The sequence below is a fragment of the Haliotis rufescens genome, unplaced genomic scaffold (genome assembly GCF_023055435.1).
Source record: "Haliotis rufescens isolate VD_foot unplaced genomic scaffold, xgHalRufe1.0.p SCAF_21, whole genome shotgun sequence".
Lineage (NCBI taxonomy): Eukaryota > Metazoa > Mollusca > Gastropoda > Lepetellida > Haliotidae > Haliotis > Haliotis rufescens.
This window is the reverse complement of record NW_025963902.1, coordinates 12042187-12151019: the sequence shown is the minus strand read 5'-3', so window position 1 is coordinate 12151019 and position 108833 is coordinate 12042187. Positions and strand designations below refer to the sequence as shown.

The 108833-nt window shown below is 40.7% G+C and overlaps 6 protein-coding genes and 2 long non-coding RNA genes across 14 annotated transcripts; 5 read left to right on the top strand and 3 right to left on the bottom strand.

Annotated features, from left to right (window-relative positions):
• Nucleotides 1-12524: 12524 nt before the first annotated feature.
• Nucleotides 12525-26140, bottom strand: LOC124145735 (DNA repair protein RAD51 homolog 4-like). The gene is made up of 9 exons (XM_048401342.1): nt 25997-26140; nt 23125-23243; nt 21723-21804; nt 18853-18972; nt 18465-18566; nt 16152-16242; nt 14660-14730; nt 14193-14342; nt 12525-13140 (listed from the first exon to the last, which is right to left on the bottom strand). The coding sequence occupies exons 1-9, from the start codon at nt 26138-26140 to the stop codon at nt 13087-13089; spliced, it is 933 nt and encodes a 310-aa protein (XP_048257299.1). The 3' UTR covers nt 12525-13086.
• A 3972-nt stretch (nt 26141-30112) lies between these two features.
• LOC124145740 lies at nt 30113-33777 on the top strand. Its single transcript, XR_007222557.1, has 3 exons — nt 30113-31090; nt 31479-31578; nt 33579-33777. It is a non-coding gene; the product is annotated as an uncharacterized LOC124145740 (long non-coding RNA).
• Nucleotides 33778-33817: 40 nt separating this feature from the next.
• On the top strand, nt 33818-48174 carry LOC124145774. Of its 4 annotated transcripts, none has more exons than XM_048401252.1 (6): nt 37014-37141; nt 39265-40402; nt 41373-41531; nt 42340-43006; nt 44043-44164; nt 46129-48174. In XM_048401252.1, exons 3-6 carry the CDS (start codon nt 41387-41389, stop codon nt 46587-46589), a joined length of 1395 nt encoding a protein of 464 aa, XP_048257209.1. In that variant the 5' UTR covers nt 37014-37141; nt 39265-40402; nt 41373-41386; the 3' UTR covers nt 46590-48174. The 4 variants fall into 3 exon arrangements, 3 of the variants coding, with proteins under 3 accessions (XP_048257211.1, XP_048257209.1, XP_048257210.1); XM_048401254.1 differs by lacking the exons at nt 37014-37141; nt 39265-40402; nt 41373-41531; nt 42340-43006; nt 44043-44164 and adding exons at nt 33818-34229; nt 35191-35312; XM_048401253.1 differs by lacking the exons at nt 41373-41531; nt 42340-43006; nt 44043-44164; nt 46129-48174 and adding an exon at nt 40724-40783.
• Nucleotides 48175-48651: 477 nt separating this feature from the next.
• On the top strand, nt 48652-50980 carry LOC125382924. The gene is made up of 2 exons (XR_007222606.1): nt 48652-50547; nt 50581-50980. It is a non-coding gene; the product is annotated as an uncharacterized LOC125382924 (long non-coding RNA).
• Nucleotides 50981-56933: 5953 nt separating this feature from the next.
• Nucleotides 56934-62211, bottom strand: LOC124145773. 4 transcript variants are annotated; one of them, XM_046515686.2, is made up of 4 exons: nt 62012-62211; nt 59105-59820; nt 57657-57688; nt 56934-57261 (listed from the first exon to the last, which is right to left on the bottom strand). In XM_046515686.2, exons 2-4 carry the CDS (start codon nt 59805-59807, stop codon nt 57076-57078), a joined length of 921 nt encoding a protein of 306 aa, XP_046371642.1. In that variant the 5' UTR covers nt 59808-59820; nt 62012-62211; the 3' UTR covers nt 56934-57075. The 4 variants fall into 4 exon arrangements, with proteins under 4 accessions (XP_046371642.1, XP_046371644.1, XP_046371643.1 ...); XM_046515688.2 differs by having other exon boundaries at nt 59216-59820; XM_046515687.2 differs by having other exon boundaries at nt 62041-62210.
• A 6515-nt stretch (nt 62212-68726) lies between these two features.
• Nucleotides 68727-77025, top strand: LOC124145772 (toll-like receptor 3). The gene is made up of 2 exons (XM_046515685.2): nt 68727-68816; nt 74189-77025. The coding sequence occupies exon 2, from the start codon at nt 74231-74233 to the stop codon at nt 76427-76429; it is 2199 nt and encodes a 732-aa protein (XP_046371641.1). The 5' UTR covers nt 68727-68816; nt 74189-74230; the 3' UTR covers nt 76430-77025.
• A 1743-nt stretch (nt 77026-78768) lies between these two features.
• Nucleotides 78769-86345, top strand: LOC124145771 (toll-like receptor 3). Its single transcript, XM_046515684.2, has 2 exons — nt 78769-78846; nt 82319-86345. The coding sequence occupies exon 2, from the start codon at nt 82351-82353 to the stop codon at nt 84544-84546; it is 2196 nt and encodes a 731-aa protein (XP_046371640.1). The 5' UTR covers nt 78769-78846; nt 82319-82350; the 3' UTR covers nt 84547-86345.
• Nucleotides 86346-96451: 10106 nt separating this feature from the next.
• LOC124145770 lies at nt 96452-102640 on the bottom strand. The gene is made up of 4 exons (XM_046515683.2): nt 102505-102640; nt 99047-100074; nt 98335-98372; nt 96452-98059 (listed from the first exon to the last, which is right to left on the bottom strand). The coding sequence occupies exons 2-4, from the start codon at nt 100053-100055 to the stop codon at nt 97901-97903; spliced, it is 1206 nt and encodes a 401-aa protein (XP_046371639.2). The 5' UTR covers nt 100056-100074; nt 102505-102640; the 3' UTR covers nt 96452-97900.
• Between the last annotated feature and the right edge of the window lie 6193 nt (nt 102641-108833).

The window sequence follows — 108833 nt, the reverse complement described above, 5'->3', positions numbered from 1 at the left end:
AAGCGCCCACGGTGATATTTGCTAATATATTGGCTAGTGAACAATCCCAATTGGCACCCCTTCCGATTGATCAATGTACACAAGACTTATTTTTTTCGCGAATAATACACACACATGTGTTAAATGCACCCTTAATTATGGGCAATTAAATTCTGGAAAAATATATCTGTCGTACATAAACATTTCAGGCTGTCAGCATAAACCACGAAATTTATCTTTCAAGTCTGTTTCTAATAAGAGCCCCCTATTTCTAATTTTGAGAGCGCCCTGGGCGCTTATTATGTCGAATACGGAAGGTCCGCATTAAATCACAAAGAACAATGAAGAGCAAAGCGTTGTATATTTCACAACAAGCCATTGTTCTATCATGACGTCATTTTTGGAGATTGGAACATATGCTAGCAACTTGATGACTTCATAAATTGGAAGACATTTTTTTGGAGAGGGAAGTGTCTAGTCACTTGTTCCCTATAGATGTAGCTGGGCAACTAAAACAAACGAAGTGGACAAACAATCTCCTCCAAAAGTGGGAGAGATATGACAATCGGTATTGGTAGAAAAGGTACAGATAATCGACGTGAGGACTGTTAGAATATGCGAGAAATACCAAACTTAACCCACCTGTTCATGAAATGGACTTGTCCGTTTTTGCCGAGGCCAGATTCTATTCAGGAAGTCATAATTATTAAAATACATAATCTTGATATCTCATATAAGAAAAAAACACCTTGCACCAATGGTTTATTCTCCCTGCAGTGTTTTATTGTACGATAAACAACAAAACAACACCCACTCATAATCTGTTTCTTGAATAAAGGTGAGCTTCTGTACCTGTGATATCTCTGGTTTGATATCGCTTTTCAGGAAAACAATTAATGTATGTCCATATAAATTGTCAGGGTAGCCATATTGAACATTTATGTGTCCATGTGATCTCTGTTCTCTAGTTAGTAGGTACGTAATGTACTCTTGTTTGTTAAACATGTCCTTTGTTTATGAAGATTGTATTAATCTACGTGACATGTCAATGGGAGTTACCCATTTTAACATATATAGGAGCCATCTTGAAAATTTCTTTAGACATAATGTCATGCAATTCTGTACATATCAATGTCGAATTTGCTATACCGTATTCACCGTATTGAACACCCTACTCCAATAAGAGCCCCAGACTAATCGGTAATCTTTACAACTGAGTCTATATTTTTCTGTGTTTAACAAAAATCAGCAGTGTTGAAAGGGTATATTATTGACTTGTAGTTACCATGGTTACATGAATTAACAAAAAACGTTTTAGTTTCATCTATGTTTGAACTAAGTTTGTACATTACTGCAAAATCTTATGAAACAATATTTTTTTGTTTAGTTTTAATAAGCACCCCCTTTATCAATTTTTCAAGTGCCTGGGGGTCTTATTATAGTAAATACGGTATGTTGTATATGCAAACTCCAGTGTCTGCATATTGTAAACGTTCACAGTTTGACATATTTGAAACTCAAGTGTCTGCATATTGTAAATGTTCACAGTTTGACATATCTGAAACTCCAGTGTCTGCATATTGTAAATGTTCACAGTTTGCCATATCTGAAACTCCAGTGTCTGCATATTGTAAATGTTCAGTTCGCCATATCTGAAACTCCAGTGTCTGCATATTGTAAACGTTCACAGTTCGCCATATCTGAAAATCCAGTGTCTGCATATTGTAAATGTTCACAGTTCGCCATATCTGAAACTCCAGTGTCTGCATATTGTAAACGTTCACAGTTCGCCATATCTGAAACTCCAGTGTCTGCATATTGTAAATGTTCACAGTTCGCCATATCTGAAACTCCAGTGTCTGCATATTGTAAATGTTCACAGTTTGCCATATCTGAAACTCCAGTGTCTGCATATTGTAAATGTTCACAGTTTGCCATATCTGAAACTCCAGTGTCTGCATATTGTAAATGTTTACAGTTTGACATATCTGAAACTCCAGTGTCTGCATATTGTAAATGTTCAAAGTTTGACATATCTGAAACTCCAGTGTCTGCATATTGTAAATGTTCACAGTTTGACATATCTGAAACTCCAGTGTTTGCATATTGTAAACGTTCACAGTTTGACATATCTGAAACTCCAGTGTCTGCATATTGTAAATGTTGACAGTTTGACATATCTGAAACTCCAGTGTCTTCATATTGTAAATGTTCACAGTTTGCCATATCTGAAACTCAAGTGTCTGCATATTGTAAATGTTCACAGTTTGACATATCTGAAACTCCAGTGTCTGCATATTGTAAATGTTCACAGTTTGATATATCTGAAACTCCAGTGTCTGCATATTGTAAATGTTCACAGTTTGACATATCTGAAACTCCAGTGTCTGCATATTGTAAATGTTCACAGTTTGACATATCTGAAACTGCAGGGACTGTGAAACTATGGAGGACGTGCAGTGGTGAACTGCTAAGGCTGAAAAAATAAAAGAATTGATTCTCAGGGAATGACTTTTGAAAACAGTGCGGGGTGAGTGGTGTTTTGGGGTTTTTTTTTTGCTTGTTCAAACTAGTATGTAACCAAACATACAGTTGTGTACCATCAACCTGGGAAAGGGCCTTCCTACATAAACAAGCATACAAACTCCTATTGCCGCCATGACCATAACACGAGATGTGCAGTAAAGCAGTGCACATGTAAAGGGAGGTAACTGCATGCTATAGTGGATCGCATTATTTTTAAGTATTTGGATTTTTGGATTTTTTTAATAATATGATGATGCGGGTGGCGCCTGAGAACCAAGACTTCTATTTTTTTACACAATTTTGAACATTTGTTGTAGCTGTTTATATATGGTGCAGATACTCTGAGCATCTCACTCACAAGGAATCATGCTCAACTTCAAGGTCAAGGTTGTGTATTCCCAATCAGCATGTGGAACTGTTCCTAGTCTCAATAAGGTCGATGTGTATAAACAGAGCTTATTTTTCTGTCTCAGTCATGAGATCTCATTTCACAATATATAGTTAACTGTAAGATTTTAAGCATATCATGAATGTGTGAAGGATATATATATCTTTTGGTATATAATATACCCATGAAGATGCTTGTCGTAAAAGGCGACTAACGGGATAGAGTGGATTGGTTGATGCATGTCACCGTATCCCAATTGTGTGGAAAGATGCTCATAAAGTCAATCAGTGGATTGTCTGGCCCAGACTCCATTATTTAGAGACAGCCATCATATAGTTGAAATATTGCTGAGTGCAGTATTAAATGACAAAAAACAAACAAAATGATATCTAATATAGCAACACAAGTTGATAACAAATTATACAAGACATTAAAAACAAAAGAGTGAGATTCCGTTTATCATCCATAATCATGCTGTCAATATTCAAGCTGTTTTAGTCACCAAACAATTGTTTATTTCAAGAAAATTTCTGAAAAGCAATGGGGGCACGATGTCCCAGTCATCTTAGGCGCTGCAATTCCCTGTGCAGAGTTGCGTCCCTTAGGCATCCCGGAAACCTGTGATTGTGGGTTCGAATCCCGGTTCACCCTGATCATGTTTCTAGGTTTGTCAGCACCATGCCTGTGCTTGTAGATTTCACCAAAATGGTAAATGTCCAACACCTGCATCCCTTCGGGCTTTCCTCCCACATTAAGCTGACAGACCCTGATATAATTGGAATACTGTTCAAAGCGGTGTTACACCGAGCATTCCCTCCTATTAAAAGGCAGTGTTGACAAATCTGATATCATAAGATTGCGATTTGTGTATTGTATTTTCAGCAATTTGTTTTTGTCTTGAATCAGTTCCATATACCGTGGAAACATATTGATGTTCCTTTCTGAAAATAGCAAGCAGTTAATGAAATGACTAAGAATTATAATGTAATGAAAATATTAAATGAAAATTCTTTAAATGAAAAGAATTGGTTCTCAGGCAATGGCTTTTGAAAACAATGTGCGGGCGATGGTTTTTCTTTCTTTTTTGTTCAAGCTAGTATGTAATCAAATTTTGTTAACATTAATTTCGGCAAAATCATGTTCTTCTTAAGTATTGTAGCATTTCACTGCCACGGTCATGTGGTCGAGACACCGAATATTTAAAGAATTTATTTTTTGAAAATGGAAATAAAAACAAAACGTGCGGCGGACGTTATGATGATGCGGGCGGTGCCTGATAACCAAGACCATTATTTTTTTTAGTCTTCCGGGTGTAGATTTAATACAAAGAACTTGCATTTGGTATTGATATTGTCTGAAAAGTGTATTTCATATTACAGTAAATTCGGGAACAAATGTTGTCTGGTGATGGTTTACATGTACATGTGATGTTTGGACCAACCAGTATGTTTATACACATATATTGCTCACTTTTAAACTCAGGTCCACTTGGGTAAGCTGGATTGTAGGGTAATGTGCCTTGTGAGATACATGTGTCAATAACGGTATACACGACTTAAAGAACTGAATTGACCTGTACGTGTTAGACTGAAATTACACATGTGCTCAGCAGTACAATCCTGTCCAATCTGCAACTGACATGTAATGAATTTATAAGGTCATACTTTTAATCTCATTGTGTATAGATTTTATATTCAAAACTACATATTATTTTTTTATTTTGACATGAAAATCAGGCTTAAAAAATAAAAGAATTGGTTCTCGGGAAATGGCTTTTGAAAATATAGTGTGGGCGGGCGGTTGTTTTGTTTTGTTAGGTTTTTTTGTTTAAACTAGTATGTAACCAAAAAATAAAAAGACGTGTAACCAAATAAACAGTTGTGTACAGTCAACCAGGGGCCTCCCTACATAAATGTATTGCTTTATAAGTAAAATACTGGAATGCAGTATTTGACTTCTGTTGGATTTGGAATATTTAAGGATCTTTTTAAAAATGGAAATAAAAATGGAAATAAAAATGAAATGTGCTGCAAACTTTATGCCCGAGTACCAAGACTATTTTTATTTTTTTAGCTTAACAATCATTCAACGTGTTTTTAAAGTGCTCTCTGAAAATAATTATTCTGTTGGGCGAAATGACAAAATGAAAAATGGTTACCTTTGATTTCTTCATCAGGAAGCCAAAACATCCTTCATAGCAATATAAACATGATACATTCATACCATATTTGTGAAAATTGGGAGCACTATACCATGGAATTAGAAAATGAATGCCTTGCAAGGTCATAAGTTACGGATCAATGTTTTTGTGTTTTAGTAACGAGTTCTATGTGGAATATTGTGCGGGCTATCAGCCTGTAGTGTTGTATGTCTTGATGTCCACACAGACTGGCCAGTATACATGTATCAGTATTTAAACAAGACGTCATAATATTTATTCAAGCCTATCACATAGCTAGATTTTTAATAAGAGTAATTATTTATATTTGTTAGTACTGTCTCAGTATAACAGAGTAGCCAATGACTTTTGTACATGAATAAACTATTTTAATGACCATTTCTTTGTTTTTACCATTTATTTTTTATCACAGGTGGGCTTCTGCCATGGACAATCTGTAAGGCCTTGAATACTTTATTTTACCTCGTGAAATGCATCAAATCACATGACTACCTTGATTAAAAACATGAAAAGATTTGGAAAGTATCTGTCAACACCCAGTTGACGGTACACATCCTTTGCAAATCCTGCATTCGACCGAAACGCATTGAAATCTATGTTTATGAACCGGATATTGATTTCGTTACACGATTTCTATTGGACTATGCATAGACTCGTTAGTCAAGGGAGTGTGGAAACTGGATTTTTACTATAAGGGTAACGCTATTTTTCAGGGCATTATCATTTGCAGAAGCCTGAGGTCTTCCATTAACTGCCCGACGAAGGAGGGCGGTTGAAAAGACCGAGGGCTTCTGCAAATGATAATGCCCTGAAACATAGCGTTACCCGCATTATAGCTAAAATTGATGGAATTTGCTGTAAGATAAAAAGAAACAATATCGGTTTGGAAACATTTACTACAATCAACACGAATGTCACTGACCCACTTTTACAAATATGGAAACGTCATAGAACAAACCAGATGACGTCACTATTGAACGTGACGTCAACTATCCCTACCCTATGACGTCACCTAACAACGGGCGTGATAATGGCCCGTCGTCAAGCAGTATGAGGGCATTATCAAGTTACAGTGGCCCGCTCATTTCTGATAACATGCGGGCGGTTTAATGATAATTCTATCCATTTTAGCTATAAAGTTAGTTAACTCCCTTGCCTTGAGATGATGTAACATGCTCGTCATTCCTTCAACTACCAACATCCAACCTGGTTCAATATTTTTGTTTTTCATTTATCGGCGTCTGTGTCTTGATATAAGGCTAATCTGGAAGTGGAAATTGTTTCTAGTATTTATTTTTTTCAACCACCTACTTTGAATTTTGGCCAAAATTTTATTAACAAACTGTATTTTGTTTAATGAAGCACTATTCCACATATATGACAGCAGTCTCTAAATAATTGAGTCTGGACCTGACAATCCAGTGACTGACATGAGCATCGGTCGACGCAATTGGGATACGATGACATGCATCAACCAAGTCAGCGACCTGACCAGCCGATCCCGTTAGACTCCTTTTACAGCAAGCATAGTCGCCTTTGATGGCAAGCATGGGTTGCTGAAGGCTATTAACCAAGTAATAAACTGTTAAAGGTGCACAGACAAGTGACCAATATGTGATGATCAATGATGAAAGTGTGATGGCATACTGATCTTACCAACCACTGACTCAGGACCTGTGAAGATCCGGGGTGGAATAGATCTTCAGCAACCCATGCTTGCCGTTAAAGATGACTATGCTTGTCGTAAGAGGCAACTAACGGGATTGGGTGGTCAGATCGCTGACTTGGCTGGTCACTGGATTGTCTGGTCGAGACTAGATTTATTTACAGATTTCCATCATATAGCTAGAATACTGCTGAGTGCGGTGTTAAACAACAATGTCAATACTATATACTTCACCCATCTGTCTCAGGTTCCCAGTGTTTTATCCTTGGGGATCCTGGGTTGGAATAGATCTCTAGCAAGCTGGGGGCACGGGTGGCCCAGTCGTCTAAGGCGCCGCGATTCGCTGTGCAGAGTTGCGTCCCTTGGGCACGCCAGAAACCTATGATTGTGGGTTCGAATCCCGGTTCGCCCCAATTATGCTTCTAGGTTTGTCAGCACCATGCCGGTGCTCGTGGGTTTCACCAAAGTGGTAAACGTCTGAGACCTGCATCACTTCGGGCTTTCCTCCCACATTAAGCAGACACGCCGCGATAAAACTGGAATACTGTTAAAAGCGGCATTAAACCCAACTCACTCACTCACTCACTCTAGCAAACTATGTTAGTCATGTCAGGTGACTAAATGGATCTGTGCTCCGAGTTGGCGATAGTCAATTCAGTTTCATCATACCTCAACAGCATGGGACGTGTCTCATAATATCACTCACTGGTTTGTCTGGACCAGACTCAATTAGTCACTACAACTACGGACGCCTCTGTGGTCTAATGGGTAGAGCATCTGCCAATGGAGTGTTAGGTCTGTGGTTCGATCCCCAGCTGTGGCACACTAAAAGATGGTAATTGTTGTTACCCTGCCTGGTGCCAGCATTAAGGGGCAAAAACATGGACTGGTCGGCTTGAGTCAGTATACTGTGTCGGAGTGGTGTATTCATGTTAAACTGCGGCATGGTATCTCAGTGGTCCAGCACTATAAAACCAGCATTAGTCCGACTCATACTAGCAGCCACACACACACATATCTTTACATAAGTGAAATAATAATTCCACCTCACATCAGCACCAATATCATGATTGGCCTCTCATAATGTCGCCATTTTAGGAATAAACCTGTGTAACATGAATCACCATGGTCCCGGGGAGTTACGTAAAGATGTTCCAGGCAAGAAAATGAAGGGTGACCAGAGTATCAACAGAAAATAAAGTAAAGTTTGTTTGCTGTTTACACTGCACTCAGCAATATATACCAGCTATATGATGGCAGTCTGTAAATAATCGAGTCTAGACCAGATAATCCAGTGATTGACATGAGCATCAATCCACGTAATTGGGATACGATGACATGCATCAACCAAGTCAGCGAGTCTGACCACCTGTTCCCGTTAGTCGCCTCTTACAACAAGCATAGACGCCATTTACGGCAAGTATGGGTTGCTGAAGACCTATTCTACCCCGGATCTTCACAAAGTAAAGATTTCCTTCATGACAGAGTGATCAAAATCAGACACAGGCAGTCCAAACTTATTTTTTCTTAACAGAATAATACATCAGTTTATAAATCTAACATGCATGCTTCCCAGTTTGAATGGGTATGCAGTTACTTTTGCGGTTTAACCCTGAAAATAGAACACAGACAGTACTCAAATAAAATATGATTTATGACGTGATGGTTGCACATGTAAACAGAAAGGACACGGTACTGTAACAGGGGATTATCAAGTTCAGGGAAACAACTTGAGAAAGAAGTGTTGCCACCTTTTTTGTGCATAATGCACACCCCCCATTTTGAGGTAAAAGTTTTGAGAAAATTACTTACCGTATTCGACATAATAAGCGCCCCGCTCTAATAAGTGCCCACGGCGATATTTGCTAATATATTGGCTAGTGAACAATACCAATTAGCACCCCTTCCGATTGATCAATGTACACAAGACTTATTTATTCGCGTATAATACGTATTCGTGTGTTATATGCACCCTTAATTATGGGGATTGAAATTTTGGAAAAATGTATCTCTCGTATATAAACTTTTCAGGCTGTCAGCATAAACCACGAAATTTATCTTTCAACTCTGTTTTTTTTCACTAAAATAATATTCTAATAAGAGCCCCCTATTTCTAATTTTGAGAGCGCCCCTGGCGCTTATTACATCGAATACGGTATTTATATCTACATAGTGTGCAGTCCAAAATTTACATCATGTCACTTCAGGTGGACGAACAGGAGATAACAAACTTGGTCAATTAAAATGTGAAATTTGCAATACAACATCAATCGACATGAAGATTTACAGTTTCATTTGTATTTATATTTGTGCTATGCATTGTCTTATATGCAGATTAAGATAACTAAAACTCATTGTGTGCATGTATTATGTGCACACGTATCTACAGCTGTAGTTGTATAATAAAGTGTGCACTATGCACAAGAAGGTATGGTACTCAAATATTGCACCAAGTATTTCAGCATTGAGCATCCCTTTTATCGGGACAGACCTCTTATGAAAGACGACTTGGTAACTGATATTTGCTGTTAGTAGACAGATTCCGGTGAGGGTACCGAGAATGTTGTTGTCAGCTGTCAGGCTCCAGTGAGGGTACCGAGAATGTTATTGTCAGCTGTCTGGCTCAAGCGGGTATCAAGAATGTTGTTGTCAGCTGTCGGGCTCCAGTGAGGGTACCGAGAATGTTGTTGTCAGCTGTCTGGCTCCAGTGAGGGTACCGAGAATGTTGTTGTCAGCTGTCGGGCTCCAGTGAGGGTACCGAGAATGTTATTGTCAGCTGTCTGGCTCCAGTGAAGGTACCGAGAGTGTTGTTATCAGCTGTCTGGCTCCAGTTAGGGTACCGAGAATGTTGTCAGCTGTCTGGCTCCAGTGAGGGTACCAAGAATGTTGTTAGCTGTTGGGCTCCAGTGAGGGTACCGAGGATGTTGTCAGCTGTCTGGTTCCAGTGAGGGTACCGAGAATGTTGTTGTCAGCTGTCTGGCTCCAGTGAGGGTACCAAGAATGTTGTCTGCTGTCGGGCTCCAGTGAGGGTACCGGGAATGTTGTCAGCTGTCGGGCTCCAGTGAGGGTACCAGGAATGTTGTCAGCTGTCTGGCTCCAGTGAGGGTACCAGGAATGTTGTCAGCTGTCGGGCTCCAGTGAGGGTACCGAGAATGTTGTTGTCAGCTGTCGGGCTCCAGGGAGGGTACCGAGAATGTTATTGTCAGCTGTCTGGCTCCAGTGAGGGTACTGAGAATGTTGTCAGCTGTCCGGCTCCAGTGAGGGTACCGAGAATGTTGTCAGCTGTCTGGCTCCAGTGAAGGTACCAAGAATGTTGTTAGCTGTTGGGCTCCAGTGAGGGTACCGTGGATGTTGTCAGATGTCTGGTTCCAGTGAGGGTACCGAGAATGTTGTTGTCAGCTGTCTGGTTCCAGTGAGCGTAACGAGAATGTTATTGTCAGCTGTCTGGTTCCAGTGAGGGTACCGAGAATGTTATTGTCAGCTGTCTGGCTCCAGTGAGGGTACCGAGAATGTTATTGTCAGCTGTCTGGCTCAAGCGGGTATCAAGAATGTTGTTGTCAGCTGTCGGGCTCCAGTGAGGGTACCGAGAATGTTGTTGTCAGCTGTCTGGCTCCAGTGAGGGTACCGAGAATGTTGTTGTCAGCTGTCGGGCTCCAGTGAGGGTACCGAGAATGTTGTCAGCTGTCTGGCTCCAGTGAGGGTACCGAGAATGTTGTTGTCAGCTGTCTGGCTCCAGTGAGGGTACCGAGAATGTTGTCAGCTGTCGGGCTCCAGTGACGGTACCGAGAATGTTGTCAGCTGTCTGGCTCCAGTTAGGGTACCGAGAATGTTGTCAGCTGTCTGGCTCCAGTGAGGGTACCAAGAATGTTGTTAGCTGTTGGGCTCCAGTGAGGGTACCGAGGATGTTGTCAGCTGTCTGGTTCCAGTGAGGGTACCGAGAATGTTGTTGTCAGCTGTCTGGCTCCAGTGAGGGTACCAAGAATGTTGTCTGCTGTCGGGCTCCAGTGAGGGTACCGGGAATGTTGTCAGCTGTCGGGCTCCAGTGAGGGTACCAGGAATGTTGTCAGCTGTCTGGCTCCAGTGAGGGTACCAGGAATGTTGTCAGCTGTCGGGCTCCAGTGAGGGTACCGAGAATGTTGTTGTCAGCTGTCGGGCTCCAGGGAGGGTACCGAGAATGTTATTGTCAGCTGTCTGGCTCCAGTGAGGGTACTGAGAATGTTGTCAGCTGTCCGGCTCCAGTGAGGGTACCGAGAATGTTGTCAGCTGTCTGGCTCCAGTGAAGGTACCAAGAATGTTGTTAGCTGTTGGGCTCCAGTGAGGGTACCGTGGATGTTGTCAGATGTCTGGTTCCAGTGAGGGTACCGAGAATGTTGTTGTCAGCTGTCTGGTTCCAGTGAGCGTAACGAGAATGTTATTGTCAGCTGTCTGGTTCCAGTGAGGGTACCGAGAATGTTATTGTCAGCTGTCTGGCTCCAGTGAGGGTACCGAGAATGTTATTGTCAGCTGTCTGGCTCAAGCGGGTATCAAGAATGTTGTTGTCAGCTGTCGGGCTCCAGTGAGGGTACCGAGAATGTTGTTGTCAGCTGTCGGGCTCCAGTGAGGGTACCGAGAATGTTGTTGTCAGCTGTCGGGCTCCAGTGAGGGTACCGAGAATGTTGTCAGCTGTCTGGCTCCAGTGAGGGTACCGAGAATGTTGTTGTCAGCTGTCTGGCTCCAGTGAGGGTACCGAGAATGTTGTCAGCTGTCGGGCTCCAGTGACGGTACCGAGAATGTTGTCAGCTGTCTGGCTCCAGTGACGGTACCGAGAATGTTGTCAGCTGTCGGGCTCCAGTGACGGTACCGAGAATGTTGTCAGCTGTCGGGCTCCAGTGACGGTACCGAGAATGTTGTCAGCTGTCTGGCTCCAGTGAGGGTACCGAGAATGTTGTCAGCTGTCTGGCTCCAGTGAGGGTACCAAGAATGTTGTTAGCTGTTGGGCTCCAGTGAGGGTACCGTGGATGTTGTCAGATGTCTGATTCCAGTGAGGGTACCGAGAATGTTGTTGTCAGCTGTCTGGCTCCAGTGAAGGTACCAAGAATGTTGTCAGCTGTCTGGCTCCAGTGACGGTACCGGGAATGTTGTCAGCTGTCTGGCTCCAGTGAGGGTACAGGGAATGTTGTCAGCTGTCAGGCTCCAGTGAGGGTACCGAGAATGTTGTTGTCAGCTGTCTGGCTCCAGTGAGGGTACCAAGAATGTTGTCAGCTGTCGGGCTCCAGTGACGGTACCGAGAATGTTGTCAGCTGTCTGACTCCAGTGAGGGTACCGAGAATGTTACTGTCAGCTGTCTGGCTCCAGTGAGGGTACCGAGAATGTTGTTGTCAGCTGTCGGGCTCCAGTGAGGGTACCGAGAGTGTTGTTGTCAGCTGTCGGGCTCCAGTGAGGGTACCGAGAATGTTGTTGTCAGCTGTCTGGCTCCAGTGAGGGTACCGAGAATGTTGTTGTCAGCTGTCTGGCTTCAGTGACTGTACCGAGAATGTTGTTGTCAGCTGTCTGGCTCCAGTGAGGGTACCGAGAGTGTTGTTGTCAGCTGTCTGGCTCCAGTGAGGGTACCGAGAATGTTGTTGTCAGCTGTCGGGCTCCAGTGAGGGTACCGAGAGTGTTGTTGTCAGCTGTCGGGCTCCAGTGAGGGAACCAAAAATGTTGTCAGCTGTCTGGCTCCAGTGAGGGTACCGAGAATGTTGTTGTCAGCTGTCTGGCTCCAGTGAGGGTACCGAGAATGTTGTCAGCTGTCAGGCTCTCGTGACGGTACCGAGAATGTTGTCAGCTGTCTGACTCCAGTGAGGGTACCGAGAATGTTACTGTCAGCTGTCTGGCTCCAGTGAGGGTACCGAGAATGTTGTTGTCAGCTGTCTGGCTCCAGTGAGGGTACCGAGAGTGTTGTTGTCAGCTGTCTGGCTCCAGTGAGGGTACCGAGAATGTTGTTGTCAGCTGTCGGGCTCCAGTGAGGGTACCGAGAGTGTTGTTGTCAGCTGTCGGGCTCCAGTGAGGGAACCAAAAATGTTGTCAGCTGTCTGGCTCCAGTGAGGGTACCGAGAATGTTGTTGTCAGCTGTCTGGCTCCAGTGAGGGTACCGAGAATGTTGTCAGCTGTCAGGCTCCAGTGAGGGTACCGAGAATGTTGTCAGCTGTCTGGCTCCAGTGAGGGTACCGAGAATGTTGTCAGCTGTCGGGCTCAAGTGAGGGTACCAGGAATATGTCAGCTGTCTGGCTCAAGTGAGGGTACCGGGAATGTTGTCAGCTGTCTGGCTCCAGTGAGGGTACAGGGAATGTTGTCAGCTGTCTGGCTCCAGTGAGGGTACCAGGAATGTTGTCAGCTGTCTGGCACCAGTGAGGGTATTGTGAACGATGTTGATACTGGCGTCACCTGCAACAAAGACACGAAACTAAACACTTACATCCTATTTTAACAAAACAATCTAATTTTCCTTAATTTTCTTTAAAGGATAATAATAGACAGCATTGGTGGCCAGCATTAGCTGGAATACTGCAGACAACATTAAGCAACCTACAAGGTTCTGTACAGTGAATGGATTGTTAGGCAGAGGGGGCACGTGTGTGTGTGTGTGGGGGGGGGGGGGCACAGTCATCTGAGGCACCAAAGTTTTTTGTGCAGAGGTGCTTCCCATAATGATGCCAGAATCCACTGACTGTTTGGTTCAGATTTCAACTTCATATTAATTATGAGCACTGTCATTTGTCGACCCGTGAAGATCCGGGGTAGAATAGGTCTTCAGCAACCAATGCTTGCCATAAAAGGTGACTATGCTTGTCATAAGAGGCGACTAATGGGATCAGGTGGTCATGATGTCAATCACTGGATTGTCTGGTCCAGAATCGATTTTTGACACACAAACGTCATATAGCTGGAATATTGTTGAGCGCGGCGTTAAACAACAAACCAACCAAAGTCATTTGTCAGCACCATACCCATGCTCATGTGAGGTGAGGTGAAATTGGGTTTAACGTCGCGTCCAAGATTATTGCACTTATATATAGCGACGTGCATGTAAGTGTGTGCGTTTGTGTGGCTGCTTGTACTAGTCTGGACTGATACCGATTTAAAGTGCTAGCCCACTGAGATACCATGCCGCAGTTTAACATGAATACCCCACTCAGACACAGTTTACTGACTCCGAGCCAACCAGTCCTTGTTTTAGCCCCTTAATGCCGAGCGCCAGACAGGGTAACAACAAGTACCATCTTTTAAAGTCTTTAGGTATGACGCGGTCGGAGATCGAACACCCATGCTCATGTACTTCACCAAAGATGTGTCCGCAACTTGCAACACTTTCTTCCTGATATATCAAGGAGAAATGTAGTGATGTTACTGGCCTCAACCCAACTCACTCACTGTTAGTGCACAGAGCGTTACAACAATGTGGTACTGTGATTGCCTTAAGTTCAGTGAGCACGTACCAGGCGCGAGCTCTTGACCACTACAGCTCTCCGGTGCTGGGAGCGTCCAGTCTTCTCGATGACCAGTCGTGTGTGTGGGATGTGAGACCAGGTCCGACCCAGACTGGCCACACGCTGACCATCTGCACCAAACACCACATTGTTGCTGATCTGAAACAAAGATACATAGGAAGGATGTGGTATTTTAAATTTGCTTTTGTATTTTAATCTCAATAGTGAAGATGTCTGCACCTTATTATGTTAACATGACACCATTCCAAAACGGCATGAACAGAGCTTACTAATGAAAGTGACCACATGCTTGTGGAGGTGCATAAAATGAGAAATCAGCTGGTTGATATGTTGGTTGTGGTCGATATTAATATGTGGGCCATGGTCAAATTCATTGTTCTGTCTGTCAAGTACAGGCTGATGTGATGTGATAGCTGGAATATTGCTAATGTGACACATGGTACAAGACGACTTACCAGGACAGCAATAGAGAACTCCACCGCCAGCATCTTGAGTGTGTGTCCAAGCTGAACCATCAGACCATGACCTGTTAACATTCACATGATGATCAACAGGAACACAGGTACACTGGAACACGGACACTGGGACACAGGAACATGGGGACACAGGAACAGGAACAGAGGGACACAGGAGCAGAGGAACACAGGAACACAGGAACACGGACACTGGGACACAGGAACATGGGGACACAGGAACAGGAACAGAGGGACACAGGAACAGAGGAACTCGGACACAGGAACACGGGGACAGAGGAACACGGACACTGGGACACAGGAACACGGGGACACAGGAACAGGAACAGAGGGACACAGGGACACAGGGACACAGGAACACAGGGTGTAGCACAGTTCCACAAATCAAACAGGCTTGCACGTAGGTAAAAACAACACAGACATGCACAATGGTAAAACCTTATGGACTCGCACAATGGTGAATCCAAACAGACTCGCACAATGGTGAATCCAAACAGACACACACAATGGTAAAACCACACAGACTCGCACAATGGTAAAACCACGAGGACTCACACAATGGTAAAACTACAAGGACTCACACAATGGTAAAACTACAAGGACTCACACAATGGTAAAACTACAAGGACTCACACAATGGTAAAACTACAAGGACTCACACAATGGTAAAACTACAAGGACTCACACAATGGTCAAACTACAAGGACTAACACAATGGTCAAACTACAAGGACTCACACAATGGTAAAACTACAAGGACTCACACAATGGTAAAACTACAAGGACTCACACAATGGTAAAACTACAAGGACTCACACAATGGTAAAACTACAAGGACTAACACAATGGTAAAACTACAAGGACTCACACAATGGTAAAACTACAAGGACTCACACAATGGTAAAACTACAAGGACTAACACAATGGTAAAACTACAAGGACTCACACAATGGTAAAACTACAAGGACTCACACAATGGTAAAATCACATGAACTCACACAATGGTAAAACTACATGGGCTCACACAATGGTAAAACCACAAGGACTCACACAATGGTAAAATCACATGAACTCACACAATGGTAAAATCACATGAACTCACACAATGGAAACATCACATGAACTCACACAATGGTAAAACTACACAGACTCACACACTGGTAAAATCACATGAACTCACACATTAGTATAATCTCATGAACTCACACATTAGTAAAATCTCATGAACTCACACAATGGTAAAACCACAAGGACTCACACAATGGTCAAATCACATGAACTCACACAATGGTAAAACCACACAGACTGCTCACAGGAAATGAAACCAATATTTGACTTCAAGATTAAACAAAACCGGTATACGTTGACAAATATATATTTGTGTTTAAGACTGAGCACCAAATTTCATAAAATTATCCCCAAAAATATTCATGATCTCTAACTTGTTTTGCTCAGTATATAGTGGTGATACTGACCATCCATCTGCTGGCCTCCCAGCACTGGGTAGATGACCGACGTCACACTGTCCACAACCAACAGCTTCAGACCACGGTAGAAACTGTCTGTCTGGAAGTAAATCATCACTTAGCTACAGCTAGTTTCTTTCTTTGTTGTTTAACGTCGCACTCAGCAATATTCCATCGGTCTGTAAGTATCGAGTCTGGACCAGACCATCCAGTGATTGACATCATGAGCATCAATCGACACTATTGTGATACAATGACATGCATCAACTAAGTCAGCGAGCCTGACCACCTGATCCCGTTATTCGCCTCTTCCGACAAGCATAGGCTGCTGCAGACAAATTCTAACCCAGATTGTCACAGGTGTTACTGTTAATCTGGAAAGTTTTGCGTCAATAAATTATTGCGCGTGGGTAACAATATCCTTAACTGCGTGTGGAAAGTTTTGTGACACCATGGCGATGAGATTACAAAAAATGAAAGATGCTTTTGCACATGTTATGTTTTATGAGTTGGAAGCAGCTCTAAAAGATAGCTGAGTGTCAGTCAGTGTTTATTTAACTGCAGATAGATGTGTTGTTGTCGTTGTTGTTGTTGACAAAGAAGGTTGGAGTAACGTGTTTATCTAACAGCAGTTTTATAAGACTGACTAGAATACTCAGTATTATGTAAGGAAATTTAGGTGAGGTGAGGTGAAATTGGGTTTAACGTTGCGTCCAAGATTATTGCACTTATATAGCGACGTGCATGCACGTGAATGTGTGTGTGTGGCTGCTTGTACTAGTCCGGACTGATGCCGTTTTATAGTGCTAGCCCACTGAAATACCATGCCGCAGTTTAACATGAATACCCCACTCAGACACAGTATACTGACTCCGAGCCGACCAGTCCTTGTTTTAGCCCCTTAATGCCGAGCGCCAGACAGGGTAACAACAAGTACCATCTTTTAACGTCTTTTGGTATGACCCGGCCGGGGGTCGAATCCCGGACCTTCCGCTCTCCAGGGGTGGACGCTCTACCACTAGACCACGGAGGTGGTCGTAAGGAAATTTACAAGGTGTGGCAGGAAAGTGAATTTTCCTGATTAGACTATTGAGACAGCGTGACAATAGGTTATAGAGAACAGGATGTGCAGGGCTATTTATTTAATCTTGTTCTGACAGGTTTGATAATGTGTGGAAGCGGATAAACAAACTATGTATCCTCACCTCTTTGTTCTTCGTTGTCCGCAAAAATAACTGTGTCATGAAACTGTTACGAGTGTGTGTCGCTCGCAGTTTTGGCAGTACTTTCCTGCCCGCAAACATTGCCAGATTTACAGTATATAACAACGTTCGACCCAGTGTTTGATCACTTGTTTTGTACAGATACTGGTGCAAATGAACTGAAGCGTTGAAAGAACAAAGAAGTTGACAACAGTGAGTGAGTATGGTTTTACGCCGCTTTTAGCAATATTTCAGCAATATCACATTGTACCCATGTCAGGAATCGAACCCGGGTCTTTGGCGTGACTAGCAAACGCTTTTACCACTAGGCTACCAGAACGCCCCAGTTGACATAAAAAAGTTAACACCTGTCTTCATCGATGCTACAGCTTCGAAATGCAAATTCAATATAACGGAATTTTTCAGGCTGAACAAAATAAGTCTTGGTTCTCGGAAACTGCCCGCATCTTCATAAAGTCTAACGCACGTTTCGTTTTTATTTCCATTTTTAATTTTTTTTATAAAAAATCCTAATATTTAAATAAAATGTGATCATATGTAGCACACAGTTACTTCCCTTTACATGCACACTGCTTTACTGTACATCTCGTGTTATGGTCATGGCGACAATAGGAGTTTGTATGCTTGTTTATGAAGAGAGGCCCTTTCCCAGGTTAATCGTACACAACTGTTTATTTAGTACATACTAGCCTAAACAAACAAGCCAAAAAAAGGCGGAAAAAAACACCGGCCGCCTGCACTATATTTTCGAAAGTCATTGCCTGATAACCAATTCTTTAACTTTTTAAGCCTTATTATGGATCAACTGAAACCCTTTCATTCCTTTAAAATTTTTCACTCACAATATTATCCCCATGGTGATTGATAACAGTATAAATCAGATTATACGGACTCTTCCACTGAATGTGAGACGGACAGAATACCTGCTTAACACGGGCGGTCGGGTAGCCTAGTGGTTAAAGCGTTAGCTTGTCACGCCAAAGATCTGGGTTCGATTCCTGACATGGGTACAATGTGTGAAGCGCATTTCTGGTGTCCCCCGCCGTGATATTGCTTGAATATTGCTAAAAGCTGCATAAAACCATACTCACTCACTCACCTGTTTAACAAGCTGGACTCGAATGTTCTCTAGTACAGCAAACAAGGTAAATATGTCATGAGGCTGGAAGCAGCGAATTCGGGACATCACTTCTTCAGGATTCTGCAAAGACAAAGATAAAAAAATGAAAGAAGACAGTAATCCATTCCACAAATCTTAGCGATCAAGATTTCACAAATGTGTACATGCAGTGAAACCCCTCTTATCCAGACCTCGGATACCCGGAAACCTCACTACCAGACGATATTTACGCAAACAGATATAAATACTACATAAAATGCTTTATTTCTGGAAATCCAGTCTCCAGATCCAGACAGTGCAAAATACACACAGATGTGTGTGTAACTATGCCGACAGTACAACTGTACAGGGAGGGTGTGAGTCCTACCTTGGTGTGGCCCTGCAGCTGCAGCATCTCCATCACCCTCTCCGCACTGAACGCACCGCACGTGTCGACGTACGCCACCCGCTGCTGACATGACACACATGCTGCACTGCTCAGACATATCTGAAGGCAACACACAGCATGTGTTATAGTCAGTAACCATATATGCCACACACACACACACACACACACACACACACACACACACACACACACACACACACACACACACACACTGCGTAAAATATTAATGTCCATCTTTCCAATACACCAAGAAGATCCGGGTTAAACTAGATCTTCAGCAACCCATGCTTGCCATAAAAGGTTACCATGCTTGTCAGAAGGGGCGATTAACGTGATCGGATGGTCAGGTCACTGGACTTTGTTGATGTATCCCAATTACGTGGATCGATGCTCATGATGTCAATCACTGGATTATCTAGCCAAGACTGGATTATTTACAGACCACCGTCATGTATCTACATATTGCTGAGTGCAGCGTTAAACAACAAACAAACACACCCCAAAATATGCTCCAAGTGCCACATCATTACCCTGGTCAGTTGATCAGTGTGCAATCAATTTTACATTCTCAGCTCCCTGGGAAGTATTCAACCAAAATTGAGGATGAAGGTATAACAGTCACATTACCATCTCATCTTACCGGGTACCCATTCACTGCTGGGTCAACAGGGTATTTACTAAAGAAACAGCCAATTTAACATGTGTTTCCGTGTGGGGCAGGACCAAAATCTGGATCCAAGGGAGTAAAATATATTCAATACCAAAGAATGAGTGAGTGAGTCAAAATGTAAAGTCACATTGGCAGTATTTCAATCTCATTTAATTTAGATCTAAGTTCTCGCTGCCACTAAACAAAGATTTTAGGACATCCCTTTACGGGTCACGTCCGAACGACCTTTCGCAAATTTGACCAACCACTGAAATGATTGACAACATTAGCCAATTAGAAATCAGCTTTCTCTAGCTTTACGGCACTCGTTTCAGCCTGGCGACTTCCATTTCAGACTACGCTTTTGAAAAATATGCTGACACAGTTCTCGATTCAAAATTTTGAAAACTGAAGAAACGAACATTCCGGAATGTCTAATATATGGTTGAGATTGTATGGCAGTGCTTCTCCTCCAATCAAATGTTTATCCCACGGAAGCGAGAGATGGACGATAACTTTGACAGGATCAGTCGTTCGGAATACCCTGTGTTAACGTTTTCGAGGTTGCATGATTAGAAAACACATTCCGACTGTCACTTTCATGATCTGGTAAGCAACGCTTTGATTGGTCGGATGATAGGTCGTTCTGACATGACCCATAATGGGATGTCCTCAGATCTTTGTTTAGCAATAGCAAGAACTAAGATCTGATGTTAATGAGATTGGCAGTATTTCAGCCATATCGTGACTTTCAATACCAAAGAAAGCTATCAAATACCCAATGTAAATAACAACATATGAGTTACTTCTCCTTGGCTCAAAATATCATCTGGAGCCCTGCTGAGTTATGCCTTAATCATGGGGACAACGGTATAAGGATCAATACTGAAATGTCGCCTTTACAGTAAGTAAAGAGGTTGTTATCCATAAACTGTGTCTACGTTGTCATCCGTCAACTTCAAAGAAATGCCTTTCAAACAATTAACCCACAATGAGTTGACACTGAGTTCATCTCGCAAATTATAAATGAGCTGTTTTTGTTGTACAGTAAACTACGGTTATAACGAACTCAAAGGGACTACTAATTTTAGTTTGTTATAACCGTAATTCGTTATAAGCATATATACAGTATAACTACAGCAAATAGTCGGGACTAAAAAGTTAGTTCGTTATATCCGTTAGTTCGTTATAAGCGTGTTCGTTATAACCGTAGTTTACTGTAGTTGTAAACCTGTTAACTAGTGTAGTTTTTCCAGATCCCTTCATTTTTCACCAGGGGTCACTTTATCCTGTAATGGTGGGGACTGTTACATACAATGATTCAAAGACAGTAAATCTTGAAATTAATGCGAGCCGCAGCATGATTTAAATGCGAAAAATGCTAACGGTCTTTGCTCGCATTAACTAACTTTGCATTTATGTTTCCAAATGACTATAAACAATAAGATGTCCTCACTGCACACTTTGGAAAGCGGAAATACCAACTTGAATATAAACACAAACACAATTTACTGAGCAGCAGTTGTAACAAGTATATAACAATGTCATTCAAAGAATAGTAATTACACATTAGCATCACTGAGTTATCACTGCTGGGGTCAAGAGATCTACCCACTCGTGTCAAGCTTGTTGACAACTTCTGCACATACCAATCAGTGAACTGTTGTAGGTTCAATTATATTATTGCCTTAATACCAGTCAACAGAGTAAACATATAAACTGCGTGTTGTGTTTAGGAAAACACTGTTTATTGTTTTTTTACGGAACTGCTCTACTCAGTGCTAATAAGTGGAACTATTTGCTGTTTGACTGGAATATGGTAAGGATATGCGTCATTCCACTGGGGATGGGGTGGGGGAGTCGCATTGATATTGAGTCACACTTTTGGCTAGGGGTCAGCAGTCGTATTAATTTGGAGACGCATTAATTTCCAGACTTACAGTACCCAATGTGAATGATAACATATGAGTTACTTCTCAATGGCTCAAAATATTATCTGGGCCCAATTGCACAAAGCGATCTTAGCGCTAAGATGATCGTAACTCCCATACTTTAACATATGCTTGCAATAATCGGAGCACTAAGATCGCTTTGTGCAAGTGGGCCTGGAACCCTGCTGAATTATGCCTTCACCAACAAGGGTTCACCTGGGTGGTCCAGGGTTTTGAAATTCAACTCAGGTATTATTTATCGCCCTCACCTGAGTCTTCCCTACTGCAATCTCTCCAGCTACCTCAGTTACCTCCCCTGTATAGAGACCTCCATCTAAGATCAAGTCTAGGCTGGAAGACGAAAAGCTTGAAATTTAAAACTTTAAAACATTTTTAACTGTATTCATGGTATAACAGGTACCGATATTAACTTGAGTCAAGAAAAAATATTAATTCAAAGAAGTATGATCCGATTTACAATAATTCACTTCGTAAATTTAAGTCTTTGTTTTATTCTTTTCATAGATACTCATGACAAGTGTTGTTAAAATTAATTTTCTTTTCACATGACCTGTGAACCTGGTAGACCATTTCCCCCAACACAATCATGTGTTTGTTTTCAAGCACTGTCAGTGTCAGGAAACAACGTTATGACTCAAATTCCGTTTTTGCCATGGAATCCAACTTTTGCACATGCCATTTCATTCACAGCATAGATTGGCATGAGATTTGTTTTGTTTGTTTGTTGTTTAACACCGCACTCAGCAATATTCCAGCTACATGATGGCGGTCTGAAAATAATCGAGTCTGGACCAGACAATCCCGTGATTAACATCATGAACATCGATCCATGCATTTGGGATACGATGACATGCATCAACCAAGTCAGCGAGCATGACCACCCGATCCCGTTAAGACTAATAGTCTTACACCTTCATCACTTCAGGCTTTCCTCCCACATCAAGCAAACATGTTGTTACATAGCTGCAATATTGTTCGCAGAGGCGTTAAACCCAACGCACTCACTCGTACTTCAAGTCAAAGGGGGTGTGGCCAAAAGAGGTCATGAGGAAGACAAGGATCATGTTTACAGGAAAAACAGAAAAAAACAACCCTCCTAACTAAAGTACTCACTGAAATGAAAAAAACCTCTTTTTTCGACCACAGATCTTAAATAAATACAGTTAATATACAAAATATGTAAATATTCAAACAACTAAATTAGTACTAATTGGGCCGTGGCACAAATACAGCGTATCAAATGTTTTTATGCCTTTTTACACGTAAAAATGTGAATAAAACAGACTATTGTGAAACAGGGCATAACCAGGTGTAAGTAGATCAAGGTGAACGATGACACCTTGACGACAGGTGCATAATGCCTATAGTCTGTTTCTGCTATGTCAATTTGGACTTAGTTTTATTTTTGAATGTTGAAAGTGCCGACAAATTATCTCCTGTAAAGTACATTTTGTATTGTTCACTGAGATCAAACTAGCAAATCCAGACTAGTACTTTTCAAGTTGTTTTGTTATTTCGTATTTACAGCTACGTAACACTTTGTGTCGATTTTTAAATTGAGAAAAACAGTTTTTATTCATTTCCGTGAGTACTTTAGTCAGATTTGATAACATGAGAAAGAATATTTTTAAACTTGTCTGATGTACTTGCCTTTCACAACCAGTGGAGAAGAAGGCAAGGGAAGAACAAGCACTAGAATAGGCTTCATGGCCAAGGACGGGATAAGAAGAATGTTGGGCGAGAAGAACTCTTTTTATTGCTATAAGATCCTGCAAAAAACAAAACATATTTTTAATAGAAATTATTGAATAGCCAAGTGGTTTTTTTCCATATGGTAATTATAATATAATAGGATTGAAAATAAGCATTATGCTAGGGCTGGGACGAGTCCAGATTTACTACCCGGGTACCCAACCCCTACTACCCGACCCTACCCAGATACCCACTGTAGGCCTCAAGAGATAGGTACAAAATGTCCGATTGGGAATTTTTTTACCATAACCCTGGCAAAACATATTTAGATACATGTATTAAACAATCTGATCATGCATGCATACACTGAAGTTGACTTAAGTTATATCTTTATTCAACCATATGAAAAGTCAGATGGAATGCGTGCATAATTTTTGTCATTAAACAATATATCACTTGACTAACCACGGGTCCGGGTAGTTCTGTGGGTACCTGAGTCGTACTCAGTACCAATCCGACCTGGGTACCCAAGTTACCCGTCCCAGCTCTACTATATGCATCTTCCTGAGGCAAGGGAGTTAACTGGCTATAAAAGAATTTGCAGAGCATGTGTACCATAAACTGAACGTTGACAGATATTTTCCAAATATATTCATGTTTGTTATCAAGGTGCTCAACTAATTTGATGTATTTTGCGAGGGAAGACACGTTTTATTACAATAAATATGATTATCGATTAGATCGTTTTGACTGGGCGCTGCCATTTTGTTTGAAGCAAATGCAAGTTATGTGAGAGGTGGAATTTGAATGGTCAATAGGAGGGTCATATAAGGGACATAACTCGTAACAGTCACTGGTGGCGCTACGATTGAGCCCAGGTATTCCAGCCTAGTTTGGCAAGGGTGGATCCTGGACTGTTATAGTCAGTTAACTCTCTTGCTTCAGGACAATGGTCTATATGACATATGATATACACAATATGGAAACACACAAGGGTACAAATCATATTAAACATTCTTGAAATATTCAAAATTTTAAAATAAATTTCACTAAGTGAAGAAACTTTAGAAGCTGCCCATTAACACAAAATTTTGAGTCAACAATCCTATTTATCACATGACAAATGATCTGCAGTCATGTTTGTTTACAAAAACAACCACACATCAGGCAATACCTATCTGAACGTATTGAGTTGGTTGGTTGGTTTGTTGTTTAACGCCGCACTCAGCAATATTCCAGCTAGATGACGGCAATCTGTAAATAATCGAGTTTGGACCAGACAATCCAGTGATTAATATCATGAACATCGATCCACGCAATTGGGATCGATGACATGCATCAACCAAGTCAGCGAGTCTGACCACCCGATCCCGTTAGTCGCCTTTTACGACAAGCATAGTCGCCCCTAACGGCAAGTATGGGTTGCTGAAGACCTATTCTACCAAGGAATCTTCACGGGTCGAACATATTGAGATACACACTGCATCAATACATGGAGCTAAGTAAAAATAGTTTCAGCGGTCTGTCAATAACTGAATCTGGACCAGACAATCCAGTGATTGACATCATGAGCATCGATGCACGCAATTGGGATACAGTTACATGCCTCAACCAAGTCAGCGAGCCTGACCACCGACATATTCAATCAATTGCCTCTTACAACAAGTATGGGTTGCTGAAGACCAATTCTAACCAGCATCATCACTTCTGACCGGATTAAACGTGTTAAAAGTAGTTCCTGCTAGGCGGCTGTATTTGCATATTTATCACAATTCAGATTGGTGCATATATCAATGATAAAACTGTCCATTGCCATCTTCCCGAGGCAAGAGAGTTAACTGACTTTAAAAGTCCAGTTTCCACCCTTGCTGGACTGGCATTCCTGAGCTCAATCGTAGCGCCATCAGTGGCTATTTCGAGCTATATCCCTTCTAAGCCTCTCCTATGGACAATCAGATTCCACCTCTGGTATCACTTGCATTTGCTTGAAAAAAAATAGTGGCGCCCAGTAAGGACGATCTGATCGATAATCAAGGTCTATATTGTGATAAAGCTGGTCTTACATCACGAAATGCATCAAACCATGTGAGTACCTGGATTAAAATATGAAAAGATTTGGAAAATATCTGTTGAATTGGCGGTGCACATGCTTGGCAAATCCTGCAATCAACTGAAATCTGCATGAATGTTTACGAACCGGATTTTCGATTTCATTACGCGAAAATATCATTAGTCCAGCCAAATGGGTGGAATCCTAGTCAGTTAACTCTCTTGCTTCGGGAAGATGGTCCATTGTATGAATATTGATTTATCCAGGACAGGACTGTTCACATTAAGGGGGTGATTGGGGAATTTCTACATATATAGACCCAACATTGAATATGTAACTTACCTTCAGTCAAGTATTATTTATTGAACTAAACACATACAATTATGGGGTTTGAAAGTATGCACTGAAATTATTGTGAGCTTAATCAAGGTAAAACTTTTCAGTTTGATTTAATTGTTTTTTTCACATTCCGCTAACCCGGCGTGTTATCCATTGAATCATGCCGTCATAGCATAGTGAAGTCAGATCAGTGCCTCGCATGAAGTTGTGAGTTTACTTGGACTAAGTTGGAGAGAGTGCTTCAGAAAATGACTGACAACTTTTGTATTTAACAATATCGATAAACATAAATATGTTTTAAGATTTGCGAACATAACAGCTAGAATATTTACATTTTCGGGCATAAAAAACCCACCCTCCAATCTGAAAACTACATAGGTTATCTAAAATGACAATCCCGTACACCAGCAGCGAGTTCCGGCCTGTTGTAACAATACTCACTTTGTATGGTATCGAGCACCTTTGTGCTAGACTTTCTACATCGTCTGTGATAAAATCTGTCACAGTTTTCACGCCAGTCTTCTTAAGAGAGTCAACTACTGCCTGTGTCAAGGCTGAACACACTCCCGGAATGAGAGCTGTCATTTCGATTTAATAACTTCACTTCCGGGTTTACAAGGGAGGTTACTCTACATCACTTTGACAACTTCCCAAACAGCTCGTATTTAAACCATTTGGGAAGGGAGGATGAGACTGAGTTAAATCATATAAATGTAACAAGATAGATAATAATGAAACATAGATTTTATATCTGATTAAATATCAGAAACTGCATATAATCTTTATGTCCGTTACGTTGTTTCTTGCATTCACTCCATTCAACCACAGGAGTCCGTATCTAAAGATAGACGCCCTCATGCATATTCATGACCATCTCCACACGCGAGCCTTCGATCAAGAAATCGGAGCAACATGCATATTCATGTATATTCATGGCCATCTCCACACGCGAGCCTTCGGGCTCGCGTTTGGAGATGGTCATTAATATGCATGAGGGCGTCTATTTTTAGATACGGACTCCTGTGATTCAACTACTGCTTAGTTTAACGTTCATTACAAAGGATTGATACTATTATCGTGTGCGGTGATAGATTCATGTTCTACATTCCACAGCTTTTTAGGTACACTGGAGCATATGTTCCTTCTACCAAGATTTCAACGGGCGTCAGACGACTCTTGCTCAAAAGCTGTTTGATCATGTTACACAACCTTCACACCCTTGTAAATCTCTCTATATTTGACGCAACCTTGACACCAATGATGTCAGATGCAATTCCATATTTTGACTTGTATCATCTGTTCCGTGTTTGTTCAGGTGAACACTTGAATTGCCTTTGCATGTGTTTGGGTCTAAAAAATAATCACGCACGCGGTTAATGAAAATATATTACACATGCCCTGCACTGTAGGAACAAAAATAGTGTCTATAAAATGTTCCCCAATAGCCCCTGACAGTCAAATCCAGACCATTGTCTTCACGTGGTGGGGTGTCCCACGCCGTGATATTGCTGGAATATTGCTAAAAGCGGCGTAAAACCTCACCTCATCACACCTACATAGTTTACATTTCCTTTCATATATTGGTATGGTAGCCCATCTTCCTTTTCAATAGGCAGGTGGTAGCATAACTTTCGAATTTGTTGTAGCTTTATTGTCAAAGGAAATGGCGTAAAACTGGAATAATTTAAGCAGAATACTTTACATTAATATTCAGATTGCATTATGGAGTAGGCTGAGCCATTACGTGAATTTGAAATATATTCATTCCAATTTTGCTTAGCGTTATCGGTTAGAATATGGTGGCGGAAATGTTTTTAAGCAACGAAGCTGAAATTTACATGTTTTATATTTATTTACATAGGATCACCATTTACCAACGTAAGTAGTTGTGCTGTGGAATATATACACATGCACAAAAGTTAAGCGCCACCATATTCATTGTCTCTTGATTTCACATGTGGGAATCAGAAATACGAAATATGATGATGTACGACTGAATTAGGCTTCCATAGTTTCATGAACCAAAATTTGTCCAGATACCACAAGGAAAGCGTGTTTTACGTGTTGCTGCAGTTCCCCTACCCTATAAATAGTGAAATTCAAATTTCAGACACGTGGTTGCATTTCGCTCCTGTGTGAGATTCACCTTCCAATAGAGGATGAAAATCAGCCATGGTGAGGGAGAAAGTTAACGAACGCTGAAAGATGGCAAGTGATAGGCATGACAAATGCTGGCATGTCATGCAGGGCCATGGCAAGACAAATGGGTCGCCATCACAGTGTTAATCACTCGTTTGATTGTCAAACATGGTCAAACCAATGATGTCAACGACATGCATAGGTCTGGTAGGCCAAGAAAGACCTCCAACAGAGAGGATAGACGTCTTTTCAGGATAGTCAGACGAAATCCATTTGCCACTTCAACAGATTTGAGACTGCAGTGGATTACCCATTAGAGACTCTCGACGATGACCTAAGGCGTCGGCTCAGAGCGGCTGGTTATAACGCAAGAAGACCAGTAAAACGTCCTCACCTGACTGAGAGGCACATGCGGAATCGTCTGATATGGTGTCGTGCCCGTAGTCGATGGAACTTGGCCAACTGGAGAAGGATCCATTGGTCTGACGAGTGTCGAATGGTGCTACGAACTGTTGATGGTCGAATACGTGTTTGGAGGCAACGTAACACTCGTTTTGCACCAAGGAACATCCAGAAGACCTAAGCATATGTGGCGGGGGGTCTGTCATGATATGGGGTTGTGTTTCCTTCGGCTGCAAACTTCCGCTGGTGACAATTCGTGGAAACCTGAATGGCCAACAATGGTAGTCCAGTGGTAGCCCCTCATTTTGACAACCATCCTCTTCAGAGAAGACCTGTTTACATGGACGACAATGCTAGACCACACAGATCTCGGGCAGTTTTGGCTTATTTGCGTCAAGAAGCTGTTGCCACTCTTCCTTGGCCGGCCTGTAGTCCGGATCTTAATCCGATTGAGCACCTCTGGGACATTCTTGGCCGGAAAATCAGACATCGTGATCCCCCAGTTCAAAATCTCGCTGGTTTTGAAGCCGCACATCATGAAGAATGGATCCATTTGCCTCAGAGAAGCAGTCAACGGCTTGTAATGAGTATGAGGCGTAGGGTTGAAGCTGTGGTCAATGTCCGTGGATCATACACACGTTACTGACGTTTCTGTCTTGCAATAGATTCTGCACTCCATAGGGTGTCTATGTGATACCTGGTATGGTCTGCTGATATCATGACAGTTACCTGACAAAAAAAAGTTTTTCAATGTTTTCTAATCCTTCAATTTCTGGTCTTCGGTAAAATTACATTCTGCTCATATTCTTTTGGAACACAAGATAAACTTGCTTTGGGACAACTTTTGCATCACATGAGGTTTACATATACGGGTTATAACAATCGTACATCTCGTTATGATAGTCATTATTAAATGCCAAAAGTAACAGCTCATAAATATGGTGGGTGGCGCTTAACTTTTGTGCATGTGTATATATTTTATAGAGTAAAGAATCCATGATAGTTTTGGGAATTTCCTTAGTAACACTTTCGACCAGAGTGTTGACATATGTGTCTTATCACAAACAGATGGTCGGTAACTCCCTAATTCTCCATAAAGCAAAATAAAGGCTTATCTTGTGAAATGATAATATTTTCCCAATGAAGGTTATATGGCCATTTTAAATTTGTGTTATATTAACAACAAAAAAACAACGTTCAATGGAAGGCGATGATAACTTATTGACAAATAACTCTACTCAACTCTAAGATTATGGGGGGCATGGGTGGGACATTAGTTCATGGCACCGTAGAGGGCTGGGCAGAGAGTTGCGACCGTTAAATATTTGAACCCCGCAAGTGTTGGAATACAAAATTCACCCTAAATTTAATTGTTTTGTTTTTTGTAAGCATCATATTACAACGATTACAAGTTTGAAATTTGATAATAATTATAATTTCACTGACAGCGGTCAAATTATAACTGTGGTTCGTTATCTTTCACCACGCAAAGACAATGACTGGTTTTTCTCAAATACAAGGCTTATCTCAGTGTCCTACTTCACAATCCATAGTTGCCGGGGACTTCATTCGTTGTAACAGTCCTTGCTTGTCTGGTAATATCAGGGTCGATCAATTTCTAAACGAATCACTGTTGTTGCGGTTTAACTACAAGTATCAACAAAGGTGGTATGATGAAGAATTTGTACCATTCTACAATTCTATCATGCATATTCACAGTTTATATAACAGTTGCATGGTGCAGTTTTTTCATTAGAACATATTGTTCACGATGCGTCATAGTTATGTTCGCAGTAGGTTGCCTACAAATCTACGTGCCATACATGTACGCAGCGATATAATGGATCGGGTGACATGACTCCAGATAATGGAACGATACAGATGAACGGTACAGTGAAGAATTCAACAAAAGGAACAACAGCCTTTGCGTGCATCTTGAGTTAACTATTTTCAACAAGAGTTGGGACGATAAAACACAAACATCTCCACGCCCTAACCCAGAACGGAAAAGAAAGAAGAGATAAAACGGTCTGTCTCGGCCCTCGAGAATTCTAAAGGAGGACAACTTCTAATTCACTTAGAAGGCCTGAGTCCAGAAGATCCGAGTCAGGGAAATTTTGACGAGTTCATAGATGATGACCTTCAAACCATCATAAATTCTGATGAAACATTTGATGATGTTTACTACAAAAAGACACTCCAGGGGGATCCGGAATTTGTGGTTATTGATATTGAGCCTTCATCTACAATAATCATAACAGATCCCAAGACTAAATTTATCATGGACAAAGGGTTTACACCAGATAGTGCACAAGCACTGCGGTTCTTCCTGAAACACATCTCTGATGCGCCAAATTCAAATCATTCAGAGGTCAAGCATAGACAGCCTTTCTTAAATGACAGGACATTACAAACCATAACTGAAAAAAAGAGATATTCAGGTGAAAGGATTTGTTTTCACAACGCAAGAATAGAAGAAGAAGGAGGCAATTTTAGGAGACACAAAACAATTTGTTGACCACTTGTGGGATCTGCGTCTTCCTCTCTATGTAACTGCACTGGCAAAACTAAAGGAAGGTGGGTCATTTATTCTTGGCATAGGAGAAAAAGAAAAGAAATTTCAAACCAAGATCAAAGGAAATCCAGTCCAATATTTGTCTAAAACATTTGAAGATCTTGGAATTGAATTGCCCACGGACAAATATCCTCAAATAAAACAATTAATAGAGCAACGTTTGAAAGGTGGTATGTGCCACATTGACAACAAGGGAGACATTTAAGATTGGAATGACAAACACATCACTGCTCACTTTCATAAAATCACTGGAAAGGACCATACATTGCTTGAGGTTGTAGTAAATCCAATCACAGGTGTATTGTTTTATGATAACAAGGGACCAGAGGCATACAAGGTGGAACATAGAGAACCATTTCTGCAGTATACCCGGTGTGAGCTCAAGGACATGATAACATCAGTTACAAAACATTAGAAAGGTATTGTTGTTTTCACCTTGTAAACTCAAATAGTAAGGGTGAAAGAGTTTGGTTTAACACCAACGTGAACGGTATATAGGTTATTATGGTTTTAATGTCAGAGGAAAAGTGGTGAGGGTCACAGATACCACTATCATAAGAATAAATGACTTGATTCATACAGTAAAGAATCATTTTTCGATTTTGACCTATCGTTATGTTAACTTAAATATATTACCCGTATTCATTTAATTAGGCAATTCAGCTGATTTGTTTCATCAATCTCTTTTACCAGGTATATTTACAGATATGGCAACTGAGGTAGTTTTAGCAGACGCCATCGAAGGACCATGCATTGCTTGAGGTTGTAGTAAATCCAATCACAGGTGTATTGTTTTATGATAACAAGGGACCAGAGGCATACAAGGTGGAACATAGAGAACCATTTCTGCCGTCTACCCGGTGTGAGCTCAAGGACATAATAACATCAGTTACAAAACATTAGGAAGGTATTGTTGTCCTTACCTTGTAACCCTTATAGAATGAAGTTACTATCAACTGAGGAACACACCGCAAATGTTCAGAGTGAATGAGTTTAGCTTAACACCATCTTGACAGCATTTAAAGTATCATGGCTACAATATCTGAAGAAATCACCAAGTGGGTCTTAGATACCATTATCCTTAGCTTATATTGCATATTCATTACCTTAAAGAATCTGTATACAATGTGAATAAAGCGACATAACCCTTTCCATATCCAATAGAAGTCTCTGCATAAAGCAGAGTTGATTGTACAATTTCGACTATATCATGAGCATATGTTTATGAATCACTTTCAAATAGTAATGATACCAGGTGTTCTCGAAAAGGTGAGCGTATCCTGCCCCATAGATGGCACCCGTCAGAAAGAAATGCACAGGCGAGTCAGTTGTTCACCCGAAAAATATGGGAACATATGCGTCAAATTTGGAACTGCCTCCACATATCTACCATAAAACTGTTTGAAAGCTTTACTGGTGCCTTGTATGTTGTTACCTTGATCGAACAACTTCTGAGCAAGAGTCGTATGACGTTCTTTGAAATCTTGGTGGAAAGAACGTGCTCGATTGTATCTCAAAAGTTGTGAAATGTAAACACCAAAGGCTGGAGCTGCTGGAATACTGCTCGCCTTGAAGGGAAAGTTGACTATTGGAAAGTTGAAGTCATCCTCTTATCATACAGTCTTATGGAGAGTGTTTTGTCACTCTGAATTTTTATGCATAGGTCTAAATATGAAACAGGTGAGTCGGTCTCACTGGTCTCCATTATTTCTAGTTCAGACGCGTAAAGAAGTGGAAGGGAATTTACTATTTGATTGTTATTGAACAATATGAGATCATCAATATACCTGAAGCGTAAGTTAAACTTCTTGGACAAATTACTTTCTTTTGATTTTGCCAGTCTGAATAATTATCCTCATTATCCTATATGTTTTACATATGCACTTACTTATGGAATTCGTTTGGATAAGCAGGCACTCTCTGTTAACAGGTATATTTACAGATATGTCATCTGAGAAGTTATCTGTCAAGGTAGTTTTGACAGACGCCATCGAGGAAGACTTAACTATTGAAGTCCCCATAGATACAAGCAATCCTTTCCGCCCAACAGTACATGCAACTGAAAACGTTTTGGAGGAACTGTCTAACCGACTTCAAAATGGCTTGAACTGCTCTCATTATCTTTAGGTTGCTTACGTCATATTCTTACATAATAACATATTGATATATTCAACATGAGTGATGGAGCATACCTTACCTTTTCCGAAAATAACTTAGCCCCCAAAATATAAGTCTTGCTTCTCTTATGGTAACAATATATATATTGCCACAAATGGGGAAAAGAACTTCTTCGGAAAGCTTTGGTATGTTAAATGTGCTTTACATCGCTGGAGAGCCTGTCTGTATGGGTACTGCAATGTAAGGTCAGGAATGTGTCATGTGAGTGAATGTAACAATCCACTTTGACACCCCTGAACAACTGTCTTAGATTGTGTAGACAGTCTCTGAATGAGGGTCCTGACTGTAGCCTTTGGGCCCCTGAGCTTATCCTCTTTCTTATCTGAAAGGAGTTTGTCCAGATTGTAAAGTGGTATCTTCTACTTGGGGTAAAAGTCAGAACTTCTAATTTGCCAAGTGTTCACAGTCTACATGGTTTGTCATTTCTATTTGTACTATGAGTATAAAATCAGTATTACAACTATTCAAGTAATACACATCCAACGGTACACTACTTCAAGGTCAAATTCTAGGTGACATCATTTAATCAATGTGAAGAAAAGCCTTTGGATTCTTTATATTATAGGGGGACAACTTTTATAAATGTAGGTGGTGGTTTTAGTCAAAAGACTAATTTTCACATCTAGCTGTGTTCTGTTTATGTCGTTTTTCATAAAATGTAACTGTTTCTTGTTTTATGTAATTTTCATGTTTTTCAATTAGGATAAACATATAATTCATATGTTTTAGATGTCCATATGCTCCCAGTGGGTGCAGTAAGAAGATGGAACAAAGAAATGCAAATCCTTCTTGGTAGCTCAAGGATTGGATTGATATACATCGCAAAATCTCTTGCAGAGACATTAGATTTGCAACTGAAAGACACAAGCATTGACGGAGTTGTATTTGATGCATGCGTTATCGTATGTGATCATCCAGTTCAAATTCTTACCTTTTTTAGAAGCGTGTCAAAAAACAAATATGAAATGACGAGTTGTCCAAAGGTGTCCTGTATTCATTAAGGGAATTTACTGATGAAAAATTTAACATTTTAAATGGTGTACTTGATATAGATGATTTGAAAGACAGTGCAGGTTTTGAAGACAAAAGGAATACCATTTTTGAGAAGTCTGGTCGTTATGTCAATCCCAGATCTCTTCACATGAATCCTAACAAATGCAGAAACTTATGCAAAGCCTTCTTCGTGGCAGCAGCTGTAGATCACACATCTAACCCCACATCATCAGACAAAATAGTTCTGCTTAAGTGGGATGTCTACCAACTTCTGGAAAAATACCTTGATGAACAGCTGGTAATTGTGAATTACGCATCCAAAGAAAGAGCGATGAAAGAAGTCGACAGAAGGTTATCAAGATCAGGAAGTACAGTGAAAACAAAAAGGTGACAATTCATCTACTAGTCACTAGATGAGTAGATGAGAGAGATATGTTATTTGACAAGAAACGTAATATGTATAATTTTCTGTATTTTCGTGCTGATAATAGTCATTGAGGTAGACTGAATGTAATTGTTTTTGCAGTCAGATATATATAACATTAATCAACAGGGCACATTTCGTATGTGCAGTGAGTGAGTGAGTTAATATTTAACGTCGCATCGACATTATTTCAGCTATATAGCGACGAGACCAGGCTAATATGTTTACAATTGAGTCATTTATGCAAAGCCATATTTAAAACAATTTACAGAGAATATCATGAATACAGTTTTAAAACAAGGGCTATAGGCCACCAGTAAACAAAGCTAGGCCACCTTACTGGGGATCATGGGGACTTACAGTACCTCTGCTTCCTGCATGATACCCCAGCAGGATTTACGTATATGTTGACGTTGGGAAGTATATGTTACCATTAAACTAACATGACCAACAATGAAGCTTTAAGATTTTAATTGTGACATTTGAATACAATAGTTGAAATCAAACTAAAATGAATATGGACCTCAAAGGAAGTTAAGACTAGTCATGTATGATAAAATCAGGCAAACTGATGTTGTGACTGCATTAGTTAAATCTAATGATTATATATTTTATGGTGAAATACTGTATTTATCTGAAAACATAGGATAGATATCTCAATTGTGTGAAATGATATTTTATGCAAGAACTACTTTCAGTCTGCCTCTATGGTTTTCAGAGAAAGACAACAAATCAATAAAAAAAAGCCGTAATAAATAAGAACATTTGTATTGTCACAAATGAAAATATCAACTGTCTGAGATACAAACAAATATCTTATAATCTCTGACTGAAACATATAGGTGTACTATACAGTAATTGGTGAGTATCATAATAAACAGTTCATCAGTTTGAACAATAACAAAATGTCATAATACATGTCAGAAGAGTGGGCATCCCGCACAAAAACAAGCTTGCAACACCAAATGATGGTGACTGTTTTGAAGACGATACCATGCACAATGTGGCTGATTCTTGTGCATCTTCGCAGATGCCACTCATTAAAGGTAAACGTTGGTTGTTCCATGGTAAATCAAATGGTATTTGAATATGTTATTATAAACCATCAAACACATGGGTTGACATTTATTCATTTGGTGTAAGTTAATTTTCATCATCCGGATTATTTTGTCCGACTTGTTTTTGATTAGTTTGTCAACACCAACATGTGTTACTTAGTTTGTCAACAACCCACAAGTGTTCCATTGTTTGTCGGCAACACACTTGTGTTCCTTGGCTTGTCAGCAACACACATGTGTTCCTTGGTATGTCGACAACACTCTTGTGTTCCTTGGCTTGACAGCAACACACATCTTTTCCTTGGTATGTCGACAACACTCTTGTGTTCCTTGGCTTGTCAGCAACACACATGTGTTCTTTGGTATGTCGGTAACACGCAAGTGTTCCATAGTTTGTCGGCAACACACTTGTGTTCCTTGGTATGTCGACAGCACTCTTGTGTTCCTTAGCTTGTCAGCAACACACTTGTGTTCCTTGGTATGTCAGAAACACACAAGTGTTACTTGGTATGTCGGCAACACACTTTCGTTGCTTGGTATGTCGGCAAAACACAAGTGTTCCTTGACATGTCGACATAAGACAAGTGTTCCTTGGTATGTCGGCAAAACACAAGTGTTACTTAGCTTGTCGACAACACACAAGTGTTCCATAGTTTGTCGGCAACACACTTGTATTCCTTGGTTTGTCAGCAACACACTTGTGTTTCTTGGTTTGTCAACAACACACATGTGTTCCATGGTATGTCGGCAACACACAAGTGTTCTGTGGTTTGTCGACAACACACAAGTGTTTCATAGTTTGTCGGCAACACACTTGTGTTCCTTGGTATGTCGGCAACACACATGTGTTCCTTGGCTTGTCAGCAACACACTTGTGTTCCTTGGTTTGCCAGCAACACACTTGTGTTCCTTGGCTTGTCAGCAACACACTTGTGTTCCTTGGTTTGTCAGCAACACAGATGTGTTCCTTGGCATGTCAGCAACACACTTGTGTTCCTTGGTTTGTCAGCAACACAGATGTGTTCCTTGGTTTGTCAGCAACACAGATGTGTTCCTTGGTTTGTCAGCAACACACATGTGTTCCTTGGCTTGTCAGCAACACACTTGTGTTCTTTGGTATGTCGGCAACACACATGTGTTCCTTGGCGTGTCAGAAACACACATGTGTTCCTTGGTTTGTCAGAAACACACTTGTGTTCCTTGGTTTGTCAGAAACACACTTGTCTACCTTGGTTTTTTCAGAAACACACTTGTGTTCCTTGGTTTGTCAGAAACACACTTGTGTTCCTTGGTTTGTCAGAAACACACTTGTGTTCCTTGGTTTGTCAGAAACACACTTGTGTTCCTTGGTTTGTCAGAAACACACTTGCGTTCCTTGGTTTGTCAGCAACACACTTGTGTTCCTTGGTTTGTCAGAAACACACTTGTGTTCCTTGGTTTGTCAGCAACACACTTGTGTTCCTTGGTTTGTCAGCAACACACTTGTGTTCCTTGGTTTGTCAGAAACACACTTGTGTTCCTTGGTTTGTCAGCAAACCACTTGTGTTCCTTGGTTTGTCAGCAGCCAAATTGTACACATTGGGTTTATCAAAACTGATAAACGTCTACAACCTATATATCCGATAAGCTGACACACCATGCAACATACACGTTCAGACAGACCAGACTGAGATAATCGTGCACCGAGATACTGCAACCCGCTCACAGTCCGCACCGTCGTGAGTCTACGCACGATACACAAGGCTAATGTCTCTCTCGTGATGTGACCTGAACCATGATATACATGCAGCCAAAGGAAGATGAGTCTTGACCATGAGGTAAGTCCCTGAATGTCAAACGTGTCCTAATTCTAATTATGTAATTGTGTGTTATAACTGTTCAGACTACTACCATATGTTTTATTATTTTTATTTGTTAGTTGACGCAGGTTCCCAATATTGCAGCTATACGACGGCGGTCTGTAAATAATCGAGTCTCGAGCAGACAATCCAGTGATCAACACCATGAGCATCGATCTATGCAATTGGGATACGGTGACATGCATCAACCACGTCAACGAGCCTGACCACACCGATCCCGTTAGTCGCCTCTTACGACACATGGGTTGCTCATGGCCATTTCTTACCAGGATCGTCACGTCGATAGGTTTAATTAGCCAAATAAAGGTCTCTACGCATTTTTAAAATGATACTCAAATATTACTTTTGAAATGTTGAAAAAAGCTGTGTTAAACGTGAGCCGTTCAACAACTCGAATGTATTCTTTAGTTCAAATGCAGTCATAAGGCAGTATATTCTATTTGCATGGCATACTGTTCATGCGGTTCCTGAGATGCTTGTTAACTGAAACAAAAGGTATTCAACCCGGTCACATCAACCATCTGAAAGACACACAGAATGGTTCCTTGTTTGCTATTGGGTGGTAGGGTTAGGCAGGTTAGTGGTTTAAGTGTTGGCTGATCACGCCGATGGTCCGGGTTCGATTCTCTACATGGGTACAACGTGTGAAGCCCATTTCTGAAATATACATGCATTGCTAAAAGCTGCGTAAAAGTATACTCACAAACACACCTCTTGTTTTCTAGGATTTCATATATATTTTAACATTCATTATATGTGTGACACCAAACTAGAACTAGTTTTGAGTACATAAGCCAACATGTGATACCTGTTTCAGTCCTGATTCGTAAGTGATGGTACGTATTATCTAAAGGGGATAAACTGTCAATTAATGGATGATGGAACAAATAATCAGTAATATTCTAATGATTCATAATAAAAGTATTAATAGGGAACCAGATGCTAATGGGCCCTTTACACAGGATGGCGACCTTTGTGCCTCCCGTGTGCGACCATAGAATTTGTCAGGTCATCGTTGGAGGCTCAAAGGAGGCAGAATGGCTGCCTAGGTGGTTCCAAGGTGGTACACAGGAGGTTCGGACAACATGTTCAAAACAGTCGCACAAAGGTCGCCGAGGAGGTTAGCTGCTCAAAGATGGCTCAAAGGAGGCAGAAGGGAGGCACAAGCATTACCGTTGTTGCTGAATGAAGGCCCAGTGGTCTGTTACATAGAAACATGATTTTCTGGGTTCAGGCGACCATTGAGCGTCCTGGCCAGTTTTTTATCCCTCGAGGGTGGCACAAAAGTCGCAGCCCTGTGTAATGGGGCCTAAACGAGGATGGTGGACTTTGGATGGAAGTGCTAAGAAAACTGCATTTAGGTTCCTACACTGAGCAGGAGATATTGCTAGTCAGTAATAAACAAAAAATATTGTTGCATGGTGCAGTTTTTTCAGCAGAACATATTGTTCACGATGCATCATAGTTATGTGCGCAGTAGATCCCTAAAGATATCTACGTGCCATACGAAGCGATATAATGGACGTGACACCAGATAAAGCGCCCTCTATCAGCACGTGACCACGCATAACTTCCTGATCAACTTGATAACCTGTCACTTTAGTCAATAACTTCCTATTGTGTACTGGCTACTTGGTGATAACAACTCAATGTTGAGTTTGTACTATCAACGTGCCTTGGCAAAGTCAGTTGTGTGTGCAAACGATTGCCAGCCCTAAAATAAATATTAAAAAATTCGCATGCATGCATGTAGTAAGCCTGACTTCATTGAACTAGGTCGGCAGCAATTACTTTTCTTTTAGGTGCACATGACGATTTGGTTTTTTTTACTGTGTCCATTAGGTAACTGCGAGGACAAAGTACATTCTAATGACAATAAGTATATAATCCTTAGGATACAAGTATATCTTCACACACAGTTATTTAACTGTAATACAACACCTTACCAAAGAATTCTGTTCAATTTGTCAGAAATATATCAAATGAAGTAAGGTTAAGGATTTCTGACAATTAAAAAACAGATGAACATCATTTCACATTGACGTGTTGGTCTTAGTACGTTAGTTGCACTTACATTTCAGACATGTACAAAATGTGAACGGTACAGTAAAGAATTCAACAAAAGGAACAACAGCCTTTGCGTGCACCTTGAGGTAACTTGTTTTAACTCCATTTGGGACGAAGAAAAACAAAAACCGCGACGCCCTAGCCCAGAACTGAAAAAGAAGAAGAAAGAAGAGATAAAACGGTCTGTCTCGGCCCTCAGGAATTCTTTAGGAGGACAACTTCTAGTTCACTTAGAAGGCCTGAGTCCAGAAGATCCGAGTCAGGGAAATTTTGACGAGTTCATAGATGATGACCTTCAAACCATCATAAATGTTGATGAAACATTTGATGATGTTTACTACAAAAAGACACTCCAGGAGGATCCGGAATTTGTGGTTATTGACATTGAGCCTTCATCTACAATAATCATAACAGATCCCAAGACTAAATTTATCATAGACAAAGGGTTTACACCAGATAGTGCACAAGCACTGCGGTTCTTCCTGAAACACATCTCTTATCAGCAAGATCCCCATCATTCAGAGGTCAAGCATAGACAGCCTTTCTTAAATGATGAGACTATACAAACCATAAATGAAAAAAGAGATATTCAGCTGAAAGGATTTGTCTTCAATGACATAACGAAAGAACAGAAGAAGAAGGAGGAAATTTTGAGAGACCCAGAACAATTTGTTGACCACTTGTGGGATCTGCGTCTTCCCCTCTATGTAACTGCTTTTGCAAAACTCAAAGGAGGTGGATCATATATTCTTGGCATAGGAGAGGAGGAAAAGAAATTTTCCACTGTGATCAAAGGACAGACATTCCAATATATGTCTAAATCATTTGAAGTTCACGGAATCGAACTGCCTACAGAAAAATACCCTCAGATAGAACATTTAATAGAGCAACGTTTGAAAGGTGGTATGTGCTCCATTGACTACAAGGGGGAAAGTTTAGATTGGAACGACATACATATCACTGCTCATTTTCACGACATAATTGAAGAGGGCCGTGTACTGCTTGAAATTGTAGTGAATCCAATCACAGGTGTATTGTTCTATGATAACAAGGGACCGGAGGCATACAAGGTGGAACATAGAGAACCATTTTTGAAGTGCACCCGCTGTGAGCTCAAGGACATAATAACATCAGTTACAAAACATTAGAAAGGTATTGTCTCATTTCTATTGTGGCACAAAACTCAAATGTTCAGAGTGAATGAGTTTAGCTTAATACCATCTTGACAGCATTTAAAGTATCATGGCGTTAATGTCTGAACTGAAGAAATCCCCAAATGAGTCGTTGCTACCAGTATCCTAAGCTTATATTGCATAATCGTTACTTTAAAGAATTTGTTTAGATAGTAAGTAAAGCGACAAAACCCCTTCCATATCCAATAGAAATCTCCGCATAAAGCAGAGTCGATTGTACAATTCCGACTATATCATGAGCATATGTTTACGAATCTCTATCAAATAGTAATGATTCCAGGTATTCGTGAAAAGGCTAGCGTATCCTGCCCCACCGGTGGCACCCGTCACAAACACATGCAAAGGCAAGTCCAGTGTACACCCGAAAAAAATATGGGAAAATATGCGTCAAATTTGGAACTGCCTCCACATGTATACCATTAAACTTTTTGAAAGCATTACTGGTGCCTTGAATGTTGTAACCTTGATCAAACAACTTCTGAGCAAAAGTCGTATTACGTTCTTTGAAATCTTGGTAGAAAGAGCATGATCGATTGTATCTCAAATTTTCGAAATGTAGACACCAAAGGCTGGAGCTACTGGAAAACTGCTCGACATGAAGGGACTGTTGACTATTGGAAAGTTGAAGTCATCCCTCTATCATACAGTTTTATGGAGAGTGTTTTGTCACTCTGAATCTTTATATGAAACAGATGAGGCGGTCTCACTGGACTCCTTTATTTCTTGTTCAAATGGGTAAATCAGTAAAAGGGAATTGACTTTTTGATTGTTATTGAACGATATCAGATCATCAATATACCTGAGCGTAAGTTAAACTTCTTGGCCTAATTACCTTCTTTTAACTTTTCTAATCTGAACAGAAGTTATCCTCATTATCCTTTATGTTTTACATATGCACTTTTACATAATCAGGCACTCTCTGTTTACAGGTATATTTACAAATATGTCAGCTGAGAAGTTACCTGTCAAGGATGCCATCGAAGAAGACTTAACTGTTGAAGTCCCAATTGCTACAAGCAATCCTTTCCGCCCAACAGTATATGCAACTGAAACCTTTTTGGAGGAACTGTCTAACCGACTTCAAAATGGTTTGAACTGCTCTCATTTTGTTTCGTTTGCTAACGTCATATTCTTACATAATAACACAATGATATATTCAACATGATTGATGGAGGTTACCTTACCTTTTCCGAAAATAACCTTGCCCCCTATATATAACATTGTTGCTACTCTTATGGTAAGAATATACATATTGCCAGAAATGAGGAAAAGAACTTCTTCGGAAATCATTGATATGTTAAATATGCTTTACCTCCCTGGATATCCCGTCTGTATGGGTACTGCAATCTAAGATCAGGAATGTGTCATGTGAGTGAATGTAAAAGTCCGCGTTGACCCCCCTGAACAACTGTCTTACAATGTATAGACATTCCCTGAATGAGGGTCCTGACTATAGCCTTTGGGCCCCTGAGTTTATCCTCTTCCTTTTCTGAAAGGAGTTTGTCCAGATTGTGAGATGGTATCTTCTAATTGGGGTAAAAGTCAGAACTTCTAATTTGCCAAGTGTTCACAGTCTACATGGTTTGTCATTTCTATTTGAACTAGCAGTATAAAATACGTATTACAATTGTTCAAGTAATACACATCCAACCGTACACTACTTCATGGTCAAATTCTAGGTGACATCATTAAATCACTGTGAAGAAAAGCCTTTGGATTCATTATATTATAGGGGGACAACTTTTATAAATGTAGGTGGTGCTTTAAGTAAAAAGACTAATTTTCACATCTAGCTGTGTTCTGTTTATGTCGTGTTTCATAAAATGTAACTGTTTCTTGTTTTATGTAGTTTGCATGTTGTCCAATCAGGATTAACATATGAAACATATGTTTTAGATGTCCATATGCTCCCAGTGGGTGCAGTAAGAAGATGGAACAAAGAAATGCAAATCCTTCTTGGTAGCTCAAAGATTGGATTGATATATATGGCAACATCTCTTGCACAGATGTTAGATTTGCAACTGAAAGACACAAACATTGACGGAGTTGTATTTGATGCATGCGTTATCGTATGTGATCATCCAGTTCAAATTCTTACCTTTGTTAGAAGCGTGTCAAAAGACAAATATCATACCTTGATTCAAAGAAATGACGAGTTGTCTAAAGGTGTCCTGTATTCATTAAGGGAATTTACTGATGAAAAATTTAACATTTTGAATGGTGTATTTGATATAGATGATTTGAAAGACAGTGCAGGTTTTGAAGACAAAAGGAATACCATTTTTGAGAAGTCTAGTCGTTATGTCAATCCCAGATCTCTTCACATGAATCCCAACAAATGCCGAAACTTATGCAAAGCCTTCTTCGTGGCAGCAGCTGTAGATCACACATCTAAACCTACATCATCAGACAAAATAGTTCTGCTTAAGTGGGATGTCTACCAACTTCTGGAAAAATACCTTGATGAACCGCTGGTAATTGTGAATTACGCATCCAAAGAAAGAGCGATAAAAGAAGTCGACAGAAGGTTATCAAGATCGGGAAGTACAGTGAAAACAAAAAGGTGACAATTCATTTACTAGTCACTAGACGAGTAGATGAGAGAGATATGTTATTTGACAAAAAACGTAATTTGTATATTTTTCTGTATTTTCGTGCTGATAATAGTCATTGGGGTAGACTGAATGTAATTGTTTTTTGCAGTCAGATAATTATAACATTAATCAACAGGGCACATTTCGTATGTGCAGTGAGTGAGTGAGTTAATATTTGACGTCGCATCGACATTATTTCAGCTATATAGCGACGAGACCAGGCTCATATGTTTACAATTGAGTCATTTGTGCAAAGCCACATTTAAAACAATTTACAGAACATATTTCAGCATAACAATATCATGTATACAGTTTTAAAAAACGGGCTATAGGCCACCAGTAGCCAAAGCTAGGCCACCACACTGGGGATCATGGGGACTTACAGTACCTCTGCTTCCTGCATGATACCCCAGCAGGATTTACGTATATGTTGACGTTGGGAAGTATATGTTACCATTAAACTAACATGACCAACAATGACGCTTTGAGATTTTAATAGTAAGAGTATGCTAAGATTGACATTTGAATACAATAGTTGAAAAGAAACTAAAATGAATATGGACCTCAAAGAAAGTTAAGACTAGTCATGTATGATAAAATCAGGCAAACTGATGTTGTGACTGCATTAGTTAAATCTAATAATTATATATTTTATGGTGAAATACTGTATTTATCTGAAAACATAGGATAGATATCTCAATCGTGTGAAATAAGATTTTATGCAAGAACTACTTTCAGTCTGCATCTATGGTTTTCAGAGAAAGACAACAAATCAATAAAAAAGCCGTAATAAATAAGAACATTTGTATTGTCACAAATGAAAATATCAACTGTCTGGTCATTCGATGAGATACAAACAAACATCTTCTAAATCTCTGACTGAAACATATAGGTGTACTATACAGTAATTGGTGAGTATCATAATAAACAGTTCATCAGCTTTAACAATAACAAAATGTTATCATACATGTCATTTTGTGTTTTTCATTTCTATTTTACTGTCAGAAGAGTGGCCATCCCGCACAAAAACAAGCTTGCAACACCCAATGCTGGTGACTGTTTTGAAGACGATACCATGCAAAACGTGGCTGATTATTGTGCATCTTCGCAGATGCCACTCAATGAAGGTAAACGTTGGTTGTTCAAAGGTAAATCAAATGGTATTAGGTATTAAATGAATAGGTTATTATAAACCATCATACACATGGGTTGACATTTATCCATTTGGCGTAAGTTAATTTTCATCATCCGGATTGTTTTGTCCGACTAATTTGAATGCTTTAATGAAATCAAATGCTTTAAAAATAATATCACAGAAAGAATCTTTCTTTTGGCAGTAACAGGAAGTTCTAATTAAATTACAAGTTATTTTCAATGTCCCCCAAAGAATACGGTGTCCTAATAACTGTGTAAACTGATACAACCCAAAGAGGTAAAACATCAAGCATCATTGCCATAAATCTCGTATTTTGGCTATCGTCACAGAATAATGTCACCAGCTTTTCAACAGAAGTATTCACAGTCAACTGTCCATAATCAATCTTGTCAGCAAGAGCATCCGGCTACCCAAGCCTCTTGCACATAAGCAATGCGGGAAACCTCACTTCTTTCCACCATCAGTTCTTTTGATGCAAATAATTACGGAGAGTGCTGGGATTACTCCTGATGTAATAGAGGTTGTACTTCCGCTGTACTACCGTAATATTTGAATCCTGTTTCCACTTGTGACGTCATCATGGCACCTTTCAGATTGTTTACTGCCTTATCAGCAGTGACTCAATTCGGAAGAAATTTATGGAGCAAGCAACTGCGTTATAAACTTTGAGCGTTATATTTGTGTTGTCAGATGCTATAAATTCGAGTGATCCCACGAAAACATATATGACGTCATTTAATGTTCTGATGATGCCATCTCCGGTTTTGATGTCGTCACTTCCGGATCTGATTACGTTACTTCCTGCGACTTTGACATGAGATATATAGAACTTAAGAGCACGGATCTGGCGAAGAAGACTGATTTGTTGCAGGCAAGAAGATGGATACTGTGTAAACTACTGTACATAACGTCTGATCTGGACTGGTGGAGAAGGTCTCGAGGTTTCGGCAATTTGAGAGATTATCCTGAAGTAGTGGAAAACATTCTGGGACTCTTTATGAGAGCTTGGTGTTCTGATACAAGCTAAAATACACAAGAAACTTGTTGAGACATGGCGAGCAAGTCCCGGTGAAGTTTGTCCCACACCAATTGAAAAAAAACAGGGCGAAAAGACCATTCTGTAACAACTATTCTCCAAGCAGGTCCTGATGGGCTAAAATTTCAAGAATCCTACTCATTAGGCTGCCGTATGGAGATTGTACTGCAAGAGCGGACATCCCCATATCAGAGACTACAACTAAATCTTCTCGGGGACCCACGCCCAACGGTCTATCCCGACCAATGGCCGTGTCTGTCTTGCGTCCATGGAGGGGTATTCTTCAGGGTCGTTCTGGGAAGTGGCGCTTGACCTCAAATCTAACTGTCCCCCTCCTGGCCGGGAGCTGCTTATGGGTCTCTACTAAACTGCAGACATAGAGGACAATATCCTCTGTGCAGCACCTAGTCCTGCCCCGGTGTTGTTCCACAATGACCATGAAGAGATCACTCTTGCAAGAAGTCGATTCAGATAGGGTTGGTAGCGCCATAACGATCCTAAATATGATGACCTTAGCGACTATGTAACGACGTGAAACTGAGGTAAACACAAAAATATACAATCTTCTTCAGCTGAACCATTTTCTTTTCTTAAACTGAATGTCACCAATTTCGTTGACACTTGCACAACATAATATTACTAGCACAACTGATTGTGGATAGTTGACAATGAAGAGGACTTCTGTTGACAATATGAAGAGTGTGACAACAGCCGAGATTATATAGGAAGTATTGCAATGATGTAATGGAGATGGGATATTCGCGGTAATTATGTATGTTTACATGTGTGAATTGTGATTAGAATATAGCTGTTAGAGGACAACAGACCAACTCGTTCCATATTCCAAACCTACAACATGTTTACTGATTGTTGTGTAACAATCGTTGCTTCTCTTGTAGGTAATCTTTCTGCTGATCATTTGTGTAGAGCTACAGAAACAGAAACATGCTCAAAGTGCCCAAAGTCAGAAACCACAACAATTCGATCATCTAATCCTACCGGCTTACAACATTCAGAAGCCTCTCCTTTCACGGACAGGTTTTCCACATCAGTCATCAGTGTTGAAGAAATGCCAAAGGAAGAAAATATCAAAAAGTGGTTGAAAGGTGTCACTCCTTTATCAGATTCTGGTTTAGGAACAGGCCATGATAATGAAACAGCCACATCATCAGTCGATAGTACATCGTATGATATCTCACGTTCAGGGCCCGATCAGGATCCATACCAATCTGACGCAGACACAGACTCTGGCGACAGTGCCTTCACAGGCGGCTATCGATTATTGAGAGAACCTCGCTTAGATGCGGACAGACCTGTCTCTGGTATCTCCTATGAAGGACGTGAATCGCCATGGAAGTAACAATAACCAGGGTAAACATATTGATCGGTGAAGCCAGTAATATAAAAAAACAAAGGGGTGAAGCCATTAATATAAACAAAAGGAGTATCACTGATCGAGGTCTTTCATTAGTTGATGGTATGCAGGGGTATGTAATAGCCTTCCTCACAGTTGATTGAAGGCTGGAGTCTTTTGATGTTGATAACTTCTTGAAGTTTTCTGATTAGGAAGTCTTTGAGTTTGGTGGTGAGGGCTTTGATTTTGTCCCACTGGATGCTGTTGCTTGGGTTGTCACGGACGTGGTCTTATAGAGCTGACTTAGAACCATCTTTGGAGACTGAGCTTTGATGTTCTTTAGTTTGGGTTTTGAGGGGCCTAGATGTTTCGCCAATATAAGCACAATTGCACGGAATTGCTGGGACTCTTAAAGAAACAGGCCAACGTCGATGTGGTTTTCAAGAGAAGTCACAGCATTCAGAACACCAATAAAGCCACAGGAAAACTACCACCATCCAGCCACAAGCTAAAACCATCAGGAACAGTGTACCACATTCCGTGCAATTATGGACAGGCTACAATTGGCGCAACATGTTATAAAAAAGTTGTTCTTCTACTAGTATCTTATTTGATAGTGATTCAAAGCACCTGCCTATGATATAGTTGGAATCATACAATGAACTTTTAGCAGAGATTTCTCATAATTATGGAAAAAGGTTTGTCGCTTTTATCTTCACCATGAACGGTTTTTAATGAATACAAGAATCAGAGGTTTAGAGTGTGAATTTAGATATAATAGCCCTGAACCTGGATACCGTAAGGTACATCCCGCGGAATTATATTTCCACCTCAAATAGTCACTACAGATTTTGTATCCTGGATCACTTTTCTGTTACACATTTACTTTTGTTTTCAAAGTGGCATCCTCATATTAAAGGAACCGAAATTGACTATCTAATGCAATGTAGCTTACAATAGCAACTGTTCATCTAACTTCCCTTTCTATTGCTTCCGCTCTTCCGCTGCTTCTCTGCGTGATGTGACCTGGAGGAACATACAGTATTCTTGTACCAGCTTTCAGTAGATGGTGGTGGTGTTCTTAGTATTTAATATAAAGAGATTTATGATACATATACTGCCACATTTCAAATACACGCATGTACATATTTGTTCACCCCACCAAGACACAATGAAATGTCAAGTTCGATTTACATAAAGATTCATATTCACTTGGACGTGTTGGAATAAAGAAATTGTGTTTATCTGTTACAATCACTATTACACAAATTGCGCCATTAAGGAACAAACTTATTGAAAGTATTGAAATATGTGAAGAAATGAACATTATGTTAATGTTATTGTTGTATGGTTGCGGATTTATTAAAACCAAATACCGGAATAATAACATGGGCAGTGGAGTAAGAATTTCGAAATGAGATTTTTATAACTCGACAGCAGTAGTATGTGTAAATGCCCCCTGTCGTCTATACTACTTCATATATGTGTAGGGGCACGGGTGGCCCAGTCGTCTAAGGCGCCGCGATTCGCTGTGCAGATTTGCGTCCCTTGGGCACGCCAGAAACCTATGATTTTGGGTTCGAAGCCCGGTTCGCCCTAATTATGTTTCTAGGTTTGTCAGCACCATACCCGTGCTCGTGGGTTCACCGAAGTGGTAAACGTCAGAGACCTGCATCACTTCGGGCTTTCCTCCCACATTTAGCTGACACGCCATAATATAACTGGAATACTGTTAAAAGCGGCGTTAAACCCAACTCACTCACTCACTCATATATGTGTATCACAAACTTCAGATAGTTGGAGACCGCTTCCAAAGTCTCAAGGATAGAGCGCCTGCCCGGAGAGTGGAAGGGCAGTGGGCCAATCTCCTGGCTGCGTCAGACTAATATACGTCGTATTAAGTTGATAAAACAAAGACTGATCGGATGGCAGGCAGTTTTGTGTGCCTGAGTGGGGTATCCATGTTAACTTGCGGCATTGCATCTCTTGGAGGTAAGGGCTAAAAAACCGGGTTGACTTATGCGCGCGCACGCACGCACACACACACAAGCAAGCACACACGCACGCACACACGCACACACGCACGCACACACGTGCATGTTCCTCGCCATATAAGTGCATTCATCTTGAAAGGGACACCGTTAAACCCCATTTCACCTCACCTCAGATGGAAGAAAAAATTGTTCTTCCTTGTATATATTTACATGTTTTATCTTAGTGTTTCAATAAAAAATGATGTTTACAGTGCAAAAGCAAATGGTACAGCAGACCGGGTTAAGACACTTTCACCAATGCGTTTCATTATTTTGTTTTAGTTTATGGTAAATCAATGTGTGGATTAGTTTCAAAAGTTCACCTCCCAGGGGGCTTGATAACAACAAAATGTTGCCTTCATTTTTACCTTGCCTTTATGGTTATAGACTACATATTTTGCATTAACCTAAATGTATTGTATGTGTTCTGAGTCCATTACGCTGAACAACGTCATAGATGATTGGCTGCTTAAAATGATACTAGTACGTTTTTCTGACGTTTGTGGTGGTTCTTAGACTTTCACACGCATTGCTAATAACGCCTTACATGAGAGAGTGAGTGAGTATGGTTTTACGCCGCTTTTAGCAATATTCCAGCAATATCACGGCGGGGGACACCAGAAATGGGCTTCACACATTGTACCCATGTCAGGAATCGAACCCGGGTCTTCGGCGTGACGAGCGAACGCTTTAACCACTTGGCTACCCGACCGCCCCACGCCTAACATGAATATCAGTCAGAATCAGTGTACATCAATAACCCTTGTACTACTTCACGAGAGCTTCTAATAAACTTCGAAAATGATAACAGACTTTGACATTAAATGGAGCCTGACCCTGAAGTTATGATTGGTAGAAATATATATATTAAATGACGAGAATTTTCAACTAGACAATCGGGCCATCGTTATGGAAAAGTTACAAACCAAATTTAAAAGTCACTGATAGGTAGCTATTTTGACAATTGTGATAAATTAGGAAGGAAAGAGAGATATTAAACAAGACTTTTGGCATCTACTAATGTCATATGACAGGGTTATCCATCTCAGGCAACTTTAGAAATTCTGTCATGCATAATGTTGATTATGTCACGTCAGTAATTTCGTTGTGTACAATTCACATGGCGTTCAAAGTGTAACAATTTCTTTATGTGGTCTATCAAATCAATTTCGGTCGCTTCAATTATTAATACCGTGTGTTTGTTCACTAATTTCTCAAAGATATACACACAACTGCGAATTAATTCCTCCTTGAATGTGTTTTTGCTTTGTTCGCAATTGTTTTACTTCTATCGTTTAGTATTGTCTTTTGGTATTGTGATGTGCTGATGAAGTTTTAACGTTTACCGTTATTTGTGGTTATGATGTATTTTAGACTTTTTGTACAACACTATCATGCAAAGTTGATATGAAACCATCTAAATGCTAACTTATACCTGTACTTGAAATCATAACAGTGGCGTTTGAGCTGAACTTCAACGTTTAACGTTACATCTCACTGGAATCGATTCTGAATGTTTTTGGGGTTTTTTTATTTTTATTTTTTATTCCCATCATTTCAAATACAAAGTATACATGGAACATATTACATTAAGATCAGCATGGTATATATTCAAATCGCCTTGTTGTACATTCAGTAGTTTGTTTCTCTGGTACATCTGGTAGATCTGGTAGATCTATATATAAGGTTTCTATACAGAATAACAGACAAATTGTAGTATTAAATCATATCTTGGTATTCTTGAATAATGTGTGGAATGAAGACCAAAAAGAGAAAAATTTAGCTTGTTTACAATTTGAGAAAGCAATAGATCTTGTAGCTTCATAATATTTAATTATTTCCCACTTCTCTTGTTTAAAATGTTGAATTGATTTCTTTCTCATTTGTTTATAAATTACAAATTTTGCAATTTAAAATGTAATATTTAATGGGTTATTGTTTTTTCCTTTAAATCCAAATAAAAGATTCTGCATGTTGTTCCTTAACAATCACAACTTCAACTGAACTGAAACGGTTCAAGAATTGTGTCATCACTAGATACGGATTTTCAAATTGATTTTTAAAGTTGGATCCCACGACGACTACTTTAAAAAAGCTAATTCTGTTTCTACTTTAGTTATGTTTTCATTGTGTAAACTTTGATATGAGTATAGTATCTATGTTATTATATGAGCGTTTTCATTTTGACCTGGTTTGGGATCACGGTCTGTCATATGCTGAAGCCGAGGGACGATATGCCAAATCGAGGACCTACACAGTCCAATATTAAACACCAACACCAATATTATAACACTTGTATTGTGCTTGCTTGAAACGGGATTTACTTTTCTAATTAATAAAATGTGAATACATGTAAGCTTTTAAGTTTGTGTTAGTTTTAATATGAGCGAACATTGTCACAATGCTGTCATTGATCACATGACTCCGTTTTGATTTCAATCACGTCTGGAAGTGTGAACATTATAGATTGTACTGAGTGAGTGACTGAGTTTGGTTTAAGTGGCTTTGAACAGTATTTCAGTTAATCACGTCGTGTCAGCTTTATATCTCACAAAGTTCAGAAAATCCTCTATATTTCATAACGCCCGAGTGCAAGGATGAGTTATTGTCGCCGCAACATATGTTCTAATGATGTTTGTCGGTTTTCCAGAACACTGAGCAAGTAATCGAATATTTGTAATGCGGGCATCACTTCATTCCGAAAAATATGTCATTTCAGAATGAATTGTTTAATCAAATCACATTAAGCTCCTACTTGTAGACAACAACATTTTATCGAAGTCTTGTCTCTCTCCCTAGTATACCCACTTTTCACACCTTCGTGTGCTGAGTTATTGAGTGACATACGAATAATAATAATAATTAGTCGATTTTAAAATTATATAGAACATGTTTTTGACAAAATATGCTTTGTCGATGATAACTTTTAATAATGTATCATATAATAATTCATAAGTTTATTGCATGAACTGACTAATTTAGCTATTCATGCAAATGACAAACGGGTGCGAAACCAAGTATTGTATTATGAAGGGTTAAAAACAATTCAGTCTGACGAGAGACTTCATCCTCTCACAGATTTTGCACAAATTGCAGTTCGCAAAAGAGATTTATATCATCATATGTTGTCATCAGTTCTTGGAAAACACTCGTGAAATTGACTTATTTCTATGTGTAGTAATAATCAGTCTTGAGTTTTCAAATTATGTTGAATTCTGAAATTCAAACACTATAATATATACGGCTAGGTATCAGACCCAGGAAACTGGACTATATATATATATATATATATATATATATATATATATATATATATATATATATATATATATATTGAATTCTGAAGTTCAAACACTAATATATATATTAGTATATATATATATATATACTAGCCACATAAAGAAACTGTGCACGGAGAAAATATAGATATAAGGGCACACCGTCTATATATGAAATATAAGTTTGAACACAGCAATTATTGGAGACATTCAAACGCTCATGCACGTGCCATGCGATATGACGTAATTGATGGGGGCCTATGGACGTGCAATGTGTTACTGCACGTGCATCCTGTGCAGCTGTACACAGCATGTGCAACTCAACATTCGCTGTCACTTTGGAAAGCATGATCTGTGGTCATTCAAAAATTCAAAACTTCTCAGGCGCAGACACACGCATATCACAAGCAAATCATGCCAAGATTGACAGCTGCACAGCGTCATGAAGCCACTGGAATGATCCGAGCGGGAATGAGGCAACAACAGGTGGCAACACATTTCCAGTGCCATCATAACACGATATCGGCATTGGTGAGGCGTTATCAGAACACAAATGACGTTGCCGACCACCCACGTTCAGGACGTCCCCGAGTAACGACGCCAAGACAGGACAGATGGATTCGAGTTACACATCTCCGACACCGGTTCCATACGGCAGTAACGACGTCCCAGACAATTCCTGGACTGCGCCGTATCCATCCCAACACTGTCAGGAATCGTTTACGTCAGTACGGGATTCGACAACGACGCCCTGCCATACGTCCCATCCTGACACACCGTCATCGAGTCAACCGTCTAAGATGGTGTCGAAATCATGTTCGCCAACCTCGAATATGGTGGAGAAATGATGTCTTTACAGATGAAGCGAGGTTCAACATTTCCCACAGTGAAGGGCGCCAACGTGTCTACCGGCGTTTGGGAGAACGTTATGCACGCAACTGTTTTGTGGAGAGGAATCGTTTTGGAGGTGGCTCTGTGATGATTTGGGGTGGGATAACAGCACGGCACCGAAGCCCTTTGGTGGTTGTTCAGGGCAATCTCACCGGTGTTGGCTACAGAGATCAGATTCTGAGGCCTGTGGTCATTCCTTTCCTGCAACGTCATGGCCCGGGATTGACATTTCAACAGGACAACGTTCGTCCTCACACGGCTAGGGTCGCAATGGATTCCCTTCACCATAACAATGTCATGTTACTGCCATGGCCTGCAAATTCTCCAGATCTCTCCCCAATAGAGCATGTACATGTTTTGGATGAAATGGAGCGCCGTCTGCGTCGTCTTCCACATCCTCCAGATAACGTCCGTGACTTGGCACAGGATTTGAGGAGGATATGGCAGGCCATTCCCTAGGCCTTCCATGCCCATTTGGTGGACTCCATGCGTCGCCGATGCACTGCTGTGATTCACGCACAGGGTGGTCATACCCGTTATTGACTTTGTGACTTTGTCGTTTGACCCCCTACTCCATTTTGATCTTCTGACGTCATCGTAACAGATGTTGTTCAGGTCCCGTTGACATTTTCTTATGATCCGATCATTCAGTTGCTACAGTGTCTGCATCATTTTGTTCTTGCTGTGTTGTATTTCAATCCAGAATATATTTTCTCCGTGCACAGTTTCTTTTTGTGGCTAGTATATATATGCATAGTCCAGTTTCCTGGGTCTGATACCTAGCCGTGTCGCAGGGGTCATTGTATTGTACTGAATCTGAGATTCGATCCCACAACCAAAGTCTTCCTGCTTGCCCAAAGGACATCAAAGACGACTGGGTCTCTGACATGAAGTAATTTTGTGGCGAAATACGTACTGAAATCGGACAAATGATGCTGATTATCTATTAATGCATGAAGATTGAGTGACAAAAGGTTCCCCACAAGACTGTATGACAAGTAGAAAAACTTCAACTTTCAAATAATCATTGTTCCCTTTATGTCGAGAAATATTCCAACAACTCTAGCCTTTGGTGTCGATATTTCACAACCTTTGGAGATACAATTGAGCATGCTATTTTTAGCTGAGATTTCAAAGGGCCTCATGCGATTCTTGTTCAAAAGTTGTTTGATCGGAGTTTCAACATTCAAATCCTCAGTAAAGCTTTCAAACCGTGTTAGGGTAGGCATGCGAATGACATATCCAAATTAGGCGCATCAATGACAAAATGATGTCTGATGCAATTCCCTATAAAGGTTGAAATTGCAATGGACTCCCCTTTAAGTAGATATTTGTAATGAATATAGAAAAAGGTTTTGTCGTTTTTATTTCCAAAAGAATTCAGAATATATGGTCATTAATAAACAATGTCAGTCGCGGATTCATACAGTTTGCACATCGGTTTTTCGACCCCAATGAACGGGGGGAAAATACACAGTCAATCCTTAATTGATTTTAGATATAAACTATGAAGTCATTGAGTTTTACCATGGACAGCTTCGTGTTTTCATTACTCTATAGTTTCACATAACTCAGGCTTTTATGAAGTTGCACCCTGTATCAAATTTTCTGAAGAAAAGAGTTTTGTTAACGAAGTTATTTAAGAATAAAAAAAACCCGAAATTGACTATCTAATTACATTTATTGTCACTGTGCAATGACAACTGTTATTTGGCTACCCTTTAATTGGATTCCTCTGCATCACTGATCCTGTACTTTTCAAACAGCTGTTGGGGGTATATTATTCTATCAATGTCATGTGTCAATGTTTCCAAGAGATACATGTAGATTCAAAATATATGGAAATACAGAAGGAGCGGTGCCTGACACTTTTCCAGGTACATATGTTGTTACATGTAAGTAGTTTTTGTGTAAATATTTGTTCAGTAGATGTCATCGGCTTCAACATTTTGAAATACTAGGAACAACAAGTGTTGTCGTAGCCAGATTTAAACCACAGTCAGCCACGGCGGTGAGTGTAACTTTCCAGCCATGTTATATGCGCACAACCAAAGTGTTTAGAATGGAAAATTGGTATAGGTACTGTAATAAATCAATTACGGGCGCTTCAATAAGTAAGTTTTCTAAACTGTTACTTGGGCTCCTCGTGTTTGTCCACAAATCGTCTTTTTTCTATTGTTTGCGATATTCTTTCTTGTATTTTTTTCTAATTTGAAACTCTGATTCATATTATTGCACATATGTCGATAGTGTTCTTAAGTTGTACCGTTTGTTCATGGTTATTCATACCGCCTCCGTGGTCTAGTGGTAGAGTGTCCGCCCGGAGAGCGGAAGGTGCGGGGTTCGATCCCCGGCCGCGTCATACCTAAAGACGTTAAAAGATGGAACTTGTTGTTACCCTGTCTGGCGCTCGACATTAAGGGGTCTATATCTGGGTGGGGTATTCATGTTAAACTGCGCTATGGTATCTCAGTGTATTAGCACTATAAATTGGCATCAGTCCGGACTAGCACAATCAGCCACACACAAACACACACGTACATGTACGTCGCTATACATGTGCAATAATCTTAGACGCGACGTCAAACCCAATTTCACTTCACCGCACCTCATGGTTATTTAATATTTTAGGGACCGCCTCTGTGGTCTTGTGGTAGAGCGTCTGCACGGAGAGTGGAAGGTCCGGGGTTTTATCCCCGGCCGCGTCATACCAAAATACGTTAAAAGATGGTACTTGCTGTTACCCTGTCTGGCGGTAAAAAGGGGTTAAAACAAGGACTGGTCAGCTCGGAGTCAGTATTCTGTGTCTGAGTGGGGTATTCCTGCCAAACCTCAGCCGTAGATTACATTCTTACTTTCAAAAGAAAAAGATTGCTATATGTTCTTTAGTCAATACAAACCAAATATACATATATGAACTGTGATTATGTCAGGACAGTGTGATTTGTTTATTTGTCCTTTAACGACACCCTCAGAAATAGTCCAGCTATATTATGACGGTTTTTATATAACCCTGTCTGGACCAGACAATTAAGATCCACATCATGAGCCTCAATGACGCAATTAAGATACGATAACATGCATCATCCAAAACCACCGACTCTAACCAACTGTAGACCAACTGTAACCCGGATATTCATAGAGACTATACAGGTGACCCTGGTTAATCCGGACGATAAAGTTCCAACTGAAGTCGTCCGGATTCACGCATGTCCGGAATAACGAATCATGGTAATGAAGTGATGTCCCTTTACATTCATGTGTGCGTCTCAAGCAGTAACTGTTAAAAGTGGGGTTTAAGGATTTTACGGGGTCCGGATTACCGAGGTGTACATACACTGACTACAATAACCATCTCGATTGATTCCAAAATAAGAATTTATACATTATGATCTATTTTACGTGTATGAACAGTTCAGGCCTTTGGAAAATGCATCAAGACATCAAAAACACATTCTGAATTATACCTTTTATCTTTTGTACATCAAATACAAAATCATGGTTTTTTTTACAAATTCATCTTTTTACTGAGGCCATTTCAAAATTGTTACCCAACTCAATGATTCACTGATTGCAATTCTACAATACTGTAAAGTGTTATCCATAAAATTGTGTCTACCTTGTCACCCGTCAACTTCTTACCAATGCCTATCAAACAATTTAATGCTCTCGTAAAATCTTTCATTGTGCAGGTCCAACCAGAAAACACTCCCTTCATGGTGTGTCGGCGAAGATGATGTGATAATGTGAGTGAGTGAGTATGGTTTTACGCCGCTTTTAGCATTATTCCAGCAATATCACGGCGGGGGACACCAGAAATGAGCTTCACACATTGTACCATGTCGGGAATCGAACCCGGGTCTTCGGCGTGACGAGCGAACGCTTTAACCACTAGGCTACCCGACCGCCCTGTGAAAATGTGGCACTGATATTGAAGAGATAAATGAATTAAATTAGATTGGATGAAAGCAGTTGATCCCGGGGCGTTGAAGTTAGGTCGAATTGCTGACGACGAATTATCAATCTGACACCAAGGCTCGGAGGGGCGGTCGGGTAGCCTAGTGGTTAAAGCGTTCGCTCGTCACGCCGAAGACCCGGGTTCGATTCCCGACATGGGTACAATGTGTAAAGCCCATTTCTGGTATCCCTCGCCGTGATATTGCTGGAATATTGCTAAAAGCGGCGTAAAACCATACTCACTCACTCCAAGGCTCGGAGCGGACACCCATAATTCACACGCACACTTAATCCGTAACCCATTACCGCCCGTAGGTTATTCTCCAATAGTCCTCACTGCCTCCAATAACTGTATATTTGCAATACTATCAGTGCGGCAATGCTGAACACGAGATCTCTTGGCATCAAGCAAGCACCGACTGGTAAGAAAATAAGCACTACCAGGCCCAGTAGTATCTGCCGCTCAGGTATGTCTAGAGGTCGTGGTGTACTGTTGGGGATATCTACATCGTGTGGCCTCTGAAAATATTAAAATACAGTACACTACGGTTATAATGAACTCAAAGGGACTACTAATTTTAGTTCGTTATAACCGTAATTCGTTATAAGCATATATACAGCATAACTACAGCAAATAGTCGGGACTAAAAAGTTAGTTCGTTATATCCGTCAGTTCGTTATAAGCGTGTTCGTTATAACCGTAGTTTACTTTTTAGACTTTCGAATTGTAAATAAATATATGATTTACATATGCATGTATTACAAAGAGTGAGTGATTCGAGTTTAAGGTCTATTTGAACAAATATGAAACCCATCAACGCTATTTCATGCAGTTTGTAACCAACCATACGGGTAAAGTGAAACACATAGAATGCATCTCTTCATACGTAAGTTTAAAAAAAATACTGCATTACCTCTGCCAGAGACGAACGTCGGGTAGTGTTATCTGAAACACCAACACATTGATTACACAGTGGAAGAATTGTTTAATAAGCATCTCTTAGGAGTTGGCGAATGGATCAGCCACCTCGGACCATATCAGCAACTGGCCCAATCACAACATCAACTTGCAAAAACGTCCAAATCCTCCCAAACAACCTCCATGACTTCACTAACAGAAGCTGTCCACATTCGACGCCACAAGCCATCAATCAACAGAGATCAAGGCTATTTCATCCCATCCGCCTACTGTGAACTCATTTAGCAGTAACCACACATAATTGCGTACATATGTCGATACGTTGATCAGTAAAAATCTGAACACGGTAGTATGTTTTCGTCTTCCTGGTGAACTAAAAAATGTTTTCACTTTTATTGAGCGATTAGTTTGTTGAGCACTCCATATACCACGATCATGACCTACTTTGCTCACGCAATACCGAACACAGCAGCGTGTTACCACATACACGTAGTTGTTGTTCCGGCAGCACGTGCACCAAGACCCTACCCTACCAACCTACCTACCTCACCCTCTGACACCCACCACCCCCCACCCCCACTCCCCACCCCCACACCATACACACACACACACACTCACCACACACACACACAAACGCACTCACCACACACACACACAACATACATACACACTCACCACACACACACACTCACCACACACACACACACACCATACACGCTCGCCACACACACACACACAAAAACTGACCTACCTACCCCACACCATACACACACACACACTCACCACACACACACACAAACGCACTCACCACACACACACAACATACATACACACTCACCACACACACACACACCATACACACTCACCACACACACACATACAAAAACTGACCTACCTACCCCACCCGCTCACACACACATAAAAGTATTTTATTTGAACTTATTTAGAACAGTTTAATACAAAAGACTCTCACACACACACACACACACACACACACACACACACACACACACACACACACACACACACACACACACACACACACACACACACACACACACACACACACACTAGCGCGATACAGAGTTGTGTCTGTCAGCAAATGTATCGCGACCCTGACCTACCTACCCCACCCGCTCACTCACACACACACTCACAAACACACACTCTCACACACACACGCACACACACGCACACACACGCACACACACACACCAACTGGTGGCTCTACAATCGATCCTGGAAATTCCTACCTAGTTCGGAAAGGCTGGAAACTGGCCTTTATAGTGACTTAACGCCCTTGCCTCAGGAAGATGACACTAGCGCCATACCACATACACATAGTTGTGTCGTTGCATCATGTGCATGTCGACCCTCTCTCACTGGCCCCGACACTCACACATTGAGACAACTCACGCACACACCAAGGCCTTTCATTCTCACCATCTTCAGTTTCCTGTATAACATTTGTCGTTGGAACGGTTTTCATGGATGTATGGCACTCAGAACCTGGAACCATCTTTACAGGCGTCGCGCCATTGGAGGTCATCTTTCCTTCCTCAACTGGATAACGTTCACTGAAAAACACGCTGTCAACAGTATCGACGGATGATGCGCTTCCTATCCCAGATGAAGACGATATCAAACTTCTGCTAGAGCTCGTCTCAACGTGTTCAGACTGGGCACTGGTTGAGGATTCCGACACATCTGATTTCTTTGCAAGGAGTTCGCACGTTACAAGAGTACCACGAGACTTTGCCCTGCGAAGGGGAATGGCAGGCATAATAGATTTTGCAGCCTGAAATGACATGTAGTTTGTAGAGCAGGGTTCTTCTTCAGTTGAGGAACGCTTTATTTCCGGACCACACACACAGCTTATTTGGCCATTGAAACCTGGTTTCCCGAGCTCGTATGCGATTCGTGGACTGTATTTGCCTACAAGCTCAATAAGTTTCTTTCTGCCACGTATATTTTCCTGGAAATTAAGCGAAATCAAGAGCACCCGCCACTTAATTTTCTGATCCACTGGCTTCTGAATGTTCCGGAACATCCTGTCGGATAGATGTCCCGCCGTGTGGAGAGGTGTTGCTACTGGCAAAATGTCAACTGTGGATGTCAGTTCACACATGACACATGTGGTATCCATTTTATGTCGTGCTCTGCAAAATGAAAATGATTTCATCAATCATCAGCCAGATTGGATATACACGTTTGTATTGACGTCGCCCTTAAATACACGAGGGGCGGTCGGGTAGCCTAGTGGTTAAAGCGTTCGCTCGTCACGCCGAAGACCAGGGTTCGATTCCCGACATGGGTACAATGTGTGAAGCCCATTTCTGGTGTCCCCCGCCGTGATATTGCTGGAATATTGCTAAAAGCGGCGTAAAACCATACTCACTCACTCATTCACTTAAATACACGAAATACGCCTACATCTGTGCAAATGATAACATTCAAAGAACATTGGTTATGCATTGCTGACATATGTGATGTGCATATAACGCCTGTATTACTTGAAGCTGTGATGAAAGACAAACTGCATCCATATTGCTGACAGCTGCCATGTTCAACTGTATTGCTGAAATATGTGATTTACATGCGACTGTATTGCTGAAATATGTGATGTATATACATGTACGCCTGTATTGCTGAAATATGTGATGTATATACGCCTGTATTGCTGAAATATGTGATGTATATACGCCTGTATTGCTGAAAGATGTGATGTATATACGCCTGTATTCCTGAAATATGTGATGTATATACGCCTGTACTGCTACATATGTGATGTATATACGCCTGTATTGCTGAGTTATGTGATGTATATACGCCTGTATTGCTGAAATATGTGATGTATATACGCCTGTATTGCTAAGTTATGTGATGTATATACGCCTGTATTCCTGAAATATGTGATGTATATACGCCTGTATTGCTGAAATATGTGATGTATATACGCCTGTATTGCTGAAATATGTGATGTATATACGCCTGTATTCCTGAAATATGTGATGTATATACGCCTGTATTGCTGAAATATGTGATGTATATACGCCTGTACTGCTAAATATGTGATGTATATACGCCTGTATTGCTGAAATATGTGATGTATATACGCCTGTACTGCTAAATATGTGATGTATATACGCCTGTATTGCTGAAAAATGTGATGTATATACGCCTGTATTGCTGAAATATGTGATGTATATACGCCTGTATTGCTGAGTTATGTGATGTATATACGCCTGTATTGCTGAAATATGTGATGTATATACGCCTGTATTGCTGAAATATGTGATGTATATACGCCTGTATTGCTGAAATATGTGATGTATATACGCCTGTATTGCTGAGTTATGTGATGTATAAACGCCTGTATTCCTGAAATATGTGATGCCTATACATGTATATGCGACGCCTGTATTGCTGAAATATGTGATGTATATACGCCTGTATTGCTGAAATATGTGATCTTTTTGCGACGCCTGTTTTGCTGAAATATTTGGTGCTTATGCGACGCCTGTATTGCTGAAATACGTGATTAAACTGCGACGCCTGTATTGCTGAAATATGTGATGTATATACGCCTGTATTGCTGAAATACGTGATCTTTTTGCGACGCCTGTTTTGCTGAAATATTTGGTGCTTATGCGACGCCTGTATTGCTGAAATACGTGATTAAACTGCGACGCCTGTATTGCTGAAATATGTGATGCATATGCGACGCCTGTATTACTAAAATTTGTGATCTGCATACGACTGTATTACTGAAATGCGTGATCTGCATACAAAGGCTTATCACTGAAATATGAGCTGTGCAAGTGACCGGAGTGTTTTCAAGGTGAATAGAATTAACAAAACCCTTTCCTAACCACAGGAAATCTCCACACAAAGGACAGTCGATGGCCCAATTCTGCCTAAGTCATACGCATGTGTTTATGAGTCACTATCAAATAGTCTTGATACCAGGGAGCCACGACTATAGCTGCGTAGTTCATACCTGGTGCAATTGAAATAGGCTACAGTGCATGTTCGATGTCATATCATTCAACATAACCATGTCCAGTAGGTCCTGAAAGAGGTCATTCACTACCTGCCGTATATGTACCGGTATTATGTACGTTATTACCTACTTCGTCATCATCAACGGGGCAGTCGGGTAGCCTAGTGGTTAAAGCGTTCGCTCGTCACGCCGAAGACCCGGGTTCGATTCCTGACATGGGTACAATGTGTGAAGCCCATTTCTGGTGTCCCCCGCCGTGATATTGCTGGAATATTGCTAAAAGCGACGTAAAACCTCACTCACTCACTCGTCATCATCACAATGTAAAACGGATTTCGTTTACTCACATGATGTACCAAAGGCGTTTGACACATACCTAATATCTCCGTCGTGTGACTCCCACCCGTATTACGATGTTCACTCTTACTTCCAGCACGTACATGTATATGCTCTCTTATTTAGGTCAACTTACATTCACTATATTTAGCCGTTACCTCTGTGTGTATTCAGTATGATCGGTAACACCCCACACGATATCTGTACATACATGCAGCATAATGCAACACAAGTAGCGGCCTTGTGGTGGGGGGCCTGTCAAGGCTTTACCTACTTTAAAATAGACGTGCGTCTCCCTTAGTGTGTATGTGCTACATGTGTCTACATTTGTATACTCGGGTTTGTATTAAGCTCCTTGAAATTATGTGGGAGCGATAACTCACTCACTCACTCACTCACTGTCACGGTTTTTATTTCCCTTGTCAGATATTTAATATGTATAATGTCTGACAGTGTGTGGAATATGTACAATTCCTGACACTGTGTGGAATATATATATATACATATATCATCCATGAGAGTGTGTGGAATATGTATATTATCCCTGACACTGTGTGCAATATATACATACATATATTATCCATGAGAGTGTGTGGAATATGTACAATTCCTGACACTGTGTGCAATATATATATATATATATATATATATATATATATATATATATATATATATATATATATATATCCTGACGTCGGGAAGTGACCCTTGGTCTTCCACTACGAGGTCGGTCATCTGTCTGACAGTGTGTGGAATATGTACAATTCCTGACACTGTGTGGAATATATATATATATATATATATATATATATATCCTGACGTCGGGTAGTGACCCTTGGTCTTCCACTACGTGGTCGGTCATCTGTAGTGTTGGTGGTCTGGTACCGTTGCTGGAGCCTGTACATGGTCCTTATGTGGACTTGAAATGCATTTGGCTACTTGCCGGGTGCTTTTTCCAGCTTTCAATCGTCCAAGGGCTTGGTGTCGGTGATTTCATGTCAATCTTGGCATGTGGTAGCAATTCAATAACGACTGAATTTTATCCGATCTGGGTGGATTTTTACAGGGCAAGAAGTTGGGGAACGCATGTGCATTTTAATTTGCACGGAACTCACGTGCATCGGGTTACCATGGCCGTTGCCGTGATCGGTTTTATTGTCATCTACTTTTTTCATCAAATTTCATTTTTCCGGAAAAGGTTATGTTAAACTTTAGAAACTTTGACAAAAATTACCCAGATATTTAAATGACAACTTTTCATGCAATGCTACTGGGGTTGACGTTTCTTTTGCGGACTTAGTATATTATCCATGAGAGTGTGTGGAACATGTACAATCCCTGACAGTGTGTGCAATATATATTTTTCCATGAGAGTGTGGAATATTATATTATCCCTGACACTGTGTGCAATATATATATATACATGTATATAAATGAGAGGACTGCATGTAATACATATCTGCGTTGTATGCTTCACTCACTCACTCACTCACTCACCCTCCCTCAATCATTCTCTCTCTCTCTCTCTCTCACACATACATACACACTCACTCACTCACTCACTCACTCACTTAGTCTGTCATACAGTCCCTGAAGCAAATACATCCAATACAGACGTTTCAAGTCTATAATAATGAGCAAGTCTAGATTACTGCAGGTTCAGATATGGAAATGAAGAGTGTCTCTGGGCTCCTTTTTATTATATTTTATTAAATTTAACAACTATTTTAATCTGTAAATTATGTGCATTTCAGGGACTAGATGTCAGTCTGCATTGACCAATGAACGTTTGGTTTCTGGTTCCTTGCTTGACATGCACAACGCAGATCTTAGTAGCAACAACAAATCATAAGGAGGCCTCGCGATACCATTGCTGTAATTTCCCTGTCGTGTAAGAATTTTCAGTACCCACAAAAGAATGTGTTCTTGACAAGGTCTGAACATGTTCTCGAAGCAAAGCGGATTGCTTTCATACTTTACAAGTTAATATTTTGGCAAAGTGTGAGAGTATAGTTTTTTGTCGAATGGGAAAACCAGGCTTCAGAAAGGATATCTACATTGTGTTTGAGAAATCGGACCCGAGTCTTTGACATGGTAAGAAAACGATTTAAGCATATCTGTACCATTGTTCTGTGTTGTTTGGGGATGTGACTTAAAGATGATGCAGATGAGCTATGTTTAACAGAAACAGATAGGAGTGCATGTCATACATATCTGCGTTGCATGCTCCCCTCCCCCCCCCCCCCCCCCCCCCCCCATCCCTCCCTCCCTCCCTCACTCACTCACTCGTCGTCACTGTATCGCATTGAAAATACACTTTCAGAATTCCATGCAGTATAAAATACCCCACGCCAAGAGGAAATTTGATTATTTTCTCGCGGAAAATATTTCCTTATACATATGAATAATTGATCAGTTTGTTTCAATACACTAAATGAAGCATTCCAACACAAAACGATGAATAATAAAGAGTATTCAATTTCCCTGCCAGTCACTCGGTTTAATAGACTGAGATTTTGAAAGTGAAAGTGGGAAATACATTCAGAAATCACCAGTGATACAATATGGTATTACATCTGATATAAACCGTGGTTGGATTTGAGGAGTGAGTGAGTGAGTTGGGTTAAATGCCGCTTTGAACAGTGTTCCCGTTATATCGCGGCGTGTTAGCTTATTGTGGGAAGAAGACACTAAGTTAAGTACCGACTTCTGCCACTTTGATTAAACCTACGAGCATGGGTATGGTGCTGAAAAGCTTGGCAACCAGGATTCGAACTCTCGATCATTGGTTTCTGGCGCGCACAAGGGACGCAACTCAGCACACATTTTCAAACTCAGGAAAAAATGATGATAATTCTATGTGTCAAATATAAGGTTCTCCTGAACATGGGACGCATTCAGGTGTGGTTCACGGGTTTACTGATGAAAACAGTAGGCTCGACAATCTACCAAGAAAGCATAACAGGTACATAAATATATTTTGGCTGATAATTTGTTGGTTAATTTCATTTACAAGCAATTTAGTAATACTCTTTACGCTTTTAGTAATACTATATGGTCCGTTAGTAATACTCTATGTGCTTTTAGTAACACTGTATTTAAGAAATACAGGACGAGTGGTAGCTGTTCATCCTACAATAAAACACTGCAGTGAGAATAAACCATGAGGGGCGCAGACCTAAGTGGTTTATTCTCCCTGCAGCACATATTCAATTCTCCAGAAATGACGTGAAGACAAAACAATGTTTCACCGTGAAATAAACCATGCTTCGTCCTTCATCGGAAAATCGGAGTATTGGATACACTAGTTACGAAGTAGCTAGACAATCACGGGAAGGTTGGTCATCCAAGGATTACTAGAAAAAACTGAGTATTGCAAAACCTAGTTACTAAGTTTAGTTCAGTACCGATCGAACCGTGTACAGAAACCACTTACTAAAGAAACCAAAGTTTCGAACGGGACACCTCGTAGCACACTGACCGAACGACGATGAAGATGTTTGAGATTAAACGAGCGCTTCCGGATGTGCCGATCTAAAGACTCCAGGGCCCACTTGCACAAAGCGATCTTAGCGCTAAGATGATCGTAACTCCCATACTTTAACATAGGCTTACAACAGTTGTAGTGCTAAGATCGCTTTGTGCAAGTGGGCCCAGATCTAGGAAAAATCTGTCACATACAGCGTGCGGACGTCGGAGAGGTCATTCTCTCCTGGGCCGCCGGGAAATACAAGACTTGGGCGCTAAGCTAACGTGTGTTTCTAAACACGGGGAAAACAAGAATAGCAAACTAACTACTACTTCCATTCTGACAATGTAATTATGAAAATAAAGCGCTGAACGCAAGCTTTCCACAGGTGTCATTAAAGATTTACTACAAGCTATGTTCAATTATGAGAAATATCTGGGTGTGCATATAAATTCCACTAACGTTTGGAAATCAAAGTTACAATACAGGAATAAGGTAGCGACCATATACGATATAACGTGCATCAAGTCAATACATGGTTTGGGCGAGCTATTAAATTACAAGAGAATGGAATAGTCGGGCCACTAATTCCTTAACACAAAATGGGATGACAACGACGACCGCCGGACTTTGCCGAGCGGTTCCGAAAATAAAGCCTGGGAGCAGAGTGGACACTAGACCGTGATAAGGTAAAATTTGACCTACGGTGACAATGCCTTAATAATACTCGTCAGATTGTTTTATTGCGGGGAAATGACCCAGAGTCTTTATTAGACAAGAGTGGGCTTTAACCATTACCCATCCACCTATGATTTGCTTGAATTATATCTCTTCGTCAGTGTGTTGGGGTGGTCGGGTAGCCTAGTGGTAAAAGCGTTCGCTCGTCACGCCAAAGACCCGGGTTCGATTCCCGACATGGGTACAATGCATGAAGCCCATGTCTGGTGTCCCCCGCCGTGATATTGCTGGAATATTGCAAAAAAGCGGCGTAAAACCAAACTCACTCACTCACCCACTCAATGTGTGTGACTGTTTTTCAAAGTGATGAGGATTGCGTTTAGTTAGGTTTAAAAGAAGAGAGGAGCTCAATACTTCATATTTGTCATTTGCTGCTGAAACTCTTTGTGGCTCTTTGTTTGCATCAGGGAAAGGTATTAAATGGTGATAACGTTTTGAATTCGCGACTCTGCATTATGCCACTCTCTGTTTCCGTGAACATCCACGACATGCAATATCAGTGTTAAGTGAAACCAATGAACTACCAGTTAAAATGTAAGGGCAATTTTCTAGCCCTCGACAAATGCTGACGCTGTGGAAGTGAAAGTGGAAAATACATTCAATTCTTTGGAGAGACAAAAGCAAAATTATTTCCTTAATCATAAATTATATAACGTCAAAGCTAGAGTACAACCACCCTCGATTATTGGAAATTTGGAAACACTCGACCTCTCAGAAAACATTATAAATGCGTGCGTGCGTGCGAGCGTGCGTGCGTGAGTGAGTGAGTGAGTGAGTGAGTGAGTGAGTGAGTGAGTGAGTGAGTGAGTGAGTGAGTGAGTGAGTGAGTGAGTGAGTGAGTGAGTGAGTGAGTGAGTGAGTGAGTGAGTGCGTGCGTGCGTGCGTGCGTGCGTGCACTTTCTCATCTCATCATTTATTCACGAAGTATAGGCCATCGGTCGTCGGCCGATTACACGTTGCAAGAGTGCTACAGCCAATTTTTCACATTTCTTTAATTCTTTTCTCAAATTATTAGCAGAGTGAATAAACAATGCCCTTTTTCTAAAGTATTCCAATTGTCCTCAGACTATAACATGTTAACTTTGTGTAAACTAGGAAACATATAATACTTTTTGGGGACATACAATTGTCGCAGGTGTTCATATGCACTACATATCAGTATATTTTCAATGTCATTCACTTTCAACATATCCGTACCTACACATATCACATAGTCTTTGGTTAACTGGCATGCCCACGTATCTATACCAGTTTCTATTTTTAGACGATGTGAGCAACATCTTAACCTTGCCAAAGTGAGTGATTGAGTGAGTGAGTTGGGTTTAACGCCGCTTTTAACAGTATTCCAGTTATATCGCGGCGTGTCAGCTTAATGTTGGAGGAAAGCCCTAAGTGATGCAGGTCTTAGACGTTTACCACTTCGGTGAAACCCATGAGCACGGGTATGGTGCTGACAAACCTAGAAAAATGATCGGGGCGAATCGGGATTCGAACCCACAATCAGAGGTTTCTGGCATGCCCAAGGGACGCAACTCTGCACAGCGAATCGCGGCGCCTTAGACGACTGGGCCACCCGTGCCCCCAACCTTGCCAAAGCCACAGGGAACCTATTTATAGTGATACAGCCAATATATGGTTCAACGCCCAAAATGGGTTGAAATAGACAGTACGAGAACGTTTTAGAGCCAAGAGAGACGGAGGCCTGCCAACCCGTTGATACATACAGTAAACTACGATTATAACGAACTCAAAGGGACCACTAATTTTAGTTCGTTGTAGCCGTGGTTCGTTATATGCATATATAGAGCACAACTACAGCAAATGGTCGGGACAAAAACGTAAGTTCGTTATATCCGTCAGTTCGTTATAAGCGTGTTCGTTATAACCGTAGTTCACTGTATACTGTGAATCCGGCCATAATCTTCGAAACCAAAGAATCTATACTGCCAATAGACTCATCTTCCCAGACAAAACCAAATCCCATTTTATACATTAATAAATTCAACTTTAAAACCCAATTAATTTTTCCATGGTTTGTATCCAATAGTAGTAGATTAAAACATTTTGGGGACAACGAGAGGTTAGCTAGACTAACATTTAGTCTCTGAAATCTTATATTACACAATATCCTTCTTGACTCTAAAAATAAAAATAGTTCCCTATGCTGATGTGGAATAGAGCTAGCTTGAGCTGGCTAGACTTGCTTTTGTATGCATTTCTAGATTATTATTTTTTCATAAAATAAAAATATTCCACGGCCATAGTGCAGGACTAGAGGTTAGCATACACAACAACTTATACCAGTTTTTAATACAGCGTTTATAACCATATATGCATATGGGATACCTTCCACATTCACCACGGACAATGTGGTTGGGTGTGTAAGGTAGTGAGTCACTTAGTCAGCTGCTTCTAACAGTATTTAGTTATATGAGGACATATCAGCTTGACGAGGGTTCAAAGCATAATGCGATAAAGGGAAATCAGGTCAACACAAAAAACGGTAAACGATACTGACACGTGACTTGGTTTCATCATCCGTGTTTGAACCTCTCAGGATTTAGTAGCTGGAGGTCAGCTAGATGAACTAGGGACCCTGTAGGATACGTGTAAGTATACACATGTATGTTGACATCACATGCCGCAATTTACCTATGTTATGATTACGTTTTCTTATCAAGTCTTCGAAAGGAATTTAGAAGTGATACACATAAGGAAGAGAATTTATCTATGTCAACTTCCTTATTATGAGGAACGCAACGTTTCGGGGTATATGCTTACTCCTTCATCAGGTGAAGGAGTAAGTATATACTCCGAAATCTTGTGTTCCTCACAATAAAGAAGTTGACATAGATAAATTCTCTTCCTTATGTAGGGGCGGTCGGCTAGCCTAGTGGTTAAAGCGTCCGCTCGTCACGCCGAAGACCCGGGTTCGATTCCCGACATGGGTACAATATGTGAAGCCCATTTCTGGTGTCCCCCGCCGTGATATTGCTGGAATATTGCAAAAAGCGGCGTAAAACCATACTCACTCACTCGTCATCATCACAATGTAAAACGGATTTCGTTTACTCACATGATGTACCAAAGGCGTTTGACACATATCGTAAAACCACACTCACTCACTCTTCCTTATGTTTTGTTATATTATGATTGAGCAGATGACTTAACCATCAGTGCTGGGTAGTTGTTATTTCGTGACATTTCATAGTTTTAATCAATTTAGTTGTTTTTTGTTTGTTGTTTGCCAAGTGATCATCAACGTCCACCCAAACGAGTTCAACTTGCCTTTCACTACGAACAAATGAATGTACGTGACCCTGACCGATACGGGACTGGCTGTGTAGAGAAGCCTTTCGAATTGAACACCACTGAAATAAGAGATGACACATTTTTTGAGAATACAAACTTTTTAATTCAGATAACGGGTATGCGTACAATCAGGGATAGAAACGTTCAATAAAACCTGTCCTAGCTTTGGGGGAAAGGCGACTGTGCTTATCGTTAGAGGCGACTAACGGGATCGGATGGTCAGGCTCGCTGACTTGGTTGATGCATGTCATCGTATCCCAATTGCATGGACCGATGCTCAAGATGTCAATCACTGGATTGTCTGGTCCAGGCTCGATTATTTATGTTGTGTTACGTTGACACTAAGACAAGGGTTCGTTTGAGGACGATTTATTGACCGGAGTTACATGCGACAGGCACCATGGCGTCCACTCGAGTCCCCAACACAAATCATGACGTCAGCTCATGACGTAATACGCAAACATCGGGAAGCTAACTCTAACTAACCTAGACTGGGATTTTACCCTGAACAGCAATAACGCTACAATTTACAAACCGCCGTCATATAGCTGGAATATTGCTTATAGCGGCGTTAAACAATAAACAAAACGAAACGAAAAACAAAATACTTTGGGGGAATTAATGTAATGAGGATATGCCACAGCTATAGGAAACAATGATCATGATAGCGACTTTGAATACGTTATTTTGTTTCGGTAATATCAGTAGTAATCGTTTCCCCAACCTAAAATAACATCCTAAGAAAAATCATTTAAACAATTTAAACTTATAGTGTTGTGTTACAGTTGTCTTACTAAATGGTAATCTATTTCATAACTAATATCGACTCATTTATCTCATCAAACAGAAACAATCTCTCTCGGAATCAATGTTTCACTCTACAATGCACACAGTCAGATGTTCAAATAACTTGGCTCTGCTAAAAACATCATCTGAGTGATAGTGAGTTGGGTTTAACGCCGAAGTTATATCATGGCGTGTCAGCTTTTTGTCGGAGGAAAGCCCGAAGTGATGCAGGTCTCAGACGTTTACCACTTCGGTGAAACCCACAAACACGGGTATGGTGCTGACAAACCTAGAAGCATAATCGGGGCGATCCTAGGTTTGGGACTTGCCGAAATGCCGGAACTCTGCATAGCGAATTGCGGCGCTTTAGACGTGGAGCGTAATGCAGTGATACATGTTGAACATTTTATACAGAACAAGCAAATTAACATGTGGCATACGATCACAGGAAGTATTTCTGTCTCTATGCAGGTACGGGGGTCTAAAAGGTTACTCATGGGGACACAGTTGTTTGAGGAAGTAAATAAATATTTCCTCCAAGTAATTTGCACCAACACTGTAGTGAAGTTTATTCACGCTGTGACTGGTGGCAGCGATAGATAAGAGAGCTCGGCGAATGGGATATCGCGGTGAGGACATGGAATACCACCAGCTTTTTTACTAGCTCGTATCACCTTCGTTACCCTCCCAGTGTCATGTCTGCCACCAGTGTACAACAATCGTGAACATTTTCCCGCTAACCCTAAATGTAGTGACATGTCTATTTGTGTGCATGTCTTAGGGAATGCCACTAGAATGAATTGACAAAAGGTTTATGACTAAATTACTATTTCGAAGATAAATATATGCTTGTCTGTAGTTTGTTTTATTAGATTGCATCGAGACTAAAGACAAACGAAAAAGGACCCCACTTCGATCTTCCGTTCTCCCTTATCTGTGTATGTGTGTGTGTGTGTGTGTGTGTGTGTGTGTGTGTGTGTGTGTGTGTCCCACACTCAAACCTCCAAATACTGCATCATCCCTCTTCCAAACTTCCAAATATGGACACATGTTTTAAATACCGCCTCATCCCAACACAGTCTTAGACTGCTGAACCATCCCATCACACTGCCTTCAAATACTGCATCATCCATACACACAACCCATCAAATCTTGCCTTATTCCATACACCACAACATATTGTCTCATTCCTCCACACATCCTCCACATCCTTCCCTATCCCTTCACACATTCACAAAATATCGCCTCATCCCCCCACACAACCAATTAATACTACCCCACACCTTCACACACCGCCATATATTGCTTCATCCAGCCACACAACCTCTAAATACCACCCATGTCTTCACACACTCACCAAATATTGCTTCATCCTTCCACACATACTCTAAATACTACCCTATGTCTTCACAAACTCACCAAATATTGCTTCATCCTTCCACACATCCTCTAAATACCACCCATGTCTTCACACACTCACCAAACATTGCTTCATCCTTCCACACATCCTCTTAATACCACCCATGTCTTCACACACTCACCAAACATTGCTTCATCCTTCCACACATACTCTAAATACTACCCTAAGTCTTCACAAACTCAACAAACATTGCTTCATCCTTCCACACATCCTCTTAATACCACCCATGTCTTCACACACTCACCAAATATTGCTCCATCCTTCCACACATCCTCTAAATACCACCCATGTCTACACACACTCACCAAACATTGCTTCATTCTTCCACACATACTCTAAATACTACCCTATGTCTTCACACACTCACCAAATATTGCTTCATCCTTCCACACATACTCTAAATATCACCCTATGTCTTCACACACTCACCAAACATTGCTTCATCCTTCCACACATCCTCTAAATACCACCCATGTCTTCACAAACTCACCAAACATTGCTTCATCCTTCCACACATACTCTAAATACCACCCATGTCTTCACAAACTCACCAAACATTGCTTCATGCTTCCACACATCCTCTAAATACTACCCTATGTCTTCACACACTCACCAAATATTGCTTCATCATTCCACACATACTCTTAATACCACCCATGTCTTCGCACACTCACCAAACATTGTTTCATCCTTCCACACATACTCTAAACACTATCCTATGTCTTCACACACTCACCAAATATTGCTTCATCCTTCCACACATACTCCAAATACCACCCATGTCTTCACACACTCACCAAACATTGCTTCATCCTTCCACACATCCTCTAAATACCACCCTATGTCTTCACACACTCACCAAATATTGCTTCATCCTTCCACACATACTCCAAATACCACCCATGTCTTCGCACACTCACCAAACATTGCTTCATCCTTCCACACATACTCTAAACACTACCCTATGTCTTCACACACTCACCAAATATTGCTTCATCCTTCCACACATACTCCAAATACCACCCATGTCTTCACAAACTCACCAAACATTGCTTCATCCTTCCACACATCCTCTAAATACTACCCTATGTCTTCACACACTCACCAAACATTGCTTCATCCTCCACACATACTCTAAATACCACCCTATGTCTTCACACACTCACCAAATATTGCTTCATCCTTCAACACATACTCTAAATACCACCCTATGTCTTCACACACTCACCAAATATTGCTTCATCCTTCCACACATACTCTTAATACCACCCATGTCTTCGCACACTCACCAAACATTGCTTCATCCTTCAACACATACTCTAAATACCAACCTATGTCTTCACACACTCACCAAACATTGCTTCATCCTTCCACACATACTCTAAATACTACCCTATGTCTTCACACACTCACCAAACATTGCTTCATCCTTCCACACATCCTCTAAATACCACCCATGTCTTCACACACTCACCAAACATTGCTTCATCCTTCCACACATACTCTAAATACCACCCATGTCTTCACACACTCACCAAACATTGCTTCATCCTTCCACACATACTCTAAATACCACCCATGTCTTCGCACACTCACCAAACATTGCTTCATCCTTCCACACATACTCTAAATACTACCCTATGTCTTCACACACTCACCAAACCTTGCTTCATCCTTCCACACATCCTCTAAATACTACCCTATGTCTTCACACACTCACCAAACATTGCTTCATCCTTCCACACATCCTCTAAATACTACCCATGTCTTCACACACTCACCAAATATTGCTTCATCCTTCCACACATACTCTAAATACTTCCCCTTAAGCTTGCCATCACACACTTACCAAATAGTGCTCCATCCCTCCACACAACCTCTAAATACTTCCTATGCCTTCACGCAATCTCGAGATACTGTCTCATTCCTCCGCACAACCCCCAAATGCTGCAAACACATTTCTGCCCGTATTTCCTCCATAACTCAGCACATAACACATTATGCTGTAAGTATCCCACAAGGAAAACAACACTTTCAGTACTTGGTATTTAGCATCATTTCATCAAATGCGTGGATGCATTTACTTTCCACATATTATTTGATCGGGGGCTGATCTCTGTATAATATTTTGCATCTGAAATTACCCCACGAACTACTGAAAATTCTGAGGATCGATTCGGCTAACTCATGAACACTAAGAATGGACGTCACGCATGTCACAAATCTGTGAAATCGAATAGCGAAGAGGGAACTCGAAAAGGAAAATTTAATAATGTGACCACTACATTAGTCATAGCCCAATTTCGTCATACATTCACTCACTCACTCTCATTAGTAGACATCGTTTCGCCTCGTTGTCTCGTCAACGGTTTAGCTTTTGGCTTTTCTTCCACATTTTGCCGAATTGATGTTTGAAGCAGTGTTAAACCCATCTCACTCACTCACTTTATACATTTTTTTCAGAACATTAATAACAAAGATTGTGGCCACTACAAGAAAGACAAAATGGAGATTTTAAAACAGCTCCAGAGTGTGGCCGTCGTTGCAGCGTTGATATGGGTGTCAGCATCGTCAACGTTGCGGCCGTTAAGGAATTCGAAGAGACTGGAATGTCACCTTGGATGTCACTGTCGTCGGTCAGAGATTAAGTTTCGACATAGATATGAACATATTGTTGAAATGCGCTGCACACACTTGAACTTAACAGAGGACCATTTACCATTACCTCCGAAACAGTCAAGAAAATTGTCTACAAGTTTATATTTGGAGAATGGCACAATTCCCTATCTCTCAAACACTTCTCTGTCAGTGTATTCTCCATACAGGATCGTCATTCTCAGTCTGAAAAAAAACGCCATTGAAAACGTAGCCAAGGACGCCTTTGGTCATTTGATGCATTTGAAAACACTTGACCTCTCAGAAAACATCATTCAAGAGGGGATTCTAAAGGAAGCTTTCTATGGAATCGCCTTGACGCCACTCAAAACATTGAATATAAGTTCAATGAACCTTCAAAATGTTTCTGATGACTTTTTTAAGCATTTGAAACGTATTGGCAATTTCAAGCTTATATTTCTGGACAATACACATATGTTCCCAATGACAGCACTCATGAGACTGAATCACATGACCTCACTTGACTTTGGGGGAAATAATTTAACACTCATACATCTATACAATGCCAGTTTTACCTCTTTAAGATATCTGAATCTTGACAATAATCACTTTCGAGATTGTCCCGATTTCTGTTTCAAAGAAAGCAACAGTTCGAGGTTCCCTAACCTTGAAATCCTCAAAATTCAGTGGAATGAGATGAGACAAATAAACCGGTTGCATTACAACTGTCTTACTAGTCTCACGCGTTTCTACCTAAACGGTAATCTTTTCCAAGAACTAAGATCCAATCAGTTTTCGATGCTTCCCAATATTTTCAAGATCACCCTGTCCTATGTTGGATGTGCGATGCACAATATAGAACGAGCAGTGTTCAATAATTCGGCATTAAAACAAATATATTTTCGCAATAATCATATTTGGTTTATAAATGGGGGCATTAACTTACGTGTATTTGAAGGATGTTCTTCGTTAGAGTTATTAAATCTTAATTACAATATTTTCCATAGCACAAAAGAAGATGAGTTCAATACTTTGCTTGGGCATCTTACTCAACTCAGGATTTTGATCATGGGAGGTAACAACCTACGCTTTATACCACGAGTTATAACTGAAAGATTAACCAACATTGAGAGTCTTGCACTATATTCGAATGGTATTACAGATTTGACACCGTTAAAAAATATGACAAATTTGAAAAAGTTGTTCATGGGAAGTAATCAAATAACAACTTTAGATGAGTCATCTTTCCAACCCTTCAGAAGGAATTTAACTACAATTATTCTCTATGATAATCCCTTTTCCTGTACATGCGACATACTTTGGTTCATTGAATGGATGCGCAAAGAGACCAACATATTCGGTTATAAAACAGATCCAAATTTCACGTCTTCATACAAGTGTTTTAGCCCAGGGAACAAGATAGGACATCGCTTGCTGGATTTGGAAATGTCGGAAATCACTTGTTTATTGGATATGGATGTCAAGATTACAACTCTTACCTTAAGTATTTTGCTCATAGTGTTCGTGGTAGTCGGGACAGTGATGTATCGTTACCGTTGGCACATCCGATACTTCATCTACATGGTCAGATACAGTCAACGTCAGGAAGTGGACACCCACGAATACGAATATGACGCATTTGTAGCTTATTCTGCACCAGATCGCCCCTGGGTCATTAAGACTCTACTTCCAATTCTTGAGGGCCAAGAAGACCTTAATATCTGCCTTCATGACAGAGATTTTCAAGTCGGAAAATTAATTGTCGATAATATTGTTGATTCAATTCAAGGAAGTCGGAAAATTATTATCGTCCTCTCCAATGAGTTTGCCCAGAGTGGATGGTGCCAGTTTGAATTGAATCTCATCCAGCGTCACGTGCTGGAGAATGGACAGCGCCTCCTGGTGGTGGTGATGCTGGAGGAGATAGACACACGCCACGTGACCAAAGCTATGAGAGCCATGTTGCAGACGACAACCTACCTGATGTGGGGCGAGGAAGAATATGCCAGAAAAGCCTTCTTCAACAGACTGAGGATGTTACTTCGTAGAGTAACCAAACATGGACGGGAACGGAGATTGTCAATCTAGTCTGGTACATTCTGAACATAATGATCAATCAACCAGTCCTGTCTACATATGTGCGTAAACCGTTATGATGATACTGCTGCCGAGTGCTGCGAGTCGTAAAATATACTTTAAGTAATAGTTCATTAAGCACCTATTGATTAACCAATGTTTATTCGGAGAACCATTCTTGGCAGAAATGTGTCATCGACGACTGAAGCTGTGATTTGCATATTTACCAAAACTGTGACGTACACTCACCTATCCAGTGCCGAGATAGTGAAACTCCGCGGTACACTGACAACACAAGAGTTCTTCAGCAGTAACCCTGACATTAAAAACCGTAAATGCAGATGGTCTTGATGTCCTACATGAATTCATGGATGTGGTATTATCTATTTTGAACAGTTTGGGGACCATGCAGGTGATATCAGTGGAGGAGGGGGTAGGGGGATTATCAATTTTGCTTTATAAAGTCAAATGAATTGTATTTTGAATTTTGTTGTTTTTTGTTCTATAAACATCATTATCATGATTATATTTCGGAGATTTTTTTGTAAATTAAAGGATGTGACTTGTAGTTTGATTCACTTATTAAGCAGTTTACTCTAACTCTTATTCGGAACCTGAACATGGTGAGTGAGTGAGTGAGTGAGTGAGTGAGTGAGTGAGTGAGTGAGTGAGTGAGTGAGTTTGTCAGTACAAGTACAATACACACCTTATGAACAACATAGCCAGCGGAACAAGCCAAGTTCAGTGGGTGAGTCAGTGAGTGAGTCAGTCAGTCAGTGAGTCAGTGAGTCAGTGAGTTTGTCAGTACAAGTACAATGCACACCTTATGAACAACATAGCCAGCGGAACAAGCCAAGTTCAGTGGGTGAGTCAGTGAGTGAGTCAGTCAGTCAGTGAGTCAGTCAGTGAGTGAGTGAGTGAGTCAGTCAGTCAGTCAGTCAGTCAGTGAGTTTGTCAGTACAAGTACAATGCACACCTTATGAACAACATAGCCAGGGGAACAAGCCAAGTTCAGTGGGTGAGTCAGTGAGTGAGTCAGTGAGTGAGTGAGTGAGTGAGTGAGTGAGTCAGTCAGTCAGTCAGTCAGTCAGTCAGTCAGTCAGTCAGTCAGTCAGTCAGTCAGTCAGTCAGTCAGTCAGTCAGTCAGTCAGTCAGTCAGTCAGTCAGTCAGTCAGTCAGTCAGTCAGTCAGTCAGTCAGTCAGTTTGTCAGTACAAGTACAATGCACACCTTATGAACAACATAGCCAGGGGAACAAGCCAAGTTCAGTGGGTGAGTCAGTGAGTGAGTCAGTCAGTCAGTGAGTCAGTCAGTGAGTGAGTCAGTCAGTCAGTCAGTCAGTCAGTGAGTTTGTCAGTACAAGTACAATGCACACCTTATGAACAACATAGCCAGGGAACAAGCCAAGTTCAGTGGGTGAGTCAGTGAGTCAGTCAGTCAGTCAGTCAGTCAGTCAGTCAGTCAGTCAGTCAGTGAGTTTGTCAGTACAAGTACAATGCACACCTTATGAACAACATAGCCAGCGGAACAAGCCAAGTTCAGTGGGTGAGTCAGTGAGTGCGTCAGTCAGTCAGTGAGTCAGTCAGTGAGTGAGTGAGTCAGTCAGTCAGTCAGTCAGTGAGTTTGTCAGTACAAGTACGATGCACACCTTATGAACAACATAGCCAGGGGAACAAGCCAAGTTCAGTGGGTGAGTCAGTGAGTGAGTCAGTCAGTCAGTGAGTCAGTCAATCAGTGAGTGAGTGAGTGAGTCAGTCAGTCAGTCAGTCAGTCAGTCAGTCAGTCAGTCAGTCAGTCAGTCAGTCAGTTTGTCAGTACAAGTACAATGCACACCTTATGAACAACATAGCCAGGGGAACAAGCCAAGTTCAGTGGGTGAGTCAGTGAGTGAGTGAGTGAGTGAGTGAGTGAGTGAGTGAGTGAGTCAGTCAGTCAGTCAGTGAGTCAGTGAGTCAGTCAGTCAGTCAGTCAGTCAGTCAGTCAGTCAGTCAGTCAGTCAGTCAGTTTGTCAGTACAAGTACAATGCACACCTTATGAACAACATAGCCAGGGGAACAAGCCAAGTTCAGTGGGTGAGTCAGTGAGTGAGTGAGCTGGTTTAAACAATATTGGAGTTTTGTGGCGACATATCAGCTTGATAAGGAAGGAAAGGCCAATGCGATTTAGGGGAAAACCACGGGTATGATGCCTCCAACCAAGAATCATATTTGGGACGAGACCGGGATTCGAACCCACGAGAATTGGATTCTAACACGAATAAGGAATCAAATGACGATTTATGATTAAACATGATTGATCAATTGATATCGAGTCCACACAATTACCCAGCCTAATAAACTGACACGTGATGTTTCATTTTCCGTGTTGAACACTATCAGCAGTTAGTAGCAGGAGGTCCGCTGGATGAACCGTCGATCGCAGGGGATATTTGTAAGTACATTTAACTTCTAAATGTTTCTGAAAGTATGTCGACATCACATGATTTAATTCAATGGTGTTATAGGGGCGTTGGGGTAGCCTAGTGGTTAAAGCGTTCGCTCGTCACGCCGAAGACCCGGGTTCGTTTCCCGATGTTGGTACAATGTGTGAAGCCCATTTCTGGTGTCCCCCGCCGTGATATTGCTGGAATATTGCTAAAAGCGGCGTTAAGCCATACTCACTCACTCAATGGTGTTATGATTTCGTTACGTTATGACTGAGCAGATGAGTTAACCGTCAGTGGTTATTAGTTGTTATTTCATTGCTTTTATCGTTGGTTGTTTTTTGGGGTTTTTTTACCCCGTGATCAACAATATCACGGCTACGTCACGACAACCTGTGAATACATTGAATCTGGGCCAGAAAAACCAGCTGCTGATATTTCTAGACCGATGACACAATCAAGTTAAGTTACCTCTCACTACAAATAAATGAGTGCTGGTGATTGAACAGATTAGTTATGTCATGACATTTCATTGTTTCGATCGTTGGTTGGTTTTATTTTATGTTTTACGACGTGATCAACGACATCACGGCTGCATCACGGCGGCCTGTGAATAAAAGTCTGGCTGATATTTTCAGCCATTCCAGTTTAAGTCGCTTCTCACTGCAAACACAAGTGTAGGTGACCCCGACCGACACGGGACGGGAGTCTTGGGGAGAAGCCTTTCAAACTGAATATTGCTGAATATTACCTGATACAGGGTTCGAGAATATAAACGACATGTTGATGTAGTTACCCGATATGTGTACCATCAGTGATAGAAACGTTCAGTAGACCTCTCTTGACTTTGAGTGAGTGAGTGAGTGAGTATGGTTTTACGCCGCTTTTACCAATATTCCAGCAAAATCACGGCGGGGGACACCAGACATGGGCTTCACACATTGTACCCATATGGGAATCGAACCCGGGTCTTCGGCGTGACGAGCGAACGCTTTAAACTCTAGGCTACCCAACCGTCCCCTCTTGACTTTGGAGGAAATAATTAAAGAGGATTTACCTCAGTTATACAAAGTAATGATAATTCATGGTTTTGTTTCCGAAATATTAGTAGTAATATTTTCCTTAACCTAAATAAGTCTTTATAATATTTTTAAACAATAATTAGTGTTCCAGTTGTCTCACAAAACTTATATTTTAAATGGTAAAATTTATATATCAAATTAGGTTTGTACCATCAAACATACTCGGAATCAATGTTATATTGGGTGCGAAATGCACACAATTGCACACAATTGAGAGAGCAATGTCAAGTAACTCAACTCTGAAAAAAACAACTTTGGTCAAAATGATTCAGAACATTTGGTGCGTACGTGAGAATATGTGCAGATAATGTTTCCCATGTCCGCACAGAAACTGAGTCATCGAATTAAACACCGTTAGGAGTGCATTGCTCACCAATCTCAATAATTCAGTTATGGTTGTGGTGGTGGGTAAAGGATTTATTTTGACATAGTAAGCTTTAACGAGGAAGTTAACATGTATGACAAGGATTGAATAAAAGCTTCTTGGGTTTAGAGAAATGGTAACTGTTTGGTCTCTTTCGTAAAACTTCCGTGTTTGAGTGAGTAAGTTGGGTTGTAGGTCGCTCTGAAAAGTATTCCAGTTATATCACGGCATGTCAGCGTGATGTGGGCTTATTGCCCAAAGTCATGCACGTCTAATACGATATCACTCTAGTGAAACCCAAATGCACGGGTAGGGAGCCATATGAAGCTCACACGCCACGATATAACTACAAAAATGTTGGGAAAATGCGGCTTTGAACCGAACACAGTAACTCACTATCGATGTCTGCACAGCAACAGGAAAACATTAAATCAGTATTATATATTAACATTTGACTCGCCCATGCATTTCTATGCACATGATACTGAGTGTAGTGTTATGCAGTTCAGTGATAACTGCATAATAGCATAAAACAAAGACTTTACAGACATTGTTCAAAGGGACAAAGAAATAAACATTTGGCATAAACCATCAGGAAGTATTTCTTTATCAATTCTGGTACAAGGGTTAAAGTTAACTCCTGGGGAGTCAGTTGTTTGAGGAAGTAAATAAACACTTCCTCCAAGGTATATCGCCTCCGTGGTCTAGTGGAGAGCGTCCGCCCGGAGAGCGGAAGGTCCGAGGTTCGATCCCCGGTCGCGTCATACCAAAAGACGTTAAAAGATGGTACTTGTTGTTACCCTGTCTGGCGGTCGGCATTAAGGGGCTAAAACAAGGACTGGTCGGCTCGGAGTCAGAATACTGTGTCTGAGTGGGGTATTCATGTTAAACTGCGGCATGGTATCTCAGTGAGCTAGTACTATAAATCTGTCCGGTCTAGTACAAGCTATATAAGTGCAATAATCACTTACTGGTTTGTCTGGCCCGATTATTTACAGGCCGTGATATGAGTAAACTACGGTTATAACGAACACGCTTATAACGAACTGACGGATATAACGAACTTACTTTTTTGGTCCCGACTTTTTGCTGTAGTCATGCTGTATATATGCTTATAACGAACTACGGTTATAACGAACTAAAATTAGTAGTCCCTTTGAGTTCGTTATAACCGTAATTTACTGTAGCAGAATCAACTTCCCACACATGTATATGTACTACTTGCTTTATTCATTTAAACAGAGGAACCCCGTTTATCCACTGTTTATGAAACACGTTTGTATTACTGAATTTGACTGGAGTTATCTACCTTGCATATAATTAAATGTCCAACTCGTGACGCCTTCGTTACCGTCCGCGGTATCATCGCTGCCACAAGAATCTTGATTTCTTCCAATCTAAGCTTAAATGTTTTGACACTTATTTTTGTGTTTATGTCTGTGGGAATCTCACTATAGTCTATTGTGGAAACTTACTATTTCAATGGGGGGCACGGGTGGCCCAGTCGTCTAAGGCGCATCGATTCGCTGTGCAGAGTTGCGTCCCTTGGGCACGACAGAAACCTATGATTGTGGGTTCGAATCCCGGTTCGCCCCGATTATGTTTCTAGGTTTGTCAGCACCACACCCGTGCTCGTGGGTTTCACCGAAGCGGTAAACGTCTGAGACCTGCATCACTTCGGGCTTTCCTCACACATTAAGCTGATACGCTGTGATATAACTGGAATACTGTTTAAGGCGGCGTTAAACCCAACTCACTCACTCACTACTATTTCAATGATGATTTTACCTTAGTTTGTTTAATCAGATTGGTTCGAGAAATAGACAAACTAACAATTTGACTTGAGGAAGAATATTCGGCGTCACGCCAGTCATCACGTCTTTGTAAACATAACGGTCAGCCGGTTTCGAGTTCAACTCCATGCAACCTTGAACAATTGGAAGCATTGCCTCAGGGATTTCCTTCCACTTTATGCTGACTTGACGTTTAATGCTGGGTTAAACTCAACTGACTCACTTTATGCATTTTTTTCAGAATATCAATCAGGGAACAACAAGAAAGACAAAATGAAGACGTTAAAACAGCTCCAGATTGCAGCCGTCGTTGTAGTGTTGATGTGGATGCGAGCAACGTCAACGTTTTTGCCGTCAAGGAATCCGAAGAAACTAGACTGTGACTCTCGATGCATCTGTTATAAGACATGGATTAAGTTTCGACATAGTTATGAACAGATTGTTATGCGCTGCACACACTTGAACTTGACAGAGGACCTTTTACCCTTACCTCCAAAACTGTCCAGTAATATGTCTACAAGGCTGTATTTGGAGAATGGCACAATTCCCTATCTCTCAAACACTTCTCTGTCAGTGTATTCTCCATACAGGATCGTCATTCTCAGTCTGAAAAATAACACCATTGAATACGTAGCCAAGGACACCTTTGGTAATTTGATGCATTTGAAAACACTTGACCTCTCAGAAAACATCATTCATGAGGGGATTCTAAAGGAAGCTTTCTATGGAATCGCCTTGACGCCACTCAAAACATTGAATATAAGTTCAATGAACCTTCAAAATGTTTCTGATGACTTTTTCAAGAATTTAAAACGTATTGTCAATTTCAATCTTATATTTCGCGACAATACACATATGTTCCCAATGACAGCACTCATGAGACTGAATCACATGATCTCACTTGACTTTGGGAGAAATAATTTAACACTTATACATCTATACAATGCCAGTTTTACCTCTTTAAGATATCTGAATCTTGATAACAATCACTTTTATGACTTTCCCGATTTCTGTTTCAAAGAAAGCAACAGTTCGAGGTTCCCTAACCTTGAAACCCTCAAAATTCAGTGGAATGAGATGAGATATATACACCGGTTTCATTACAACTGTCTTACTAGTCTCACGCGTTTCTACCTAAATGGTAATCTGTTCCAGGAACTAAGATCCAATCAGTTTTCGATGCTCCCAAACATTGTCAAGATCACCCTGTCCTATGTTGGATGTGCGATGTGCATTATTGAACGAGCAGTGTTCAATAATTCGGCATTAAAACAAATATATTTTCGCAATAATCATATTTGGTTTAGGAACGCTGGCATTACCTTACGTGTATTTGAAGGATGTTCTTCGTTAGAGTTATTAAATCTTAATTACAATATTGTCCAAATCACCAGAGAAGATGGATTCAATACATTGCTTGGACATCTTACTCAACTCAAGACTTTGATCATGGGAGGTAACAGCCTACGTTTTATACCACGAGTTATAACTGAAAGATTAACCAACATTGAGAGTCTTTCACTATATTCGAATGATATAAAAGATTTGACGCCGTTGAAAAATATGACAAATTTGAAAAAGTTGTTCATGGGAAGTAATCAAATAACAACTTTAGATGAGTCGTCTTTCCAACACTTCAGAAGGAATTTAATTACAATTAATCTCTCTAATAATCCCTTTTCCTGTACATGCAAAATACTTTGGTTCATTGAATGGATGCGCAAAGAGACCAACATATTTGGCTTTAAAACAAATCCAAATTTGACGTCTTTTTACATGTGTTCAAGACCAGGGGACCCGATACGACATCGCTTGCTGGATTTGGAAATGTCGGAAATCACTTGTTTATTGGGTATGGATGTCAAGATTACAACTCTTACCTTAAGTATTTTGCTCATTGTGTTCCTCGTGACAGGGGCAGTGATGTATCGTTACCGTTGGCACATCCGATACTTCATCTACATGGTCAGGTACAGTCAACGTCAGGAGGTGGACACACGCGAATACGAATATGACGCGTTTCTAGCTTATTCTGCACCAGATCGTCACTGGGTCATTAAGACTCTACTTCCAGTTCTTGAGGGCCAAGAAGACCTTAAACTCTGTGTTCACGATAGGGACTTTGAGGTTGGCAAATTAATCGTTGATAACATAGTTGATGCTATTGAAGGAAGCCGCAAAATCGTCATCGTTCTCTCCAATGAGTTTGCCCAGAGTGAATGGTGCCAGTTTGAACTGAATCTCATCCAACGTCACGTGCTGGAAAATGGACAGCGCCTCCTGGTGGTGGTGATGCTGGAGGAGATAGACACGCGCCACGTGACCAAAGCTATGAGAGCCATGTTGCAGACGACAACCTACCTGATGTGGGGCGAGGAAGAGTATGCCAGAAAAGCCTTCTTCAACAGACTGAGGATGTTACTTCGCAAAGCGACCAAACATGGAGGGGAACGGAGACTGTCAGTCTAGTCTGGTCTATTCTTAATATGCAATGATCAATCAACCAGTAATATCTACATATGTACGGAAACCACGTTGTTGCCCTTTTACTGGTCGCGGTACAACTGTCAAGTGCTGTGAGACTTTGAAATGAGTCATCGACCATTGAAGCAGTGATTTTCAAGAGTATAAAGAGGAATGTATGTGATGTACACACAGCTATCCAGTTCCGAGACAGTGAGATACCGATATCGATGTTGATTTATGATTAACAATGATTGATCAAGGGATCTGAGTCCGAAATAAAAGGACGGAACAACAGTCCTACGGCATCAGCAACAATATCCCTGACATTACAAATCTGTAAATCTTGAGATCTTGAGATGATAGCATTTGCCTGTCCTACATACGCTCGTGGATGTATCATAATATGTTTTAAACAGTTTTGTGACAGAGCAGTTGATGTTATGTTCTAAGCTTGTTAGTTTGCTGATTCAAACTATATGAACTTGAAACTGTATGAGAATCAACGAAATATCTTTAGCTTAGATTATATTTGTTCTTTTATTTTAGTCGAACCAGTAGATATCCTTATGGATGGAGCTTGAGCTTGGAGAGCGTCATACCTAAAGAGGTTGATATAAAATGTCAATGCAAGAGAATAACCAGTCTTGATTATGCACCGAAACATATTCCATTTGGTGTAAAGGTCTAAATATCTGTGAAATTATATGAATGGACCACTGAAAATCAGTGATGACACCAGGTGTTTGCGAAAAGGGTAAGTATGTCTTGCCCTACCGGTTGTCATTCACACAATTTGCATTAAAAGACGGTGATTGCTGCTTCCTTGCCTTGCCTTCGAGATTAAGGGAATAAACCACCGACTGGTCGGCTCGAAGTCAGTATACTGTGTCTGATTGAGGTATCCCCTTGGGCTAGCGGTCCCAAATCGCGTGGCAAACCGCGCACATGGAAACTCAGCCTAAAGGGCGGCGGCTTTTACATAAGACTGTATAGCTTGTTTGTCAATCCCCATTCATATATTTATGTATAAAAATCTGTTGAAACAAAATACATTGAAAAGCCTGGTATGTTTGCATTAAAATCAAGACAAAGAAATCTGTAATTAAAATGTGTGAGGTGTAAATGTGTAAGTCATATATTTCTAACTTAGATCACCGGTATGTAACCCAGGTAAAGCATGCATATCGGGGAACATTGCAATGTGGGTACAGTTTATCGTGTCTTCGTGCTTTAGCATTACACATTGGCTTTTCATATTCCTCAAGGTTTTAATGTTTATTTGTCATATATTTCTAACTTAGATCACCGGTATGTAACCCAGGTAAAGCATGCATATCGGGGAACATTGCAATGTTGGTACAGTTTATCGTGTCTTCGTGCTTTAGCATTACACATTGGCTTTTCATATTCCTCAAGGTTTTAATGTTTATTTGTTTATTTACTTCTTTTTTTTTCTCTCCTTTATTTTTTCTGGGTTATATATTTATCTAAATATACATTTAGTTACTTGTATGTGTGGGGGTGTTTAACAGAAACCTGGTTGCACCATGATATTCTAGCCACTGATACCATTTTCAAATCGTAGCCTGTATTAAGGAATATATTTTAGATCTTAAAACAGAGTAAAACGGACAGCCTGAGTTGGAGGCGCGCGTGGATATGTTGACAGTTTTTACGTAGTTAGTGTTAAAACCGAATGTTTGCGAGGATTAATAAGATTTCTGATTTCAGTTACATCAGTAACCGTACATGTATTTGTTACATTAAGTCATTTCATTCAAATTCGTTTGGTATGATATATGTCCTATGTTACCAAATAAAATAAGCTGAAATATCAATTCATTATGACCATATTTCATAATCTATTTCTTAAAGTAACCCTCCTTACATTAAAGATATCTATTTAAAGAATATAGTACTTAAAGACATTGCAACAAACCGAATAATCAGGGGGAAGACTTTATACTGAGGGGGGCGCGAAATATATCCGCCCGGGAGAGATTTTATACTCCGGGGGGAGAATTTGTACGGGGGAGAGTTTATACCGGGACACCGGCAGCGAAGTAAAATGGTAACAAATGGTCATCCAACATGATTGCACGCAAGAATATTTATAAGTCGGTCTCTTACTCAATATGCACAAGTGATACTTGGACTTCCATTGGAAGCCACTCTTCTGTTATGTGCCTCTCTTTCCTTCAGGTGCCACACTTCTGTTATGTGCCTCTCTTTCCTTCGGGTGCCTCTCTTCTGTTATGTGCCTCTCTTCCCTTCGGGTGCCACTCTTCTGTTATGTGCCTCTTTTTCCTTCAGGTGCCACTCTTCTGTTATGTGCCTCTCTTCCCTTCGGGTGCCACTCTTCTGTTATGTGCCTCTCTTCCCTTCGGGTGCCACTCTTCTGTTATGTGCCTCTTTTTCCTTCAGGTGCCACTCTTCTGTTATGTGCCTCTTTTTCCTTCAGGTGCCACTCTTCTGTTATGTGCCTCTCTTCCCTTCGGGTGCCACTCTTCTGTTATGTGCCTCTCTTTCCTTCGGGTGCCACTCTTCTGTTATGTGCCTCTCTTTCCTTCAGGTGCCACTCTTCTGTTATGTGCCTCTTTTTCCTTCAGGTGCCACTCTTCTGTTATGTGCCTCTTTTTCCTTCAGGTGCCACTCTTCTGTTATGTGCCTCTTTTTCCTTCAGGTGCCACTCTTCTGTTATGTGCCTCTTTTTCCTTCAGGTGCCACTCTTCTGTTATGTGCCTCTTTTTCCTTCAGGTGCCACTCTTCTGTTATGTGCCTCTCTTTCCTTCGGGTGCCACTCTTCTGTTATGTGCCTCTTTTTCCTTCAGGTGCCACTCTTCTGTTATGTGCCTCTCTTTCCTTCGGGTGCCACTCTTCTGTTATGTGCCTCTTTTTCCTTCAGGTGCCACTCTTCTGTTATGTGCCTCTCTTTCCTTCGGGTGCCACTCTTCTGTTATGTGCCTCTTTTTCCTTCAGGTGCCACTCTTCTGTCATGTGCCTCTCTTTCCTTCAGGTGCCACTCTTCTGTTATGTGCCTCTCTTTCCTTCAGGTGCCACTCTTCTGTCATGTGCCTCTCTTTCCTTCAGGTGCCACTCTTCTGTTATGTGCCTCTCTTTCCTTCAGGTGCCACTCTTCTGTCATGTGCCTCTCTTTCCTTCAGGTGCCACTCTTCTGTCATGTGCCTCTCTTTCCTTCAGGTGCCACTCTTCTGTTATGTGCCTCTCTTTCCTTCGGGTGCCACTCTTCTGTTATGTGCCTCTCTTTCCTTCAGGTGCCGCTCTTCTGTTATGTGCCTCTCTTCTATTACGTGCCACTCTTTCCTTCAGGTGTCTCTCCCTTAGCCATGTGTCTCACTATCAAGTGTCTTTCTCTCCTTCCAGTGTCTCTCCCTCTCACAGGTGTCACTCCGTCTCTCAGGGGTCACTCCCTCTCACAGGGGTCACTCCCTCTCTCAGGTGTCTCTCCCTCTCTCAGGTGTCTCTCCCTCTGTCAGGTGTCTCTCCCTCTGTCAGGTGTCACTCCCTCTCTCAGGTGTCTCTCCCTCTCACAGGTGTCTCTCCCTCGCTCAGGTGTCATTACCTCTGCCAGGTGTCACTCCTTCTCTGAGGTGTCACTCCTTCTGTCAGATGTTCGTCCTGGCGTTGACGTGATTAGTAATGACTTGGCATGGTCCAAGTTTTAAGCTGGTGATGTGTAAGCGTTGAGCCAAATCCTTCAACACTGAGCACTGAGTCTCTTCAGGAAAAATTCTAGGGATATTTGTTTAGTGTATTGTGACTCGTTCTACGATCATTCTCATTCTACTTTTGTGTGTACATTAATGAGATTGTATCTTACAGAGCATAATTACATTGGTTTACAATTGGATACGTCTTCATTTGATATTATCATTGATCCTTCACAAATATTGTTTGTACTTTCATATGTAGATGTTACTGCCCTACTCGCACTTTCAATAAAAGACTTCACAAATATTGTTTGTACTTTCATATGTAGATGTTACTGCCCTACTCGCATTTTCAATAAAAGACTTCACTTCATATGTAGATGTTACTGCCCTACTCGCACTTTCAATAAAAGACTTCACAAATATTGTTTGTACTTTCATATGTAGATGTTACTGCCCTACTCGCACTTTCAATAAAAGACTTCACAAATATTGTTTATACTTTCATATGTAGATGTTACTGCCCTACTCGCACTTTCAATAAAAGACTTCACAAATATTGTTTATACTTTCATATGTAGATGTTACTGCCCTACTCGCACTTTCAATAAAAGACTTCACAAATATTGTTTGAACTTTCATATGTAGATGTTACTGCCCTACTCGCACTTTCAATAAAAGACTTCACAAATATTGTTTGTACTTTCATATGTAGATGTTACTGCCCTACTCGCACTTTCAATAAAAGACTTCACAAATATTGTTTGTACTTTCATATGTAGATGTTGCTGCCCTACTCGCACTTTCAATAAAAGACTTCACAAATATTGTTTGAACTTTCATATGTAGATGTTACTGCCCTACTCGCACTTTCAATAAAAGACTTCACAAATATTGTTTGTACTTTCATATGTAGATGTTACTGCCCTACTCGCACTTTCAATAAAAGACAAAATTCTTTGATTGGTTTGACTTGTATTGCAAAAGATGGAAACTTATTATTAATTAATAATAAAACAAAAGTAATTATTCTGGGGTGTAATGCATCTGACAAAAAAAAGCATGTAAGTTTAAATGAAACTACTTCAGAATTCGCTGATGAGTATAAGCACCTTGCGAATTTTAATTAAGATAATCGATATACATTTTCTGGGAAACGTATTTCAAGATAAATTAAAGCTGCAAGCAGCAATGGCGGGCTCCAAGTTACACTGTGCACAAACGTCCATGTTCGAATCCTTAAAGGGTTTCCTTGTACCAAATCCGTCACATGTAGGCACAACTTGCAGGGTATTGCTGCTACGAAATTGGCGTGTGCTAAGTCTGTTTTAAACCCATTTCCGACATTAAACATGTTCGAATCCTCAAAGGGTTTGTTTGTACCAACTCTGTCAAAAGATAGTCAGCGTTTGCAGGACATTGGCGTGTTCCAGGGGTGTCCCAAATTCTAATCAAATATTACCACCAAGTGTTGTTACTTTTTCCATGCACCCAAGAACAGAAAATAAGATGCATATGATACACTAACTTCATGTAAACTTGCAATAGTTTCTGTCAACACGCTAACAAGATATGATCGTTAAAGTAAAATTTCGGTAATTTTTTTTATCAAAATCAAAATCCAATACAACCGCAACTAAAACAGATATCCCAAAACGGCTATGAGAGTTTGCTGTGTTGTGTGTGGAGACAATTCTCAGAAAATTTGGAAGCATTTTATGCAGTGGATTCAGAGGAGATAGTATTTGAAGACAGGTACCCAAAAGACACTGTGAAAACCTTGAATCCAATATGGCTGCCAAACCATGTGACCAATGACCAAAGTCAAAGAACAAAAAATGTCAAGCAGCTCAAGCAGCAGATACATGCAAGTTTTCAAAGTAATCGGATAAGCGGTTGCGGAGCAATAGGGCGAAATACATCTTCAAAAAAATTATTGTCTTTTAGTTATCTGCCCTTGGCCTTTGGGCCTACGGCCTTGGGTTTTTGGCGGGCACTAGTACCCAACGGTCTTCATACACATACAAAATTTGAACAAAATCAAGCCAGTGGTTTTTTTGCTAGCTCTGGTACAAAAATCGGCGGAATAATAATAATATTAAATCAAATGCTAACACTGGGACTCTTCAGCCTTTTGGCTTGGGGACTCTTTAACAGGCTGTAACTTCTTTGTCAGTTGGGCTCCAGTCAAACGGATTAGCGTTCTGCGTTCGTCCGGGCCCCGGGTTCCTGTCGCATTGCTGAGATAAAGTGCTAAACTTGTTTCCGACCTCGTTCATATTCGAATCCTCAAAGGGTTTACCTGTACCAACGCCGTCAAATGTAAGGAACCTCTTGTGAGACATCACCACTACTAAATTGACATGTGCTTGGGTGTCCCAGGATGTTTCAACCATTTTCCAACTTCGACCATGTTCGAATCCGCATATGGTTTGCTTGTACCAACGCAATCAAATGTAATAAACCGCTTGTGAGACATCACCACACGTGTCTCAGGGTGTTCTTAACCCATGTTTGACTTCGACCATGTTCGAATCCGCATATGGTTTGCTTGTACCAACGCCATCAAATGTAATGCACCGCTTGTGAGACATCACCACACGTATCCCAGTGTGTTCTAAACCCACGTTTGACTTCGACCATGTTCGAATCCCCAAATGGTTTGGTTGTACCAACGCCATCACATGTAATGAACCGATTGTGAGACATCACCACACGTGTCCCAGTGTGTTCTTAACCCATGTTTGACTTCGACCATGTTCGAATCCGCATATGGTTTGCTTGTACCAACGCCATCAAATGTAATGAACCGCTTGTGAGACATCACCACACGTGTCCCAGTGTGTTCTTAACCCATGTTTGACTTCGACCATGTTCGAATCCGCATATAGTTTGCTTGTACAAACTCTGTCAAAAGATAGTCACCGTTTGCAGGACATTACCGCTACCAAATTGGCGTGTGCCACAGTTTCCCAGAGTGTACTAAACAATTTCCGACCTCGACCATATTCTAATCCGCAAATGGTTTGCTTTAAACAACGCCGTCAAAAATAAGGTACCGTAGCAATTGGCAATTGAGAAATGAAGAATCAAGCCAGCGAGTCTGACCACCCAATCCGATTAGTCGCCTCCTGTGACAAGCATAGTTGCCTCTTGAGACAAGCATCGGTTGAAAAAGTCCAATTCTAATCCTGGTCGTCAAGGGTAGTACACATAATACCGAACAAGACTGTGGAGAACGCTTGGATATCTGCAAAGCCAGTGAATGGGGGTGTATGGTAGATTTATGAGACGCTTCCTTCAATATTTGTACTCAAGTCTGATTTTTTTTCTTAAATCAAATAATACCACACCAAGCAGTGGTGCTTTCAGTATGTAACCCAGGACAAAATGAGCTACACATAGTCTCAAAGCTTCATGCAAACTTTCAATAGTTTCTGTTAAGAACCTTACAAGCTATGATCTTAAAAGTAAATTTTCGGTAAAAAGAAATGATCAAAATCAAAATCCAATATGACCGCAACTAAAAAAGATATCCAAAAACGGCTATGCTTATTTGTTGTGTTCTGTATGGAGACAATCCTCAGAAAGTTTGAAAGCATTTCATGTAGTGGATTCAGAGGAGATAGTATTTCAAGACAGGTACCCCAAAAAACCTGTCAAAAACCTTGAATCCAATATGGCTGCCAAACCACGTGATCAATGACCAAAGTCAAAGAACAAAAAATATCAAAGAACTGAAGCAGCAGATACATGCAAGGTTTGAAAGTAAACGGACAAACGGTTGTGGAGCAGCAGGGCAAAATATATCGTCAAAAAATACTTGTTATTCAGTTATCTGCCCTTGGCCTTTAGGCCTACGGCCTTGGGTTTTTGGCGGGCACTAGTACCCAACGGTCTACAAACCCACATAAAATTTGAACAAAATCGAGTCAGTGGTTATTTTGCTAGGGCAGGTACAAAAATCGGCGGAATAATAAATAATAATAAATAATAATAATAATAATAATAATTAAAGCTGCAAGCAGCAATGGCGGGCTCCAAGTTACACTGTGCACAAACGTCCATGTTCGAATCTTTAAAGGGTTCCCTTGTACCAAATCCGTCACATGTAGGCACAAATTGCAGGGTATTGCCGCTACGAAATTGGCGTGTGCTAAGTCTGTTTTAAACCCATTTCCGACATCAAACATGTTCGAATCCTCAAAGGGTTTGTTTGTACCAACTCTGTCAAAAGATAGTCACCGTTTGCAGGACATTGGCGTGTTCCAGGGGTGTCCCAAATTCTAATCAAATATTACCACCAAGTGTTGTTACTTTTTCCATGCACCCAAGAACAGAAAATAAGATGCATATGATACCTAACTTCATGTAAACTTGCAATAGTTTCTGTCAACAAGCTTACAAGATATGATCGTTAAAGTAAAATTTCGGTAATTTTTTTTATCAAAATCAAAATCCAATACAACCGCAACTAAAACAGATATCCCAAAACGGCTATGAGAGTTTGCTGTGTTGTGTGTGGAGACAATTCTCAGAAAATTTGGAAGCATTTCATGCAGTGGACTCGGAGTTGTTTGCGTTTGAAGACAGGTACCCAAAAGACACTGTGAAAACCTTCAGTCCAATATGGCTGCCAAACCATTTGACCAATGACCAAAGTCAAAGAACAAAATATGTCAAGCAGCTCAAACAGCAGATACATGCAAGTTTTCAAAATAATCGGATAAGAGGTTGCGGAGCAATAGGGCGAAATACATCTTTAAAAACGTCTTGATTTTTAGTTATCTGCCCTTGGCTTTTGGGGCTACGGCCTTGGCGGGCACTAGTACCCAACGGTCTTCATACACATACAAAATTTGAACAAAATCGAGCCAGTGGTTATTTTGCTAGCTCTGGTACAAAAATCGGTGGAATAATAATAATATTAAATCAAACGCTAACACTGGGGCTCTTCAGCCTTTCGGCTTGGGGACTCTTTAACAGGCTGTAACTTCTTTGTCAGTTGGGCTCCAGTCAAACGGATTAGCGTTCTGCGTTCGTCCGGACCCCGGGTTCCTGTCGCATTGCTGAGATAAAGTGCTAAACTTGTTTCCGACATCGTTCATATTCGAATCCTCAAAGAGTTTACCTGTACCAACGCGGTCAAATGTAAGGAACCTCTTGTGAGACATCACCACTACTAAATTGACATGTGCTTGGGTGTCCCAGGATGTTTTAACCAATTTCCAACTTCGACCATGTTCGAATCCTCAAATGGTTTGCTTGTACCAACGCCATCATATTTAAGGAACCGCTTGCGAGACATCACCAGACGTGTCCTTGTGTGTTCTTAACCCATGTTTGACTTCGACCATGTTCGAATCCGCATATGGTTTGCTTGTACCAACGCCATCAAATGTAATGAACCGCTGGTGAGCCATCACCACACGTGTCCCAGTGTGTTCTTAACCCACGTTTGACTTCGACCATGTTCGAATCCCCAAATGGTTTGGTTGTACCAACGCCGTTAAATGTAATAAACCGCTTGTGAGACATCATGACATGTGTCCCAGTGTATTCTTAACCCATGTTTGACTACAACCATGTTCGAATCCCGAAATGGTTTGCTTGTACCAACGCCGTTAAATGTAATAAACCGCTTGTGAGACATCATGACATGTGTCCCAGTGTATTCTTAACCAATGTTTGACTTCGACCATGTTCGAATCCGCACATGGTTTGCTTGTACCAACTCCATCAAAAGATAGTCCACGTTTGCAGGACATTGCCGCTACCAAATTGGCGTGTGCCACAGTTTCCCAGAGTGGACTAAATGCCGACCTCCATATTCTAATCCGCAAATGGTTTGCAAATGGTTTGCTTTTAACAACGCTGTCAAAAATAAGGTACCGTAGCAATTGGCAATTGAGAAATGAAGAATCAAGTCAGCGAGTCTGATCACCCAATCCGATTAGTCGCCTCCTGTGTCAAGCATAGTTGCCTCTTGAGACAAGCATCGTTTGAAAAAGGCCAATTCTAACTCTGGTCGTCAAGGGTAGTACACATAATATTGAACAAGGCTGTGGAGAACGCTAGGGTATCTGCAAAGCCAGTGAATGGGGGTTTATAGTAGATTTATGAGGCGCTTCCATCAGTATTTGTACTTGGGTGAATTTTTTTATCAAAATCAAAATCCAATATGACCGCAACTAAAAAAGATATAAAAAAACGGCTATGCTCATTTGTTGTGTTCTGTATGGAGACAATTCTCAAAAAGTTTGAAATCATTTCATGCAGCGGATTCAGAGGAGATAGTATTTGAAGACAGGTGCCCATAAAACCCTGTCAAAACCTTGAATCCAATATGGCTGCCAAACCATATGATCAATGACCAAAGTCAAAGAACAAAAAATATCAAGCAACTTAAGCAGTAGATACATGCAAGGTTTGAAAGTAAACGGGCAAACGGTTGTAGAGCAACAGGGCAAAATATATCGTCAAAAAATACTTGTTTTTCAGTTATCTGCCCTTGGCCTTTAGGCCTACGGCCTTGGCTTTCTGGCGGGCACTAGTACCCAACGGTCTACAAACACACACAAAATTTGAACAAAATCGAGCTCGTGGTTATTTTGCTAGGGCAGGTACAAAAATCGGCGGAATAATAAATAATAATAATAATAATAAATAATAATAATAATAAATCGAACGATTACAATAGGGCTCTACAGCCTTTCGGCTTGGAGCCCTAATAAATCGAACGATTACAATAGGGCTCTACAGCCTTTCGGCTTGGAGCCCTAAAAATACACCTTTTCTAAGGTCGAGCAATATTCCAGCAGCTCCAGCCTTTGGTGTTTACATTTCACAACTTATGAGATACAATCGAGCATGCTCTTTTTGCCAAGATTTCAAAGGGCGTCAGTCGACTCTCGATCAGAAGTTGTTTGATCAAGGTTACAACATTTAAGGCCTCAGTGAATGTTTCAAAAAGTTTTATGGTAGACGTGTGGAGGACATTTCCAAATTTGACGCATCAATGACAAAAATAATGTCGGCTGCAATTCCCCATTTTGATTTGTACCATATGTTCCCATGTTTTTTTCAGGTGAACAATTGACTTGTCTTTGCATGTGTTTGTGACGGGTGCCACCGGTGGGACAGGATACGCTCACCTTTTCGCGAACACCTGGTATCATTACTATTTGATAGTGATTCATAAACACATGCTCATGATATTGTACAATCGACTCTGCTTTATGCAGAGATTTCTATTGGATATTAAAAGCGTTTCGTCGCTTTATTTATTAAGTAATCTATAAATATGATTCAAGCTTATTGTCAAATGTGAAGATTCGATATGTGGAACATTTAGATGACTTTGCAACACCTACGTTCCAAGTTACTAATTTATTGTTTGCGTGAAATGATTAATTTTCACAAAGAAGATGATATAAAACAATTCCATATAAGTGAGCCATTTCAACATTCCATCATTGGTAATTGTATCTTGATACCAGAAAATGTATTAACTATTGGACAGTCACTAATTTTTCTATATACACCTTCGACCAAATTGAAATCATTCTTATTTTATTTTCTACGAGAAGATGAGTTCTACCCAGCTCTCCAAATGAGGTCACGGTGTGTCGAAGTCGGAGTGCGAGACCGTCAGATTAACGGGTCTGAATAGCACTGATTTAATCGATTGCCATCATTAGTGTCGGATTAACGAGTGTCGGATTAATGAGACTTGACTGTATACTGATATCGTGATGAAAGCTGTTCAAGATCCCAGCTAATCCTCCGCCCGCCTCACTCTGTTATCTCGGCCTGAGAGAATTATAATTATGTTCTGTTCCGAGAAAACAAACACTATCATTAAAGTAGATAACTGATATCTGTACAATCAGTGTTAGAAACGTTCAAAGTACCTCACTTGACTTTGGAGAACATACTTTAAAGAGGATATTTATCTCTGTAATTCAATGTAATGACAATAATTGCTTCTGCAAAATCATAATTTTTATTTCGAAAATATCAGTAGTAATCATTTCCCATTTCACCTGACATGTTCATCCAGTTAACGTAATCTGCACAGTGATTGAGACCCGTGAAGATTCCGGGGTAGAATAGGTCTTCAGCAACCCATACTTGCCGTAAAAGGCGACTATGCTTGTCGTAAAAGGCGACTAACGGAATCGGGTGGTCAGGCTCGCTGACTTGGATGATGAATGTCATCGATCCCAATTGCGTGGATCGATGCTCATGATATCAATCACTGGATTGTCTGGTCAAGACTCGATTATTTACAGACCGCCGTCATATAGCTGGAATATTGTTGAGTGCCACGTTAAACAACAAACCAAATCAAACCAAAGCACAGTGCATGATAGAAACGTTCAGAACAACTCACTTTCCTTTGGACGAAATGGTTTGAAGCTGCATCTCACGGTACGTGCCTTGGGTTATCCCATAACTGCTGAGCGTCAGGCAGGGTCACAACAATAGCAACATTTTAACGTCCAGGGGATGGAATCAACTACCTTTCGCTCCGACTACTTTAAAGTATACTTTAGCAAAACTGATATACAGTAAACTACGGTTATAACGAACACGCTTATAACGAACTGACGGATATTACGAACTTACATTTTTGGTCCAAACTATTTACTGTAGTTATGCTGTATATATGCTTATAACGAACTACGGTTATAACGAACTACAATTAGTAGTCCCTTTGAGTTCGTTATAACCGTAGTTTACTGTATTCAATCTTTAAATGATCATACCAGTTCCACATCAAAAGTACAACAAAGAAATATTTGAATTCAAATATGTTAGTCTGTCATCAACAAAGCACATTGATAGCAAAGGCAAACCATTAAAAAGAAACCAGAAATTATCAGCAACAAGAGTATATATCGATATAAACATGCAAGAACGAGTAGTCTCCCTTGACCTTATGACTGACATCCTCAGCAATGGCCAATCACTTACACGACATGGGACATTATATTAACATGGGACTTTGTACCCTTGCGTGACCTCATTCATGTGAACTTGAGAATTTTGAATGTTGGATTGTTACCTTGAATGTGAAAATGAAGCATTACAATTTATGCTATTTTGATTAGTTGAGGAACTGGGCATTCGGAAATTAATTCAACTGAACAAAACATTCTTGAAACATCAAACTTTCTGGGAAATATCACTAAATCATTATTAAAATGCTGAAAATATTATTATTTATCCATTCATATGACATAGACATCAAACTACTTTAGATTTGTAGGATTCCAACTAGCCAACATGTAATCTGTATCTGATGACAAATAACAATTCCAAATATGAATGAACAAAACTCAAATTCTTAAAAAACACATTAATTACGTTGATCTGAGTAACACAACCGACAAGATTCTCAGCAATATTATAAGGGACTAATCACAAATTACATATCATTCTAGCGTTTCCGAAGTGGCATGCTTGTTTTCAAATAAGTTTCTCGAAAATTATTCTTTTCGAGTGTGTTACCGTTTCTACAATTCATAACACTACGGTTTCAGTCAGAGCAAAGTGATAAAGTTCTGCAAATCCCCAACCTCGTCCATTTACGAGCGTCGCTATAACATAGTGCAGCGAACAAACACTTTTGAAACGCCATGAGCTCTGATAAAGCCATAGATGACCACGCCGGCTCTTCTCTAGCCATTCCTGCTTCTGAAGAAATGTATGCATATAAGCGCTATGATGCTTAGCAGGAGGCCTGTCGGCAGAACATGAATCACGACTACAACGACGGTGAGCACCAGCAGTACTTGCAATATCCAAACAAGGGGCGTCACTGGAATATGTGGCATTGTCTGAAAGCGTAATAAAATTACTTTCAAGAATTATATCTTTGATACAAAAACGATATAAGCATCGAAACGTTTACGGTGAATTTAGAATAATAACGAAAACAGGTTACATCGATATTGTTACAATGGGAAACTAGAATTGAAATATGAAACATACTGAGAAATGCATTAATACATATAATCTATATGTACTTTTACCTCATGCAACTATTACATGCTTAGCTTAAATTGAAACTTCATGGTATGTAGACATACAATTAACATCCATTTAATCGTACCTGCGATAGAACTGGTGTCGTTTTTGTAGCATGTCTGCCTGTAATATTCAAAATAAGAATATCTCCTAGACATCAGTCGGCTTGTGCAAATCTGCATCTTACCATAGAAATACCTGATGTCTCATTCTTCTAATGGGATAGAAAATCAAGTAAATTGTCTTTGTCGTAACCTTGACACTTTACATCAATTCTTCATTCTGATATTACGATTTAAATATTGTGGGAGGCATCTTCTAAGGCGCCGCGATTCGCTGTGCATGCGCAGATTTGAGTCCGCCAAAAACCTTTAATTGGGGGTTCGAATTCCGGTTCGCCCCGATTATGTTTCTGGGTTTGTCAGCACCATACCCGTGCTCGTGGGTTTCACCGAAGTGTTTAACGTCTAAGACCTGCATCACTTTGAGCTTTCCTCCCACATTAAGCAGACACTCAGTGATTTGACTGGAATACTGTTAAAAGCAGCGTTAAACACAACTCACTCACTAAATATTGTGAGGGAATATTGCTCAACTCAACAGGAGCAAATTGAATCTCCATCATCAATTTCCAATACTTATAAACAAATGTGTGAAAACTCTTTAACAAATGATAAACATATTCTAGAACTCATGTTTCTTGGATTTATGATATGACTGATTAATATTATAATAAGGATATGGAATGGGTGTTTGAAAATTAATAAAAACTTGTATTAGTTGGACTTTGCACCTACCGACATGTTTAGTGGGAACCATGCTCGTAACCTGTGGCACCAGATCTTCAAAGGCTAGCATCTCCCCCTCATCAGGACCGCACACCTGCTCAACTGGATTGTGTCCCACTTCTTTAGCATCTTCGTAGATGATCTTCCCACGTGTTTTGGTGGCCTTCTCTAACGCGAAATCTTCTACATCTACAGATGCGCTGGGTTGGTCAATGTTTGCTGTTGCTGTACCTTCCGAGGTATGATCAGCAAAGTCTGACTTATAGAACCTCCCAGGTGCATCAATATAACTTGCAGATTCTTCAAAATCAGCATCAGCATCCGACTGGCTGTCTTCATTGAAAGGTGCGTAGTTCTGGACTTCAACAGGGGGAGTTTCGTCAGAGTCTACAGTCTCATCTGTACTGAAAGAGTCACCACAGGGGATTACCGTTTCACTATGACATTCAGTGAGGTGTGTTGACTGCTCTCCATGTGAGTCTTCATCACCTAACCCAGACCTATTGTAAACGGCTCTAATATACCCAGTACCATGATCTTGATAGGTATCAGACTGAGGTTTGTCTGCAGGTTTGGATGGCTTGTCCTCCAAGCTGGAACATGAATACTGTATAAGGATATCAAGGGATTTTGACCTTCGGAGAGGTTCCCATGTGTGAGTTGATTTCGGAAACTGGAGTGACATGAATTTTATTTGATCATCCTGTGACTTATCAGCGGTGAGGTTGTCAATGAGACCACACACACAACAGATTTGACTGACCTTCTCAAGCTCATCCCCAATCTCTGGATTAACCCTTTGAATGAGTTGGACAAATATCATCCTGGCCAATTTCTGTTGATTTGAGTTTATCTTTCGTAAGAGTCCGCGCCATTTTATTCTTTTTGATACAGATGTTTTTTTCAGGTCTTGGTAGAAGTCTTCCGACAAACAGCCGAATTCATTCAGTGATTCCACAACTGGCATAATCTTCACTTCAGCCATTAGCCTACACATGACACACACGTGTTGCACCATTGTGTTGGTTGGCGAGGACCTGCAACGAGTAAAAAGGATAAACATGTTCAGTGGAATATCGGTTATCGATTACCACAATTCCATCGGCAACATATAGATGGTATGTATAGTTCATCGATTGACCTTCCAAGCTGGTATTTCATGCGGTGCGCAACCATAGTGAAAATGTCAACTTGGTCAGGTCAGAAAATAACTAATTGTTTGACAAGAGAAGACATGTGTACAAGTTGTTATGTATTTTCTTTGCGATTTTCATGACTCCGAGGGGGCACGGGTGGCCCAGTCGTCTGAGGCGTCGCGATTCGCTGTGCAGAGTTGCGTCCATTGGGCACGACAGAAAGCTATGATTGTGGGTTCGAATCCCGGTTCGCCCCGATTATGTTTCTAGGTTTGTCAGCTCCATACCCGTGCTCGTGGGTTTCACCGAGGTGGTAAACGTGTGAGACCTGCATCTCTTCGGGCTTTCCTCCCACATTAAGCTGACACGCCGCATTATAACTGTAATACTGTTAAAAGTGGCGTTAAACCCAACTCACTCACTCACTCATGACTCCGACCATAGTAACATCGATGCAGACTCAAAGCATTTCAGTCGGTTTTACATTAAGATAAATACCGTATTTCGTCACTAAAGAGTTGCTACAACGAGTTTTTTCCTATATACGAGGCAAGGGAAGTGTTGATGTGAAACATCGGTACAAATAGAAATGTCTGCAGGAACCAGACAGATTACACTGACCTACCGATTATTTGGAGTCGTGGTTGAGTTTAGTGAGTAAGCAATATATAGTCGAATATTGATATGCCAAACTTGGAAGTGTCGAATCCCCAATGCTCCCGGCAAATTCCTTCTATATTTATCACCATTTATACTCGGATCTGTCTAACTGGTTGTATCGCATTCCCGGTTGTCTTGAACTCAGTTGGGAGTCCCAAGTATCAAAATTAAACTTGACATACCCCCTGATGACTCGAATAGTTCAAAATAAAAAATAAAGTTGACATATCCACACTAGCCAACCTGTCAGCTCTCTTCACACACAATTGATTGATCTCACAGCGATTGCCGCAATTACAGAAAAGGCAGGATGCTTTCTAAAAAACTGAACACCACATGCCAATATAAAATCAAACCTAATGAACAAGCACACCTAAAATCAAATAGTAATTTGATTATAGTATACAACATGTTTGTTTGTTTGTTTGTTTGTTTGTTTGTTTGTTTGTTTGTTTGTTTGTTTGTTTGTTTGTTTGTTTGCAATATTCCAGCTATATGGCGGCGGTTTATAAATAATCCAGTGATTTACGTCATGAGGGTCGATCCACGCAATTGGGATACGATGGCATGCATCAACCAAGTCAGCGAGCCCGACCACCCGATCCCGTTAGTCGCCTCTTACGACTAGAATGGGCTGGATAAAAGTTCGAATCCGGATCGTCACGGGTATCAACTACAGCTAGCTGATGGCGTATATAAGTAGTTAACTTACATGTGGGGATATAGAACAAGGATGACAAGTCTTAAAATATAAATAAAGGACGTGTGTGATATGTGGAATGAGAAATCGAGTAAATCACACCTCCGGAGAGCGAAAGGTCGAGGGTTCGATACCCAGCCGCGCTTAACCAATAGACGTTAACGGATGGTACTTGTTGTTACCCTGCCTGGCGCTTGGCAAGAGGTCTGAAACCAGGACTGGTCGGCTCTGAGTCAGTATACTGTGTCTGAGTGGGGTATCCATGTTAAACTGTGACTGTATCTCAATGGGCTGGCGCTATAAAATTGGCATTAGCCCGGACTAGTACAAACAGCCACACACACACACACACACACACACACACACACACACACACACACACACACACACACACACACACACACACACACACACACACACACACACACACACACACGCACGCACGCACGCACGCACGCACGCACGCACGCACGTCGCTATATAAATGCAATAATAATAATGCGACGTTCAACCCCATTTCATCTCAACTGTATCGAAAAAACAGATAAAAACGAGTAGCTTACTAGTTAGGTGTACAGATTAACCCTTTCGTTAATTTTTTTTAAAATTAGTCATGTTGGAAGATGTGTCAGTTTCCGCGTACTGAGGTATTTTTATCCCACACTGCAAACGAGTCACATGTACATCACGCGATGATCACGTATTGCTGAAATACTGCTGAGTGCGGCGTTAAACAACAAACAAACAAACACACATACATATGATATTCACTTTTCGCTATTTAAAGACACAACAATAATGATAGATTGGGTGTCAGTTTAAGTAAGATAGCTAGTTGTTGTATATTTGTTTCGATTGCAGTGCGGAATATCTGATTACCAGTGCTCACTACATACATGCATCACAAGTAGTTTCGAGAGCATATTCCTTTTATTACCATGCATTTTTGTTTCAGGAAAATTCACACATACCTGTTCTTAGACTTTGATCGTCTTCTTGTTGAGTGTTAAAGTATGTATAGCCTGCCAGTAGTGTGTGCAACGAACAGCAATGATCTCCACGCTACATCACAACATGCATCTCCCTAGCTGTACCAACATAGCAGTAAGTAGGTCGTACTGAAATACAAGGGAAGCAGAACACATCCTTGCGGAAGTCCTGTTCACGTGTTGACATTGAGATTGCGTGATTTGTTTATCATTCTAACCTTCTTGGTTCGCTAATATAAACTATGAACTTGACAATGTGTGAGGAACAAAAAAATATAAAGAGCTTCCAATATCAAGGTGGTGAGGTGAGGTGAAATGGGGTTTAACGTCGCGTCCAAGATTATTGCACTTATATAGCGAAGTGCATGTACGTGTGTGTGTTTCTGTGGCTGCTTGTACTAGTCCGGACTGATGCCAATTGATAGTGCTAGCTCACTGAGATACCATGCCGCAGTTTAACATGAATACCCCACTCAGACACAGTATACTGACTCCGAGCCGACCAGTCCTTGTTTTAGCCCCTTAATGCCGAGCGCCAGACAGGGTAGCAACAAGTACCATCTTTTAACGTCTTTTGGTATGACGCGGTCGGGGATCGAACCCCGGACCTTCCGCTCTCCGTCCAATATCAAGTGTCATTCGAACCGCGATATATACTGCAGTATAAGTAATATTGCCGACGAGTGTCATCAGTATATACTCACGACACCTGAAAGTTGTAACAAGTTCGAGTGGTCATTATGTTTTTCACTCAATCTATTTGGTCATCCTTCCATATGTGATAGCCAAGTGGTTAAAGCGTTCGCTGATCACAAGGAATGTCCGGGTTCGATTATCCACATGGGTAAAGTGTCTATATCACATTGCTGGTGTTCCTGTCGTGATATTGCTGAAATAGTGATAAAGCGGCGTAAAATCCTACTCACTCACCCTTCCCGTCCACAAGTGAACATCGTTATACCATCTTTATATATTTTCTATCGACCATATTGTTTCATTCGATATTGTACATGTATATAATTCGATTACAGTAAACTACGGTTATATCGAACACGCTTATAACGAACTGACGGATATAACGAACTTACTTTTTTGGTCCCGACTATTTGCTGTAGTTATGCTGTATATATGCTTATAACGAACTACGGTTATAACGAACTAAAATTAGTAGTGAATGAATGAATGAATTTCTTTATTTCCTCCAGAGTTGAACCCGAAGATTTTACATGGGCAAATACATTATTTACAATACATCAATGAAATTACTTGACTATATACAATGAAATCATGTTATACACTGCTATGAATAAATAATTTACAATGTACATTTTGAGAGTAGTAAAGTGTCTAGTGTCTTGTTACCCTCAATTAGTTTGACTGCTATACAACATTAGACACATACTTCCCAGTTGTAATTTCTGATATTTTATTTTACCTGACATGGACTACACTTGTAACTGTCATACAATCAGACATCAGTTCTTTTTATACAAATTATTCTTGTGTTTATCAACCAGCTCCAAGAATTCCAAAACGTCCTGAAGTAGCATGGCTTTTTAGGCAAGTTGCCCGTTTAGTTAGTAAAACTTTCTTGATAATCTACTTGCTCTAGAGTGTCCATATGTTTGCGATGATCATGTTTCGGTTTATTTCTTTTTACTATTGTAGTTCGTCCCAAATTCGTCCACATCATCGGCGCTCTGTAAGTTCCCGTGTTCATGAGATTTACTGAAGTGGTAAATGTCCACGATCTCGTCGTGTGCTGTCTTCTCACATGAAGTTGACACAGCTTGATAGACCTGTTAGAAACGGCGTTACATTCACTCACTCAGTCACTCAGTCGATCACTCACTCACTCACTCACTCCCTCACTCACTCACTCAGCCACCCACCCACCCACCCACCCACCCACTCACTCACCCACTCACTCACCCACTCACTCACTCACTCACTCACTCACCCACTCACTCACTCACTCACTCACTCACTCACTCACCGTAGCTGCGTGTTTTACTGTGTGGTAACCGCAAAGGCCCTGCACCACTTCTGGCTTTCCTTCCGCTTCAAACACGGAAGACACAGACACGAGTAGTTCTCATGAAACACTGTTACACTATTTGATTATGATATGTACACATTTCTCTCTGTCCACTGTCAACAACGTAAACACGTCGACAACAACAACACGGAAATCGACGTATTTCGTTTCGAAAACTTGTCAATAATTTCAATGTCATTCGCATATATTTTTATCAAAAACATATTTGAGGGAAAGAATGACAATGTTCAAACTTACTAATAAAGTTGTTAATTTCATCTGTTCACTTTTCCATTACTTCACACACGTGTCAAAGAAACTACCACGTTAAGCTACCCTGTTCATCCACCCTGAATGAGACACATGGCGTGGGACTGAGATATAGGCCCGTTTCAGACATCTGTCCAGATTACACAGATGTCCAAGATTATTGCACTTATATAGCGACGTGCATGCACGTGTGTGTGTGTGTGGCTACTTGTACGCGTCCGAACTAATGCCGATTTTATAGTGCTAGCCCACTGAGACACCATGCCGCAGTTTGACATGAATACCCCACTCAGACACGGTGTACCGACTCCGAGGCGATCAGACCTTGTTTTAGCCCCTTAATGCCGAGCGCCAGACAGGGTAGCAACAAGTACCATCTTTTAACGTCTTTTGGTATGACGCAACCCGGGATCGAACCCCGGACCTTTTGCTCTCCGGGCGAACGCACCTTAATGCCGAGCGCAATAATCTTCTGCACAGGTTCTTGTAGGTGACCCGCCGTGATATTGCTGGAATATTGCTAAAAGCGGCGTAAAACCTCACTCACTCACTCACTCACTCTTGTAGGTGATATTACTTGTATCGATAACCAGTGATGGTCCTTGAGAACTGGTGTAATGTGGTCACGTTGTGGACATAGGGATATAGTCTTGGCTGCTGTATTCTGGATGCGCTGCAGTTTGGCAGTGAGAAGTTTGGGTGCACCTGTCAAAAGAACAATACAGTAGTCTACTCGAGACAATCAAGGACTGAACAAGTGTGATAGCATCTCTTGTCAGATATTTCCGGATTTTTCCCACGTTCCTGACTTGCTAGAAATGTTCTTTATATGTTTTTCTGGGCGAAGTTCCGTATCGAGTAGGACACCAAGGTGTCTATGTTTTAAACTGTGTCTATTAATTCACAGCGTCCAGATTAACAAGGTTTCACTTTATGGCACACATGTTTTGTTTGTTGTTTTACGCCACACTCAGCAATGTTCCAGCTGTATGACAGGGGTCTGTAAATAATCGAGTCTGGACCAGACAATCCAGTGATAGATATCATGAGCATCGATCCACGCAATTGGGATCGATGACATTCATCAACCAAGTCAGCGAGCCTGACCACACCCTATCCCGTTAGTCGCCTTTTACGGCAAGCATGGGTTGCTGAAGACCTATTCTACCCCGGATCTTCACGGGTATCCATGTATCAGTATATATCCTCATCATGACATGTACTGTTAAAATTTATTCAAGGTAAAATCCAAAAAATACACAAACATTATACAAGCATATTGCCAGGGACATATTGATAACTTCACCTACCTTTAACTACAGTATAAATAGGAGATACACCTAGTGTGTTTTCGATGTAGAGGTATCAAACATATATTCGAACCCTGCAAAGGACAAAGTAACACTCAGTATATGATTCGTGCCAGTTATATTCGCCCAATACAAGATGGCCGCCGTTGGTTTATATCACCACCAACAAAGTTCCAACGCCGTGAAGTGTAATACACCTACACCATAACCTATAACACTCAGCTTCTTCTTCTGAGGACACAAGCACTCGGGACGAATCATCTCATGGCCTTTCCCCTTTTCACTGAGACTGAGACTCGTAAGAAACTGCTTCTGTTCCAGAAATGTTCATCCTTCACTTACGCACCGCTCTACACCGCTTTACACCGCTTTACACCGCTCTACACCGCTTTACGCCGCTTTACGCCGCTTTACGCCGCTTTACGCCGCTCTACACCGCTCTACATCGCTCTACACCGCTCTACACCGCCTTACACCGCTCTACACCGCTCTACATCGCTCTAAACCGCTCTACACCGCTTTACACCGCAGTGTTCCTGTGTTCTACATCGCTTTACACCGCTCTACACCGCTCTACACCGCCGAACACGTTTTGTCTGTCTCCGCCTTCACCAGTACCGTCTTCACAACTACGCGCCCGTAAAATCACACGTATTCAAAGGCTGTCATTCCTGGTTAGTAGATTTAGTGCAGATTGGTCTCGATCATTAAAGGATTTTCGTCTGGCCTTTCGTGGAATGTCCACAGGACTGTATGACAAGAGGGAAGACTTCAACTTTCAAATAGTTAACTTTCCCTTCATGTCTAGCAATATTCCAGCAGTTCCAGCCTTTGGTGTTTACATTTCACAACTTTTGAGATACAAACGAGCATGCTCTTTCTGCCAAGATTTCAAAGAGCGCCAGGGGCGGTCGGGTATCCTCGTGGTTAAGCATTCGCTCGTCACACCGAAGCCCCGGGTTCGAATCCCACTGGAATACTTCTAAAAACGGCGTAAAAACCATACTCACTCACTCAAAGAGCGTCACACGACTCTTGCTAAAAAATTGATTGATCAAGGTTACCACATTCAAGGCCTCAGTAAAGCATTCAAAATGTTTTATGGTAGACATGTGGAGGACATTTCCAAATTTGACGCATCAGTGACAAAAAAAATTGTCCGATGCAATTCCCTATTTTGACTTGTACCATATGTTCCCTTGTCGTTTCCGGTGAACAGTTGACTTGACTTTGCATGTATGTGTGACGGGTGCCACCGGTGGGTCAGGATAGGCTCATCTTTTCGCCAACACCTTGTGTCATCACTATTTGATAGTGGTTCATAAACACATACTCATGATATAGTCAGAATCCTACCATCCACTCTGCTTTATGCAGAGATTTCTATTGGATATGGAAAGGACTTTGTCGTTTTGTTGAACAGATCCTGTGAGTCGAAGAGTTGGGATTTAAATTAATCAGTTATCCTATGTATACCTAATAGATATGCAATACAATGCTGACATCTCCCCTCTTCCTATTGTTGCACTGCCAAATGTTTACTTCTTTCCCCAGTTCGTCATAGTTCCTACCGATCATCAATAATGTGAAGCAAGCAGATACTGTAAACAGGGATTTTTTTGCGACCGTTTTATTATTGCGAGTTTAGCGAACGAGACTCAATAGCAAAAATTAAAAACGCAAAAATAAGTATAAATAATACATACATACTTTATTCATTGCAACACGTCATCAAATATTGAAATCATCAACCAGAACCACAAGTTACTCAATAGGTTAAAAACACAAATGAATGCAGAATGGTCACACAAAACATCACAAATGACAGTGTAAACAAACCAATTAGTGTCACTGTTACCTCACAGTAATCCTGCCTTCTTCCAACCACGCTTGATTGCGTCAGTGTCCTTTGCAATTTTGTCCACAATTTTGTTTGCATTCAAACTCACAGTCATGACACTGAGTTGAGTCAATTATCGTATTTGATAATTGGTCACAATCCCTTCCGGTCAACTTTCCGGCCAACTCAGATTAACTAGCTTCAGAGAGAAGCTGTCTATTGTTTGGTAATCGAGAGGTCATCTCAACACGGCAACTCGCAAAAATATCTCATCGCAGTATTGTCTTTGGTGTGGTATTCGCAATATTTTAACGGCGCAGAAATATAGCTGTTTACAGTATACACCTGAAGAAGTCGACACCATGTGAGTGTCATCCCTTCGCACGTCATTGCACAGACACGACGCAACAATCAAATAGTTCTGCCACCGTGTGTTACCTTTTCTGGGCGTTTCAAACAGCGAGTTGGGATACCAGGGACAGTGCAAAGCCAGAAGAGGGCGCTAGTAATTGGCACCAGACTAAGAGCCCTTTTTGGCCAACCGTAAATGTCAAATGTCAAAATTGCGGATAACTTTGAAAGGCTGGTATGAACTTTATCAGACATGTACAAATGGCTGATTTCTAGTCGAGTTTCTTCTTTACACTTGCAAGTTTTTTTTATTTCTGACATGATCAAATATTTCATATGGGCTTAAATGAGTGAAAAAGACAGAGTTTTCTAACTTCAAATGAAACCCTCAAAATGAGTAAGTCCATGACCTTTTTTTATTTATCTATTGTACCTATATCGCATTTGAAAATCAACTTGTTCATGTTAAACAACTAGCCTTTCTGGCACATTTTACCCTTAT

Coding starts and splice junctions, on each gene's coding strand:
- LOC124145770 (XM_046515683.2), bottom strand. CDS start 100,055: ATGGTGCAACACGTGTGTGTCATGTGTAGGCTAATGGCTGAAGTGAAG. Junction 98,373..99,046: donor GGTTCCCACTAAACATGTCG/GTAGGTGCAAAG, acceptor TGAATATTACAG/GCAGACATGCTACAAAAACG. Junction 98,060..98,334: donor CGACACCAGTTCTATCGCAG/GTACGATTAAAT, acceptor TTACGCTTTCAG/ACAATGCCACATATTCCAGT.
- LOC124145771 (XM_046515684.2), top strand. CDS start 82,351: ATGAAGACGTTAAAACAGCTCCAGATTGCAGCCGTCGTTGTAGTGTTG.
- LOC124145773 (XM_046515686.2), bottom strand. CDS start 59,807: ATGGATACCACATGTGTCATGTGTGAACTGACATCCACAGTTGACATT. Junction 57,689..59,104: donor TATACAGGAAACTGAAGATG/GTGAGAATGAAA, acceptor TTGGTGTTTCAG/ATAACACTACCCGACGTTCG. Junction 57,262..57,656: donor GACGTTCGTCTCTGGCAGAG/GTAATGCAGTAT, acceptor TAATATTTTCAG/AGGCCACACGATGTAGATAT.
- LOC124145774 (XM_048401252.1), top strand. CDS start 41,387: ATGTCAGCTGAGAAGTTACCTGTCAAGGATGCCATCGAAGAAGACTTA. Junction 41,532..42,339: donor GTCTAACCGACTTCAAAATG/GTTTGAACTGCT, acceptor CATATGTTTTAG/ATGTCCATATGCTCCCAGTG. Junction 44,165..46,128: donor GCAGATGCCACTCAATGAAG/GTAAACGTTGGT, acceptor CTTCTCTTGTAG/GTAATCTTTCTGCTGATCAT.
- LOC124145735 (XM_048401342.1), bottom strand. CDS start 26,140: ATGACAGCTCTCATTCCGGGAGTGTGTTCAGCCTTGACACAGGCAGTA. Junction 23,244..25,996: donor GGTGCTCGATACCATACAAA/GTGAGTATTGTT, acceptor TGTTTTTTGCAG/GATCTTATAGCAATAAAAAG. Junction 21,805..23,124: donor TTCTCCACTGGTTGTGAAAG/GCAAGTACATCA, acceptor TTCGTCTTCCAG/CCTAGACTTGATCTTAGATG.
- LOC124145772 (XM_046515685.2), top strand. CDS start 74,231: ATGGAGATTTTAAAACAGCTCCAGAGTGTGGCCGTCGTTGCAGCGTTG.